Source organism: Telmatherina bonti (genome assembly GCF_933228915.1).
Source record: "Telmatherina bonti genome assembly, chromosome: 22".
Taxonomy (NCBI): Eukaryota; Metazoa; Chordata; class Actinopteri; order Atheriniformes; family Telmatherinidae; genus Telmatherina; species Telmatherina bonti.
Window position 1 is genome coordinate 34,145,415 of NC_136631.1, and position 144,179 is coordinate 34,289,593.

At 39.5% G+C, this 144,179-nt stretch overlaps 5 protein-coding genes across 8 annotated transcripts; 1 reads left to right on the forward strand and 4 right to left on the reverse strand.

Moving 5' to 3' along the window:
- Window positions 1–2,119: 2,119 nt before the first annotated feature.
- Window positions 2,120–2,850, reverse strand: LOC306772653 (nanos homolog 1-like; the record flags this gene model as incomplete). The annotated part of the gene is made up of 1 exon (XM_079262236.1): window positions 2,120–2,850. The coding sequence occupies one exon, from the start codon at window positions 2,848–2,850 to the stop codon at window positions 2,179–2,181; it is 672 nt and encodes a 223-aa protein (XP_079118362.1). The 3' UTR covers window positions 2,120–2,178.
- Window positions 2,851–35,516: 32,666 nt separating this feature from the next.
- On the reverse strand, window positions 35,517–54,617 carry LOC306772655 (uncharacterized protein). 2 transcript variants are annotated; one of them, XM_079262239.1, is made up of 18 exons: window positions 54,455–54,617; window positions 54,180–54,232; window positions 53,062–53,137; window positions 52,776–52,906; window positions 52,541–52,624; window positions 52,400–52,456; window positions 52,081–52,275; window positions 51,822–51,950; window positions 51,155–51,209; window positions 50,973–51,063; window positions 50,721–50,862; window positions 50,305–50,409; window positions 50,101–50,209; window positions 49,830–50,010; window positions 49,620–49,694; window positions 48,312–48,414; window positions 39,400–39,506; window positions 35,517–38,004 (listed from the first exon to the last, which is right to left on the reverse strand). In XM_079262239.1, the coding sequence occupies exons 1-18, from the start codon at window positions 54,480–54,482 to the stop codon at window positions 37,869–37,871; spliced, it is 1,857 nt and encodes a 618-aa protein (XP_079118365.1). In that variant the 5' UTR covers window positions 54,483–54,617; the 3' UTR covers window positions 35,517–37,868. The 2 variants fall into 2 exon arrangements, with proteins under 2 accessions (XP_079118365.1, XP_079118364.1); XM_079262238.1 differs by having other exon boundaries at window positions 51,822–51,995.
- A 1,197-nt stretch (window positions 54,618–55,814) lies between these two features.
- On the forward strand, window positions 55,815–71,134 carry alms1 (ALMS1 centrosome and basal body associated protein; the record flags this gene model as incomplete). Its single annotated transcript, XM_079261687.1, has 18 exons — window positions 55,815–55,892; window positions 57,623–57,803; window positions 58,015–58,135; window positions 58,222–59,971; window positions 60,117–60,276; window positions 60,879–61,967; window positions 62,121–62,236; window positions 62,839–63,925; window positions 64,087–64,209; window positions 65,016–65,171; window positions 65,302–66,149; window positions 66,859–66,964; window positions 67,184–67,396; window positions 67,468–67,727; window positions 67,982–68,147; window positions 68,334–68,391; window positions 70,617–70,716; window positions 70,920–71,134. The coding sequence occupies 18 exons, from the start codon at window positions 55,815–55,817 to the stop codon at window positions 70,962–70,964; spliced, it is 6,657 nt and encodes a 2,218-aa protein (XP_079117813.1). The 3' UTR covers window positions 70,965–71,134.
- A 191-nt stretch (window positions 71,135–71,325) lies between these two features.
- dctn1b (dynactin 1b) lies at window positions 71,326–106,516 on the reverse strand. 3 transcript variants are annotated; one of them, XM_079262709.1, is made up of 29 exons: window positions 106,452–106,516; window positions 98,864–99,115; window positions 95,176–95,254; window positions 93,418–93,449; window positions 85,017–85,037; window positions 84,388–84,555; window positions 83,521–83,544; window positions 82,910–83,107; window positions 82,525–82,729; window positions 82,202–82,280; window positions 81,953–82,112; window positions 81,739–81,843; window positions 81,258–81,449; window positions 81,061–81,180; window positions 80,829–80,981; window positions 80,575–80,735; window positions 80,168–80,336; window positions 79,947–80,015; window positions 79,556–79,768; window positions 78,894–79,055; window positions 78,675–78,806; window positions 78,456–78,584; window positions 78,230–78,372; window positions 77,982–78,148; window positions 75,646–75,773; window positions 74,065–74,248; window positions 73,864–73,937; window positions 73,672–73,761; window positions 71,326–72,922 (listed from the first exon to the last, which is right to left on the reverse strand). In XM_079262709.1, the coding sequence occupies exons 2-29, from the start codon at window positions 99,089–99,091 to the stop codon at window positions 72,785–72,787; spliced, it is 3,723 nt and encodes a 1,240-aa protein (XP_079118835.1). In that variant the 5' UTR covers window positions 99,092–99,115; window positions 106,452–106,516; the 3' UTR covers window positions 71,326–72,784. The 3 variants fall into 3 exon arrangements, with proteins under 3 accessions (XP_079118835.1, XP_079118834.1, XP_079118836.1); XM_079262708.1 differs by having other exon boundaries at window positions 84,388–84,558; XM_079262710.1 differs by lacking the exon at window positions 85,017–85,037 and having other exon boundaries at window positions 84,388–84,558.
- Window positions 106,517–107,912: 1,396 nt separating this feature from the next.
- Window positions 107,913–110,476, reverse strand: LOC306773019 (putative N-acetyltransferase camello). Its single transcript, XM_079262711.1, has 2 exons — window positions 110,388–110,476; window positions 107,913–109,001 (listed from the first exon to the last, which is right to left on the reverse strand). Exon 2 carries the CDS (start codon window positions 108,992–108,994, stop codon window positions 108,320–108,322), a length of 675 nt encoding a protein of 224 aa, XP_079118837.1. The 5' UTR covers window positions 108,995–109,001; window positions 110,388–110,476; the 3' UTR covers window positions 107,913–108,319.
- Window positions 110,477–144,179: the final 33,703 nt, after the last annotated feature.

The window sequence follows — 144,179 nt, forward strand, 5'->3', positions numbered from 1 at the left end:
CCACACCTTCACTGCCCTCCTGACCAATTTATCTGGATTTCAATTTGATTGAAAACTAAATACTTTAAAAAAATGATTGTATTCTTCTCTAAATATATGGATTTGCTTAAATCAGGCTGTTTTGTACTGAAATGAGACAGTTTCAACTATATTATTTATGAAGGATCAATGTTGAAAATGGTTCTGTTTCATGGCTGACACCAAAAACACACCGAGTGTGTGGCTTATTGTGCTCAACGTTACAGGGAAAAACAGCTTAACATGTTCTGTTTCAGCAGAAAATGTAAAAAGAAAAACACAGCCACAGATGTCACGTTGTCTCTACTGTTTTAACGGAAAATAAAAACAAAACTTGAGCTTCATGGACGGCGAGTCTGAGCCAATCAGAAAGAAGCCATGACACACACCTTTAATCCTGTCAAAAATCCAAAATATTTCAACATTTTTTAAGAGAAATGACTCGAACAGTTATGACATATAGGAGCATCATCACACACTGTTTTAGCCTGAACTAAAGCCGAATGCAGAATCAGTAGCTGTTTCCATTATTACCTCATCAGACCTGAGTATCTTTATTAGCACAGCTCTGAGCATTGACCAGGCTGCTTCAACACCTTTGTTATCTTGATAAATAATCTATTGCAGATCTCCTGCTGTGCCTGAGGCAAGGGGGGGTCATTGTCCATTGTAGGACCCATTTTCATGAATAAACAATACCTGAGCTTAATAATATACTCAGGTTTAAGGATGTTTTCTTCTTCTTGATCAGATAACCTTCATTTCCACGTCACAGCTGGGAAAATCCTGCTTTTCTGTCAGGGTCCTGCAGGGAGACTTGAATGAAACACAAGCACCTGCTGTCCGTGTTATTTGCTCTGTGCCAGTAACATCCAGATGAATGAAGATAAGATCTCTGTGTTTTGTTGCTTAACTTTTAAGATAATAGACAACAGTACAATGACCTCTTCTTTTCATTTTAACCCAAATGTGGTCTGAGAGGCGGCTGGGGTGACTGCTTTGTTCCAGCCTTATAAACAGACACCATATACATTAGATTAGATAAAAACATTCCGCACATTTGCTTTTTGTTAGATTCTGTCACGAGACGCTGTTGTTGCTGGCTTTGAGCACTAGGTGGCGCATTTGTGTTGCTTATCAGATGAGGCAAGCCTATGATACTGTACTTTTTTAGTCACTTCTAATCTCATGTAGTCATAATAAAATGCAAACTGCATGTTTATTCAGACATCATTTACAGTAAATATATTTCCCAGTTGTACATAAGGTAAAAATAAGTACATAAAACATTTCTATTGACAGTTTAAAGACTTTGGAATGTCAGGCTTTTCATTTCTAAATTTGTTTTTACATTTACAAAGAATCGCGGGTGCATTTCCACATGAAAAAGATTTTTTCTTTTTCTTTTTTTTTTTTTTTTTTAAACAAAGAAGTTCAGAGCGACTGGAAGAGCACGTCAACAAACTGATCCACCTCCCACTGTTATACATTCAGCTGCAATTTGTAAAATGCTAACCACATAAAAGCACACGTAGAATAATATAAGACATCCAACATATAAACAATACAGAAATTTCTCCTTTAAGGTTTAAGTTTCGATACAAAATAAGCGTATTCCTTTGGTAGAAAACATTGATCTCAGGAAAATATGTGCTGGATCTAAGGAAGTGTTTGCATCTTGCGTGGCCTGTCTGACATCGTACATCCATAGACCCAGTGGACTAAACAAAAGGGACTTAAACATTCACCTTATAGAAAGATTGCTGCATATTCACGTATGAACTCCAGAGCAGTATGAAGTGACATGCACAGGAGCCTTCTGGACTGGCACTGCAACGATTACAGCATGAAGGCGGTCATTCACAGGTCGATCTGTACAGTACTTTGGTTCCTTTTTCATTACCAAGTCTTTATAGAGTGCTGGGGGCAGGAGGAGGAGGGGGGCTTAAGTATTGCGCACAATGCAAGTGTAAACTATGTGCTCATAGTTACAATATCGACCAAAATCATTACAAACGAAGCAGTTACGCATAAAAAAAAGAAATCAATAAAAACATTTTCTTCTCTCCAGACTTGCCTTGTGCATGAAATGGGGGCAAAATGACAGCCATACACACTAGGAATTTTAAGACAGTGCAGCTCAAGCTTCGTTTATGTCCTTTAGAAGATTTTCAGCCTTTTGCCAATGGCTCGGCCACCCTTTACTCTGTGGCTCTGGTCTTTAGAAAGCGGGCAGTACTTGATGGTGTGCGCGTTGTCCCCGTTGGCACTGCATAGGGGGCAGGTGTAAGCCCGCAGGATGGGGCATACCACTCTGCCATCCGCTGTCTTCAGGATGTGGGTGCCGTAAACTTCCTCCGGCGCGCCGTTATTCCGACAGAAGACGCACACCTTCGGCTCCGGCTTGCCTCTCTGAGTCTGCTTGCGCCTCATGGAGAGCAGGTCGAGGCCGGAGAAGCTGCCCCCGTACGACGGCGCGTCTCTGTCCACCAGCTGAGAATCACCAGCGAGGTGCTCGTAAGGCCTGAGAAGAGAGATGCGCTCTTTGAGATCGTAGATGGAGATCTGCGCGGAGCCAGCGGCCGCGCAGCAGCAGTCCAGGTGCCCGTCGCCGTCTTTGCCGTGCGCAATTACGCAGGAGCAAACCGGGGAGTCGTCCTCCAAACCCAGAGTGGCTTTCAGAGACTCCGTTATGGAGTTGGGGTTGCAGGAAGGACTGTTGATCTTAGTTTTGGCGACAAGTGTCGACAGACCGAGGTAGTCATTCCAGAAATTAAAGGTGTAATCATAAGGAGACCGCGTGTCCAGGTAGCCGCGGTCCAAGAAATCCATCCTGTCACAGCTGCCAAAGTTTAATGTCCACACACGTGAAGAGACGTTTTGGATGGTGTGTTTGTCAGCATGGGGAACCTGTGGAAGGTTTTTTTTTCTGTGTGCTCTCTCCTCAGTCTTGTGAACTGCACCTTCAACATGAAGTTCCCCAGAATAAAACCGGGAGGCGTGGTTTGGTTCATGTTGACTTTCTCTCTGGCCCCAAAGGAGGGTCCACCATGTGGAGCAGGGGGGAAAAAACCCCACCCCCTTTCATTAGAGGGTCCACTGGAAACTAATCTCTTGTAACTAAATTGATCTATCCTCCTGGCTGAGAAAGGTTTTTGTATTTTTTCTCATTTATATTTTCTTGGTCAGAGTTTGTTGGATCATTGTTTGTTTTTTGGACCAGATTCTGACTCTGATGACCCAATTTGTTCTCTTTAAAAAGCTGCTTTTACATATCAACTATTTTTTATGGGAGAATTGAGAAAAATAGAGTTAGATTTTTCATTTTCTTTCTGTTCAATCCAACATTATTTGATACAGTCTGCCTATATTTCTATGCATTGCATTAATCTAATTTAAAAAAAATCTTTCAATCTAATGCATATAAAACAATACAACAATGGTTGAACATCTGATAGAGACATTGTTTGGATCACAAGCAGAATGTGTTTTGTTTTGGGGGAAAGTCACAAAATCACAAAGTTAAAGTACATTTCAGGTACATAAGTACCTGAAATTATGAAGACTTATAGTAACACTAGTGACTTATTGATGGCACAGAGCTGCTGTAGCATCCTAAAGTTGAGAAACATTTCACAACTTTGTGTCTTCAAGCGTCACACTACATCCAAGTATGACTTTACACACCATGTCACATGCCAGCAACTGGATATCAACACACTGGCTGTTTTGAACATGATTCAGCTATGCAAAATGACATTAAGCAGATAAATTGAAAGGCAAGAGGAAGAAGTATGGGAAACAAGATGGATGATCTGCTGTGTGGGGATGTGTCACTGAGAAAATCTGCCAGAGTTCAGAGGTGCTTCTTTATAGCTTAACATAGAGCCCCATCCTCCGTGCCAGAAATAAAAGAACCAGATTATGCACATGTAAGCCAAAGCTGTACTTTATATCACCTCATATAACTTTGAATAAACATATAAAGCTTTGTCAGAATGAGTGGGACTATCTCTGAAGAGATTAGAGAGCACAATGTACCGTCGCTCAATGCTAACAGAAAACACAAAGAGAGCTTGCCGTTTGATTGACAAGGGGTCTATAGGTCACAACACTCTGAACATTACAACCATAATGAGCATTTGGTACAAAAATGTAAACAAAAACTGTCCTGTATCCTGTGTTTGAAGATTTTAACAGATTTCTTCCTGCACTGATGAAGCAGTTGTTCCACATGAAGCTGCACCTGTTCTGTTTTCCCTGATGGCTTTGTTCTCCTTTTCCATTGTCTCTTCTCTACAGCAGGCCGTTTAAATTCATTAATATGCATGAAAACGGAGTGTGCCGCATCTGTGTGTGTGTGTGTGTGTGTGTGTGTGTGTGTGTTAGTCAGTCAATACCCAGTCAGACAGGCTCCTAAAAAAGGGCTTGATAATGACCTGACTGCCAGGACAATGACTATGTTACTATTTCTGTGCCACCCTCAAGTGAAATATTAAGAACAGTCCAAGTTGAGACAGAAGTCATTTTTACATTTTATGTCTTAAAATGGGAACTTGGATCAGTGGTGGTGGTGGTGGTGGGGGGTTGTCCACTGAAGAAATAATTCAATATCTGTCTACCAAATATATATTTTTAGTGAATCTTTTTATCCTTTGACTCAGATTCTGTTTTGTTGACAACTTTTATAACATTTAATGTCAGAAAATGGATCAAATTATCTTATAAATCAACGAAAAATCCTCAAGAAAATGTCTTTCCAAACCTCCTTCCTCCCCGCTATAAATCCCAGAGTGGGATCAGTTTGAAAAGTGAACGCATTTTCTACTGTGATAGAAGTTTCCAGCGAGTCTACTTGACACAAAGTCTGAAAAGATAATCATGTAAGCCAGACAGTTTCTTGTATGTAAGAATAAATTATCATCAGAATCAACCACATGGTCCATTTTCAAGGTCACCTCCAGCTCGGCATGCATGAAGGAAACCATGAGAGAGCATTTCAAAGATGAATGGCTGCCATATCACAATAGATACATTGCATGGGGGGGGGGCTAGTGGGACATGTGGCGCTGTTGCTTGGGGGTAGCCTTCATGATTCAAAATGCAAAACATGTTTGGCAGCAACAAAGGAAGTATTGATAATGAATATGAAATTCATTCATTTTACATTTGAAGAGTTGAACTGGGAGTTTCATTACTTCTAACGGCAGCAGCAGGATACTCATCAGCAAGCAAGTCAGAGCCAAAATCTATTTACAGCAAACAAAGCAGATGCTAATTGTAACTTGAAGCACATTAAAAGCCACTAAAAAAAACTCAGAATTAAAGTGAAATGGATACAAACTAAATACAGTGTAAATACAGTTTGATTGTAGCGATGGTGATGGAAGAAATGACGTCATATTAGATTAATAAAAGTGCAGTGAAGAAAATGAAAAAAGCTTTTTATTTTAGACTTAAAAAAGAACACAGTTGGCAAAGTTTTGTGTTTGAACTGCAGCTTTAGTACTCTGGTACCATTTGCTGCTCATTCCCTAATATAACATGCATATTAAATCCATATTTTTCAAATAAATCAGCCTTAATTTTGGCTTTAAGCTATTGAGTGCCAATAATTTAAAGTATTTATTGCTCTTTTTGAATCTCATATGTCAACATTTAGATGGGTCTCTCTGTAATAATAAACCAATTTGGCCATCATGTAAGATGAATAATTATGATCTTTCATGGAATCTTTCATGAGTGGATTCAGTCCATTGCAGGCTGTTTAAAAATAGAAACATCATATTTCACTGCTGAAAGATGTTTGTGAAATGTGTTTGAAAAAAGAAACATTTTAAGCAACTACAAGAACTTAAAGAATGCTTATGTTTGAAGTGAGAATTTCCCAAGATAATAATAATGTATTGCTTCCATTGTTGTCAAAAAGGAAGAACAAATCCTGCTTTGTTCATGCAGAATGTGGCCATTGTTTAAGTGTGTTTGTCAGCACTATCAGGCCCCCACACATGCTCCTACAGCACAAACCAAGAGATATTTTTCTACTTTTTTGGCTTCAGTGAATGCAAAGACACTGTTTTCCAAAGAGTTAAAAAGAAAAAAATCTTCATGTTTAAATTCGGCTTCAGATTATGATGGCGGTTCCCAGAGGCCTCCCAGGCAGCGCGGTCTGCACAGCAGTCGAAGCCAAGATGGGCAGGCACCGCTTCCCTATTCATCACTGTCAGGTTGCACAGAAAATTAACAAATCCCTTAATTAAAAGACCTCTCTAGACTCTGATGTATGTGTGTGTGTGTGCACATACAACACGTGCCAGCTGCACTGATTCATTGTGCGAGCAGCCTAGCCGAGGAGACACACACAAAACACTGACTTTCTTGCAAATACACACACAGAAAAACAACCCTCTCCACTCCCAGAGACCCCTGCTATTCCTGCTGCTGCATTAATTGCAGAAACGGCATAATGTGGATTCCGGTTCATTCTGGCTCTCTCCACGTCTCCAGACGTGGAGCCGTGCAGGGAATTGGTTGGGGCTTTGATCCCTGACCTCTGCCCCCTCTCCAGGGAATATTAGGCTGCATCCTTTAACGGTCGTCCATCTGCACACACACACATGAAAACACTCGGCTGCCCCCCCCCCCCCCCCCCCCCTCACCTCAGCTCCTAGAGTCAACCCAACCCCAGACACGTGTCAATGTCACCGGCATCGATAGGGAATGCTAAACAAGCCAAGGTCAACTCCAAATTAGGGGGTGTCTTTCAGCCTGTCGAGTGCTTTGTCATGACCACCAGCTAGCTGAATGCAGCCCCCCCCCCCCCCCCCAAACTCCACCCCCAGCCACACATTCATGTATTCACTAACATACACTTAATGTCCTCTTGACATGGTTGAAGTGGAAGGATTGAGAGGAATGTGCATCAGTGACCTCAGCTGTAGTTCTTTTTCTTTGACATTTCCATTGAGAGCTGAAGCTGCAAGTCAGTTAACAAATTAACGGCACAATAAATAAATAAGCAAATGTGATGATTTTGAGTCAGTGTTGGTTTTAACTTCTTTTCTAAATGTGTCAAGTCAATATTTTAATGGTTTGTATGACTGCTGCCACTATAAAGGTTTTTTTTCTCTATTTTTGTCCAAATGATTCATTGATGAATTTAGGAGATAATGAGCAGATTAATGAACCATTCTGGTGATAATCAGCGGGATGCTTCAAACTTATGGAATACAGAATAAATACTAACAATTTCTAACCCTTAATAGTGTAAAAGTAAAATGAATAATGATTAAATGTTAAGATTATTCTTTTTATTCTAGTTTTTTTTATTGCTAATTCAGTTTCTGCTGTCTTTAAACAGATAAACCGTTTATCCAATAAAAACCAAACTGTTTGCATTAAGTTAAAATGAAGTAATCTTTTTTCATTTTCAGAATGTTTGCAAATTAATGTAATGCTACTTTTTAGATATTTTTTTACATATATAATTGCTTGTAAGTTGAGGTTTAAAACATCATCTGAAGGTTGTTTCTGTAACTGAACTTGTCTCAAAAAATTGAAGGAAGGAGCTTGTGGGCCCATGGAGCAGAAACTTGTTTAACTCACCTAAATCTGCTGAGATTAGAGCTGGAAGTAGTCAAAGGGCTTAGAGTGTATCGGTACAATGGGGCATAGAGGATTAGCATTGGATTCACTGAGCTCCTGTGATGCCCTTCATCTCCGGGGGTCCACAGCTAGAGCACCTTTGTTGGGTTAACTAACGGCGCTTCCCATGAACACACTGAACAGGCCAATCCTTTTTTAATGGTGCAGGGAAAATTCCATTGGCCCTGATTACCACAACGCTTTGGAGAGCCGCCATTGTCCCACACACCATGTCAAGCTTTTAAACTGTGCAGCCAAGCGAATGAACAGAGGTGTTTCAAGTCCACTTGTGGTGTTTTAGCCTGGTGTAACCTCAACTAAAACAATGCTGATATGTGCATCTATTTTATGGTTGGAGCATTATGCTCACAGCAGCGTTCCCAGGGCATTAATTGCCTCAGTGGTCACTGATGTACATATGCAGTAGTATAGAACCTAATGGGTTGTACCAGAGCACTGATGTGGTGAGTGTGTCTCTGAAAGGTAAGAGGTTTAATAGTAGCAATCTGCATTATCTTATCTCAGTCCAATTCTGTGGTCCCGGTGCTGTACAGTAACACGTGCAGAAAATAGTCTTACGGGTTGAAATGAACCTCACTTGGGTGAAGTTACAGGCAAACTTTAATGAAAAGGAGCTACCAGCATGAATAAATGCTGCCCCAGCAACCACCCTCATGGACTCATATTTATTTGCATGAATCCCATTTGGTACAACTCAATGAATACAGTGAAAGCAGCACTTTGAATATAGCATCTGCAAGGAATTGTGGAGGGAAATGATCTCTTTTCCTTTTCATAAAGACTGTATCAGTAAGTCTTCTACTAAAGGAGGCAATAAATGAATTAATGAAGGTCCTTTTTTGAGCACTTACAGGAGTGACCTTCACTATCTTTGACAGATACATTTTTGAGACAAAGTGGAAGAAAACAAAAAAAGCTGACAAATATAAAGCATTATCAGTATTATCTTATATATATAGTATGTATTTTTGCCTGTAATTATATTTGCCTGACATTATGTATAAGTTAGCTTAAAGGCTGGATCCCTGTGGGACCAAATTGATCCTTCTATTTTTCTTGTAATTTTCTTTTAATCTTATAAAGCTTGTACTTTTTTTTTCTTTCCTTTTTAATTTTTTTTTTTATCAATGTAACACTCACTACATAGTTGCTACAGATTTAGAGCACTCATTCTCATCAGCTGTTGCATGACTGTATCCATTGATATCAAATTTTCCTGTTTGAGTAAAAGTCAGGTCATAGCCAGGGCCAAATGCTGCAACCTTCAGTGTTACATATACAGTTTTGCCATGTTGGTGTCAATCTGCACCCTTTAGGGATAAAAAATGTTTACGTGTTCACACAAAGATTGCAAGAAGATATTGATTCTACAAACAGTTGGCTGTCTTTAGATGAGGCATGTAGAAATCTAAACAAAGGATTTTTCATCCCTACTTATTTAGAAATAATGGGTAGGTGTTTCTGAACTTGAAATCGTAGACTACTGCATGTCTTATTTTCAATCACTTCCTTATTTCACTCACAATTTGCTAGCGTTAGCATGCTAACATGCTAACATGAGATGGTAATCACTGCAGATCTTTTAACATGTAAACAGGGATTAGCATCTCATATTAGCATCAGTTGAGATGAGATGAGATGAGATGACATGAGATGACATGAGATAAAATGAGATTAAATGAGATGAGATCAGATGATCTCATGCTAATATGAGATAATAATCACTGCAGATCTTATAGCATGTGAGCAACAGTTAAATAATAGCTGCTGCTATATTTCTAACACTACCACTGACTGGTGATTGAAAACAAACATGCACAATAATCACTGAGCCTGCTGTGAATATTATGCTCTGTTTGTTTCCGAATCCCTTAACGGTCCACTGCTAAAATGCAGAAACTTCATGCAGTTATACAACATAGACTGTTAGGTATCTGAGGCAGATGTGTCTTGGCTCATATTAGCTCATGCTCGGCTGTGTCCTCTGATCTTTCAGCTATGCAGCTGCTTTCGTGTCCATGTTCTCTCTTCTCACATTTGGTTTCCTGAAAGTGAATTACAAAGAAACTGTACACTCTGGGGAAACAGATTTGGGTTCATTTGGGTTTGCGACTCACATGGCTGGGTAGGAGTTCATTGTCAGTTGTTATTCATATTTTTTTCTAATAAAAAACACTTTTATTTTTGTTTATCTGTTTTAAGTTGGAGAGTCAGCACCTGGTGAAGTTCACTGTGAGGGTAATGTTCATGGTTTGAGGATAAAAGCAAAAAGCTAGCTGAGTTGTCTTATAATATTTGCTTTAGGTTAGAAAATAGGAAAATAATAAGCATCTTTTTCTACTGTTGCTTTTTGTTTGAACATTATACAATCTGAAACAAACTCTTGATTCTCAGAAAATGATGCAAACCCAAATGTTTAACCTGAACGGCATTTTAGATCATTCAACTACTCCCTGTAGCTTGTTTATTAATGCAAAATACTCATTTAGAAATTACATTTATAAAAGCTTTGCCAGCGATTTTATTTTTAAATGACTAGTTTTACTTTCAGTATATCTTCATCAATCAATTAGTTGATCAAATTTTATTTATAAGGCACTTTTTATACAAAAGCAGCTCAAAGTGCTTTACATAATAAAACAAATTACCGTATGATTATATAAACAACCATCACACACTCAAGTATAAATCATCAGATTTCAATTACTCACACTTGATCATACTCTATTTCTAACACATGGATTATCATCACACTCACACTTACACCTACACAGAGTCCTCAGAGAATACGGGCTTGTGCCCCCCTAAGGGCTGCATTGTGGGCGATTCAAACTGCCGACATTCAGGCTGGTGGACAACTGGCTCTGTAAATTTAACACAATAAGAACAATAAAAATATGTTTTAAGAAATAAGCACATAAATAAGTATAAAAAAAGGAAAAAATAGATATTAAAAATAATAAATACAAAAAGAGACCTAACAAAACAGTCATCCAGAAATAAGAACACCTGCTTGTCTATTTAGTCTTCTTTAAATAACAACTTCTAGCAACTGGTAGGTTACCTGATGGTTAAAAAAAAAAGAAAAAAAAAAAAGGTGAGATTATGTCACATGACATTTATTTCTTCATTTTTTCTGTTGCAGGTTACTCAAAGGAAAACCTTTGTGTGCAGAAACTGACTTTTAAATTTAAGAAATAAATGAAGAATTAACTTGTTAATCTCTGTCCGTGATGTTAAACACATTATTATTTTTAGCATCTTTTTATAGACACCCTGTCCATTGCTAAGATTAGGCCTAAACTCTATAGGGTGGCTTAGGTGTCCCTTAGACCAGTGTTTTTCAACCACTGTGCTGTAGCTCACTAGAATGCTGTGAGAGATCATCAGGCCATTAGAAATTATGCAGTTTCACCAAATTGGTCTAAAAAAGGAAAGTGAAAGGTCAGAAAATTCCTTTTTCTGGTGTTTATCTGATTTCTCTTTGACACTTTGACAAGATGGACTTTGTATTATTAATAAAGTCTACTTTTGGTATGTGGTGTGTCTTGGGATTTCTTCAGTGAAAAAAGGTTGAAAAACTCTACCTTAGACATCACCAGCTGCTTTAAGGACATACCATGATGCATTGAGCTTGTACTTATGTCTCTTTTTGCTCTTTAATCTCTATATATAAATATATTATAATGTCATATATCGACAAGTATGTTTTCTTCTCTTTTCTCTACCCTCCACCCCCAAGCAGTAAGGTAAGATGGGTCTAGTTTGACTGGAGGTTTTTCCTTCCTGTTAAAAGGGAGGTTTTCCTCTCAACCTTTGCCTCATGCAGCTCAGGATGGAGGATTCCCTGCAATCATTTCCTTTGCTTTGTAATTCCCTTTTTGTGAAGGAAAATTGATCTTGTAAATAAGACTAATGTGAATGATATAATGGATTTTTTTTAATTGGATGATCAGTAGACTTCAGTGAACTGGATTGAACTGGACTGTATCTTTAAATGTGCCTTGAAATGACTTCCACTGCACATTCCCGTCCTTATTACCCATTAAGACCTGATGGATTGTATGGGTATGGTGGCTCTCATGATCAGACCCCCACCTATGGAGAGTAATAAACTCTCAGCTTATGACTTATTAAATGAAACCAATCATTAATTGTATTTGGAAGTATTAAATTAGTTTACTTTTATAAACTGTCCCAAAACAAAGGGGGTGAGATCTTGCATTCGGCAGCTTGCTTCAACAACTCTTGGAAAGGTCTCCCTCCTCTGTTTCTTCTCTGTTTTTTCCTTTTCTACAGTTTGCCTGCTTTTAGACAAACCAAACAAAGCCCAACCAGGAAACAGTAGTAAGCAGTGATAAGAGGTGCTCTTGTCCCAGGATACTTGTTATTATGGGCCTTTTTACAGCCGCTATAATCAGTCAATTATTTATTATGTCTCAGTTGTTTAACTAGGACAAAAATGGAAATGTAAAAATATCAGGCATGAACACAGACTGAATGAAAACATGTTGTTTTGTTGTTTTTTTTTATCAATTTGGTTCTTAAGTAAATAAAAGTACAGATTTTACTGTTTGGAAACTTGAAAACTGGAGTAAAGTTTTCCAAAACATCTTTATCTTGAGCTTCCCTGATTGCCTGATTATGACACATGAAGCTGCTGTAAATCCCATCCATCTGTAGAAGCTCCAGGCAAGATTACAGGATCGCAAAACGCTGCTTGCTGCCATCAGTTGAACCTATCACCCCATCTGCAGTACACACTCACACAGGCCGGTGGACCCATGTGCAGCTCAAGACAGGCTCGATGGTGAAATAGTCGATACCAGCCAGTACCACAGATGGGTCCCTGTACAGCAGAGCCGGTGGCTGGCGCCACGGCCTGGGCACTGGCCAGATGGGCCACCCTGAGCGGCTCAGCCTGTTGGACCCTAACAGGCTGCTCTTATTACTCCGGAGTCTGATATCTGAAACACTCACATACTTACATCATCAGGGGAATCAACATTACTGATGCCTGACCATCACAGACAGGATTCACCCTTTTTCTGTTCGTGTTTCATCTGTGAGCTTTTTCATATTTAACTCCCTTTAAAATGAGAAAATTGTGACGACATGTTATCATGTGAATATAACAAACAGCCCAACAGCATTCTTATGTTGCTTTTATTCTTTGTGTTGTGGTGTCGTCAGAGGAGGCATTTCTGCCTCTGCAGCCTGACTCTTCATACAGCTCATATTTCAGGGAGGCATTTTAAAGGTTCCCGCTGCCTTTTTGTCATGTGGCGACTGTGAACTTTAAGTTGCTTACCTGCAGCAGAATTTCAGTGAGGAAGCTACAGCTTCTTATCACTCCTAAATTTAATATAAGATATGTATCAAATTAATAAATCTGCAGAAAATCCAGCTTTTCTTTTTCAATTTATTGCATCAGATAGGGCTCAAACATTGTATTATGCTCCATTTATTTTTCTTTTATCAAATGTTAAAATATTAACTGAATTTCTTTCTCAAATCAATGCCACAGTGTCGAGATTCCCAATTATGGATGTGAGCAGTTCAGTGTGAAGAACATGTCCCACGATACATAAATGTTTAAAATGTTTTTGTTTTTTTCTTTTTAAATCAAATGTCTGACTGCAGTGCTGAATTCCTCACAGTGTGGAGAATCAGGTTAATGTGGTTGTCCATATGGAGTCCTATCTGCTTTCACATAATGGCTGGAGTTAATATCTGTTGGTAGCATCATCTGTTGTCATGTTTCTTGCTATGTTAGTGTTATTCACACTGGTTTGGAGAAGTGTTATATAATGTGGTAAAGTTTTACTTAAAACGTAAACTGCAAATGTATTGCAATATCCTCATGCATATGTATATATATATATATATATATATATATATATATATATATATATATATATATATATATATATACATATAAATTCATTAAAACTCTTTCCTCACCCTCTCTTTCCATCGCCTCTGGGTAGGGCGAGTGACTTTTCCATCTCAAGCTGACATTATGTCGTGACACAGCTGATGCATATATTGCTCTCCAGCTGATACACCACCTACCATGTCAGGGCTGTGGAAACGCAACTGCGATCAATGTTTACCAAAACATCCTCTCCATAACCGGTCCTCTTAGTGAAAAAGGGGTTTTAGAAGATGCCTTAAAGGTACAGAGTGTAAAAACAACTGACATGTAGTGGTAAAGATAGCCATAGAAGTTATTATGAATGTTAAGTGCAGTTGTGGATGAATGGTGGCTGACGGTGGCCAAAAATTCTTCCAGACATAAACATGTTTTCATCTGTGAGTAGAGCCAGTGGCCTTAAATGCAGAAATGACTGAACTACAGGCAACTACTTCAACATTGTGTACTGTCTTCTACATGTCTTTTAAGGCATTACTTATTCCAAAAGATGCTCTAGCACCTTTCAAACAAAGCCGGTAACTCTGTTTTCACATCACACAGAGTTGTTTGTCCAATCAAAGACACCGTAGCTGTCATATATGTGAACACATGCAAAGGAGAACTAAATGATTCATTCTAAGAGCATAAAAAGACGACTGTTATTTCAGTAACATGATTAGATACCCATAGAAACACAGCTTTTAAAGATGTATTTTTCTGTCATTGCCCTTTGATTTTTTTACGTGCTGCACCTTTAACTTTTAATCAAGGTTAAAATTAATATTTATCAAATAAAAGTAATGTTTATTTATGACCAAATAACAGCAAAAGTACCGCCCTCCCCCCCAAACAAGCTCAGCTGCTTTGTTTTCTGGTAATTAGCTGATGTACAATGCCCAATTAAGATGATGAATATAATTAACATTGAATACCTTGAAAAACATTTGTATTCTTGCGTTGTTACTTTGAGAGTGTTGCATTAAAAACAGCTTAACATATAATGTCATTTATAATTCAAACACATTAATGAAACATAAACTGCAAAGCTGAAGCTTCTGATGGACTGGCCAGCTCATTATGAAGAATATAAGAATCAGTATTACAAATATTACATTAACTGCATCAAGATGTATTTTTCCAGTTGCTGCAGATGTTTGTTAAACTTGTATCTGTTGAATTTACTTTAATGTTGCACGTTGCCAAAACACAAAAGGCTTTCCACAGTAATCTAAGCCTTCCTGGTTCTCAGACTGACGGGTCTGTAGCTGAATGAATGACCATCTCTGGCGCTCAAGGTCGCTGTTCTGGGCTGATTTAGGCCAGGAGGCCCATCTCATTGTCAGAGATCCTTCATTTGAAATTCACACCAAATAAAGTCGGGGTTTGACAGCAGCATGAGCAGTACATGAGGGGGTTGTAATACTCACAGAAGCGTTGCAAGATGGATGGATGGGCTTTTTTTTTTTTTTTTTTTGCTGTGCTCTGATTTCCACATTTGGGTGATTAAGTTTATTATTTGCCCTGCAGTTACATTAGCATGTGATTATCAGGGGTATCCAACAGAGAGAGAGGAATATTTAAGTTTTGAGAACAAAGACGGATCACAGTGGTCATCTGAGTCGTTTGCTTTTTCGTTTTTTGTTTTTTTTGGAAGCAGGAAGAAAAACAAGATTGGATCGTTCAGGCTGACTGCTCCGGACTGGGACCCCGTTTAGCTCCGTGGTTCCTCTCAGTCTGCCTCCTTCCATCTATGTTTCTGTTTTCCCTTTTATTTCCATCCCCTCGCAAACATTCCTTCCTGACTCTTTTGTTTGCCAAGATCCAGGTTACCATGACTACCAACTGGAGCTTTATGAGCACCTCATCCCTCATCTAAATATTCCTAGTTATCTATGGTAATGAAATGCACACACCATTATCTGGCTTAATGAAACACACTCTATTGTCTGATTGGAAGAAGAGGGCTTAATTTCTCGGCACTCTTGTGCTGCAGTGTGACCTGGCAGATATTATAACTGCACAGCTACTGGAGCTGTGGGTTCTTTCCAGGCTCTGTTCTGCCATTAGACTGGGACGATAAAGAACCAAGCTCCAGTTGCAGCGAGAAGCCCTGCCATCAGCTTACTGCATGTGCTGCAACTGATGTTTGATTGCACTAATTGGGCTGTCAGCACTCTCTTTGCCTCATGATGGACTTTTTTTTTGCTTTCAAACTAATGTGGCTTAATAAAAGAGATTAATTATGGCATAAAACCCTCACAGGCTTCTTGTTTTGTATAAAGAACCACAGTGAGCAGAAACAGAACATCATTATCAAACACTCTGAGTTCAACATCTTTGTTTCTTTTGTGATTTTGTTCGCGAGGACGTAAAAGGCAGAGCAGCTTTTACACGTACAGCATCTCTCATCTCTGCTACGGTTCTCCAAAGGCTTTGAAATCCTGCATCACAGAACAGATATACCATAAAACTGTGAATGTGATAGCATTTGTGACCCAAAAAAAAAAAAAAGAAAGTGTGTAGTTTTGTCGGAGCACATCTGTGTGAATGTGCTGGTGCCTATTCTCCAATTCAGAGCGGGGTAATATCTGCAGATTGTGTGCTTAAGTCACTCTGCATTTCATGAGCCCGTCCTGTCACTAACAGTTATCTCCCCACTGCCCTCTGAGGAGTTGTCTAGGTGAAATGATTCTCTGAAGCTCTGAATAATGCATGAAATTACGTAATGCAAATGGAGGCTTTATTTCCCCTGCCTCTTACAGACGCCAAGGCCTGAGCCACTGTATTCGAGCAGCAGAGGAGAAACAGTGGGAGTCCCCAGAGTAAAGGAACTACAGCCGAGAGCGGAAAGGTCACCAATGAAACCCGAGGCTGCTCCTCGCACAGCAGCTTTATGGACTGTGAGTTGGAGTTATTGCTCGCCAAGCGGCACCTTATTCACAGGACCATCATGGGAGGCTCATTGTATGGAGGCAGTGAAATATTCATTAAGCAACAGTCTGGCTGCTTTTCCACACTGCCTGCATGTAAACAGGAGCCCAATCAGCTATAAATAAGAACAACAGAGGAAAATCATAAAATGCCACTTTGCCTGTCTGCTCCAAATGATGCTGCACTAAACTGCTGTCAAGCTCCTGCTTCAACAAGCAGATGAGTCTTCCCACCTTCTCTTCCTCCCCTCATCATCTGTGTGGAGTGGGTAGACCTGAATGGCATTAATTGCCCCCTAAGATGACGGGCGGATGAAAGTGAGGCGGTGGTTTGCTGTGGGACATGGGGGCTGGTTACAAAGAGAGGCTGAGGACGGCTGGCAGGTCTCGCTGACTTCAAAAGCAGATAAAGGACCTTTTTACACAAAAGATCCCCCTTTCCACCTCCTTTTTTTGTGCTTAATCTTCAGATTTGGGGTTTATTTGTGCCAGCCTCCTCTCTTTTGTCCACTTTGTGTCAGGTTTTAACGCCAGAGGATTAAATAGCTGTTGCGGAAATCATTGTTTGTGTTGTCTTCCAACCTGCTGCCTTCCTATTGTCGCGCAACATAATCGACCACTCTTTAACAATACGAGAGGTTCATCTCTTTCCTTTAGAGAGACATAAACAGTGGATGGGTCCAATCACCTTGTTTGTCTGAGGAGTAACTAAAACAATATGTTGTTTTGTTGAAGCAGAGTGCTCTTAACTTTTTAAATAGCTTTTTAAATAAACCAGGAGGAGAATTGCCATAATGCAGAAAACATTAAGCTTTCATTACATGTAATTTATGAGGATGTTTTTTTTCTTCTCTCTGCAAACAAAAAAGGTCTGGGAAGAAAGAAAATCAGAGCTGGAATCTGTTGTTAAAATGCATTTTTGGAGTGGAAATGCAGCCTTTATGGACAAATAAAATCTTTGGAAACAGCAATATGAGGAGGAAATTGTTTTGTTTCTTCTTCCTTTATCAAGTCCTGTCAAGTCTGCCCAGGCCTTCACCTACAACCCAGATTCCTGTCATTCTCCAGTGAAGGTATTGGTCTCCAGCCACACCGCCAGCCCCTCCATCTGCCCATGAATAGGACCAGTCACATTTCTGATAGCATTTAATGAAAAGTCTAACCAGGCGTTGGAGGGGAGGAGCTGGAAGGGATGAGGAGGGATGGGAGTGGGTGAAGGAAGGGAGGGGGTGATGGACTTAGAGAGGAGTGCTCAACAAAGAGTGCCTTTCAGTGGAGTGCAAAGCCTAGATTGCTCCCTCTCACTCCCTGCTCCCTCCACATTCCCCTCATTTTGTCTTTTTTGATTCAGCATCAAAAATGTGCCAAACGACTGGACTGAAACCCCCCCCCCAGAGGTTTTCAGTAGGGGTGTGTGTGTGTGTGTGTGTGTGTGCGCTTGAGCACTGTGCTCCCAGATTCACAAAAAACATCACACAAAAGGACAGGTGTCTTAAGGTTTAAGGTGGCCGCTGTGAGGAAAACACAATGGTGCAAATAAAAACCGCCTGCCAAGAAAAAGGTGTGTTTGCCTGCTTTTCCGTGATGTTCAGTCAGTTGGATTACTTAAACCTCAATCAAACTGGCTTTACTGAGAAGTTACTGGTCCACATTTCTTTGTTTTCTCTGGCTTTTATTAGTTTTTTCTCCCTCCTTAACCTTTTAAGACCTGAGGTCACTTTAAGAAGAGATGGTCAAACTGCTCATTTTGGAGACCTTGACTAAAATGTCTGCACTAAAACCTCTCCAGTTTTGTTCTGTTTCACCAGCCAAATTCCCCCCTTTGGGGATTTTTACAGTATTTCTGTTCTATTCTGTCAGAATTGGCCTTTGCAGAGATACTGTTCACATATTGCACTATGACTTCATATAGATTTAAAGCTACAGCTTCTTTCTTTGAAGTAACATTCATATTTATCCCTAAAAAATATCTGGCTTTATTAGGCAAGCCTGAAACTTTTTCCATCTTTGCTACATGGCATGTTTATTTATTCATTACCTGTAGCATACCAATATACACACTAATACACACCTCAGCTCTAAAACATGTTCCTTTCACTGTGACCCCAAAGGTGTTCAGTTAGACCTTGTAGTTGCAGAGATATACAGGTTCTTTGTAGGGATTTAAGCTGTTTTATATGTGTGCCTACAGGGCTTAAAGAGTTAAAACAAAAATGTGTTAATCTTCTTATATCTAACTTCGTTTTCCCTCCTGTTGCTCTCGCAAAAGGCATGAATCATTAAGGATAGGTCGTAAATATAGTGTTTAAAAGGTGCTTGAATTATGTCCCAAAGCAGCTGCGTTCTGCCAGAAATGTTTTTTTTCCAACTTATATATTACACATTTTGGTGCACTTGTTGAAAGAGTGTGTGAGAAACACATAAATATGACAGAGTGTGATAGTGGGTGTAACACTGTGGGGCATTCAAGTGTTTCTGACATGTTTTGGACAACAGTGTAGCTCCAGGGTGCAGAGGAATAAGATTTGTGGGAATTCTGATCCCTCAAAGATAGGTTCATGGTTGGTTTAGTCTTGAAGGGTCTGCATAAAATGTAGACTTTATAACAATGACAAAAAAGTGCAAAATCTCAACAAACTTTTTGGCCTTAAAATGATTTTTTTACATCTTACAAAGCAAGCCTGGCAAATACAATCGCAGCGTGTGACAGGACATGAGAAATGCAGCAAATAATGATCGAAGCAGTCAGTTATTGTATCTATTTTTCCTTTAAATAATTAAGTAATCACATAAGAAATGCTTTTGCCTTGTAATAAAGAAATAACTACTCAAAAGAGAAATAAGACAACTCTTAACAGAACTGTTTGTCACAAGAACAATACCCGTTTGTGTATTTATGTGTCAGTAAAACAGTTTGTGTAAAGAAAAAATCTTGTATTTGAAGAACAAATCTTTCAAGATATACAGAAACTTAAATAAAATTTCTTAAAGGTATGAAGTAGCAGACCTGATCTCAAAGATGACGGCTGAAGACAAGCTTCCTGTCTGCTTAAAGATCTCCAGTTGGATGGAGTTTACTGAATTTACACTCACTTTAGTTTCATGGACAGCACTAGACTTTGTAAAAATGTATTAATTTATCCTGCCTGGACTGCTAAATCACATATATCACAATAAATTTAGTCAACAATCTCCATTGCTCCATCATATTTCAGCATTTGTCTACTTTTCAGTCTATTTATTTAAATTATTTTCATTTATGAAAAACTGTCAAATAAAAAAAAAAAAAGATAAGTAAATAAAAATCTGTATCAGAATAAACGTGCGTGTTAAACTGCCGGTTATTATTTTAAATGATTGTTTTTATTGTTGTGTAATCTTCTACTTCCATTAGGGGGCAGGAGAGGGGTATCAGACTTTGTTCAACAGGATTTAGAGCAAAGTTTCAACCGTAAAGTCATGCAAAACATCTCAGAAACTGAATGTATCAAACATTTAGCTTTATAAAGTTAACACCAAAGCAACAAATGGAGACAGGACACCATGGACAGCATTCAACAGCAGCACTATTGTTTAGTTTCACCCAAAACGTACAAATTCAGCAAAAAAGTTACCCTGGGAAGACCCTAAGACTTCTTTATTTTTTGTCATACACACACACACACGTTTTATATACTGTACATATACATATATACAGTTGTATACAGTTATATACAGTTGTGCTCATATGTATTCATACCTTTTTATGAAAAATAAGGCTGAATTTACAACAGTCACTCAAATAACTGGAGACTTAAAAAAGGAACAATAACTAAAAATTTGCAAAAATATTTAGTAATATAAGACACTGTTTTTTTCAAAGAAAGAAAGAAGAAAACAAACAAACAAACTGGTCCTGGACAAATGAGAGACTTTTCTGTTGAACAGTGGGACAAAATACCTGTCAACAGGTGCAGAAGTCTGACTGAGAGGAACAGAAAACACCTGACTGGAGCGGAAACATTAAAGGATTCTTCAACTAAATATTATTTTATGAGTGATGGAATATTTAATAAATTATCTTATTTGTTTGCTTTTTAAAAAAATATTTCTGTTAAACAAAAATTGTTTTTTTCCTTCTTTAATGAAAGGGTATGAATAAATATGAGCACAACTGATATATATATATATATATATATATATATATATATATATATATATATATCCTAATTAACCTTTAAGGGGCATAAAGTTTTGGCATCTGTATTAACATCAATGTAAAAAAAATAATGTGAAACTAATGGTATCATAATTGGCATCATGTAAAGGTAATTGATCCATATTTGGATGGTGTAGTGAATGGTTAGAAGAAAAGAAAAGATGCAGGGGGAACACTGATAAAAAGGAAGGAAAACAAAGAGATTTAATACAACATGACTTTCCTCATTTAGAGAAATAATTTCAGGTGGAGACTGTGAAAGACAACAAAGCTGTCTGAAGTCAGCTGAAGTCAAAAACCAGCCAAGATGGATGGAAAAGACAACGTTGTTTTCAACCAAATCTGGTTAAATCTTTCTTCCCTTTTCTGTTACCAGACACAGGCTGCCACCTCCACTCACTCCCAGCCTCTTTGCCATCACTACAAGCTCAATGGTTTTTTTTCCTTTTAATCAAGCGCAAGCATGTTCTTAATCCAAGCTTGCTTTTATTCTCTTGAAGGAGGTTAGCCAGGCTGAAATTCCCTCGTTTGCTGCTGTAGCCTTTAAGCGTCACATTTATCTTCATTTAAATTTTAAACAACAAACCTCTTGGGGCATGTTTTCCAAACAGAACAGCACAAACTGATTCTCCTCTTTGCTCAAAAATAAAAATGTTAATTAATACCCAGCGGCTGCTCTGCAGAGGAACAGTGAGCTGATCAAGAATCATCACAGTTTTATAAATCCTTTCAGTAGATGAGTGACTGCATGTTCTTCTGGGAGAAAACACATTCGTAGAGAGGGAAACATACTTTTAAAAATGAGTCTCAAACTTATCAGGTTACGATAATGTTTCTTTCAAAAGGAAAAATATACATCATCATGTTGCAGCAGCTTTGTCTTAAACAGTGATTAAGGCTTATGTTCATCACAATGGAACATTTAAACAGTGTGTTTCACTCGTCTAACAGTTCCTGACTCAAACACATCCATTTTACAGTCACAGAAGATTAAGGTGAGTAAATGTTTGAGTTTAAGCTGCAGGAATCAGCAGATTTTCATCAGGCTGGTGGTTTAGAGAGGCTGTATGCTGGGACAGTGGTGCTTTTGAGTTTAATGCAAACATCAGCATGTTAAGCTCACAGCAACAGTTCAAAAACCTGACACATGTCAGGGTTAATGTTTACACACCATCATTTTCAGCCTGATAGCACACCAGCACGGCGGTGGCTGATGGAGGTCGTTACGTTTGCAAGAATTTATTCATGAACTAAATGTTAATTTTGAACTGTTGAAAATGAAAAGAACAGATTTTATAGTTACGCTTTGGGAAAGATCGATGTACAGGTCTGTGCAAAAAATCTTCAGCCACTGTCATTATTTTTATATAGTAGCAATAAAAACACAGTAAATACCAAAGAAGCATAAGTTTATTGAAATGTGCAAGCAGAAATGGACATTTTAGTAAAGAAATTTAACATTTCTAACAACCTTGCCAGGCAATATTTTGTGCAACCATCATTTTTTCCCCAAAAACTGCATCCATATGATTCAACTTTGCACAAGCAATAAGTATTATTTATCAGGTAATGTCTTTGATGGAAAAATACTTTTTATCCAAAGTTTGATACAGTTGGAAAACCAGTTTGTAAGGAGAATGCACTGGTGGGAAGAGTAGCATGTCAATGGGTTCCACCCATGAAAAACCTGCCAAATTGTAGCGTCTTTGTAATGTGTGAATATTCATTTCCTGTTATGTGCCACGGTGGTCTGATCAGCCAGTATCTCAGTGTCATGATCCATGGGGATGGTTTTGGATTTCTGTATTTGGTTGGTAATGTTGTCATCCCTTCCGATCCTTTTAAGTTGTGTATTAATCATTTAATTGGTCTTCCTGCTCTTCCTTTTGTTGTTTTCTTCAATAAACCATCAATTAAATCTGCTTGCCTCCTCCTCGCCCTAAGGACGGTCAAATCGAAGCACTGAATCACTTTGACACATCTGTTGTGAAAACAACTCATCTGCCAGATCTGCATGCGTGGGAAACGTTGACAGAGCTTCACTGCTTCATGGCTGTCATGTGTCTGCCATTTCACCTTTTGACTCAGTGTTTAATAAACTTTGCTTTCATTAACATCATAAGTTGTTCTACGTTTAACAACACAACTCATCTGCAAATACTTCTGGTTAAATCTGCTTTTAAATGAGGGAGAAAATAGGCATAAATGGTGCTTACTGGTTGTTTTGTAACTGTTTTATGAATAGAAATTTTTTAAAGAATTGAGGCTGACTTCTCTGACGGTGTGGTCATGTGACATTTAGCACGCTGACGTGAGGTTTTGAAACAGCAGCTGCAAATCTTAACCTTCATAAGGTTGACACGGAGTCAAGCCGATGGCCTTTATCAGAGCATGACTGCTTCACCCGGCATTTGGGTCCTTCATGGTCGGTGCGCCCTGAGATTTCGCCTGATCCGTTTCTCATTGGCCAAGCTAGTCGAGTTGTTTTAGCTTTGTGAAGCTGCTGTAATGGCTCTATCTTAGCTATGTTCATTTAACTTTTGTAAGGGCCTGTGTAGTTTGTTTATTTTTCTATATTTTTTTCATTTTCTAGTTTTCCTAAATCTCCTCTCGGTCCAAGTGTCTGACCAGCTCGGTCCCTTACACTGAACCATTTCAGCTTGTCTGGTAAACATCAGGCTTCTTGACGCGCTTTTCCTTCTGGACTCTGTGGAGGATTACGCCATCAGACATGTTGCCACTGATTTTCAGCCCACTTCTTGTGTCATATAGCGCACCCCGGCTTTTTTTAATCTCTATTTAAACTTCCTTAGTGAACGGTAGAAAAATCAGCTGACTTTTTGTGCAGCATTGTAGGCCTTAACATCAAATTCAAAATTAATCCATCAAGGAAAAATCTTAACATCTTATTTGTAAACACACATATGTACCTCCCTATCAGTCTAGTATAACCAGCAGGGGATGCATTACATTGTGGAGTTTTGCCTGATACATCTGTTCGAACATCCACCCAGCCACGATCCCAGTGGCTAAAAATGACCTCATTGAATAATAAAACTGATCAGCTTTGATTAAGTATTTGCCCTTCAGCTTTACAGGTTTTCAGGGGCAATTGTGACCTTGCATGATGAAGTTATCTGTGTCTGTGTGTCCCTCTGCAAAGATACAGATGGCTTCTTTCTGCTTGTTGCTCCCTGGGAAAAATCATCCTTCTTATAACCTGTCCATTAATCACAATCATAAACGGCAGGTGAACAGTGGGCTCCAGTATCCGTGCAGCAGTGACAGCTGGATACCGTAAATGCTTGGAGGGGGAATGGGATGTTTACTCAATTGTGCAGGGGGAAGCTGCTGCATCACTGGAGCCAGAGGGGAAGACAATATTACCAAAACCTCTGCAAATTTTGTGACCAAACCAAAGAAAATAGATTGGGCTTTGCAGAATTTCAAGAAGCAGGTAAACAATGGTGCAAGAGTTTAGAGTTGCCTCTGCTGTAAAGCCACTGAGAAGCCAGCAGTTCATGTGCACATCTGAATGATGATTAACTGTAATTACCTAAGCAGTACCTGGTCGGCATGCCAGGAGGCAACCCAAGATTAATGGGACTCTGCTGAAAACGGAACAAAAGCTCACATTTCCGAGGTAATGAATCGCTCTGGTGCTAAGGCGTCTTCACGTGGTGCGAGCGGGCCCCCAGGAGAGGTTCATTACAACGGGAGGAATAGATGGATCCTCTGCAGCATTTTCAAACAGGCAGAGCAAGCAGGCGAGCAGGAGGAAGTCTTAAATCATAGCAGACATCCTGGTTACTACACAAGCTCCAATAACCAGAGGAGAGGTAAACAGCCACCTCGGTGCTTCTTAAATGAGCAGTAAACATCACACATCGAGCCATCTTGTTTCCCTTGTCTCATTCATAATGAGGGCGTAAGCTTGCGTGGATGTGAGCTGATTGAGTAGCCGGATAAATTTGACTGGATTGAATGAGAAAATAACAAAAAACAACTAATAAATCAAATTACTAACACTTCTTTTTAAGTCAAAATGCTTTACCTGAGCTAACATGTTGCTCTGAATTATCTGTGTTAAAGGTGGAGTATGTAAGATTTTTAATATTTAAAAAAAAAAAATTAACAAAAAAATAACTACAATCATAATTAGATAGTTTTTTTTAAACATGTAGGTTCCAGTCTGTCCATATTTGATGTGTTATTAAATTATAAGTTTAATTAATGACAAAGACCCTTCTTAAATGTTTGCCTGCCAGTAAAATAAAAAAGTGCTTTTTGTCATTTGTCATTAATTAAACTTGTAATTTAATAACACATCAGATATGAACAGACTGGAACCTACATGTGCAAAAAACTTTCTAATTATGATTGTAGTTATTTTATTAGTTATTTATTTTGAAAATATGAAAATCTTACATACTCCACCTTTAGAGGAAGCAGGTTTCATTTCTACAGGATGCATGCAGCTTGGTAGAGTCTGGGGTCTGGCGTTTTATTGCAAGCGTGTCCTGTTATAAATTACTGTCCCCGGTGTAACCGCCAAATTCATGGTGACATTATTTCGCCTGGCGTTGAACAGGTTAATCTACAGTGTTTGAGAAATGACTGACAGAAAAGCGGAAGGCGGCCTCTGGAAAGTGTGAAAGAGGTCCGCCTGAGAAGCGGCATCGCAGGAATGAGAACTGGTGATGAATGGAAGCCAGCATCAATTGTTGGAAGTCAAACTGCTTGAGGCAACAATGAGAGAATTTACAGGCCGTGACATTTTTCATGCCCTTGAACATGTTACCTCCAGATACACAAGTCGATAGCAAGATGAAATACAACCTGACCGGAACGTTAAATGATTGCACTGAGGCTACATATTTCTCCCCCCACATTGTCACGTATAAGTACTTGAGGGAAACCCAGGTTGAGGCATGCTCCGCTTTGCATCACGCTGAGCAGCGCTGCCCTGAAAACACAACGGCCTGCCTCCTTTACAAGCCTCTAATCATGTTAATGATACTCTGCTCACATGCAGGCTATTCCTCAATCGATCACATTGACAAAGACCAAAATAAGGTGACAGCGTCCAGAATTTGTGTTTGTGCACGTCTGAGGGAGATGAAAAACTGTGAGGTTCAACCTTTAAACTGCCATTTATCAGGAGAGACAACAAAGGAAGTCAGAGCCATTATCCTCGCTGTCACTCTGTGTACATAAACATGCACATATACGTTTAAAAGTCTGCACACTTGATTTATTCATTCAGATGAATAAAACAGGAAGGACTTTATGGACAGAGTTTTACTGAATCAACTGCAATGTGAGGAAATATAAAAACATGAGCTTTCTAGCTTGTGCTTACCCATCAACACAAGCTGTTTATTACTGCCGACTCGAGCTTAAAGCATTATGCATCATTGTTTTACTCAAACACTGAGACAAAATACTCTTTTAAAACCTGTCAGTATGTTTTGCTTTGTCCACAAACCCCATTAAAAACAGCAAACAGACATTTGGTCATGTTTCCAAGTCAGTGGGGTTGCCCTGCCTTGTAATGTGGAACACTACATCTTCCAGGTACGTGATATGAACAGTTTTTTGTTTCTGTCTTTTAAATAATGCACATTTTTCTTTCTTTTACCAATCTGGTACCTACTTTACCCATTGGTACTGAGAGGCCACTGTGCCAGGAAAATACCCCCAACGCTACACACACACCATTGCACCCCCCCGCTATCATCATGAACCATTGATACAAGACAGGACAGATGCATGTTTTCATATTTACACCTAGTTCTGATCCCACCATGAGACTTTACATGCAGCTGGCAGCATCAAATCATAATTTAGGGCTTTGACACATGGCATATGCATACATTACTTTTTATTTTTGACTTTTTTTTTAAACATATTTCTCCACAAAGTTTGTTATCCAAAATATAGAAACACATTTACTTGAATTACAGGATTTCATCCAACAAATGCATGACAGTACACTGAATGTTGTCAACCTGCTGCTGCTAATCCAAGAAATGTGTTTAATAATAAAACCCAAAACTAAAGTGTCTACTCTTTTTCCAAATTAAATACAATTTATAGCTTGAGAATAATTGATACAAAAACTCATTCATTCATTCATTTTCCGAACCGCTTATTCCATTCAGGGTCGCGGGGAAGCTGGAGCCTATCCCAGCCGGCTTTGAGCAACAGGCAGGGTACACCCTGGACAGCTCGCCAGTCCATCGCAGGGACACACAGAGAGACGAACAACCATACTCACGCTCACTCCTAGGGGCAATTTAGAGTGACCAATTAACCTATCATGCATGTCTTTGGATGGTGGGAGGAAGCTGGAGTACCTCGAGAGAACCCACGCATACACGGGGAGAACATGCAGACTCCACACAGAAAGGCCACTGACCAGACCAAACCAAACCAGCCAAGGATCGAACCAGCGACCTTCTTGCTGTGAGGCCACAGTGCTAACCACTTTGCTACAAAAACTCAAATACTAATTAAAGTAGGAAAGTGCTGAGAGACGGATAAATCATTAATGGTTTCTGATGGCAATGAGGTTGTTTTTTTTTTTCCACATGAAGTATTTTTTTTATCATATCAAAAAGGATTAAAACGTAATGTTCACACATATTAAGCACATTCAAACATAGCTGACAATTAAACGCACTCCCAGGATGATTGTGAATAGGCTTAAAATCAGGCAGTAGCTCTCACATTGTCCTTCAATTGATTCATCAAATGACCCACCAGAAGAATGAAGACTTTTCTGTCTTCTGCAGGCTGCTCTTTGTGAAGCGGTTTAACTGCAGATTATCAGCAAAAGGTTTGTCATGCGTTGACAAAAGCCTTCCCCTTGCTCATTTCTCAGAGATAAATATCCCAGGAGCAGGAATGACAACATGGACAAAAGACTAGACACTAATTTATCTTCCTTATATGACCCTGATGCAAATGAGGAAAATGAAAGCAAGCAATCAATTCTCTAATTGGGTTTGTGCTATTTCAACTTGTTAAGGGGGCCTCTGTCTAGATTAAAGCGAAGGTCAATTTCTCATTGTAACTGTTACTGTATTCATTTCACAGAGCAACAAAGAGATCCACAGAGGAGGAAAGAGACGGCAGAGCACCGGGGGTTACAATCAGGTCCAGCTCATTTATAATAGGACACAATAGCATGGTGCAACATTTTTGCAGCATTTTTCATAAATTACAGGTCATCTTGGTATTTTTCTGTGAGATTTTTGTCAAACTTTGGGTAAAAGACTATATCTTGCCTTGTTGAAAATAACTTGTGGCATCAGAGGATTATGTTAGGGATGAAAACAAACTCCAGGCTGAATTCTGGTAATACAAACAAGACCTGCAGCTCCTGAAAACAAGCAGTAATCCTCTTGCTTGTGTTGCTGTGAACCCGCATGACTGATAGCACTGGAAAGGGGGGGTTCTGTCATCAGATTTTAATTAAAATGTTGCTACCTCAATCTTTTTTTCTTGCAAGTTTAAACAAGTGAAGCGTGGACAAAATAGAAAAGTGAGAAATTACTCCTGCCAACAAGAAACTAACAAGAAGCTGACAGTAAAACCAACAAAATAAGATCTAATCTCCGGGGTTTGTTGCTCTAAAATCCACACACTCATGTTGATAATATCCTTCCTTCAAAGAGAGAAAGGAGGCATCAGCTGCCTGCTGGAAAGGTTGTGAAGTCTGAACAGAGACCTGTAAGCTGAGCGGCCACAAAGCTGCAGCGGAGCATTTTATTTTGGCTTCCTGAGAAGCGAATAGGATGGTTGATCTACAGCATGAGTCAGCTACTCCCTCATGTCACATCAATAGTTTATTTGCCAGCGCTGAGAAAACACAGAATTAGAATAAAAATTAGATTATGTATCCCTGCGCTAAAAGCTGCACATTCAATTACTGCAGCTGAAATCTCTGGAGGAGGAGTGTGGAATATTTTTTGCTGCATTGCCATTTATCAAAAAGCAAAGATTGGGAAAGCAACCTGTCACATCTGCTGGTTCAGTTCCTTTGCCATGTTCCTCTTTCGTCTCGCCGGGAGGGAGATGAAACTCTGTTAAAGCTCTACAGCCCACGCAATCTTTTAACAAGATGCACTTAATCTTCATGGTGTTTGCTTTAGTTAAGAGCGGGATTGGCTTTGTCCGGAAGTGCTCGGATGTTGATTCCAGCCGGTTTTTGAACTCTCACCTTTTATCAGCATTTTTCATTTGAACAGGTTTCTCATGCGGCAAAGCCAAGCGGACCGGGAAGTTTAAATTTAGTCCTCTTTTGCAAATTTTTAATAGATCAACCTCATGTCAGAGTGCTGCCTGTGGGTTCAAACTGAGTTCATGTTATTAGTATTACAGACCTTCCAAGCTCGAATCTCACACAGATCAAAAGGGCTTTGTGAGGTATGCCACCATCAGCCAATTAATGCCCACCAGACCAGCTGCTCTGCCTGCTGAGACGAAGCACTTTTCACAGCTAAACGCCTCAACTGGGCTTTTTTTCACCGCTTCAACCTCATTTTTGGGCAATTATTCAGTTCTTTGAAACAGTTTTGTAATTCACACCCCAAACGTTACATAACAGCGGTCAGAAAAGTGACCTTGAAGCGCTTGAGTCAAATAACAAACATGCCAGGCCTCGGCTAAGATGGATCTAAATAAATCCCACCCACATTAACAGATCCCAGACATCCTGAGAGCCTGAATAAGGTTGAAAAGAATCTCACTAAAAAAAATGCAATGTTAACTTTTTATGGCATGTTTTAGCTTGGGTTTGGCCTAGGATGGCGTCAACCTGCTGCTTTTCCTGTCTGAAATGCAGGTAAGAACAGGAGGCAATGACTATTTACATAAACCAATGTTTTACTCACAAACACAAACATAAAACACATTACTCTTCTTGCAGCTTCTTTATGAGAGTCCCCTGCAAAGGGGCAGAAAGCATGAGATCCTTGCACATGCTAAGAAGCAGCAAAGCTAACATGTAGCACACCAAAAACCATCAAGATGAACTCAGCTCAATGACTCCACCAAACATTGGTATCCAAACAAAACACAATTAAAACTCCAATTAAAAACACACTGCCAACTAAAGAAACCATCAAACTGGAGAATGCCGATGGCTGCGGGGTTGTAAAACATGAGAACTCTCCTAAGTTCTCCAAGCAAACAACGCAAACAAGGTGTCAGATGAAAGCAGAGAGCCGGCTGTTGCACTGATTTCTGTATCATCGCCGCACGACAAAAGCGTTGTGAACAAGCAGCTGAATCTCATGTCTTACTTTTCTTGTTTTGGGGTCAAAACTCTGATTCCAGCTCTGAAAAACACTCTGCTTACGTGTTCTCCGATGACTGCGGTTGTTTGATATGAATCATGAAAGTCCTGGTAGCTTCCATGAAGGTGAAGGAGGTTTTATGGTGAAGTATTAACTCTTTCTATCATATACTATATCGTCCATCATCAACGTTGGCTGATGGTTTTCTAAGAAACGTAGAAGCCCTGCCATGTTTTTGGATCTACCTGTGCATTTGGACCAAGTGTTTTCTCTATCAGGCTCATCTACCTGGTGGAGCAGAGCTTATTAAATTCAGCCGGTTTAGTGACTGGGTGGAACAGCTGCCGGACAGGACTTTGACTTTATGGTACCTGGATTATACACCTCTGGAAATGTACCTTTTAAAACATCTGCAAAACTGCTCAGATTGACTTTTCTGTTTTTGCACCAATCCTCATCAGACATCAGACTCATCCCTAGATGAACTGGGCTGCAATCTTCTGGTTTTTACTGAAAGTACTGTGGATTTCCTTTAGAAGGAAAAACATTTAAATGCGCTCCTGCAGGGATCCTCAATCCTGGTCCTCAGGGTATGGTGTCCTGGAGGTTTTCCTAGTGTCCCTGCTGAAAAACACCAAACACAGACTCAGACAAGCTCTGCATAAGTCTGCTAAATACACTTTGATTTGAATCAGGTGTGTTGCCGCTGGGAGGGTTAGGGTTAGGGTTAGGAAAACCTTGGAAAACCTGCAAGACACCGGTCATTGAGGACCTGAACTGAGGATCCCTTCTCTACTGTGTTTCAGATTAATTTACTCTGACACACCACATATCTTGATTCTTACGCTTTAGTACCAAGATTATTCAAGCAACCCTTCCAATTGTAAAGATTATGGTGTTTATTTTGGGTATTTCCAGTCATTTCCATCAGGAAGCAAAAAAAAACAGGCCTTATGAGGAAGTTAATGAATATTTTAAGCTCTTCTTGAATTTGGAGGCAGTAACACGTCTCAAAAAAGTTAGGAATGGGGAAACAAAAGGCTGGAAAATGGTGTGGTATTTAAAATAAACAGCTGGAGGACATGTTGCAGCTCAACAGCTTGGTTGGGTATGAAGGGCACTTTAGCACCACTTTGTTATAAGATTATAAATACTTTGAATATACCATCATCTACGTTAAAATATGTCTAATTTTATGTATATGAGTGTACATATTTCAAGAGGTGGCAATTCCTGGTCCAGAAAGTAAAAGTCCTGTCTGGCAGCTGTTCTGACCAGTCGTCAAACCAGCTGAATTTAATGAGCAGTTTATTTGCCAGGTAAAGGAGCCTGTTAGTGAAAACACCTGTTCTAAATGTACAGGTAGATCCATAAACATGGCAGGATCCAAAAACATGGTCCATACTTTTGGGACCAGGAATTGCCACCTTTTCATATTTCAGCATGACTTCTATTTTTACTGGAAACTTTTTATTTGCTTGAATGATGTTACTGTGAAGCGTCTTGGTCAACCAGGTGTTATTTTAAGTCTGCTAAACAAATAAACTTGATTTGATTACATAATATCATAAGGCTGAGCGGCATCCTTGGTGCAAGAGAGATGGCAAAAGATCAATATTTGATGCCCTCATGCAATATTGCATTGAAAATGGTCCCAATTCTCTACTGGAAATCCCTGCATGGGCTCAGGAACACTTCCAGAAATCATTATCTGTGAACTCGCATCACCAAGACAGAAGCTTTGTTATACAGAGAACAAGCTGTACAGTGTGTGAATATCATGTAAAAACTCTAAAGTTTTTAATGATGATAATTTAATAATCCCAAATAGTTGGACTTTGAGCAATGGGCTGTCATTTAGGGCAGCATGGGGTTAAGAGCTTTGCACAGGAGCCCACTGTGGTTTTCCTTTGTTGTCTGGGGATTTGAACCTGGTCCTCCAGCCCCAAATCCACCTCTCTAACCAGTCTTTGACCACTAAGCTATTACTCCCCTGCTTTTCTGGGCCAAAGCTGATTTAGGATATACTGAAGCCAAATGGAAACTCAGTCAAGATGAAATTAAAATTTTTTGGGGGGAAATCCCGGATCCTGCATCCTCTGGACGAAAGGGGCCATTTGGTGTTTTAATACATCCAAAAAACACTTCAAAAGCCTCCATCTCTGATGGTATGTGGGCGCATTAGAGCCTATTGAACTGGAAACTTGCACATCTGGAAAGGCGCCATCAATGCTGAAAAAAAGATTAACCCCTTAAGAGGTCTGTAATTTGTCCTTGATGGCAAAAAATGTTAGCTTCATAAGAACTTTTGTAAAAATAGGTACCTTTTCCTCTTTTAAAAGACCTTTAGCCTGCAATACACATGTCAAATAATGACTATTTAGTGGGGTGTTTAACCTTTAAAAACAATATAAGTTCACTCTTTCTCTAATCCTGCAATGCCGAAAAAATAAAATAGCTACAGAAAATACATTAAATAGGTATTTGGTTGCAATTTTAATAAGGTGCAGAGATGGGTCAATGACTGGAAGCAACAACTTGTTTTTTTTGGGTTTTTTTTTTCTAAAGAGTAAATTACAGTAATTTAAAAAAAAAACCTCCCAGTCAAAGTCTTAATGACAAAAAATGTAAGTTTCCCAAGAACAGCTTTAACAATAAATGAATATTTTTTCCACTTTAAAAAGTATCAAACTAATTTAACATAAAATATAAATATCAAATACTAATAATATGTTTGGGTTGTAACTTTTTAAATGTCAGTTTTCTTACATAATTCTATTTTTAATAATAAAAAAAACCACTATATTTTTTCTTATCATTACTGATTATTAACATTTTTTATTATGATCATCAACTTCTGGTCCTGACATGGATCGGTGTTTGGCCACCACATTGATTTTCATGTATTTTTTCTACAGTGGGAGATAATGATGATATATGCTGATTTCCACTCAGCCTTATCTAACTTCAGGTAAAAGTTTTTCCCCCAGTGATTACTAGGACTCTGCTCTGAAATGATTAAGAAAAGGTTGGTTTAAACCAGAAACCAGAATGTTTTAACTCAATTCAGCTCTCTTTTTATAGCGCTCCTTCACAACAATGTTGTCACAGGGGACTTTACATACACATCATTTCAAGCAAGTTCATACAATAAGAATTGATGAACAATAATGAACAATGAAAAAGAAACATAGAAAATGCAGGTGTGTTGTTGGAGCGTCGTGAGAGGACGAGATGGTGAGTGGGAAAAAGAGAGAGTGTGTGTGACTATGAAAGTCCAGCTCAGGTGGAGCAAAAGACACACTAAATTGTGGTTTTTGCTTGAATGTTTTTGACATTTTCCAAAGATCCTGTTAACTTTTCTCTTTTTGTTTGAGCAAAACACACACTGCTGTCTTTACATTTACTACTGAGAGGGGGTCCTGAGCAGCATCCCGCAGGTTTGTGACTATTTCTGCAGCTGACCGGGACGGTGCCTTCTCTTCTCGATGTGAAGGGTCACCAGCATTTCTCCCACCTATTCAACATTCAGTTTCCTCCTGCAGGCTTTCTGTTGCTGCCAGGAGTGACGGTCGGTTGATGTCCACAGGACAAAGTTGTTGTGAAGAGAAGTGTCTACTAGGTTGTGGAAGAGGGCTCAATGACATGTTCATAATGAAAACCCCCAAAACAGTAGAACAAGACAACATGAATAGATGATCAGAGGAAGAATAAATGGATGTGGAATGGCACCTACCTTGTCAAGGTTGTCAACAACTCCTTTGCATTTGTTTTAATCTTTGATCATAATGTGCCTCCTCTTTTCTTCATCACTTGCATCTGGACTTTCAGTGTTTTGTGCTCAGGAGCAGCACCTTTTTGCCTCGTTGGGTTTTATATGAAACCAGTGTGGGTCTTTGTTAAAGCAAAGGTAGAGGGGAAGATTGCTCGCTGTTTTGCCACGAGCAAATGAGGGAAAAGCTCAGGTTTGTTTTAGTGACTTGTGCCAACCAGAGCCATTTTCCTCCTGAGCAGCTCCTCTGCTGGTGCAAAGGAGGTGAAAAAATTGTCACAGGTAATGATGTTCTCCTGAAGCCTCTCAGTCATGTCAAGGGCCACCTTCATCCTTCATCCTCAGGAAGGCAGACTGCTTCATACACCTTCAGTCTTCAGCCATTGGATGTTTTGAAGTCACAGGTTGCCCAGAACTTTATTCCTTATTTTCTTGGCTTTGTTGGCATGTACTGCTGCATCTGTCTGTGAATGGGACAAGCTGCTCATCTACGCAGATGTCCTTGCCTGGGTTGAACAGAATCAGAAGATGGGACTACATGTCCCAGAGTTAGCAGAAAGCAACCAGTTTGTCTCCACGCCTTCGTTTTTGAGACATCTCGTCATCAAACCGCAGCATTCGACTGATGTGATTAAACCTTTTTATGGGACATTATGGCCTGGAAAACGTTGCTTCCTGACTTCTACCTCCAGAGGCTGAGGGGTGACTCATGTTTTGACCTGTAAACACCGGCCAAAAGGAGCAACCTCACGAAAGCCTGGAGCTCGTCAAAGTCCTCATCTCACCAGTCTGTGTATGAGTGTCTCCCATGCAGGTTTGTCACCATGGCCACAATGTGCTGCTGGATTTCATCCACCATCAGCAATGCAAAGCTGGACTTAAGGTCTCCGATTCAGGTGGTGGCATACTGGTCCCAGGACCAAACCTTTTGCTGCTGGGACACATATTTTTCCATTTTTGAGGTCCATGCTGCTGCTTCATTCATCTCTCCTCCATTTCCTTCATCTCCAGATGAGTTGGAGTTACAACTGGAGTGTTTCTACTTCAGAGGCCTCCCCCATATTAGCCTCAATGTCCTTGGAGGAAGAGGAGCCATCTTCACACTCAAGAATGCATGGAAATTCCCAGAGACTCTTGTGTGTGTGCTGTCAAGGCCAACTGTGTTTTAGATCTTACTGCAGCCCCAGGGGATCATTCAAGACAGCAGGTTCAGTTAAGACTAAAGAGAAACTCTGAGTTGAGCAACTCTTGAGTTTTAGGTTGCAGCACAGCTGATTGACCTGGTTCAGTGAATTCTGAGGATCATTTCCTCAGAGTTACACACATACACAGACCACAATAAAAAGCCATCATCAATGGAGCTCTGATACCTGGATTCACCATGGCAACGCCTGACAAAAAGCGTACTAGTTATTTCACCCCATTGAAGCAAGAGGTTCTGAAGGAATACAAAGAAGTATTCGGAGAAAAGGGAATACTGCTGCTGCTGCAAAGGAAAGCAGAGCATCATGGGAGAAAATTGCTGCAGTAGTCCACTAATCAAATACATAACTTTCTTAAAATTGTAGTATGTGGGTTGAAAAACACTGCAGGGCAGAATAAAGTCAGATTTTATTGAAGTAGTTCAATCACACTGAAAAACATCTTTCAGAAAGGTAATTATCAAAAGTAAATATTCATTTTTATTTATATTCTGTAAAAAGGTCGTTAACTGAAAAATCAGTGTCGAAATCATGATTTAATCATGGTTTAATGACAACTTGGATATAAACAGCCCATAATAATGTTCACATTTTGACTTCATCAGACCAAGATGACAGGTAAAACAGACAGATTGAGACATTGATATTTAACGTTGTGTTATACCAACCACTATTGTTAGCTTTTGGTTCAATAAGTTTCTTGAGATTAAGGAATTATCAGTGAATAATTCTACTTGAGTACCGTATGTTCATCAGTTTAGCATGATATATTACTTTTTCTGTATATTCCACCCAAATAAACTGAATATTCCTAAATTTTTGTGAGAAGTGTGTACATGTAGAAACTGCACAGTGAGCTGCAATCATTTATGCAGTGATTAACTTCTAAGAGTGGACAAGGAACCCCGCTTTGAAATAGATGATGGACAGCTCGGACATTAAGGAAAAAAATAAATAAAACAACACAGGAATACTCGTATACAGGCGGCTGAAATGAGTTTCCTCCGCAGGGTGGCCGGGCTCTCCCTTAGAGATAGGGTGAGGAGCTCGGTCATCCGGGAGGGGCTCAGAGTAGAGCCGCTGCTCCTCCTCATCGAGAGGAACCAGTTGAGATGGCTCGGGCATCTGGTCAGGATGCCTCCTGGACCTCCCTGGTGAGGTGTTCCAGGAACGTCCCTCTGGGAGGAGACCCCGGGGAAGACCCAGGACACGCTGGAGGGATTATATCTCTCGGCTGGCCTGGGAACGCCTCGGGATCCCCCCCGCAGAGTTGGCAAATGTGGCTGGGGAGAGGGACGTCTGGGCTTCCCTGCTTAGGCTGCTGCCCCCGCGACCCGACCCCGGATAAGCGGCAGAAGATGGATGGATGGATGGATGGACACAGGAAATAATATAGAAAGTAAATTAAAAAAATTATTAAAAGAATGAAATTATGTGAAAATATTTGAATAAAAAACATTTTTTTATTTCATGTTTTTGTCTATGCATTTCCTTGTTTGTTTTACTGTTTTATTCTATGTGTGTGTCACTCCTATCTTTCCATAAGAGTAAACATACTCTTAGTATAGTTCACTCTAGTTTTGACATAAAGCGCTTTATGATCAGGCTCCCCAACAATTTGGAATATGCTGTTAGAAAAGCATATTTCTACCCATCTCTGTTGGTATCTATAGCATATCTTTGTACAGTTTGCTGTTTGTATAGCAGTGTGCTGTTTTCTTAAACATACTGTTATGTTGGAAACAGTAAAAGTTCATGTTACTGTACTAAGTTTAGTTCGTACCGAAGTCCCAGCAGTTATCAAGGCAGCACAGCGCTGCACCAGATCTGAACCTCCCTCTCTGTGGGACGTTTCCATCAGGTGCTGCTAAAGCAGGGATGATAAAATCCTAAAGGACTCCTCCGAAGCTCAGTGACTGTAAACTCAGGCTGCTGAACAGTTCTACATACTTGAACATACACATCATTTGTTACTTTACTAAACTTTTTTTTTTAAAAATTCTGTCACAACTTTTAACTTAATTTGTAAATTAGCCTTAAAACTCTTATTTTATTCTTATTTTTAACTTCTCATTGTTTTTATTGATACTTAAAGCTATTTTAGACATATCCTTGCAGTCTGGAAGTGACTCAGCTTACTTTTCACTACATACTGTTCTTGTATAGCAGAGCAAATAAACATCCTGAATATGTGCATATGTTGGGGTGTATATGTGCTATAAACACTTTCCAGACTTTGAACCACTGATAACTGTTACTGATTATTTCTGCCCAAACTCATCTAAAATCCAACAGATGCCATAAATGACAGGGCAATGCCAAAATTTTATTGATTACAATACCAGATAACCAATTTAAGAAACAAAAACAAGTCCAATGCCCGAGAAAATGACTAAACAGAACAGTTTTGGAAACTAAACAGGGCACCATAAATATGCCAGTAGAATAATCACAGGGATCACAGCCTTTAAAATGAAAGCAAACATCTCTACAACCCTTGCACCAAGGGATAAATATAACACTGCCACCTAGTGGTGACTGACAATCCAGCAGAATTTATCTTAAAGTGATTTTTATAATAAGCAAATAAAGATCAACTGTTTTATTTCTACATTGGAAGGACCACTTCAAGCTTGAAAGATATTTTAAATGCAACAAGTCAAGGCACATTTATGCTTATCTCGATACAGTAATGGAGCTGGGCATTATATGTTCATGCAACAGGGATGATTGTCCCAAACTTACCATAATCACAACAAAGTAAAATCCAAAAAACTTCTTGTTTTTTCATTCCAATTTTTTTTCATTTAACAATGATCCAAAAGCAGGTCCTGATCACTAACGTCATGCATTTTCTTTTCTTATTTTCCTACAAATCCCAGCCTACTAGTGAATTTGTCTTTGTCAATATTCTTATGCTCCGGGATGTGTCTGAAGGTGCAGTCCAGCCTCGTGCAGCCCGTTGTCCTCCAGAAGAAGCATTCCTTCTTGTATGAGCTTCAACAAAAAGGGAAAAAGAAAAACAAAACAAAAAAAAGTTTTACCTTCAGTACTATGGGATTAAAATCCTGCCAGAGTCTGAAACTGAAACAAAATGTTTTGAAACCTTCAAAGTCTGAGTTTAAAAACTGAAATAAAATCTGAAAATAAGTTTTAAAAAATAAAAAAAAACTTAAAAAGTCTGGAAAAAACACTTTGAATCTCTGCAAGCATAATTTTTTTTTTTTTTTTGCTAATATTTTTATTTTTCATAGGTGCAACATGCATGTTAGTTTCAGCTTCGCATGTTCAGAGATTCAACCCTCTTGCTGTTTTCAATACGACATTTCCAGTTTTAAAAAAAGGTAATTTTGTCCCAACCGATTAGTTTGCAACCTTGAAACTCGAGTTTTTAAGCGTTAAAATCTTCTGCAAACATCATTTTGTATATGTGCTCTGGGTGCAACACTGCTTTTGTTTTGCAGAGTCTCAAACCTCCAAATTACCCTCACATTTTCAGAGTTTCATCCACACCGCTGCGAGGTTGCAAAGCCGTGATTTTTGCCAGGGTTCGCTCTGTTTTAACTTGAAACTCTGAAACTGTCACCTAGGAAAAAAACAGCTTTCGCATTTTACTGACGCCAGGATAAACAGATAGTTTTAATAAAACAGCTGATTGAGGTGGTGAGAAAGAACGAAACATTTACGTGTGCGGCGGACGAATTATCTCATTAATTATGAAACAACTGGGTCGACTGTTTACTGCAAATAAACACACAGACATCCACCAGGCAGTGACCCCCACCCATTGCAGACACAGCTTATTGTGGAGTATGAATGGACCAGACCACGAAAACCTTTTCTTGTTCTTGTGGCCTTGAGAGCAAAAACAAACTTCTGTTATATCACCTGGATATAACCGGCTTATTACTCTACCGGAGAAATCGTTGATTACAGGAGGCAAGTGTCCCTCCCACAGAGCCTTTTACCCCCCATAGTGCAAGTTTCAGATAAAAAAAATAACATGATTGCAACCTCGCTGTGGTGTGGACAAAACCCTGAAAATGTGAGGATGAATTGAAAACAGCAACAAGAGGTTTTAATCTCTGAACAAGTGAGACTAAAACTCTGTAATATGCATGTAGTACTTAGTACTAAATAAAAATTCAAGTACAAAACTGTTCTTGCAGAGATTCAAAGGTTTTTTTTTATAACTACTTTAAGGTTTCAAAACTTATTTTCAGACTCGCAAAACTATTTCAAGTTTCCAAACTCTGACTTTCAAAGTTTCAACACGCTTTCTTTTGGTTTCCGATTAAGGCAGGATTCTCTTCCCATAAAGTACAAACTTTATCCAAAACTGAAACAAAGGAGTGGTTTTATGAATACAAGGAAGATCTGAGATGGTCTTACTCAGGACGTGGGAAGTTGTCAGTGATGTCCGACTTGGAGCCGCTGAGGGAAGGATTGAATTTGAACGGATGTCTGACTGTCAGCGGAGCGCCCTCCTCCACCATACCCTGAACAGGAAATAATCATTTTCAGTGTCGACTCATCACACCGTTATTTTCAGTGAAAATAAAGGACCCTAAAGTGGTGAAAGTCCAAATTTTCTAAATTCTCAGTGAGATCCTGACACTTGTTTGATACATAATTTGACATTAAATATAAAAAAATCGCTACAGGAATGAAGGACTTTGAGTTTTCACCAAATCAGACAGAATCTGAGGAAATCCAACTCTTACAGTAATAAATAAATACATGAAGTTTTAGAGTAATACAAAAATACATAGACTTTTAGAGTAATAAATAAACACATGGAGTTTTAGAGGGATAAATAAACACATGGAGTTTTAGAGTAATAAATAAACACATGGAGTTTTAGAGTAATAAATAAACACATGGAGTTTTAGAGGGATAAATAAACACATGGAGTTTTAGAGGGATAAATAAACACATGGACTTTTAAAGTAATAAATAAACACATGGAGTTTTAGAGTAATAAATAAACACATGGAGTTTTAGAGTAATAAATAAACATGGAGTTTTAGAGTAATAAATAAACACATGGAGTTTTAGAGTAATAAATAAACACATGGAGTTTTAGAGTAATAAACAAACACATGGAGTTTTAGAGTAATAAATAAACACATGGAGTTTTAGAGTAATAAATAAACACATGGAGTTTTAGAGTAATAAATAAACACATGGAGTTTTAGAGTAATAAATAAACACATGGAGTTTTAGAGGGATAAATAAACACATGGAGTTTTAGAGGGATAAATAAACACATGGAGTTTTAGAGGGATAAATAAACACATGGAGTTTTAGAGTGATAAATAAACACATGGAGTTTTAGAGTAATAAATAAACACATGGAGTTTTAGAGGGATAAATAAACACATGGAGTTTTAGAGGGATAAATAAACACATGGAGTTTTAGAGTAATAAACACATGGAGTTTTAGAGTAATAAACACATGGAGTTTTAGAGTAATAAATAAACACATGGAGTTTTAGAGTGATAAATAAACACATGGAGTTTTAGAGGGATAAATAAACACATGGAGTTTTAGAGGGATAAATAAACACATGGAGTTTTAGAGGGATAAATAAACACATGGAGTTTTAGAGTAATAAATAAACACATGGAGTTTTAGAGTAATAAATAAATCCATGGAGTTTTAGAGTAATAAATAAATCCATGGAGTTTTAGAGTAATAAATAAACATGGAGTTTTAGAGTAATAAATAAACACATGGAGTTTTAGAGTAATAAATAAACACATGGAGTTTTAGAGTAATAAATAAACACATGGAGTTTTAGAGGGATAAATAAACACATGGAGTTTTAGAGTAATAAATAAACACATGGAGTTTTAGAGTAATAAACACATGGAGTTTTAGAGTAATAAATAAATCCATGGAGTTTTAGAGTAATAAATAAACACATGGAGTTTTAGAGTAATAAATAAACACATGGAGTTTTAGAGGGATAAATAAACACATGGAGTTTTAGAGGGATAAATAAACACATGGAGTTTTAGAGTAATAAATAAACACATGGAGTTTTAGAGTAATAAATAAACACATGGAGTTTTAGAGTAATAAATAAATCCATGGAGTTTTAGAGTAATAAATAAACACATGGAGTTTTAGAGTAATAAATAAACACATGGAGTTTTAGAGGGATAAATAAACATGGAGTTTTAGAGGGATAAATAAATCCATGGAGTTTTAGAGTAATAAATAAATCCATGGAGTTTTAGAGTAATAAATAAACACATGGAGTTTTAGAGTAATAAATAAACACATGGAGTTTTAGAGGGATAAATAAACACATGGAGTTTTAGAGGGATAAATAAACACATGGAGTTTTAGAGGGATAAATAAACACATGGAGTTTTAGAGTAATAAATAAACACATGGAGTTTTAGAGTAATAAATAAACACATGGAGTTTTAGAGTAATAAATAAACACATGGAGTTTTAGAGGGATAAATAAACACATGGAGTTTTAGAGGGATAAATAAACACATGGAGTTTTAGAGTAATAAACACATGGAGTTTTAGAGTAATAAATAAATCCATGGAGTTTTAGAGTAATAAATAAACATGGAGTTTTAGAGTAATAAATAAACACATGGAGTTTTAGAGTAATAAATAAACACATGGAGTTTTAGAGGGATAAATAAACACATGGAGTTTTAGAGGGATAAATAAACACATGGACTTTTAAAGTAATAAATAAACACATGGAGTTTTAGAGTAATAAATAAACACATGGAGTTTTAGAGTAATAAATAAACACATGGAGTTTTAGAGGGATAAATAAACATGGAGTTTTAGAGTAATAAATAAACACATGGAGTTTTAGAGGGATAAATAAACACATGGAGTTTTAGAGGGATAAATAAACATGGAGTTTTAGAGGGATAAATAAACACATGGAGTTTTAGAGGGATAAATAAACATGGAGTTTTAGAGTAATAAATAAACACATGGAGTTTTAGAGTAATAAATAAACACATGGAGTTTTAGAGGGATAAATAAACATGGAGTTTTAGAGTAATAAATAAACACATGGAGTTTTAGAGTAATAAATAAATCCATGGAGTTTTAGAGTAATAAATAAACACATGGAGTTTTAGAGTAATAAATAAACACATGGAGTTTTAGAGGGATAAATAAACACATGGAGTTTTAGAGGGATAAATAAACACATGGAGTTTTAGAGTAATAAATAAACACATGGAGTTTTAGAGGGATAAATAAACACATGGAGTTTTAGAGGGATAAATAAACACATGGAGTTTTAGAGTAATAAACACATGGAGTTTTAGAGTAATAAATAAATCCATGGAGTTTTAGAGTAATAAATAAACATGGAGTTTTAGAGTAATAAATAAACACATGGAGTTTTAGAGTAATAAATAAACACATGGAGTTTTAGAGGGATAAATAAACACATGGAGTTTTAGAGGGATAAATAAACACATGGACTTTTAAAGTAATAAATAAACACATGGAGTTTTAGAGGGATAAATAAACACATGGACTTTTAAAGTAATAAATAAACACATGGAGTTTTAGAGTAATAAATAAACACATGGAGTTTTAGAGGGATAAATAAATCCATGGAGTTTTAGAGGGATAAATAAATCCATGGAGTTTTAGAGTAATAAATAAATCCATGGAGTTTTAGAGGGATAAATAAACACATGGAGTTTTAGAGTAATAAATAAACATATGGAGTTTTAGAGTAATAAATAAACACATGGAGTTTTAGAGTGATAAATAAACACATGGAGTTTTAGAGGGATAAATAAACACATGGAGTTTTAGAGGGATAAATAAACACATGGAGTTTTAGAGGGATAAATAAACACATGGAGTTTTAGAGTAATAAATAAACACATGGAGTTTTAGAGTAATAAACACATGGAGTTTTAGAGTAATAAATAAATCCATGGAGTTTTAGAGTAATAAATAAACATGGAGTTTGAGTAATAAATAAACACATGGAGTTTTAGAGTAATAAATAAACACATGGAGTTTTAGAGGGATAAATAAACACATGGAGTTTTAGAGTAATAAATAAATCCATGGAGTTTTAGAGGGATAAATAAACACATGGAGTTTTAGAGTAATAAATAAACATATGGAGTTTTAGAGTAATAAATAAACACATGGAGTTTTAGAGTGATAAATAAACACATGGAGTTTTAGAGGGATAAATAAACACATGGAGTTTTAGAGGGATAAATAAACACATGGAGTTTTAGAGGGATAAATAAACACATGGAGTTTTAGAGTAATAAATAAACACATGGAGTTTTAGAGTAATAAATGAACATGGAGTTTTAGAGTAATAAATAAACACATGGAGTTTTAGAGTAATAAATAAACACATGGAGTTTTAGAGGGATAAATAAACCCATGGAGTTTTAGAGGGATAAATAAACCCATGGAGTTTTAGAGGGATAAATAAATCCATGGAGTTTTAGAGTAATAAATAAACACATGGAGTTTTAGAGTAATAAATAAACACATGGAGTTTTAGAGGGATAAATAAACACATGGAGTTTTAGAGGGATAAATAAACACATGGAGTTTTAGAGGGATAAATAAACACATGGAGTTTTAGAGGGATAAATAAACACATGGAGTTTTAGAGTAATAAATAAACACATGGAGTTTTAGAGTAATAAATAAACACATGGAGTTTTAGAGTAATAAATAAACACATGGAGTTTTAGAGTAACAAATAAACACATGGAGTTTTAGAGTAATAAATAAACACATGGAGTTTTAGAGTAATAAATAAACACATGGAGTTTTAGAGTAATAAATAAACACATGGAGTTTTAGAGTAATAAATAAACACATGGAGTTTTAGAGTAATAAATAAACACATGGAGTTTTAGAGTAATAAATAAACACATGGAGTTTTAGAGTAATAAATAAACACATGGAGTTTTAGAGTAATAAATAAACACATGGAGTTTTAGAGTAATAAATAAATCCATGGAGTTTTAGAGTAATAAATAAACACATGGAGTTTTAGAGTAATAAATAAACACATGGAGTTTTAGAGTAATAAATAAACACATGGAGTTTTAGAGTAACAAATAAACACATGGAGTTTTAGAGGGATAAATAAACACATGGAGTTTTAGAGGGATAAATAAACACATGGAGTTTTAGAGGGATAAATAAACACATGGAGTTTTAGAGGGATAAATAAACACATGGAGTTTTAGAGGGATAAATAAACACATGGAGTTTTAGAGGGATAAATAAACACATGGAGTTTTAGAGGGATAAATAAACACATGGAGTTTTAGAGGGATAAATAAACACATGGAGTTTTAGAGGGATAAATAAACACATGGAGTTTTAGAGGGATAAATAAACACATGGAGTTTTAGAGTAATAAATAAACACATGGAGTTTTAGAGTAATAAATAAATCCATGGAGTTTTAGAGTAATAAATAAACACATGGAGTTTTAGAGTAATAAATAAACACATGGAGTTTTAGAGTAATAAATAAACACATGGAGTTTTAGAGTAATAAATAAACACATGGAGTTTTAGAGTAATAAATAAATCCATGGAGTTTTAGAGTAATAAATAAACACATGGAGTTTTAGAGTAATAAATAAATCCATGGAGTTTTAGAGTAACAAATAAACACATGGAGTTTTAGAGGGATAAATAAACACATGGAGTTTTAGAGTAATAAATAAACACATGGAGTTTTAGAGGGACAAATAAATCCATGGAGTTTTAGAGGGATAAATAAACACACGGAGTTTTAGAGGGATAAATAAACACATGGAGTTTTAGAGTGATAAATAAACACATGGAGTTTTAGAGTAATAAATAAACCCATGGAGTTTTAGAGTAATAAATAAACACATGGAGTTTTAGAGGGATAAATAAACACATGGAGTTTTAGAGGGATAAATAAACACATGGAGTTTTAGAGGGATAAATAAACACATGGAGTTTTAGAGGGATAAATAAACACATGGAGTTTTAGAGTAATAAATAAACACATGGAGTTTTAGAGGGATAAATAAACACATGGAGTTTTAGAGGGATAAATAAACACATGGAGTTTTAGAGTAATAAATAAACACATGGAGTTTTAGAGTAATAAATAAACACATGGAGTTTTAGAGTAATAAATAAACACATGGAGTTTTAGAGGGATAAATAAACACATGGAGTTTTAGAGGGATAAATAAACACATGGAGTTTTAGAGGGATAAATAAACACATGGAGTTTTAGAGGGATAAATAAACACATGGAGTTTTAGAGGGATAAATAAACACATGGAGTTTTAGAGGGATAAATAAACACATGGAGTTTTAGAGGGATAAATAAACACATGGAGTTTTAGAGGGATAAATAAACACATGGAGTTTTAGAGGGATAAATAAACACATGGAGTTTTAGAGGGATAAATAAACACATGGAGTTTTAGAGGGATAAATAAACACATGGAGTTTTAGAGGGATAAATAAACACATGGAGTTTTAGAGGGATAAATAAACACATGGAGTTTTAGAGGGATAAATAAACACATGGAGTTTTAGAGTAATAAATAAACACATGGAGTTTTAGAGTAATAAATAAATCCATGGAGTTTTAGAGTAATAAATAAACACATGGAGTTTTAGAGTAATAAATAAACACATGGAGTTTTAGAGTAATAAATAAACACATGGAGTTTTAGAGTAATAAATAAACACATGGAGTTTTAGAGTAATAAATAAATCCATGGAGTTTTAGAGTAATAAATAAACACATGGAGTTTTAGAGTAATAAATAAATCCATGGAGTTTTAGAGTAACAAATAAACACATGGAGTTTTAGAGGGATAAATAAACACATGGAGTTTTAGAGTAATAAATAAACACATGGAGTTTTAGAGGGACAAATAAATCCATGGAGTTTTAGAGGGATAAATAAACACACGGAGTTTTAGAGGGATAAATAAACACATGGAGTTTTAGAGTGATAAATAAACACATGGAGTTTTAGAGTGATAAATAAACACATGGAGTTTTAGAGTAATAAATAAACATATGGAGTTTTAGAGTAATAAATAAACACATGGAGTTTTAGAGGGATAAATAAACCCATGGAGTTTTAGAGGGATAAATAAACACATGGAGTTTTAGAGGGATAAATAAACACATGGAGTTTTAGAGGGATAAATAAACACATGGAGTTTTAGAGTAATAAATAAACACATGGAGTTTTAGAGTAATAAACAAATCCATGGAGTTTTAGAGTAATAAATAAACATGGAGTTTTAGAGTAATAAATAAACACATGGAGTTTTAGAGTAATAAATAAACACATGGAGTTTTAGAGTAATAAATAAACACATGGAGTTTTAGAGTAATAAATAAACACATGGAGTTTTAGAGGGATAAATAAACACATGGAGTTTTAGAGGGATAAATAAACACATGGAGTTTTAGAGGAATAAATAAACACATGGAGTTTTAGAGGGATAAATAAACACATGGAGTTTTAGAGGGATAAATAAACACATGGAGTTTTAGAGGGATAAATAAACACATGGAGTTTTAGAGTAATAAATAAACACATGGAGTTTTAGAGTAATAAATAAACACATGGAGTTTTAGAGTAATAAATAAACACATGGAGTTTTAGAGTAACAAATAAATCCATGGAGTTTTAGAGTAATAAATAAACACATGGAGTTTTAGAGGGATAAATAAACACATGGAGTTTTAGAGTAATAAATAAATCCATGGAGTTTTAGAGTAATAAATAAACACATGGAGTTTTAGAGTAATAAATAAACACATGGAGTTTTAGAGTAATAAATAAACACATGGAGTTTTAGAGTAATAAATAAACACATGGAGTTTTAGAGTAATAAATAAATCCATGGAGTTTTAGAGTAATAAATAAACACATGGAGTTTTAGAGTAATAAATAAATCCATGGAGTTTTAGAGTAACAAATAAACACATGGAGTTTTAGAGGGATAAATAAACACATGGAGTTTTAGAGTAATAAATAAATCCATGGAGTTTTAGAGTAATAAATAAACACATGGAGTTTTAGAGTAATAAATAAACACATGGAGTTTTAGAGTAATAAATAAATCCATGGAGTTTTAGAGTAATAAATAAATCCATGGAGTTTTAGAGTAACAAATAAACACATGGAGTTTTAGAGTAATAAATAAACACATGGAGTTTTAGAGGGATAAATAAACACATGGAGTTTTAGAGTAATAAATAAACACATGGAGTTTTAGAGTAATAAATAAACACATGGAGTTTTAGAGTAATAAATAAACACATGGAGTTTTAGAGTAATAAATAAACACATGGAGTTTTAGAGTAATAAATAAACACATGGAGTTTTAAAGTAATTAATAAATACCTGGACAAACCTGGATAACGCAAAATTAAACATCAAAAACTTCTGAGAGGAAAACCTGAATGTTCAGTGAGTATAAACTACTGACATCTAGTGATAAATGATACACGGCATCAAACCAAGTGCAGTTGTGAATATGGTGGCTGTCAGTGGCCAAAATTCTTCAACACAAACATGTTTTCATCTGTGAGTGGATGCAATGGTTTCAGCTCCACTACAGGAAACTATTGTTCACAACCTTCAGGTGGAGGCATTGACCAAACATCACAAAACTCCTGTGCAAACACAGTAAACGGTTTGCCGTTGTTGTTTGACCACAATAGTTGCAAGTCTTCGTGTTTCGCTTGATGAATGTCGTTTTACATAATCACATTTGGAAATCCTGAACACGCCTGAAAGAAGACTTTGCACAAAGATGTATCTTATAAAACTTTTAAATCTGAGCAACAAGGTTATTTAAAATCCACAACGTCCAAATTACCCTTTATGGAGCAAGTGACTATTGTTGATCACTTTGTTTTCTTTCATATTCAACATGAAACTTTTTTTTTTTGTTATTGTAACAACAGAATAGATGTCTTTGTTCATACCAGAAGGACAATCTTAGGTTAAAGTGTCTAATTTCAAGGTATTTCATTGAGTGCCCAACAAAGGGTTCAGCTTTTTTCCTTCCTCTGCAGGCTGAAACAAACTGAGCTCCAACAGAAAGCGCTGGAGAAATGCAGCTGATTGGGTCAGAGTGTGGTATGCCTCTTGCACCAAGTGGTGAAGAAATGACATATTGTCAAATTAAAGCTTCTAATCCCAGATGCCAACCTCTGTCAGCTATGTCAGTTAAACGTATGAACAGGTCATACGCAAACACAGGTCCAAGTAAACAGAAACATACGTTGATACACTGGATGGCTTTGTCGCAGTCGTCCTTTCTGGTGTAGTTCACAAACGCACACTGACGTTCGAGCAGCATCTTGATGCTGTAGATGGTCCCGGCTCTGCAAAACCAACAATGACAAAGCAAGCACATCTGTTGAGCAAAGTGCAGCATCAGATGTGGTATTTATCAAAAAGGATGTCTCCATCAACATTTTTTTCTTTTAATTTAGGCTCAGAGGAATCTAAATAAAAATTCAAGAGTTGCAGCAAATGGTTGATTGTTCAGATAGTTGTCTGAGTAAGTTATAGGAGACTATTTCAATGAGTTTGTTTTGCCAAAACATTTCCAGGTTCCAGCAGATGGGATGTACCGAGAGTTTGATTATGACAGCAATCCATGTTGTTAACATTTATTTATATTAAAAATGCAACATTGTCCCGCATTATTTACTTAATAGACAAACAAGAAAAATGTAAGCTTAAAAAAATTTAAATAAACTTCAGTTGCTTTAAAAAAATAAATAAATAAATAAAAAAAATCATAAAAAATTAGATAACACTGAAAAAATATGGCTGAAATAAAGAAAGTTAGTATGGAAAATGCAAAAGATTTGTTTTAAAATCTTGGGAGAAGAGTCATTAAGTTTGGTTAAATTTCTGTGCAACAGTTTAACAAACACGGACTAATTCAACATATTCTTTCCTAAAACATAAGAAGTAGAGAGCAAATCCGTCTGCAGAAACTTTTAATTCATCTTTAAATCATTAAATATTTTAGCTTTTCTAAAAAAAGTAAAGTTTAAATATACATGAATATTAGGGGTGGGAATATCGAATCAAAAAAATCGACAATAGGGATTTTTTGCTTCACAATTTTAAAATAGATTTTTTTTTTTGGTTAAAAAATCAATTTGGTTAAAAATAATCCATTATAAAATTTGTCATTTTTATTGTTTTTATTGATCTCTTTATTTGTGTTCTTGGGCATTATGGCAGCAGAATGATGGTCTGTGTTGTTTTTTCCTCACTGAAATCAAGAAAAATGACGAGCAAAAAAGATGTTTTATATATTTTTTTTGTTTTTAATCTACAAAAATCAGCAATATTGAAGAATCGTGAGAATCGCAATTTAAACCGAATTGGCACCCAAAAAAAATCTGAATCAAATCAAAAGCATATCATCACAGCCCTAACGAATATAATGTATAAGAAAGATTTGTGTTGATTCTTTTTACATCTACAGTAAAACTAAGACCTCTCAGACGAGGTGCTTTATGAAAACCTCAAACAAACATCACACTCAGTCCTGACAGCGATACTTCACCTGCTGAAGAGTTCATGGAGTTTGGCGTAGGTCATAGAAGGGCCCAGCGTTCCCACCCAAACCGGGAAAAGTTCCCTTTAAACAAACAAACAGAAATAATGAGACTAAATTTCTGCTGGACTCACAGAAAAAAAGAAAGAATAAATCTAATAAATAAAAATGAGTCCAACACAAGATCCTGCTAGTACGAGTTTAAAGAGACCAGCTCACGGTTTGACAGAGCTCCTGGAGTGACGGGTCGGAGACTGAGAGCTTGACCTGCTTTGCTCGTAAAGATTCAAATCTTTGATGTGTTGCGTTCGAGGACGGCTCATCTGTTGGACAACCTCCCACTCTCCCTCATCGTTGCACGCCTGCTTCGCTGGCTTCTCTTTGACTTGATTGATGCCAACTGATGAGGAGGAGCAAACACTGAAACTGTTCAGGTACCAAGACATCGCTGTCATATTTCCACCACTGACAAACATTTTGTGGCGCTCACCTCTGGAACTTGGGCCGCTGTCACCGGCAAACAGAGCTTCCACAGATTCCTCCAATGTGCCGTGAGTTTTCAAAGCCTCTGAGCACTGCGCCCAGGAGAAGCCCATTTCCTGAAGTCGTAGCAGAGACATGATACAGACAGATATTAAAAGACCCAACCTGGCAGATGCCCAAAGGTTATAAGATATTTATAAGCGCTTTCTACCATGAGGTGCAACGTTTGCGCTCGTTTCAGCTCCTGTGCCGCCTCGGCGCTCGCACTTTCCAGCTTCAACACCTCCTTATAGATCAGCGAGGCCTCGTAGTACCTCTGCAGAAATCACAAGCAACACAAGGAGTCACACTTTAGATGATGTAATAACCCTGGAAAAGTCTGGGAGTTTATGCAGAATAAGGAATTCAAATAAATAAATCATACATATTATACATTTATGAAATAAGTAATGGTAGAATTTAATCAAAGTTTGTGCATGTGCTGGTTTTTTTTCCCTAATTAGTTAAATTAACTGCAACATCTGTATCAACTCTGGAGAGAAAATCATTGTAATTCAATAAATGCAAACAGTGAGAGGAGAATAAAGCAGCAGAATCAACGATCTGAATTCAACATAATTCATTTACCTTGAGCCCACAGAGAGCTTTGCCTTTCCGAAATAAACCTTTTATCCATTTTGGTTCCATGGAGAGTGCGACGTCCGCATCCCTGAGAGCATTTTCATACTGCTGCAGTCTCTCATAACAAAGAGACCGATTTCCAAATAACCTAAAAAAAAAATTTTTTAAAAAAAACCGCACAGTAAACATGGTTTATTGGCATTAATATGAAGAGCAGCAGAGTGTTTTATTGAAAATAAAGCCGGTTTAGGTTCTTACTTAAATTCCTTTGGGTTGTATTTAATGGCGTCAGTGAAGCATTTCACTGCCATCTCATACTGTGCAGCAGCAGCCAAACGATTCCCCGTATCTGCATAACAGGAAGGACAGAAACACTGATTTTAATATTTCTGTTTAAGGTAAAGGTCCTATAACTAATGTAAAAGGGAAATTGTACTCACTGGCTAGCTCAATGCTTTTCTTTGAAAACTCCTCTGCAGTAGGATTCAGCATTTTCTGTTTTAAAAAAACAAAGTTTGAATGTAGATGAATAAAATTTAAAAGTAATATTACCATGTCGTAGTTTTGTTGTTTTTTATTTGATAAACTTGACAAATTTGCCATTTTTTTCTTACTGAAATAAAACAAGTGAACAAAATCAGTTTTAGCTGTCACAGAAACAGTAAAATGGGTCACTTAAAGGTGGAGTATGTAAGATTTTCAATATTTTAAAAAAAATTACTTAATAAAAATAACTACAATCATAATTAGATAGTTTTTTGAACATGTAGGTTCCAGTCTGTTCATATTTGATGCGTTATGAAATTGCAAGTTTAATTAATGACAAATGACAAAAAGCACTTTTTTTTTTTACTGGTAGGCAAACATTTAAGAAGGGACTTTGTCATTAAAAAAAAACTTGTAATTTAATAACACATCAAATATGGACAGACTGGAACCTAAATGTTTAAAAAAAACTATCTAATTATGATTGTTATTTTTTTAGTTTTGTTTGTTTTTTTTTAATATTGAAAATCTTACAAACTCCACCTTTAAGAAACAAAAAATGTTGTTAAAATGTATTTAAATGGCACTAAAGAATAAAGAGCATCATTGTTTTATTGCTACCTCTTGAGAAACGTGTTGCTCCTTCTGAACCTGAAGTTTGTCTGCAACTTCTGGTTTTACTTCTTTAGGTTCAACTTTAATTTTTTCCTTTTTTCCAGCTTTTGCAGGTTTCTGGATACACACCTCAGGCTGCAATTCAGTTGATGAGGAGTGTAAATTATTCAAACCCAAATCCTGTGAAGAATTAAACTAATTGGTCAGATTTTTCATGTCAGCTCTTCTGTAACATTTATTAAAACAAACTTAAGAATCTCCAAACCTTTTGCTCCTCTTCCTCATTCATTTTAACATCTTTATTGTCAGTATGGTGCGCATCAGATCCAGCTCCCTCAGATGCCGTTTGTGACCTATCAGATTTAGGAGATTCCTTTGCGTCTGAATGACAACAAATTGGAGAGCTTTCTTTCTGTTTTTCTTCTTCAGAACAATGCTTGCCATCCTGCTCCACCCCCTCCTGAAAATACATCACAGATAACCATAGCTTTCAAGAGGCTTCTCTTCTTGGGAGGGTTTTTTTGTTTTCAGATGACCAGCATACATGCAACTGCAATTAACAGCAAGAACTAACTTTGACCTACAGGTAAATTGTCTTTAAGTGCATTCTCCTTTTCAAGCCGTTTCTTCTCTTTTTTACGCTGTAACAAACAAAAAATTAAAAAAATGTTACGAACAACTATCAATGAAGCGATGTTCAGAATAATAGTTATGCACATGCTTACCATTTTTTTCCGCTTGTTCTTCTGCGTTTTCCCACTACGTCGATCCTCTTCTACCATCAGTTCCTGTGCAATTTTATCTGCCTCCTAGGAAAACAAAAAATTGGAAAGGGGGGTGAACGTACACACATTTGCTTGAGATCATTTCTACATTTTGGATACGTTTCTTGAAGTTAATTTACATCAGTCAGACTTTCCCAAAATTTCATTTTGAGGCAACAGAAACAGAGTGAGTTACCTCATCGGTGAGTTGTTTTATTTGTGGATGTGGCGCTAACATCCTGTGAGCAGAATGACTATCATCGCTATCATCATCATCCTCATCAGAATATATCAGATCATCTTCCAGAGACCCTAAAAAATTCAATCCTGCAAGGCACAAGAGACTAATTTGAGGTCACAACGCGAAAAAAACAGCTGGGTGCACATTCCACACTACATTTCTAAGGTTTTCAAGCTTTGATCTTTCAATATATAGAAACAGCTCGGAAATAATAAGACACCCAAATCAGAGAAATTCTTACCAAATAAAGCAGGTGTAAGCATGTCCATGAAAGACCCTCCAGAACTGCGACCATTTAAGAAATCCACCATTGATTCCTGAGAAGCAGAAGTGATCAGTGATTTGGTTTGATAAGTGAATCCTTTTACCAGCTACAAGGCTGTGAGTTTAAACAATAATAATAATAATAAAAACAACACTATTGATATTATTATTATTATTATTATTAATAATAATGATAACAATAATAATAAAAATAATAAGAAGAATGATAATAATAATAATAATTCAAAAGTTTCATTGACAACTTAAGTATAACGGATTGTTTCAATTCTTCACATTCAGGAAAAAGATCAAAATCACACACATCCTCTAAAAAATAAGACTATGTGCCGGATCTAAAGACAAGCGATGACAAAAAGAGAAAAGTGCACACTAGAATAAGGTTCCGATGTTTTATTGACCAAAAAAAAGTGAGACATTTCAGGCCACAGTCTGAGGAAGGGCTGAGGCCCGAAACATCAGTCACTTGTTTGTTTGTTTGTTGTTGTTTTTTTTTTGTTTTTTGTTTACACATTTAGTCAATAAGCTAAAACTATTGATCACATTGTTTATCTGTTAATTCTTCCTTTTGCATTTCTGATCCATAGCTTTAGATAGAGAGAGGTTTATTGTCATTGTAGCAGAGCAACAACAACATTGGAGGTGCAACCCCACTTTGTGTGCAAAATTAAAAATGCAACGATACAAAAAGAAGTTACCGCTAATCAACTATGAAACAATTGAGCTTCAGTAATTATCTACAGAGATAATAGTCTTTTGTTGTTTGACACCCCTGCTTTAAAGGACACTCAATGAAATACCTTGAAATTAGACATTTTAACCTAAAACTATCTTTCTGGTATGTACCAATACCTCCATTCTGTTGTTACATTAACAAAAATTTAATGCTGAATATGAAAGATAACGAAGTGATCAAAAATTCATTTGCCCCATAAAGGGTTAAACTACTCTCTGTTTTGATTACTGTTATTGTGAAATGGCTGGTATACAACTGGCAAGAGGCCTAAAACCAGACAAACCTTTTGACCTAATGTTGTATTAAAGCAACAAAATGATAACAGTCTGACTCATACTCACGTGTGTTTGCATTAGTCTCGAGTTTTCTCTTATTCTAGGCATCTGGACGCCACCTGACAAGACAGTGCGACGTCAAAGGTTAACATGAATGTTTAAATATCACACACCTTTAAGCTGTTCTATATTAATAAAAAATATATAGTCATATTAGCCCCACTTAAATGATCTCCATAAACAAACAACAAAGCCACTTTAGCACGAAGCTAACTGGCCTGACTGGTTCAGTTCTTCGTAAATGAAACTCAGAAACTAAGTTATCATCGCTATTTTCTTACCTTTAACCGGCGCCTTTTTTCTTGACATGATGTTTTACTTCTTTATTAAACTGATATTAATTAAATTTCGCTGTCAGCAACTTTTGTCTTTCAGGAATATATATTTTTGTCAGGTTTATTTTTACAAGTTAACTCGTCTTTACAGCTTTGTCCTTCTGCGCTCCTCCTCCTTTCTTCTTCGGATTTTTTTTCTAGCGCAACTTCTTCTTCTCTGGAAATTGGTAGCTAGTGCTAGTCTTGTTGCATCACTTCCACCTTCTGGTGTTGCTTTTAATCGTCTTCGTTGATTTAAAACCATATGAAACAAAATTTAAAATGTTTTTGTAAAAAGGTGTGCAAAATCGAGGGGGGCGGGTATTGTTATTGTATATTAATGAGAATATTTACATTTTCCAATTGCGGGACACATTTTGCGCCCTATCCACAGTCTTAATGAGAATATATCTGATTACCTTTTTAATTTGATTTGTATCATTTTTGGTTTGAAATATATAAGTACATCTAATTCAATCTTTTTCACAGTAAAAGAAAGAACAAAATAAACACAACTATTTATAAGGTGTTTCCATATACTGCAATACACATCCTTAATTGAAAGGACTAGATATTTCAGTTCGAAATATTGCACCACTTTTAGTTTGGTTCCTGAATAATGGTTGCTATAATGCTTCACCCCGGCCGGTACAAATCATCATTTGTGTACTTCATAAATGATGATGTGTTCCGGGGTAATATTGATGAGTGACCAGAGGCTAGTTTATGACTAGAAAAAAAAAAAAAAAGATTCATGTTGCATGAAAAATTAAATATTTTTGAATGGGTTTTTAAAAAGACATATTTCTTATATATGAGACGTGTATGTGTAAACTTTGACCAACAAACAGGAAATTACAACTTTAAACAAGCAAACAAATCTGAAATGTTAGCGTTTTACGCAATGTTTACCCACGGAAGTTAAGCATCTTTCACGATTTGCGTTCTGTAGTTCAAATTTCACATACACTGCTGTAAATGGAGAAACACTGCCCCATGTTTTGATCACTCTCTAAATGAGTTCAGACTTTATTATTCCTCACTAAAACAGCTTAAATCTACGTGTGCTCGAAGCACAGCTTCAACTATATCCAATTTCCTTATGTTTTAATTATCTGCTCCATTGTTGTTGTTTTTGCCTTACACTGCTGTTGTGTTTATTTAGCCCCATGTATATAATGTTACCCTACTTATTTTTACTTAGGTTCATTGCTACATTGTACCTCTACAAGGCTTTTTACTCAATTTGTTCAATTTAAAAAAATAAAATAAAGTTCAAATTTCACTGTTTCCGGGAGAACTTCCTTCCACTTCCTAGCAACGCTCCATGGAAACGACATGGGCGGGCGAAGCGCGCTCTCGATGGCGGACTCTCTTCAATAACAACAACATGGAACTTCAAGAGGTAACTTGCATAACTTTAGTTTAGACCCAGTTTGAAAATAAAATATTTATTTTACGCGAAGACTCTGATAAGTCTTTGTTTAATTGTCACCGTTCATCTATGAACGGTGACAATCTAGATGACAAAACGGTGACATCTAGATGAACGCATAGCTTTGCTTTTAGCTAAATGCTAATTGTTGTACTAGCCTATGAGCTAACTAACGATGGGCATCACTTAGCAGTAAAACCGGTCAATATATATGTGTCATGCCTTGAAAGCATGTTTTATTTATTAACAAATTGAAGGCAATTTAACGTTAACATCCCTTTTGGACACAACAGGGTCAACCTAGCTGTTGCCTCCGTTACTTCTTGTCCTGCTTGTCAACAAAGTGTAAAGTCAGTTCAGATGCTGACAAAATTACCTGGAGCCCCATGAAGGCCAAACTACAGGTTTAACTAAAAATAAGTCGTTATAATTTATTTTAGTAACTGAATATACAAAAAGAAAGTTTTTTTTTTTCCAAAAAGTTACAAAATAACGGAATGTAGATGCTACTAATACCTCTTAACTATAATGATCTTTTATGTAATCAGATAATTCACAATTACATAGTAAAATAATGCATAGTTAGTTTGGCATAGTATGGTATCATATTTGTTTACTTAGTACTTTATTTGGATAATATTTTGTCCCAGAAGTAATTGGGATAAGTTTTTTTGTTTATATATATATAACTTTAGAACCACTAATAAATGATAAAGTTATGACTTAATAGCCTGTAATTGTAATTAAATAATTTTAAATGTTTCAAATAAATGAAAAACTAATCAAATAATTATTAACCTATAATAAGAACTTATTAGAGGTTCAATTATTAGAGTTCAGCTATTCATTATGTTTGACATCCAGTCAGAAAAAATGTTGATAGTTATCCAGACATGCATTTGTAAACAGGCAGCTTTATTGTCAGTAAAGTTGTTTGATATTATTTCCACAATTTGGACAACAAACCAAAAGCGCTATATAAAATAATGATTTCTCCCTGAGTGGCTGTGATTTAGCTGTTTCCAGCTTAAAAATATCCCTAATAATTGTGTGGTTTTGCATTGGTGTAGCATTTATTTGCACCAAAAGTATACAGGTTTTTGAGCAACTTGTGCTGCTTTTAAAGTAAAACCTTTGCTTTTTAAACAATATTTCATATATATATATATATATATATATATATATATATATATATATATATATATATATATATAATATTTATTTTATAATATTTTTTCACATGTAAAGAATCTCCAACACAGAAAAAAACTATAAGGTTCCCTTATTTGATATTTGTGAGGAAATTATTATCAGAATAAGTGTTGAAGGTCATACTCATCCCTACTTAGATGCAAACGACCATCTTTTTTGGCATTAAATGCATGAGAAAACTGTAAACTAATGTGTTCACACTTGATGAAGAGAAGTTTTCTGTCAGACGAGGCTCATAAGGTGAAGTGTTTACAGTAGACAGGACTTGCATCCTGTGGTGCTTCTTGTCACTTCTGTTCTTTGACCTACAGTTTGTGAAGGACTGTGAGAAACTTTTCAGTATGACTTGATTTTCAGTTTCTTCCACCTCCAAAGAATCTGTAAACTTTTTCCAAATTTGCAGGCTTGGTAAAAATGAATGCAGTGGAGAATAATTTATAATTTATATCAAAAATAATTTGCTTTTTCTGCTGTTTTTTTGTTTACAGGAAGGGACGGCATCTTCATATGTGCCAGTGGAGGATAATGTGTGTCACTCTGTTGGAGAAACATCAATAAACCCGGTGGGCGTCCAAAGTGATGGCAGTGCCAACCAAGATCAGAGACAGTCCAGGCTGGAAACAGATGGCAGGGATCTGCAGCATTTGGGTGCAGATGATGTGCAGCTGGGTATGTTGGTAGAATAAAGCGGATAGTTATCTTTGTTTAAATGTATTTACCTAAAATGTTTAATGTTAAATTTATAAATTAGTTTTGGGAATTTGTGAGATTAGCCTTAAAAAATACATAGTAACTCTTTCTGCTGCGATGCTTTACATACGTCCTTTCCCAGTTGGGTTGCTGCTTCTGGTTAATGTGAAAGTACTTTGTCTGTCTTTAGAGTTTCAGAACAGTAACTTGTCTCCAGCGCTGTCGCTGTTGCCTGTAACCTCTGGAGTCAAACACAACTTCACTGAATGTTCATTATTCCAGCAAAGTGATACAGAATTTGTTCCTTTAAGGTAATGGAAAACAGTTTTATTTACCATTTGTTCTGCAGATACATTCTTCAGTCTTATGTCATGATCATTCCTTTTACTTTATAAAGGGCATACCCTGATGTTTCCATGGCATCCGAGAAGTTTCAACATCCACCCCAGGATTGCACCCGACACTCCTCCGAGTGTGGCTCGCTGTCTCAGCATCCTTTGGCTCAGGCAACCATCCTCTCTGAAGAAGGAGCTTTCAGCTGCTGTTCTCTGTCTCAGCACAGTTCATCACTCGGCAATCACCCCCCTCTGATCGGTGGTACTCATAACAGACAAGACGTCAGCAGAGAGAACTTGGAGACACAAGCGAACTCTAGAGAGGCTGGTGAAGATGATACTTTTTTTCTGAGTAAGGATGTTCCTGCCCAGGATCTTCTGAAGCTTTTACAGAGAGAGGTTGGAATGCGAAGCAGTAGTAGCAGCGTTGTTTCCTCCGCCTCGGAGACCTCTGTGAAGAACACTGCATCTTATATGAGAGAGTCTAAAAGCACAAAAACTCACAATCTTGCTGCTGAGCAAAGCACAGGTAAAAGAGAAGGTGCTCCACGTGACGCTTGTCTTCACCAGCAGCAGGCGGGGAACATTACTGTGGGTTCCCGCAGCACTTTGCCTGATGACAGCAGTGAAGTTCTACGCAGAAAGCTGCTGTCTGAAGTGGAGACACTCGGAAGCCTTGAAGCTGAATCGAAAAGCAAATCGACGCCAACAGCTCAGTCTTCCACACCAGCTTTTAAAGAACTATCCGAGGGAAAGAAAAGTGTGGTCAGAGCAAATAAGGCTGGCATGACTTGGACAGGAGCGTTTTCAGCAGGCGTTGAGGCTGCACACAGAAAACAAGACCTCTGGTCACCAGGGAACCAAACAGGGATGGAAGGGTCATACCTGGGTTTCCTTCCTCAGTCTCAATCCACTCCAGGAGTGTTTATGGCCCCTCCTAAATCCAATGTCAAAGTTACAGAAGGACAGCTTTCAGCTATAGCATCTGAAAAAGAGAACTCCTATAAATCATATACAGGAGTTGCTCCACAGTCAGCTAACACCCATCTCCCAAACACACCCAGCCAGAGCCACAAAGAGTCTCTGCAGACATCTGCAGAAGTCCAGAGTCTCCCGAGTCTCAACTACATGCAGAAAGTAGATGCCTGGAGGGCAAATCATAGTTCTGGGAAGAGTCGATTATTTGACAGCCTGGCACTGCAGGGATTTTCTGGCACGTGTCCTGAAAAGAAAGCTTTTGATGCTGCTTCTGACACACTGAATCGTGTCCTGACTCAGCCGTCCAGGAGTTCACAACGATCTCCTGTTTCTGGTGATGTTGCACAGAGCTCCTTCTCAGCTCCCTCTGGCTCCTCATCATCAAGAAGGGGTGAAGCAGTGGGCAGCGCACCTGGCGACAAGGATAACAGAGGGCCTACAGCACAGCCCTCTGCCTCACCTTTTGGCAGGTCACAATCACCCTCATCCTTTGACACTGTTGTCATGTCGGCCCACAAACATCAGCAGACCGAGATGCGTCTAGAAGAAGAAGAGAGCAAGAGTCTGGATGATCCTCACCATCATTCAAGGACCACAATTCAACCCTCACCTTTCACAAGCCTTGGTCGCTTTAGTGATGTGTCACCCAATCAAGATTTAACCCTTTCAAGTTCCCAAGATAGTTACAGTGGAGTAAAAGTTGGAGCTTCAGTAGGAGCGTCCTCTGTTGTCAGTCTGGATCTGGATCATTATGCTCCTTACTGGACTCTAAAACCATCAACACCACCTCCTCTTCCAAAGCACCAAGAGCTCAATATCGATGATCGGATTCCGGTAAGTGAAAAAGCTCAAATAAAATTCAATATAAAAGGATTTGGATTTCATTTATTACCAAAAGCTTAATTGTTAATTCAGTTCCAGTTTTACATAATTTAAGCCAGCTCATGATTTCCTGATACGCTTTGTGTTTTACTTGTAGATGTACCTCCGTAACTTGGGTATCGACCAATCTCCTTCAACAATTCTGACTCCATTTGCACCCAAAGGCCCAATTCGAGAGCCTGAATTCTCTCCTACGGATCTCTGTACAATTAAAGGATCTACTGGAACTCCTCCAAAAAGTACTCAACCATCTGAAGGTATGGCTACATAAACTTTTATGTCTTTCTAGCAGATAAAAACGCTGAGGTTGATCTGCGGTGTTCTGTTGGAGATAGGTCTCAAATAGTAAGACCAACCGACATAAAGTAGCCTCAGCGAACACAGAACCTTATCCCCAACTTTTTCTTTTCTCTGTTGATCTCATACAGTGTTTGGTCTGACTTTTCTGGTGGAGAGAATGATTTAATTAACTTAATCAAATACCTTTTCCCTTTTTAATTTATAAGTTCTTTCCTCTCATAACTGATACAAAAAAGCAGAAGAAATACTTAAATATTACAAAAATATGAGCGGAGTTTGAGATACTGGTTGGTGCATCTGAATATCTAAATACATTTCTGTTTCCATGTATGGTTGTGTATGGTGTACTAGAATTTTCTGCATATTCTAGTTAAAACTATGTTTTTATTTATAATTTTAATTAACATTGACCTAATGTGTAAAAAAAAAAAAAAGTAATAATTTGATATTATCATTACAGTTTGACTTTTGTCCATTTTAAAGGTAAATGAATTTAAGAGCTTTTATAAATTATAGCTAAAAAATGTTTTGGGGTTTTTTTTGTTTTTTTTTTTTTAAGGGAGCAGCGCCCATAAAGAAGAGTTCTCCAGATGCAGCGTTATGTCAGTCGACTCCATCGTTTCTGTACCGTTTAGCCTGGACAGTCTTGGTCCTGTTGCATCAATACCAGAGAAGGCCAGAGGGAAATCTTCTCCATCACATGCAGAAGCAGTCCCTAGTGAAGTCATGGCAACCAGCTCCTGGCCTGACGAAAGCATCCATTCCTCCATACTGCAACCCAGACAGCAACAGCAGGACAGCAGGAAGGATATCGACAAGTCTGATGTTTCAGCGAGTCGCAAGGAAAGATCCCCGGAGTCACATTTGCAAAGCAGTCGCAGTGTGGATAAAGGTGGAGAAGATTCTTTTGTTAGCACCAATGCCTTGGCAGACATCCGTACTCTCCTGTCTCATGCAGGAAACATGATATCTACTGGTTCTTCTGCAGCCTCTTCAGCATCACATCTTCATTCTGATCAAGACTTATTTCTGTTAGCGCAAATAAAAACCAGTCAGCTCCAAGACTCCTCACTGCCCACCACTTCCACAGCCGCAGACCCCAGAGCTGGTTTCTTACCTCTGCGGGCCAGGTTGTCATCAGACTCGTTGGTTTCCACAGAAAAACCGAGGCAAAGATCTGTTGGTCAGGAAAGCACAATGTCAACTTGGGAACCTGATCGTCTATCTACACAAGCTCATACAACCTCACCTTCCACTGTAGCGTACAAAATACCACCAGATACCACTGTTGGTAGCACTGTGGTTCTCTCTAAATCTGCCCGGCGGACAGAGCCTGAAGGCTGCAGCGCTGCACCTCCTGATAAAGTCCCAACACAACCTTCCTCAACTATAAATACGCAGCAACTGACCTCTGCTCCTCCAGACAGAGGAGGCACCCCAGAGGAGGAAGAAAAGCCTCCATCCAGCGACGATGCACAGAGTCACTCCTCACCCACCCTGGAGGACAGTGATCAGGGAGTGATGAGTGATGGAAGCAGTGAGAGCTCGCTGGCTGTTCGAGTGGCCAAGTTACTGCAAAATGAATCTCCAGCAACGGTAATGTCCAGTACTCCCAGCATGACGGACCAGGAGGAGAGTAAAGCCAGAGGTACAAGAATACATAAGCAAAACATTTCAATCTGAACAAGATGTGCAGCTTCTGTCCCAGATCTTATAAGTATCTGAGACTAATGAAACACTTGTTGAGGTGTTTCAACAGATTTTTTGTTTCCAACTTCACACATCTATTTTGCTGTTTCAGAATGGATCAAGTTGAAGATATCTGGGCAGCTGTGTGAGCCTCTGGAGTTAGACATAGAAGACAGAAAACGGATTGACGAGATAAAGAAAGAGCTGCTATTAAGAAACCCTGTCAAGGTAACCCCCTCCCAACCCTTCTTTATCTTTACATCTTGCATACTGTAGCAGGTAACCATGAGAATGAAAGTAAAGTAAATGAATGTTAATTTTATCACATACTTTCCATTTGAATGTTGTAATTATTAAAAACAAATGTTTCTATATTTTTCATTTGGATGTCAGCCTCCAGTCTCTGGGCAGAGTAGCTCTCATGTTCAAGGTAACTGGTGTGTTGCAGGCATGGTGTGTTAGACCTTTCAGGGGAAAAGAGCAGAGGTGGCAATTCCTGGTCCAGAAAGTAAAAGTCCTGCCATGTTTTGGATCTACCTGTACATTTTAGAACAGGTGTTTTCACTAACAGGCTCGTTTACCTGGCAAATAAACTCTGCTCATTAAATTCAGCTGGTTTGGTGACTGGTCGGAACAGCTGCCGGACAGGACTTTTACCTTCTGAACCAGGAATTGCCACCTCTGGAAAAAGAGTAAATAAAATGTCTCAGTAATGACTGCAGTGAAAAACATTTTCAAACTAGGCATCCGGCGTAACACAAAACAGGACCTCGCTACATCCTTTTAAGGAGATGGTGTTGGTTTTTTTTTTTCGTTTTGTTTTGTTCCAGAGTCTTGGAAGCACGGACACAGAGAGCACTGCATCATCCAGTTTTAAGAACTTTGACCACAATCCAGTTCGGACTGTGGAGGCGGTTTCTGCCTTCAGTGATGCTAAAAGCCCAAAAGGCATCTGTGCAAACCAGCCTGACTCCAGCGTGCAGACACAGGAAGCCCTTCAACCTGATCTAGAGGCTCAAGTGTGTGAGATCGCTGCTAGAGAGGGAGTAATCCTTCCTACAAAAAGACCTCAGGTCTTCACATCCATCGCTATCACCACTAGCAGGCAGTCTGCCACCCCATCGCCTTCACCTGCCCCTCCCCTCAGTCCAACCCCAGATCCACTTCACCTGACTGAGCTCTCCACAGGAGCTGTCAGACCACCTGCAGCCAACACACAGCCTCTCTCAATATATGAAGAGGATAGAGTTATTTTCACACAAAGACCCGTCGGAGAACTGCCGTCTGTGTATGAACCAGGTAAAAATTTCCAAACAGCAACTTCTCCTTCAGCACTGAGGAATCAGCAGAGGCAAGACACAGTTGGAGGCCACTGTGACGACCCTTCCCCACCCTCCCATGGTTCAGATAAAGAAGATAAGACCATCGGACATGACGGTTCACCCTCTTTCAGACATCATGTTAACTTATCTGTCCAGACCAGCTCTATTCCAGGCGCTGATTCTAGATCAGATCAGTCCGCAGGTCCGTGCCGTGCTGTATCTCTTCCCAGGACAGATCACATCTCACACATCCGCCTCTCTCCATCCCCCCAAGCTGCCAGCCACAACACAACCTCTGCTGTCCACACAAGTCATGCTGATGCTGCCTCAGGGGTGTCATGTAAAGATTTTGCCCCCCTCCAAGACTCTTCCTCACCTCCCAGCAGTCTGGATGAAGGTGTTGGCTCGTCTAGTCCACTAGAATGGTACGACACCAGAGAGCTAGTAGGACAACGAGTGCCTGAAAGGTCCCACTCCTCCACCCTGTTTAAAGCTGCTTTACTTGAGGGAGGGAGGACCGCCAGAGCCACGCAGTCCTTCACACAGCGTCACCGATCTGACAAACCTGCAAGATCCTTTATGGCTCAAACACCTGGTAAGCTTTTATAGAAGTTCTAACAATACTAGGTAACTAAAAAAAAAAACCTCAGAAGCCAACAGTGTGAGAGGTAATGTCAAATTAAAAGAGACTTAATGTCAACATGGTTTCATTCTGAATGCGTGTTTCCCTCAAAGGATTTTTTTTCCCTCCTGCAGCGGTTCCTGTGCTGCTGCCTTATAAACCTCGTGGCAGTGAGGAGCTTTTCTACGTGCCTCAGACAGAAGCTGATGTCTCCTCCGCAGAACTGTCCGACACCACCATGGAGAGCTCTCACACAGGTACACATGATTAATAACAGGTTCGCTGTAGAGTGGAGGGTGAAGGGACACCGTCAGATTCAGGCTAAACTTTTAACTCAAGCATGTGGCAGGAGGCTTTGTTGTTTCTGCTTTTATTTTACTCTCTTTCTTTAGCATTAAGCAATAAATACACTACCAGTTAAAAGTTTGGACACATTTCCAAATTGGATTTAATGGTAAAGTGTGTCCAAACTTTTGACTGGTAGTGTATGTTTCAGCTTACGTTGCTAATTGCATTTTAAAAAGTGCTTTAATTGTAAGTGTGTGTCTGATAGATGTAATCATCTTGGGAATGTGTCTGGAGCGTATCAGTCACCTGGATCTTTACTAGTGAATAAATATTAATCTTTGTATTTAATGTCCTCTAATCTTTTAAAAAAAAACTGCTGTTAATTTAAAAAATTTTTTTTTTTAAAAAAGTAGGAATTTGAGCGATTTCAGGGAACTGGACTCTAAGTTGAATCTCTGATGGACAGATGAGGCTCCACTCTCATTTAATCCTGCGCCTGCATGGGAAGCAGCTGGTTCTTTTGTAACACACACCAGCCAGTGCATGAATTATTCATGTTCAGGGGCAGAGTGAAACAAAGGCAGAGCTCAGGCCACATCACATAGACAGAGGGAGAACAGGGTCTAGCCTCCTTGTCTTCTGTTCATTACTGGCTGAAAATTGTTTGGTTACCTCTCTGCCACTGTTGTTCTTCTCTTACTAAATGAAGAGTGTCTTAATTTAATCTAAAAATCACTCACCATGAGGTAACAAGCCACTTTTCAATTCCACCCAGGCTCAGATGACGCTGTGCCGCCTCAGTTTAGCAGCGAGGTCCTCGGCCACCAGGACTCCGGCTTGGACCGTGGAGTGACGTTCAGACATACAGAGGGCATCTACAGCAAGAGGCTGAAAACAGCTGCTGGTAACATGCATGAACCAGCAGACACAGGTGAGCTCAATACACACACGCTTGTGTTATTAAATGTGTTGCTTAGATGCATTTTGTGTAACTCTACCATAAAAATAACATTATAAAGCAATCAGTAACGTTTGTGGTTTAATGTCTGTTATCTCTGCAGCGGCAGATCAAAGCTCACAAACTGTGAGTCAAACTCTGAAGATGTCCTTCACCGGAGTGCCTTCACTGGTCCAACAGGAGGTCTCTAAGAGAGACCAGGGGACCAGCCCGGTCCAGTTCCTCCATTATAAGCAAACAGAGCAAAGTCCTGAGAAATTTCAGGAAGTCCATGTGGATGTGGTCCAAACTGTGCCTCAGACAGCAGGAGAGCAGGAGGGAAGCAGCCTCGACCAGCTGTGGCAGAAGTTCTGCGATCGGTGGAGTGTAGAGGAATCGCATCCGTCCAGGGAGAGAGACGCGACTCTGCTGGAGCGTCTGGAGCGCCTGTCCCGTCTCATTCACAGCACAAGAACTGCAACCGTGTCGGATGTACAGGAGGAGGATTATCATCCAGAACTGGTGCTGGGAAAGATGCAGAGGAAGGAAGAAAGAAAGGAGGCTAAAAGGAGCGAAAGAGTTGCAGTCACAGAACAGAAGAGGAACCTCAAAGGCGGGGAATGGACCGAACCACCGATCCAGATGAAGCTGCAGGGAACTGTAGAGGATGACAGCAGGGACTCCCTCTCCTCCAGCCTCTCCCATCATTCCTCCCAGAGCCACCACCTCTCACAAGCAAACCAGTCGGAGAATTTGTCAACCACGTGCAGCTCCATATCCACCGTCGACACAGCGAGACTGATCCGAGCCTTCGGTGCCCACAAAGTCCAGCAGCTTAAAAGCAGTTCCAGCCTCAGTAAACTTTACAGCACCATCAACAAGCAGAGAGAAGGGAAGGAATGGTGGAGAGACAGAAACAAACACCCTCTTCTTATGATCACACCATCAGACACTGCTGGCAGCGATGAATCGGTATGTACGCCTTTTTTTACTACTTAGAAAAACTCTTCAGATCAGGAATCAGGGGGCTGTGTTTAAGTTGAGGAATTTTTAACAGGATACTGTTGGGGCTGAAAAATAAAATCTCTGATTTTTTTTTTAAACCAAATCCAAATTTTAATCAATTTTTTTCCCCTTGTTGTAAAGAAAAAAATATTAATACATTACAAATGTCAAAAATTATTCTTTTTCAAAAATGCTTTTATTGCAGTCAGTCTAGGAGTTTATCTGAATTTAAAGTGCAACTAAACAAGATTGTAAAAAGAGATGCAGATGCTGCCGCTGTAGACATTATAAGAAACAACATGTGTGCATTTAGTGCGTTTCCACTGTGAGATAGGTTTTAACTTTTGATCATACATTTAGGAATAGATCTCACTTCACTTGTGTAACTTTATTCTAAAATAAAAAATTAATAAATAAAAATGCCTCCTCTTGGAAGAAAAATAGTGATTCCTTTTAGAGTATTTTGACATTAAATAACCAAAACAATTTCCCACATTGCTAATGAGGTCATAAAAATGAATGTTTCTTTACACTTAACATGTGTTTAGAGCAAATTGACCTCTTAGGTACAAATTAATATTTGCAGAAAAATCCCTGAATGTTAATTAAAGCTATATTTCCAACATACATGTGTTATTACTGTCAGATCTGCAGATTAATCAGCTTTCATCATCAGGTCGTTCCCGATTCTGGATCGACAACCAGCACCTACACCGTGACTTCACAGCACGGCCCCTCCAGGTCCCTGACAGCTAAGAAGGTCAACAAAAGCATCCAGGCAGGCGAGTCTCACTGAGCATGTGTCAGGATGTTTTTTCATCTTATATTTCCTAAATTCTTTCTGATCTTTTCTTATCAACAAACCTGAAAAAAGACATGAAATCTATGCGACAGATGAACTAATTGCGGGTTATTTTCAGCGTTGAGGTTTATTTATGTGGGAATTTGTTTTAAAATGTCTTTACTTGTGAATGAGACGGTTCGTTATTTTCCAACCTCAGGTGACCTTGAAATTGTTCGCAATGGGACTCGAAGACACACCAGAGATGTTGGAACCACGTTCCCTTCACCCAGTGAAACCAGAGCGTCTGGGCAGATCTCCTCTTCATCCAGCACATTAAGAGGAAGAAGAGGAGGGCAGAATAGCCCCAAATCTCAGGGTGTCCAAAAACAGAAGAAGAACAAGAAGAGCCCTTCAAAGCCGTATCCTGAAGGTACTTCAGTGTCATGTCTTAGATTTTTAACGTTTAATACTGAGAAAACTAATACAAGGGTTTTGTTTCAGGTGTTTCCTGGTTTATCTCAGCTGATGACCTGAGGTCAGAGGCGAGGAAGGAGAACCAACCAGAGGACGCGTATGCTTGGAGACCGAGCATGGTTTGGTTCGAACCGTACAGCAGAGTCAGTCCATGGAGAGAGCCGCTCAGGCAGAGACAAGTCCACCAAGACAGAAGCAAACAGTCCAGTTTTAGACATCAAGCTGAAGCTGACCCAGATCCGAGAGGAAAAACTCTTTCCTCTGGTCTGGCGCGTGTCTCTCTGCAGGTTGGACCATTTTCAGCTTGAAAACAAAGTAGATTTTCTGCTCTTGTCATGAAAAATGTTGGAAAATACAAATAAAATGTGAAAAAGACATCACTTTACTGTTTGGCTGCCAGGCATTGGCCAAATCGGCTTTCCGTATACAGAAACCACAAAGAGCAAAAGATGTCTTTGGCAGCCAGTTTCAGTTGTCCTTTAACTTGTATCCCCTTTTATGATTTATAATCCAAATGTTTTCTTATCCTGCGGTCCTGCAGGAAGCTCTGCAGAAGCATCGACCAGAATTTATTTCCCGGTCTAGACAGAGGTTGAGGCTCCTGGCTATGCAGGCAGAGGAGAGGAAGTTACACGCCGTCTTCAGCAGAGAAAGAGGCGTTTTGTTCGACCAGCCAGGGGGACCAACGAGGTTGCCAAAGCCTGCAGGTATCAAACACCTGAGCATGTAATATCACTTGCATCCATTCAGTTCTAACTTTACTGAGCCAGTTAACTACTCTGTCACTGATCTGTCTGCACAGACAGCTTTCCAAAGTTTATTTCATCCAGCTGATGCACACAGACTATGTTGACACTATGCTGGAGTAAATTTAACTTTTTTCCTTTATGCAGGCACTGCTCTGCTGAGGAGAGCCGTTCCCAGGAAGGAGATGATCCAAAGATCCAAACAGTAAGACTTTAATGTCTTCATTCTTTCTACCCAGGTCTGTCGCAATAAGCAATGAGTCAATTCATCGATCAATAAGAAAAAATGTGCGCAATAAGATTGCTGGACACAATAATCTTTATTTATCTTTCTTTTCTCGTGCCATGTTTGTTTAAAGACATTTTAACTAAACACTGCAACACAACAAGCTTCCTTCTGCACTCAAAACACAACAATCAACTGCAGTTTTCCAAGCTGGGAAAAAAGATAAAATAAAAAAATTCAATTAAAATTTTTTTATTTTTTTTTTAAAATCAAAATTCACAGCCAACATGAATCACCTGGATGAACATACATGTTACAAACGGCATTTTCACAACTTTACAATGACATAAAAAATGACATCCTGAAGATCAAAGACATTCAGTTTTACCTTTCCACCTCTGGTCAAGTCCAAACATTTGCCCTCATATGAGCTTTACCATAGATAGTATAACTGCTGCCTGGAACCTGAAGTCCAGGTGTTTAGAGACCATATTTCTGTTTTAGCAGACTGGGGACTGGATCAGCAGAAACTGATACACGTCGAGCTAATTGTTCTTTAGAAATGAAAGTATGTTAATCTTTGAAAGTGTGTACTTGTATTATGAAATTGTTATTTTAATTGAAAATGGTCTCAAAATGACAACAATAATCGCTCAGCGAATATTATCGTCTATCGCAATAATTTCTGCGACAATTAATCCCATGGAAAATTTGGCCTATTTCTATCTAGCTAATATGTTCAAGTTAATATTCATCATTCTAACGGGATTTAATAGCAAACGTAGTGACAAGCTGTTGCTCTGGTATGCTTTGTAAGCAGTATTTGTGTTTACTTTCCTTAGTTGGATATCATGGAGCTTTCAGGGTGGCTCTGTAGACTTTGTGGTGTTTGCAAGCGACAATCCCTTTATCAGGCCCACCTTGCTACAACTGGGTTGGATCCCTTTTTCTTTCAGAGCTTACAGAGCTACCTTAACTTGTTGGTGGCATAAATTCAGGAATGTGTAGGAAACATTCCTGAGATTATGCTCCATAGAGACGTGATAGCATCACACAGGTCCTGCACATCTGTGACAACAGTAATCTAAAGGGATGGACATGATTATTGATAACAGAGGGGTGTTTAAACCATGTGACTTGCGTACTTAAAGGCCACTGATTCAGGACAACAGAGATCCATGCTTTCAGTTTCTACTAAATCTTCTGTTGTCTGGTTTTGGTGAGTCTGTAGCCTCGTTTTCTTAGCTGACAGGAGTGACACCCGGTGGGGTCTTCTGCTGCTGTAGCCCCTCTGCTTTAGGTTGGATGTGTTGTGTGTTCAGAGATGCTTTTCTGCACGTTGTTTATAATCTTTGACATCAACAAGACATTTTGGTTCAGACAATCAGATATTTTCTCTTTTCATTCTCTGTGAAGCCCAGAGGTGGTTGTTTGTGAAAATCCCAGTAGATCAGCAGTTTCTGAAACACTCTAAATTCAACAACTAAATTCACTTCATTCCCTTTCTTTGTCATTTTGATGCTTAGTTTGAATTTCAGTGCGTCATCTTGATCATGTCTACATGACTTAACGCTAGGGCTGTGACGATATGCTTTTGTCCTGAGTCGATTAGATTTTCTGGGTGCCAGTTCAATTTAAATTGCAATTCTCACAATTCCTCGATATTGCTGATTTTTGTACATTAAAACCAAAATAAATATATTAAAAAAAAAATTTTTGCTCATCATTTTACATGATTTCAGTTAGGAAAAAATAACAGACAGACCAGCATTCTGCTACTGTAATGTCAAGGAAGACAAGTAAAAAGATCAACAATAAAAAATTACTAATTTTATAATGGATTATTTTTATTTATTTAAAAAAAAAAAAACTTTCTTTTTTTTTAAACAAAATCTATTTAACCAAAAATGTTTTTAAAAAAAAATCTGTTTGTTTTTTTTTAACCATAAAAGAAATCTTTTTTTTTTTTATTTTAAGCAAAAATCGATTTTAAAATTGTGAAGCAAAAAAAATCCAGATTTTCAATGTTTCGATTCGATTTTCCCACCCCTACTAAACACACTGAGTTGCTGCCGTGTGATTGGCTGATCAGATAATTGTGAGCATGCAACTGAACCTAATAAAGTGATCATTGAGTGTTTCTAACTATGGAACACCTGAAAGAAGTTGTAAATCAATAACGACGTGTGGTTTTGCTGCCTCAGAATATACGAGAACCTACCAGAGGTGCGAAGGAGGAGAGAGGAGGAACGAAGGAAAGCCGAGTATCAGTCTTACAGACTCAACGCTCAACTCTACAACAAGGTGCAGGAAGTTTTTCATGTTTGCATGAGTGGAATCCAGTCAGCTGCGAACATCTGATAAAGTTAAATAAAAATTTGACTTAAGAACAAGCAAAAACTACTTTTTCATAGAAGCTTGTAAATGTTTTAACCAGCAGCAGCTTTCTGTGGCCATTTCTGGCAATCAAATCACTAACGTCCACATTTTTTCTTTTCATCTTCCAGAGAATCACAAGCCGAGTCCTGGGCAGAAGAACAGCCTGGCAGTGATCGAACACACAAGTGCAACTTAGTCCTGTAGACACAATCAGTGATGTGAAGATATGTTTTTATCATTTTAATATGGAAAAACTTGTGCATTTTAACCAGAAATGACCCGTTATTTATTTTACATTGATCAATTCTTTTTATTTATGTTGGAAAGTAAAATCAGACTTAAATCAGTGACTTTTTAGAGGTGTAAACTTGAAAATGACTTTAAAAGTTAAAATAAACATGATTTCTACACTTTTTTTTAAAAAAATGAATGTGGGTGTTTGATTTCAAGACAGTAAGAGCCAACAGAGTAACTGGTTTTAATTAGTTTATTGATCAGTTATTGGTTGTGCAACAGCCATTAACCACACGAGGAAAAGGTAAAACTAGCTGCAGGGTTGCAGCTGGATAACATTGAATTCAGTAGAAATGTCTGCATTTTCCTCCTAAACATGCTCTATGCCCGTTAAATGAATAAATAAACCTTCAAGTTAAGGACAGTCCTGTGTAGACATAAGTAGATAAAATGGTTAGAGTGGTTTCAGTCATGGCAAGCATGGTGAAGAGAAACAAAGTTTCTGTGGCAAAGATGTTACTTTAATGAAATCTGCTTGAAACAACTCAGAACTAAGGCAGGTGACCGATTGCTGCGGGTTTTAGACTCGGACAAAGTAAAAACTGTCATATCTGAACAGAACAGGCATGTAAAAGCAACAACACACACCTCCAGTGTAATAAATAGTGAATAATTTAAACCCTCTGACCTCAAGTGCAGTCAGATTGTGTTTTAAATAAAAGGTATAAAAGTTTTTCCTCCAAGTGTCACAGTTAATCCAGTAAAGTCAACCAGCCCAAAATAATTCAGGAGGAATTAAGAATTAAAGTGTCAAAATTTTCACCTACGAAACAAGATGATGTTCAAATTCTGATAATGAAACCACAGTTCAACGCCCTCAAGTGTATGGAAGTCCCATAATCCTTCTTCCCTTTAGATGATCAAGTTCACGTTACTTAAATTCACCTAAAATTTACTACACATTAATAATACTTTATATCCTGAACAGTTGAAGAGAGAAACATAGAAACACCATCCGGCTTTGGCCTAATATAAACCATACTGGGCCCAGTAGAAGGTTAATAAATACTCTGATAAAGGCTTTAGTGGATCTGGGCAACATGCGGCAGTGCAGGAGTATCACTACTTTTTCAGTCTACATCCACTCCATAATTTACAGTATGCAGGACTTCAGACGGACACATTGTTTAAAATAAAACATATTTTCACATAAATATGAAAACACAACAACTGCATTTTAGTCTGAAGAAACTGACATCCCAGGTTTTATAGTTATTTAGCTTAATTACCTTTCCATTAGCTATTAATCTGTTATTTTCTTTAGTCTCTCTGCAGATAAAACACTTAAAAATGCTATTTAAAATAATAATCTACAACTAGTCCAACATTAAATCTTCCCATTTCTGGTTTTATCTAATCATTTGTCCACATGGAAAGATAATCTAATATACCAAAGGAGCAAATAATGACTCACAAACTTCCTGTAAAAGCTTTCAAAACAATAAAATGCCTGTCAATCATCTAATCGGCCTCAGAGCAGACGAGTGCTACATGTCCAAAACCCAGAGTGACATTAAGATGACTGATGAGTGACGATTATCTAGTGAGCTGCTTTCATTTCAAGGATGAAGATAACTTCCAGGTCGTAACCCTCCATGAAACACTAGAAATAGCTCCTGGTTTGTGGCTTTGGATGATGGCGGCGAAGCTGATGAGGGGGGTGTATCTGCTCCAGGCTGCATTACAGAGCGGGTGAAGTCTAGGTCTGCAGCATGCTGTGAACCCTCTGCAGCTGAGACTGGGACAGGACGAGGCGGTGGACCTGCTCCTGCCCGCGGGGGCATGGCACCATGACCCGACCCACCAGCACGGTCTCACCGTGTCTCTCCTCCTTCGCCTGAACAGAAACATGTAGGGATCAGATGATGATATTTGACGTCAGTATCGGACCTTTTAAATCCCAAAGAGACGAAAGACTTAGACCAGGGGTGCACAAAGTGGGGCCCACGGGCAAAAATTTGGCCCGCCAACACTTTGCTTTTGGCCCTAAAGTCATTGTTTATATTAATGCCCTACAGAGCTTGATGAAAAGACACTTTCAGTGTCATGAACACCAATAAGACCAGACTCAGAGGGACCCTGACCGACCTTGTCAGTGAGCCAGGTGCAACCCAACATGGAGAGACTGGTACTGTCTAAAGATCAACTTCATGTTTTCCACTACGTAACAACAACTTGCCTTGTTCCACATGCACTGTTTCTGGTTGTTGACACCTTGCACTTGGTTAAAGTTTAGTAGCTGTAATTATTGTTTCATAGTTAGAGATTTGCCTAGATAGAAAAAAATACACTGTATTTGCTATTGAACAATAATTAAAATAACTTGTAATTAATTAATTAAACTTGTAATTTAATAACACATCAAATATGGACAGACTGGAAACTACATGTTTAAAAAAAACTTTCTAATTATGATTGTAGTTATTTTTTTACTGAAGTTATTTTGAAAATATTGAAAACTCTACATACTCCACCTTTAAAGCTGCAGCATTTGGGCCCGTGGCTCACTGGATCATTTTCAGTTTGGCCCTTGGAGGCAAAAGGTTTGGGCACACCTGACTTAGACGTTTGGAGCAGTGCTCTTACCTTTACAAATGTGGTTGAGGGGAAAGTTGCAAAGTCAGAAGAGACTCGAGCTCCTGGCTGCTGATTGACGACATGCTCCGCTACCTCGTCCTGATGGAAGCAGGAAAAGGGAGAAAATGATGGAAATGATCAATAACCTCGGCAGCAGAAACGGTACTCTTACAATTTAGACCTTGTTGCTTAAAATGATACCTTTAATCTGTCCAGAGTGTCTCTCAGTGACTGGAGTCGAGCCGTCTGTTCCAGGAGCTGAGCACCAGGTGTCACTGCAGGACGAAAAAAATGTAAAGGCATCGTAGAAAAGGTGAAATAATGGCGTGAATAACTTGGAAATTAAAAGTCTGCAACAGATCAGCAATGTAGGTGAAGCATCAAATCATGACGAGAAATTACCTGGAGACTTTCCAGTGATGTCCACCACCTTGACATTTGCACTCATCTGTAGCAAGTTCTCCAGCAGCTGGTCGGTTTTGCGGTAGAGGGCGCTGGAGAGCACTTCGGGACGACCTTCCTTGGAGGGAAGTTTGGTCGCGTGGAGCGGAGGCAGAGAGGCGAGTTGAACTCGCATCTTTTCCGCCTGACGGAAAAAAAAAACGAGTTGATGTTGAATTACATCATGAACCAGATTGAAATGAACTTTTTTCAGTCATATGCTCCCGATCGATGGCGAATTCAGCATCCATCTTGGATCTTACCTCAACTCTGAGCTCTCTCCGTTCAGAAAAAGTCAGTCTGATGTCAACCCTTTTCTTATCGCTTCTTATTGCTGTCTCTTTATTTTCCTCCCATCATGTCTGCTCACCTTTCATTGCTGAATCAGCCACAGTGCAGCTTTAACACAGCAAGTGTGTTGACTTCCACGCACTAGTGTCGGTGTGCAAATTGATCCAAACATAAAAAAAAATATTGACACCTATGTTGGTATTAGTATCAATCGATACTAAGACAATGTCATTGATATTTTTTTTTCAGTTTCTCTCCTCTATGCAGTGCAGTTGCATTCCTTCAAGCAACCTGGCTGCCTGTTTGTGTCTAAAGTTCCTCTCCACCACAATGTGGAGGAGTAACATGTAGCCCCTTCTGTTCGCTGCGCAAAAACCACTAACCAGAGCAGGGATCCCCATTCTGGTCCTCAAGAACCGGTGTCCTGCAGGTTTTCCAAGTGCAATGTGTATTGTGCAGAGCTTGTCTTGAGTCTTGAGTTAGGTGTGTTCCAGCAGGAACAGCTGGAAAACCTGAAGGAAACCGGTTTTTGAGGACCAGGGTTGGGGATCCCTGATCTAGAGTGTGGACCAGGAAGTCAGAACGAGTGGTTACTTGTGTGAAATATCAAATGCGTCATCCTCCAGCAAGCCTCTGAATCAGGGCTGTTCAAGTCGGTCCCACAAGGGCCGCAGCCCTGCAAGTTTTCAACGTATCCCTGCTTCAACACACCTGACCCAAATGAAATGGATCCAACAGCCAATGAAGTTAGGTGTGTTGTTGCAGGGTTGTGTTGAAAACTTGCAGGGCTGCGGACCCTCGCGGGACCGACTTGAACAGCCGTGCTCTAAATGTAACATTTAAAAACTGGTTGATTCAATATATGGCTGCGACAAAGCACCTATATGTCTATAATCAGCGTCCGTTGCTGAGACAATATGTCATGATTACCCTGACATGTCATGTACCCACAACCCTGAATTGGATTAAGCGGTTTAGAAAATGAATGAATATTAAAAAGTACTGGCATCAGTATTGCTGTATTGAAAAATAAAAGCCCTTTAGCTACATGGTATTGCATTGCATCAGCTGCAACTTCACATCGCATAATAAAAAGTTGTGAAGTGCGGTATTGCGATGTTGCTGGACGCACATAATAAATGTCACTGTGCCATCAGACAAGCCATGAACAGAGTTTAAAGGTATTAAAGTTACATAGCACATCTTTAAAAGGTCATTGTTGAATAATGTTTAAAAGCTGATACTTCCTACCTTGAGTCTGTTGTTCTCGTTCTTCAGGTGTTTGATGCAGAGTCTCTGAGCTTCAATCTGCTGAGTCAGCAGAGGAGAGTCGATGACTTGAACGCCCGAAGCGGAGCCGACGCCAGAGACCATGCCGGCTGTGGAGGAGATGGGGAACATCTCATCAACACAGAACACACACAAAGCTTCGTTTTGATGTCAACATAATCGCTGTACTTCCACATTTAGACTCCAGAATTTTTTTGACATTATTTGTTTTCACATTTCCTTCCACAACATTCATGCTTGAAAGTTAATATTTTACACGTAAAGTAGCGAATATAACTTGTTACAAGAAACTAACCAACAGTCCTCATGCATCTTTAATATTAAACAATATTAAAATGAAAAACGCAAATTAGAAAATAAATAAGTTTGAATCTAATAGAATATCACCTTTATTCAGTAGATAATGATTAAATGTTTCAATAATTCTGTTATATTAGCTGATTAACATCATGAACTATTAGCTAAATCTGCTGCAAAGCATCTCTCAATGGATTCATTCATTTGGAACATATTTCCTAATAAAACACACAAAAAAAAGCTAATCGTAGCTCATTTAACACAATTGCTTCCGTTCATTCTAAAATAATAGTGATAAAAAAAAATCAAAATCTAATTTTAACTTTGAGTTTAAATCAGACACCTTAAAGAAAAATGTTTTGCATATCAAGTTTTAGATGTTCTCATTACAGAAAAGAAAAAGAAAAAAATATTCCAATTTTAAGACAATAAATTAGGATATAAAGTGAACTTTATTCCTGTTTAGAGTCTCAAACTAAATATTTTTTACAATAAGAAGGGTAGTGCAGTCTGACTTATTAAAGTTACACTTCTTCAGATATCAGTATTTTCCTCATTAAATTAAAATGAGACATTTGCAGTTTGGTTCAAGGCTGTTGGTTCATTGATTACTGAATCAATAAATTGATATAAATTGATTTGTCCCACTCCTAATGTCATGTCATATCATATCATACAGGTGTGATCATATTTATTCATACCCTTTCATTAAAGAAGGAAAAAAACAGCTGCCTGTAAAATAAGCTGAAATTGACTAAAGTAATAATAAATTAAAAAAATTATGAAAATCATCACATTATTTTCTAATTCTGATTCAATAGAAATAGTTTTTTAAAAAGCCAACAAATAAGATAGTTTATTACATATTACATCACTCATAAACTACTATTTAGTTGAAGAATCCTTTAATGTTTCCGCTCCAGTCAGGTGTTTTCTGTTCCTCTCAGTCAGACTTCTGCACCTGTTGACAGGTATTTTGTCCCACTGTTCAACAGAAAAGTCTCTCATTTGTCCAGGACCCATTTGTTTGTTTGTTTTTTCTTTCTTTCTTTCTTCAACTCAATTAAATAAAATAAACAGTGTCTTATATTACTAAATGATATTTTTGCAAATTTTTAGTTATTGTTCCTTTTTTTAAGTCTCCAGTTATTTGAGGGACTGTTGTAAATTCAGCTTTTCTTTAATGAAAGCGTATGAAGACATATGAGCCCAACTGTATTTTTAAAATATTTAGCTTCTCTTCACTCTTTTAATGCTATTTAGTTTTCTTCTTTATAAAAGGAAAAAAAATTATAGTCTTAAAATAAATTCACACTGGACGGATTCGTGAAATTCAGCCCATACAGGATGAATAATAATAACCAGGACAATCTCACATTTTTAAATAATACTTTGCAATTTTAGTGTTTTCAGCTAAAGTTTCTTTACAACAGCACACAAATGTGAACTAAACAAAAGGAAGATTGGAACCTCCCCCCACCCAGAGGAGGTGGTTTTGTCTTGGCTGACACCTGAATGTGAAACTTAATAATTAAGACTGAACATTTAAAAAATTTTGAAGCAAAATATCAACAATATTTTTTTTAAAAAGCAGCCTTTTTCATTGTTTCCAGACCTGCAGACACCCTGAATAAAACATGCTTGTGATGTTTAACTGCCTTCAAAGCATGCACAGACAATAATTCCTCTGAAAGCAGAAGCAGCATCACAGCAGACGTGAAGAAAAGCAGGCAGATACCTTTTGGCTCCTCTGAATAAGTGTGCAAATCAGGAGAGATGAAAATAGGGAGAAACAGTTACTGATGTTCAAAAGAGAGAAATTATACTCAGAAGTTGAGTTAAAATGATAATAAATGTTTGACGCCTTTGTTAAATTTTAATTCACAAATATTAATTTACCACCTGATCTAAACCCAGCTGTTAAAACCTACATGCGTGTGCAGTTCCTCTGTGTTGCTTCCTTACTGGCTTTAGTCTGCGCGATCCTTTCCTCCACTCACCTCCTGCTATTCCCGTGACAACTGAAGCAATTCCCGACGAGCCGCTTCCTCTCAGCCCGTCGACGGTCATCTTTGATTGGCTGTTGATTCGCTGTTTCAGCTCTGCCTTCTCCGACTCGAGCTGGTCGATGTCCGCCTGCAGAGCGTCCATCGTCTCCTCAAACTCCCTGCAGACAGGAGGAAGCGGTCACACAGATCTTCAGATCTGCCGTAGTGTACGTAAAATCTACATTTTTAACTTTTCCTACTTCTCTTTCTTCTTGAGCAGAGTCTGGGACTCATCCAGCCGAGTCTGGATCTTCTCGACCCGTTCGTCTGCGTCTTTGGATGAACTGTCCAGCTTCTTTTCCAGCAGACTGAGACGGACGTTGGCCTCGCTCAGCTCCTCTCCCTAAAAAAAATAAATAAATAAATAAATGAAATGAAACATGCTTCTTATGCCTGGATGTATGAGAATAAGTTGTTCTTTCTTACCTTAATCTTCAGAGATTTCTTCAGCTCTTTGATGACTGTCTCTCTGTCCTCCAGCTTCAGTCCGAGTCCTTCAGCATCTGTGATTTCTGCTCGCAGAGCTGCAGCTCGCACTTCCACCGGTGGAGGGTTCTGATGGATGACAAGCAGTGAGATGTGAAAACAGAACCAGCTGAAAGGTCACCTACATATGCCCACAGCTCATTCTTCACTTAGCATTACCCTGCTCTGAGGCTTGTCTGAGTCATACTCTCCCTCCTGCATAGCAGTCGCCATCTTGTTCATGGTTGCTATGACGATGCTACAGGACTGTCGCAGATACTCGTAGGGGTTTGCACCCTGAGATCCATATATCTGAAAGTGCATGCATGTAAAATCATTCAGCTGCTCTAAAGGAACGCTGGAAAAGCTTTATTTTTTTTAGGTCAGATTTGCACACACCTGTTCTCCAGCTTTGAACGCAACGTCTTCCAGTTTGACGGCCGACAGTCCTTCCTGTTCGCCCAAAGGAGACATCATCTGAGCTCCAGCTGCTGCTACCTCCTGCAGCACTGCCACCACCCATGTCAAATGTTTCCTGCAGTCTGACAGCGTGTCTGACACCTGTGAGGGAAAAAAAACAGCAGCCAATATAAAAGCACAACATAAAATTAAATGACTATGAGTCCTTAAAAATAACGTGGTGGAGACGAGATAATAAGAAGTTTGGTTGCTAGGGCTGTGATGATATGCTTTTGTCCCGATTCGATTCAGATTTTTTGGGTGCCGGTTTAATTTAAATTGCGATTCTCACAATTTTACAATACAGCTGATTTTTGTAGATTAAAAACAAAATAAATGTATGAAACCTTTTTTTTGCTGGTCATTTTTCTTGATTTTGATTAGGAAAAAACAACATAGTAGCCAGACCATCATTCTGCTGCTAAAATGCTCAAGAAGGCAAGTAAAAAGATAGATAAAAACAATAAAAAATGACAAAAATTTGATAATGGATTCTTTCTATTTGAAAAAAAATTTGATTTTTTGTTAAAAAAAAAGCAAAAAAATCCCAATTTTCGATTTTTTGATTCGATTTCCCCACCCCTATTGGTTTGCGTGGTTACCTGTTGTCCAAAGCTGAGCGCGGCTGGGATGCCAGGAGCATCAGTTCCTGGCATCCTGCGTCGGATCTTCTTGCAGAACTGCCTGATGTCGCTGCAGGAAGTTTCCAGATCCTTCAGCAGCACGGCGAGGTCGGCCTTCTCCTGACCCGCATGCAGGAACGCCCGCAGACGGCCCACTTCCACGGCCATGCAGTCCAAGGCACTCTGGGTAAACTGCAGGGGAGCACATGAGGTGAAAACAGACATCAGATCAACATGTTCATAACATAAAACACGTTGGAGCTCAAATGAAGCTGAAACCAGCAGATTTCTGAGGCTCGCTGACACGAAGCAGATTGACAGCAGGAATTCTCTTCAAATTTTTCACGCACTGCTGCGTGTTGGTACTCACTCTGATGTGATCAGCCAGCTGCATGGTGCAGTCCTCATTCTGATCTGCCAGGTGGATGCTATACAGGTGCTGAAGAAGGACAAATATCAACCAAAGTAGGATTCATTTCTGAATATAAGCATAAAGACAACATCGTTGACTAGATGTTCCTTCAGGTTGGAATATTAGCTTCATGTGAAACGGGCATCTTCTCACCCTGTGTGTGTTCCACATATCCATACCTGATAGTATTTAATGGCCTTGGTGAGCGGCTCCACGTTAACCGTCTCGTCCAGCTGGTCTTTATGAAGCAGGTCGATGAGGAAATCCAACGATCGTTCATGGACGCTCATCTCTGGGTACAAAGAACCGATCTTCTTATAGACCTCCACACTGCACTGAGCTAGAGCTCTAACAAACAGAAAATATTTGCTGAAAATCATAACAAGGACGAGAATAACGGCTGTATATGTAAAAGGTTTCAGGCGTGGGGTGGTAATGAGCCACACTGCAAAATCACATGAAACCTCTCAAGGTAACACAAACATCCAACAACTCAGAAGCAGATGATGAGAGGGGAATATATTTCGGATTAAAATGTAAATGCATGAATTATCTGCCTGCTGAAGGGTGTGAGATAAAAACGTACTGTTCATATTTGTGGAGCGTGGCCTGCAGCAGACTCAGCGAGTAGACAAGACCGCCTGCAAAGCTCAGCTGCTCCCCGACAGCTCCCTTCAGGCCGGATCGCTCCACACAGTTTTCATTCAGGTCAAACTTCTCCTGCGCCTGTTTGCTGATCAGCTCAGCCTAACAAACACAGAAACCGACATCCAGATAATCTTCCTTTCAACAAAATATCGACGGCTGCTTCTTCCTGGAAATGTGAAGCGCCGGCTTTACCTTGCAGACGAGTCGGGGTATGAGCAGCAGCACCAGGATGCAGTCGTGGTCTCCACCGTGACGAAGGAAAGACTCGGGCATGAAGGACGTTAGGAGGGAAACATGTCTGTTGGCTTGACCCACCTCCATCTTCCTGAGCTCCATCTCGATGGCCTGGAAACAGCAACACTTTAAATCTTTCAGTTCAACCCTCCTCCTCTACTCATCATCCACACATCTGCTCCTGTCTGACCTTGGCGTAGGCTTTTGTCTCTGCAAACTTTATCTTGAAATCAAACATTTCTGCCGGCGGCTGCTGCTGCTGCTGCTCTGCCGAGGCCTCCTGCTGGCTGGTCAGCTCCCTGTTCACCTCCTGCAGCAGACACAAAGGAAAGATCAGCACCGATCTCTGGAAGGAGGAGAAGCAGTCGCAAAGGCGCGGCTGCAAACCTGCAGGTGAGCAGTGAGCTCGCGGTACTTCTTAATGGTCTGCTGGTAATCGGCTACGGTCTCCTGAGCCGCCTCCACTCGTTTCTCGGCCTCTCGAACTCTTGCCGCTCCCAGATCCAACATCTCCCTCAGCTCCAGTTCCGTCTCTCTGGCGTTCTCCTGCAGCTCGTCGTTCATCTCGTTTATGGCTTCCTTCATGATAAAGACGAGAATCCACAAAGAAATATGATGTTTTGCCGTTTCAGAACTCTTCCTTTTTATCTCCGTCTAACACCAGAGGGAGCTGCGTGGTCAGTAATAATCATGAAATGAGTCAGCAAACAGGAGGACTTGGAATTCTCTCCAACAGCAGTGCTGTAAATTTTGCGCCATGTCATTTCTGCGGCTGGTAAAATGATGGATGGAAGGCTGCATCTGCTCCAGTTCTGCATCTGCTTGAGCTTTTCTTCTTCTGCTCTTTACGTTGCTGCTTTTCACTCACCAGATCAGTGACTGTCTCCCGTAGCTCCCTGACTTTCTCCTCCAGGTCCAGGTTTCTCTCTGTCAGAGTCTCCACCATCTCCTCCGCCCCCAAAGCTGCATCCACCTGAAACCGATCACGTCACCTTAAGCAATGCCAGCACTGATTGTTGCTGTTAGCGGACCCATAACAGCACAAAGGTCCATCCTGTTGGATAAAACATCAACACTCTGACCTGCTCTTTCAGCTCATCAACAGTCCTCTCCGCCGACGACATCTCCTCCTGCATTTTTTCTTTCTGGCTCCGCAGAGAATCGAGCTCGGTGTTCTTCTTCTCCATCTGTTTTTGCAACTTCACGTGTTCCTGCTTCTCCGATGCAGACAGGTCCCGCATCCTGACACAATCACCCCAAAAAGCCATGAGGTCCTGAGGCTCAGAGGGTGTTACAGGGAGTTTTCAGTGACACAACAAGCAGTCCAGTACCTGACCAGCGCTTCCTTCAGCCTGCTGTTCTGCTCTTCCAGCTGCTTCACGTGGTAGCTGGAAGCAGCGCCGTCTGAACCTGAGACGAATAAAACCTCAGCCAGTCAGCCACCATTAGACTGCTGAAATAAAACTATATTTCATTGCAATAAGCAGTTTTCAAATCTTCAATCTTTTTAAGAGGAAATTTTTAAAACAATCGAAATAGTTTAAACAAAAAAAAAGTTGAGCAGATATTAATAAATGTGAGATATTCATGGACTCAACAGCTTTAATCAGGTTTTGATGAGGTTTTAAAACAACTTTCATCTCATTTTCAGCACCTTTCTCCTCTATTTCATGCTTGAGGATCTCCAAGTCCATGGTGAGCTCGTCCACTTTCTCCTTCAGGGAGTCGACCTCCAGCTGCAGAGACTCTGCTCTCTCCTCGGCCATCTCCTTATCTAGCGTTGCCATCTCGATGGCATCGGCCGTGTCTGACATCTCCTCCATGTAGCGCTCCTTCGCCTCCAGGGCTTCTTTGGCCTCCTGAACATACAGAGAAACCTTTTGGTTATTCTGAGGACAGCGATTCAACCTTTTATTAATCCAGAATCCTGTCACTAATTTGATCAAACTCATCTTGGCTCTTCAGACTTGTCTCTCCTCATCCAGCAGCAGCTACCCCCTCCATCCCCTCCATGACCTCCTTCACCTGCAGCTCCGTACCCTTTTTGCTTCTTTGAGTTGTTTTTGAAGTTCGGCCTGCTGCTCCTGCATCTTTGTCCTCCACTCCTGCAGCTGCTCCAGCTGGATCTTGTGCTTTTCCAGCTCCTTCAGCTTAGCTTTGTCTTCTGTCCTCTTCATCTTCAGCGTCTCCAGCTTCTCCTCCAGGTCCTTCACCTGAGCACGCAGCGCCTCCTCCTCCTGCATTGCAGAGAGGAAAAACTTTGGAAGTTTAGGAACACTGCTGCTGTTTTAAAAGGTGGAAATAATCACACATTAATGAGAAGGAAGCTCAAACTTTGCTGTGTTTACAACAGGTTTTCTGTCTGAGATCTCAGCGTTCGCCCTGCAAACGCAGAACTTTTATCTTTTAATGTGCAGGAAAAAGTCATTTAACTGGGCATGCTGGGAAACGGCCTGCAGAAGGACCCACACACTCCGGCACGCTTACGTGCTCATAAAATATTTGCACATATTTCCATTCTAATTCTGTCCTGCTGCCTCACACGCCAATTAAAGACATCACACCTTTGACAGTGTTAAAATGTTAGTGACAGAAAAACGACAATTCAGCATCAAGTGCAGAAACACCACATCACACCGCATCACTGCACCTGCGTCTCCATGACGACAGCCTCCTGAGGGGCCGAGATACATGAAACAAGAATTATTCTCCCTTATAATGAAACACCAGACTTAGGTAATATAAATGCAACATGTATAAAATCAACCGGACATTTACATTAAAATAATTGTGTGTGTTGTTACAATAAAAAATTTTAACAATTCATAAACAAATTCCATCAAACTTTGCCGAATTTTTTGAGGAAATATTAAATTAGTATTTCTTTGAATTATCTAATATATTTCTTTAATTATTACAACTATAACTGTAATCATGTTAGGTGTGGATGATAGATTAACTTATATGAATATTTAATGTTTCACAAGATAGATCTTTTCTGGAAATATTTCCCAGGAAATTAAAATTTTCCTGATTTTTTTTTTTTTTTTTACATTTTAACATTCAATTAAAGAGTCAGTAATTATTTATGTAAACATTTACACAAAGTGTGGATTTAGCCTGTAATATTTGTTCATATCACTGTTTATTTTGCTGACAAACAGCTTTGGATTCATCTTCCCAAATTTAATTCCTACAAACACAAATACCACAAAATGTAGATATTTTTATTATTCAGGAGAAGCTGAACATTTCTTTGTTCCAGTTTTGCTAACTGATGATCTCATAGTTTTACTTCTGTCACCAATTACATTGATTTTTTAAAACCTTTTCTTAAAGGATAAACAAATAACTAATACAAGATTAATCAATAATCAAAATAAATTGTGAAAAATCTTTTCTTTGTTTTTTTTTTTTTTTTTTTTTTAAGAGAGTTAAACCCTTTTTTTCTACCCAGAGTCTGACTGAAAATCAGCAACTCTGTCAGATGTTTTTCAAACTGTCTGCTGATCCTGACCTTGCTGGGGACGGGAGCCGGAGGGTTTCCTGGGGAGTGGAGGGTGGGAATGACGGGAGCAGCCAGCGGGGTCTGGGCCGGTGTGCTGGGCTCGCTGCTGCTCATTTCTCCAGCAGAGGCCGAAGCTGAGCCGGACACTGCTCCCTTTCCGCCTGCAGGCCGGCTGGGCTGCTGAAGGAATGGAGACAAATGTAGTTAAAACCCCCATTAATATATCCCAGTGTTGACTGATGTAAAAGCAACCAAGATGGAGGTCCCAGCAGTTAACTACTGACTGTATATTTAGACCTATTTAGCTTTAAGAAACTACACACATATTAGCATTTATATTAGCATGTAAGCAAGCAGACGTGCAGCTTGTTTGTTTTACAAAATAAGCTGCACGTCTGCTCACTGACCCATTCTTTTCTTTCTCTAACAAATACTCTTCAGTGGACCACCTCGATGACGCCTGACATGTTTTTTGCAAAACTACAACAGAAAAAGGCTCAAAATGTCTAAATAAATATGGTCTGATGTGGAGGAGAGAAATTTGTGGACAATAAAAACAGATTAAACCTTTGTGCCCGTTGAAAACAACCAAACTGAAAGGAAGTTTCAGCCCTGATGTGGTGAAAGACTGGGCTCACCTTGGGCCTTCTGGCCGTGGTCTGAGGAGCAGAGCGAGGAGGAAACGAAGCAGGGGATGAAGGAGGAAAAGGTCAAAGGGCAGCAGGAGAGGGGAGGAGGAAAGAGAAGGATACAGCCAGGGTTAGACATTCAAGGCAAACTTCATATTAAAAGGAAAATCACAGATAAAAAGGGGGTGGATGAATCTGAGATGATGGAATTATCTAGAATATCTGCTGCTTTACTGACAGTAAAAACCCACAGCTGTCTCCAGTTATCATGAATCAGCTACGCAGGTTTCTGCTCAGCTGTTTTTCTAATGATCCCACTTGTTCTGACGACCTCATCTATTCCACCCACAAGACCCAAACCGTCGTGCCAACACAGACGCTGACTGGTACCGTCCCTGCAGCATCAATGAGCACTTTGTGTGTCCATCTGACCCCGTTATGCTCCAAAGTTTAGGTGCTGAGATGATACAAGGTTTGTACAGCAAACCTGATTTCACTAAAATTCCTCCATGAGACCAGAAACACTGCATAATTGCATCTAAAAAGTGGAAATAATTGCAATTTTTCAACTTATTTCTGGGACAGGACACAGAAAATGATTCATTTATATAAAGCTTTTCGACACTTTTACAAAAAATTAATTTAAACTAAATCTGAGTTTGAATTTAATAACATGATAAAAATAGATTTAATTTCTTCTAAACATATTTCAGCAGTGATTAACCAGTCTGTAGGTTTGTCCAGATACAGAAAGATTAAATTTACAAATCATGTGGCTCCAACAGAACAGACCAAAATGAATATTTTACAATAAACCACAATATTTATAAATATTAAGGTGAATAAAATAATCCCTGTTCATTTAATGAGCATTATTCCACAATACAGGCTCCCAGCTTCGCATATTCCTAAAAACATCATCTCAGATTAATGGATGACAAAAAACTGCCTTCGCTTTAGAGGATGCCGAGACATCATTTAAAGCATCAGAGCAAGTGCCTGGTTTTGTAGGAAATACAATAAATATGTACATTATCATGAAATAAGACAAAATATGGTTAATCTCAGTTCTGTGTAGGTTTAACTTTTCCATCACTTTCATGAAACTAATTAGTTTCTTAACCTTTCATCGTTCTGCCTTGTGTAAACCGACTTCCTCTGTGCTGCTTGGGCAGCCGTCACCTCTGTTAATGATCACTTCTTATTGGATCAGAGTTAGACAATTCAGCTGAAAATACTCCGGCTAAGAGTCGTACCCAAACAAGAACAAACAGCTGAAGCCACAGTGTCGTGCCACTAAATCCAGAACAAACCCTGAAACACAGATCCTATCCCATCTGCAACTATGAGTGAAACTATTTGCTCCTTGTGTGAAAGAAAAGGCTTCTGAATGATGAAGCTAAATAAAAAAAAAAATAGAAGCTCATACAGGAGACAAAATATGAGACAATAAACTGAACAGCTGCAGATGCATGAAATTATTCTGCAAAAAAAATCCACCAACAGAGAGGAGAAAATAAAGAAACTGCTTCTTAATGTCACTGAAGAGAGAGAGAAAAAAAGGGCGAATCCCACTAAAGCAGACTGAGGAAACTTGTAAGCATGACCTTTACAGCAGCTGCACCAACAAAAATAATGGAGAACGACAGCAACAACAGCAACATCCCAACAGTTAAAGAGGATCATATGAAGTTCTGTACCTTCCGGGGTGCGGGAGTCTGTCTCATCATATTTGTAAGAGAAAGAGACACAAACACACGCTCACAAAACACACACAGAGCAGTGGGATATAACAGGCAGAGATCCACAGAGACGGAGTTCAGGACGGACGGACGGCGGGCAGCTGAAGCCGAACAGTCAGGCAGGCAGCGGCGGTTCGGCCCAGGAAGCTGCAGTGGTGCAAATGGCCGCGACGATTTATTCCCAGGCTCCCCCTCCCTCCCTCCGTCAGTCCCTTTCTCCTGCTATCGTCCTCCTTTATGCCCTCTTTCTCAGCTTCTCTCATAATCCATTTGACAGAGCGTCGCTCCTTTGCTTTCAGCTCTGATTAGGACTCTGACATCTTGCTGCCTCCTCGCTACAACAGGAGCGTCTCACCCTCCCCACCTCTTCTCCTGGTTGTGATTTCTCAGTCCAGCCAGTCCCTCGCTCCTACATTACATCACTGTGTGCCCTCCCTGCCTCACCGCTGCTCATCCACTCATCGCCACCTCAACCACAGACAGACACGGAGGGAGGGAGCAGCGACTGGGGACAGACGGAGGAGGAAAGAGAAGCCGTGAGACAGAGGAGGGTGGTGCTGTTGATGGGGGTGAGAAGGGAAAATGAACAGCGATGCTGATGCAAGCCTCTCGTCTCCTAGCAACACTGGCAGATCCACCAGTGGGTTTGTTTAAAAAAAAAAAAAGGGGGAGACCTCCACCTGATGTGCCTCATGAAATATTTACAAGAAATTATTGCTTAATCGTTACTTCTATTTATTCGTCGAAACATTGCTAAAGGATTTGATTGTTGCGGTTGTTGATATCATGAGTCAGATGTTTAAAAAAAAAAATCACCTCAATAGTTATAAGATATGCATAACCTTTTCATTTCTCCACCTTCCTTGCAGCTGAAGGATATTTAGATTTACGGGCTCTTGGAGCACATTGGATCCAACAAAAGACTGTAAATCTTAAAAAGAAAGTCACAAATAAATCTGCTCTAATTATAAATAGGTTCAAAACTTTCTTATAGAATCAGAGTTAACAGAGCACCGGTTGACTTTTCTGTATGATTAATACACTGCAAAAACTGAAATCTAAGTAAGATAAAAAAATCTTAAACTGAGTACACATGTGCTTATTTTTTCAAAGGTAAAATAATTCTTAGTTTTTATACCAGAGAATTCCTCTTGTTTTAAGAGTATTTTTACTTGTTTTGGGAAGTCTTGACAATCAAATTTTCTTGTTCTGTTGGCAAATCATTTATCTTAATTTAAGCAACATTTACCTAATTTTTGCATATTTTTTTCTTGTTTTTTAAGGCTGAGTTTTTGCAGTGTATATGTTCAACACAGGCGTGAAAGCTTGTTAGCAACAGTTTTAGCCTTTGAATGCAGTTCATGAAATTGTTGACAAAATCTTCTGGAGTTATTCTACAAAACTACAAACAACGTGAAAGTTGTGGGATTCTGTGGGAAAGAGGCAAATTTAAGCATATTTCCACAAACAATAAATAACCGGGCACTTCTGAAGGAATATATTAACATTCATGAACAATTTGTGTTGCTTAAAGAAGGACTCCAACACGAAAGCTAAAGACTTAATGGTGGAAACCAGTCCTTGTCCCATTGTAGAACACTGGAAAACTGAATTTTCTCACATTTACTGAACAGTAGAAGCAGATTACTGAAAACATCAACTGCTGATCTCTACATTTTACTACAGACAAGAGATTTTTTTGTTTTTGTCTCTAATATGGAGCCTCATGAACACAACACTGAAAAGCTAACTGGGCTTTGCTGATGACAACTTAAGCCACCGATGGAGAGTAACATCTACCAGAATAATACCTGGGTATTCAAAACTTTAACTTCCATTTATCATATTTTTGTCTCTTTAATCACAAAAAAAAAAAAAAAAAGAAAATTGACACCACAAAGTTCATCAGCCCTCTGAAATGAACTCACTACAGATGTAAATAATGGCGTTATATCAAAAGTTTGTTTGTTTTTTTGTTACATATATGTAAGACATGTTAATAATAAAAGTGAACAATGAATATATGCAGTTAATAATAAATAGATGAGTAAATACAAATGTATAAATAAAATATTTATTTTGCTATTTGTATTTTCTTTTATGCTTTTTTTCTGTAATGCTTTTAATGTTTAATGTAAAGCACTTTGAATTGTCTTGTATATGAAAGGTGCTATACAGATAAACTTGCCTACAATGTTTAAGAAATAAATATGAATAGAGATTAGGTGAAAAAGACCAAAAGATCATATCTTGAAATCCAGAATAAAGCCTCACTCTGCAGAGGTGACGCTGGCAGCAAAAAGAAGCTTTTAGTATAAACTGATCTAATTAGTCAATTAACTCCTAAACAGCCTGCAGCTATCCGGGCGGCCACCGTGCTTTCTCCCTCAGCTCCACTAATCAGCTCCTCCGCTCAACACGGGCATGTAAGAGGATTAATTCAGAGGGAATATTCTTATTAGACGCTTTGAACCTGAAATATGATCATAAATATAAAATAAAAATTCTCGGATAGGGGATAAAAGGACTTCAGGCTCCTGGGGCAGCAGAAAAAAAGCGTTTGTGTGTGTATCCATTACAGAGCAGCTGAGAGAAATCTGTCCTGTTAAAACATTTAGCATCTTCCTCTGTAATCCCCTGGCTTTCTCTGCTACACACACACACACACACACACACACACACACACACACACACACACACACACACACACACACACACACACACACACACACACACACACACACACACACACACACACACACACACAAGTGAAGCTCCCAGAGTAATGGAACCAGAGAGGCTGAAAGACAGAGAGGATGATGGGATGGGTGGAGATGTATCAGGTTCCTGCTTTCCAAGCACTTATGGCCTCTGAGGTCGCAGCCATGCAGCATCAACAGCACAAACACACACCGCTCTCTCTTGTGTGTAAACATGAGCATGCATCATCTGGTTTCACATCAGCCTGCATGTTCAGGAACCTCAGTTACCTCATGACTGCAAATTCAAGCCTCCATGTTTTCAAAGTTCTCATCTGATGTTAAAAGTCAACTTTCTGAGGCGACGATACAGCGCTGGAGATGATCAAATAAAGCAGAGCTGACATTAAATCTATAGACTGCAGGTCCCAGCAGGCGGGGGGGGGGGGGGGGTTCACTTCACCTCGGTCACAGTCTGACATTTTCAGACAGAGCAGCAGAGGAACGTCTGCATTTATGAGTCAGCGGAGGAATATTGTTAAAGAGCAACGGGCTGTCAATGTGGATTTTATGAGGAGCTCCAAGGCGTTTCGACGCGGTACATTGCCAGAATATCTGCATTCAGAAACATCAGATTACACAAATCAGGGAAACCTCTGATTGGTACATTCTGCTGCAGGAAAATGAGCCCAAACTTACTGAAACTCAATTCGGCTACAGAAATAACAGCTTGTCCTGCTGCAGATAATATGACCTTCAGACTGCACTTACATAACTATCACAGAGACTAATGAGAATTTAATGAAGAGACCCTAAAGAGCATCCAAAACGAAAGCAAAACACTGCAGGTAAACAGATAAAAAACTATGCGAATACTACTTTAAGAACTATAAAATATTAATTTCTTTACACAAATATCCAGTCGTATGTACTAAACTAGTAAACTGGTGTCTAGTTTTAGTCTAATGGCATTAAATAACCAGACAATGAAAAGTAATAAAATAAAATAAAATAAAAAATAAATAAATAAAATAAATTTAAAAAATGGAAAAAATAAAAATAAATTAAAAAAAATAAATAAAATAACCCAACAGACTAGAAAGAAAACTACATTTTAGCTACATCTCATCTAAGCAGTTAAACACAGCGATGGCTGCATCATGCTGTGGGAATAATATTCCAGCCAAAGTTGCAGATAAACAGAGAAAACAGGTTCCAGTTTAGAAAAAAGATGCCAAACACTAGGGGTGAGAAAATCTGCCTTCAAAAATCTGGATTTTTTTTGCTTCACAATTTTAAAATAGATTTTTTTCCTTTAAAAAATTGACATATTTTGTTTTTTTAAAAAAAATTTTTTTTTTAAAAAGATAGAAAAACCTCTTTTTTTTCAAATAAATAACAATAATCCATGATTAAATCTTTGTCAATTTTATTGATCTTTTTACTTGTCTTGTAGAGCATTATAGCAGCATAATGATGATCTGGTTACTGTGTTGTTTTTTCCTAAAAAGTATAGGAAAAAGTAAAATTTTACTCAAAAAGTTGAAATCAAATCAAATCAGGACAAAAGCATATCGTCACAGCTCTACCAAATACTGATTTTATCTAGTCATTTTCTTTGCTATGACAGCATTATGTCTGCAACAAGAACTGTGACCTAACAGGGCAGAAAGAAAGATGGAGGCAGAAATTTTTCCTCTGCACTCGCATTAGAAAAATAGATTTTAAAAAAATGAAAAAATTAAGTCATAGAGTATTCCAATAGGAATTAAATTGTTATTTCATGCATTAAAAGTTGCATTTACATAATCAAAAAGCAATGTCTGCCTGAATATAAACTGAATCCACAGCACACACCAAGGCTGGTAAATGCTCTCCTTCTTGACAGGTTGTATTTCTTAGAATAAGTCACTCTGAATGATTAGATGCAGAAACCTGAGATGGCAAGGTTGCCAAAAAAAAAGAGGAAAAAAAGCTCTTTGTCTCCTAGAAAAATCAGCCCAGCTCACAGAAGATAATCTAGACTTGTTTTACTAAATGTCATGCGAATAACCAACAGGCTGATCCACTCAAGAAGCTGCAACATGTCTTGCAGTAAAATGCAGCATCAATCATTTCACATCTAATTATGTAGCCAATGAAAGATGGAAATATCGCACAGAGCGCAGACAAACCAAACACTTCACGTGTCGCAGAGCCAACTCAATGCAAACAGGGCGGAGAGTGTGGCGAGGTGGCAGAAGTACAGGTGATGATGATGATGGGCGCAGACATCAGCTCTCTGGAAGCTCAGACAGACACACAATGCTTCGGTACAACACCAGGAATGGCAGTGTGGTGAGCTGAGAGGAGTCATGGGCAAATGATGGGCGCGGCCCTGTTGCCATGCAGCAGCAAGGCCATTCAGAGCCACGGTTACCACGGTTACTTCGGTCATCGTCATCATCATAGCATCACAAAAGTACCGAGGTTAGAGAAACATGCAGCACCTTTTTGGGCTTCAGTCCTCGCTGCGTGGTTCAAGGAGGGAGAGGAGGGGGGAGGAAGGGGGAAGGTTAAACGTCAAGAGTTTGTCAGCGGCATGCCGGAGGAGACGGGATCTGGAGGGATTCAGGGATCTGTGAAGGATCTCATCTTCACTTCACTTCCTCCAGTACACATGTCTTCCTTCTCTTCACATTTAGTTCATTTTACCACAATCTGAACATTAAAAATAAACAAACAAAACTGAAATATATTCAGATATACAGCATCACTTTTATACATATTGTGCAAAAACTCTTTCAAATATATCTTTTCTGAAACACTTTTTTTGTTTCAAATACTGACAAATAAAATTAGATCCTTTTTTTTTAGAAATAAAGTGTATCAAGTCACGTCTATTTTCTTTACCAGTTTTATTTATTTACTTTTTACTCTTCCCCAGGGGAAATACTATGAGTCACTTACTTCAGAAATATCCTAAAAATCCCGTTGTATTGCCTGGTCTGAAATATTCTGACTGAGGAGTCATAAAAAATAAATAAACTAACAAAAAAAAAACAAAAAAAAACAGCCTGAAACAGCACAACAATTTCCTTTTGAGCAATAATAAAGGATTTTCATTTACTTAAGTTTAATTTTATTTTATTGTCAGCTTCAACACTCTTTACACTGAGTATATAAAGCTTCAGAGAAATTGAATGATTCGATAATATAATTTCTCAGATTAAAGGTACCCGCTTTAAATCAGCACAGGTTCTCCTCCCTGGTTTACTTTTGCCTCTGTATCATTTATAGATAAGATATTAAATTTATACTAAACTAATAACTACTGTGTCTCAGTTAAAGACGACATCAAAAAAACACAACATAAGTCACGCTATGACAAAAATGTCACAACCGCTTAATATCTGAAAACTCTGCTGTTGAACTAGCTGTGAAGAAGCCGATAATTTGTCCAGAAGCTCCTTCTTATTATTAAATAGTGGATGTTGGATTATTAAGGATTTTGTTTTTCCATCACTAATAAATTACGAGAGCTCTGCACCAAACAGCAGTAGATACAGTTTAACTGTGGGCAAACATCGCCCTCTGCTGGACAAAATATGCAATTTACAGGTCAACTCAACCATCGAAAAAACGAGATTAAGTTTAACTATAGTTCACTAATACAGACAGAAATCTAGTTTTAATTTTTTTAATTTTGTATCTATTTTGTTTATGATTTAGTTAGAATTTTATAATTAGAAAACTAAACTGGTTTATAAATGTGGTGAAAAGGCTCTAGAAACTTTTCCAGCATTAAAGAAAACTTGTACAATGTCACCTTGTGAGTGTGAGGCAGTGAAGTGTGTTTCTCTGCATGTGCAGTTTGTTCGTTTCCATATGTGTGTGTGTGTGTGTGTGTGTCTCTGCAGTGTGACTTTGTGTACAGGTGTTTGCTGGCTATCGGGGGAACCAAACCACTGTACACGCTGAAGGACTCACCAGCTTGGCAGACTTGGACGACTCTGGGAGATCTGCAGAAATAAAAAAAGAAAGTGATAAAACATCCTCATAAAACAATAAATCCAGTTTTCTCTTACAAAACAGATCCTGGTACAAACAGGATAAAGTTGATGTAATTTATTGTCTTTTCACCCGATGGCGAGTACTGAGAGTGAAAGGAAATCTGCTGATTAAGTACACAAACACCTGCTTTGCTGTGTAATTACACCATGTTGGTCACTTCAATCCCTACAGCTCCTTTTGGATCATTTATGCTAATTTGACAACAAATATATCTGACTTTCAAGTCTAAAACAGCACTCTGATCCATTTTACTTCCATAGCACAACACTTATACCAGGTTAATCATCTGCAGACAAAATGAGGCCTGATTTAAAAACTTTCTGACTGACATGACGGCTGCTGCAGCAGTAAAACAGCCGGAGAGAGATGTGTGTAATCTGCTGAACTCTACATCCTGCTGCATGACTCACAGTAATGATAATCAGTCATTTGCACGGGATGAAAACTAGTAAATAACAGCAACAAAACAAAAATAAATAAAGACAGAAGTGATCAAAATCAGATCCTAAAAAATATCCACAAATATTACATTTCAACATAAAGATTTTTAACTAAGTTTTCTGCATATGAAAAACACAACTGAATGGCATTAGATGTGGTTTTCTGTCTGTTGTGAAAAAAGCTGCAGATGCAACCGAACGATATCCCTTTTTCATCCTTCTGGTGGATTTTGTTGCAGAGCACCGTCTACAGCCCGAGGCTTTTCACTTCACCACTGCTCTGATTTTGAAAAACATCATGTTGCCAGGTAACACAAGCCTCATTTTGACCGTATTTCCCTCAAACAGACTTCTATCAACAGTTTTTGACATACGTAATGAGTCAGCACTTAAACTTTTGCTCTCAGAGGGAGGAAGTGAATGTTACTGAAACAGTGCGCTGACCCTCACCCTCTATCTGATGCAGCAGCATTGAGACGTAACCATGGAAACAGTGCAGCTCAGATCCTCTGGCGTACAAAAAATTTTCACAGCCAAATGTGGAAATTAAGAATCACTTTTTTTTTTTAATCTAAAATGAAAGCAGTTAGGGTAATCTATGTGTTAATGTGTATAATCTTCAGGCAGATTTAAACCAGTTTTATTTAACACACACTGAGACTTCATTTCACTTTAAGAGAGAAAGTGCAGGAAGTTTCTGCCGTTAATAAAAGATCATTAATATTTTGGCCCTAAACACATGAACTGATCTATTTAAAACACCTAATTTAAGACCACACAGTCCTTCACAAATATCTAATGTGCTTATAATTCTAGGACTTGTCATGAGGAAATTAAATGTTTCAGCCGATTTCTACTTTTTTGTCCTACAAATGTACACAAAAAACTATATATGCACCTTTTTTAATGGTCTAATTTTGTTGCATGTTTGATTTTCTGAGCACACATGGCTTCGAGTCCCGAAAGGTCAAAATCTACGAGGTATTGGAGCATTTTTATTGCATAATTTTAGACTGCTGCTTCACCGCAATGTCTTCTACAGGAATGGAATATATATGTTTTGTTTATGTATATACAGCATCTCTGTTCTGTTATGCAAAGTTCTTTAAATAAAGTATAATAAAAAATCTATGAGGTATCTCTGCATTTAGGGAAGCTTGTTACCGTTAAAGCACCAGCAGAGTACGGAAGACCACCTGTGAATGTGGCCGTCTGATAGCGCCACCGTCCTTACCTCGTCTGGGCACCTTGCCGGTGCCGGGCTCAGGTGTCTCTGGAGATGTTGTGTCGGCTCCATCGTCAACCAGCTGGATCTGAGACAGAGAGACACACGAACCACAAAAGGCTTTTACTGGCAGTTCATTTATCCAGCAACTAAGCTGGCAGAGATGGATGTAAAGAGAAAACTGGCTTGTTTGTTGTTGTTCACTCAAATACCACACAGCTCAAGTCAGTTATAACTTTTTCCTTTCTTTCTCGCAGCCTCCCCAGCTGCAAGGCAGAGTCGGATGGGGTCAGATAGCGGTAATGACAAGGGTTAGTCATAAAACACCAGGTCGGTACTGAAAATGGAGTGCATTGTCTGTGTGTTCACCTGTCCAGCTGAGTTACTTTAACTTCACAATGTAGTCAGAAAGTTTCTGTACATTTTCAGCACATCTGCTTCAGTGTGCTCTGATCAATAAGCAGCTGTTGCCTAAAGTGAAAACAGTTTCCAGTCCAACATCTAAAATTATAAATAAATTTCCCATCATCTTTTTTTTAAATACATATTTGAAGCGTTTTCTTTCCTGTTTTAATACTCCGATCAGTAATTATTTGTTCAAATCAAATCAAATCAAACTTTATTTCTTGAGCACTTTTCATGCCACGGGCAACACAAAGTGCTTTACAGGATAAAATCAAGTCATAAGGATTAAAACAAACAGTGGATAAAAAGGCATTTAAAAATAATAGACACAAGCTCTTTCCACACACGCACACACACACACACACACACACACACACACACAAGGACATAGAGCAAAGAACCCCCCCACACCCGCCCACATTCCCCGAAAAACATCATTCCCTGAAAACTGTCTCTTTAACTGAATGCTGGTTAATAAAACAACTAAAAACATTAATTAAGTGATAAAAATTCTGTTAAGCTCTTAATAAGATTGGTTGAGGTGTTTAGATTCAGAAGTCTTAAATGAAAAAAAAAAGATGAAAATAACACTCAAACTGCCTTAAATGCTGCCTTAACTGCATTGCAGGTGTGTGGATACTGTGTCTGATTTATCTTCTTATCTGACTTTGAATCTTTAAGCAATGCAATGTAATAATATAGCCTGTTTCATACATGAGGCAACTCAATGTGCTAATTTAGAATGTGTATGTGGTGTTGCTGAGGCTTAAAAACAGAAATGATGTTTTTTCATCAGTCATTTTAATATACACAACAATCTGCAGTGATATAAGTTTGCTGTTGTGCTACAGCCAACAGGATGCAGCAAAATAATATGAAACTACAGGATCTGACAACTAAGGGCAAATCTGGATCAATCTCACATCAAAAAGATCAGTAAGGGAATAATAAATAACAAGAGACCAGACAAAGCATATGAACATCCTAGATGGTTATTTTGAGTAAATTTTGCAGGGGAATCCTCCATATCCACACCTCCACAATGCATTAGTGTAGGAACAGAGACTGTGAAGCGATCAGGTCTGCAGCACAGCTCACTTAAAATGTAGCAGGATTAGATCCGCATGCACCAACACAAAGTCTCCACCGGTTCCTGTCTGTGCCACACTAAATCCAGTTACTTTTAAATAGAGGTTTAGGAAACCATTCCTTCCTCTCACAATAACCCTGTACAACAGGGATGTCCAGCTCTGGTCCATGAGGGTCACAGTCCTGCAGGTTTTTCAGTGTATCCCTGCTTTAAAACACCTGACTCACGTAAATCCGTCCTTGTGCAGAACATCACTGGCTGCTGGATCAGTTTAACGAAAGCAAGGTGTGTGGGAACAGGGATACATGGAAAACCTGCACGACAGCGGCCCTTGAGGATGGATTTTGGACGCCCCTGCTGTACAATAACTGCTCCATGTGTCAGTAGTGATCATCATCTCTGCATTGAAACTATACAACTATTCAAAATCATCATTATATGTAACTCTCTATGTTACTATGTTATTTATTTTATTTGAAAGTTTTTTTTTCCTTTTTTTTTTTATCGGGGGGGGGGGGGGGGGGGGGGGGCGGGTTATATTTATATAATGTTGATCTATCTATCTATCCATCAGGGCTGTGGCAATATGCTTTTGTACCGATTCAATTTTATTCCAATTTCTTGGGAGCCGATTTGATTTAAATTGCGAATCTCACTGGTTCTGTGCTGCGAATGACTCTGGAGCTGGACATCCAGAGAAGAATGCTGCACAAGCTGCTGAAAATAAATGATGATTCTTCTCATCCTTTACACAACATAGTGAAGAAACAACAAAGCGTGATCGGAGAGCAGATATTATATCTTCTAATGAACCGCTTTTGTCTACAAGAAAAAAATAATAAAATAAATAAAATAATTTCCCCTGACATAAATAAAGAATTTTTCATTTAATTTAATTTCGAGCTTTGATGTTTCGCTCCACAGAGGTGACGTTCCACGTCCCTAGAGCCAGCTTCTGCAGCCGGGGATCGGATCGCCAGGGTCCCCACCCCTTACTGCCGCCCAGCTCACATTGCACCCGACCCCTACAGCTCCTCCCACAGATGGTGAGTCCACGAGAGGTGGGCTCCATGTAACCCTTTCGGGCTGAGCCCAACTGAGCCCCATGGGCGAAGGCCCGGCCACCAGACGCTCTCGTGTCCCCACTCCAGACCTGGCTCCAGAGCGGGGCCCCGGTGACCTGCGTCCGGGCAAGGGAACATTTCCGCCCATGGTCACCGTCATCATAGGGGTCTTTGAGCCGCACTTAGTCTGGTCCCTCCCCTAGAAACTCGTTTCCCAAGGGTGACCCTACCAGGGGCATAAAGGCCCCGACAACATAGCTGCTAGGATCTTCAGGACTCACAAACCCCTCCACTACGATAAGGTGGCGGCTCAGTGCTCCTCCGCATCGAGAGGAACCAGGTGAGGTGGCTCGGGCATCTGGTCAGGATGCCTCCTGGACCTCCCTGGTGAGGTGTTCCAGGCACGTCCCTCTGGGAGGAGACCCCGGGGAAGACCCAGGACACGCTGGAGGGATTATATATCCTGGTCGGACTGGGAACACTTCAGGATCCCCCCGCAGAGTTGGCAAATGTGGCTGGGGAGAGGGAAGTCTGGGCTTCCCTGCTTAGGCTGCTGCCCCCGCGACCCGACCCCGGATAAGCGGCAGAAGATGGATGGATGGATGTTTTGCTGTTTTAGCATTAAGTTTCATGTATCACCTCACATTGACATAAAAGGCTAAATTACAAAGCTGATCTGCCAAACACAGAGATTTCTGTCACTGACCGACCCAGCAGCCTTTCCACATATCAGATCTGCTGAACAAAACTGTTGGAAGGCTCATCAACGGCGCAGATGCTGCATTAAACACCAAAAGGACCAGAGGGATGCTCACTAGTGTTATTCTTGACAACCGACGGTCAGCTTGATGATACAAATAAGTTCAGTATTTCCAGATAAAACACAATAAAATTTGTTTAAAGCAAATATAAAATTAATTTTAAAAAATCCTTTATTCTTTTTAAAAAATCTCCATTTTTACTGGATCTACAGCATCATCTCTCTTTGATCCTGCGGATTGGGTTTTTATGTTTCTGATAAAAATAAAATTCCTTTGTGTGACAATTTTTTGAACAAAAAGTAGAAAACAAAAACAAAAAAACCACAGTTGTTCATTAACATGAATCAGCTGAAGAATGGAGTGTGTTTCATGACTACCTGCGACTGTCGGACAAAGATCCCGTGGTTCTCTTCGCAGGTGAAGTAGCGCTTGCCCTGCACCGTGCCGTCGTTCTTGCCTTTGGCCTCGTCCAGGATGACTCCCACCCATTTCCCGGAGGCGAAGAGCGTGGTGCCGATGTAGGCCACGGTGCCGCTCTGGCCCTTCCCAATCACCTCCACCAGGGAGCCCACTTTGACGGGCCGACCGCCCCCATCTGAGCTCATCCTGCTGCTGCCACTGCTGGTGGTCTGCGTGGGAGAGCAGACAGAATTAGATGAGTTATGATTTATTGTTGACATTCAGTAAATAATGATGTTTTACTCCTTTTCAGGGTTCAGATCATAAGGAGTGGTATATAAACCAAAGCTTCTTCTCTGTTCCCCTCAGCTGTCTTTGGGTTGTTTACACATTCATCTTAGCTGTTGTTGTTTCCTCACATCCCCGACTGCACACAGGTGATAAGAAAAGTGTTTGGAGTGGAGATGTGAGGAAATCGCTGTCTGTTTGGGACTGTTTGGGGTTTTTAATTGTGCATATGTTGCAAATCAGGAAGCTGATATTAACAAGAACTTTTTCCCTGATCTGGAATCCGTTTTACATTTAAGCTTAATATGGTGAACAAGAAGTTTAGGAGAAAGGTCTTAAATCTACATGAACTGAGTCCAGCGGCTGTTCCGACCAGTCACCAAACGAGCTGAATGTAATGAGCGGAGTTTATTTGCCAGGTAAATGAGCCTGTTAGTGAAAACACCTGTTCTAAATGTACAGGTAGATCCATAAACATGGCAGGACTTTTACTTTCTGGACCAGGAATTGCCACCTCTGCCCGCGACCCTTCGTTGGATTGAGCAGTTAGGACACAGGTGTCAAACTCCAGTCTTCGAGGGCCGGTATCCTGCAGGTTTTTGTTGTCTCCATCCTCCAACACACCCGACCAACACACATAAATAGGTTTATGAGAAGCCGCTAGATCCATTTGATTTGAATCAGCGGTGTTGGTCGAGAGAAACAACAAAAACCTGTCAAACTCCAGTCCCTCCAGGACTGGAGTTTGACAACAGTTTGACCTTCATGCAATGAATGCATGAAGATATTCTGAGGTTATAGAGTTTAGTTCAGACCCAACTTGGCAAAACCTGTACCGCTTTTTCATTTTGTTTTCTTTTTTCCAGTACAGTAAACAGAACCAACAACTGCAGGTTTTAGATTGTTAGCTGGATAAAAAACAGCTTTTTTTTTGTAAATGTAAAACAGTGTTGAATAAATCAAAATGAGTTTTTATTACTAAATAAATGGATTTCAGACTGGTTTCAAACAACATCAAATATGCCATTAAGATTATAAAGATGAATTTATCCAAACCTCTCATATACCTAGCTTCTGGTAATATTTATTTATTTTAAAGTCAAACCCTGTGACAGATGTCTGAAAGTTGTACCTACTCTCTGCATTTTCGACGTTGTCAGATGTGATCTGTGCTGCCTCTGGAGGCAGTTCCTGTCAATCCAGTTTAAAATATGTCCTAAGTAATTGCCTTTCTGTCCTTACTTGGCTGCATGTAGTGTTTATTCCTCTCAGCTTTGAGCCAATGGATGAATAATTGATCTCCATCATTTGGAAAACACATGAACTTGGACACTGCACAGGTAATCATATTTCAAACTTTTGCTCTTCAAATGTGCCATTTTGATCCCTTCGCCCATCTGTTTCTACAGGGTTACAATACAGATTCACACATTGATGTTCTGACTTATTTCAAACATTAGAGGCATCTCAGTAATGCCACTTATCTATTTCTAGTCACTTGACATTCAGCATCCTCGTCATTGAAGTCATTTTCATCTCAACCCACAAAAACAGAAAAGGTGAAGCAGAGTCCTTATGCTGCAATCTTCACAAGCAAATGTTTATTTAAGCAGCAATGCTTCTGGAAAATTACTGGGACAATTACAAGGCAAAAGTCAGACAAGACTTCCTAATGCAGATTTGAAGTGTAGAGACAAACCCACACATAAAAACACCCACTAATTTATTCAGTGCTGTATTTTGTGATCTAATAATCCCGCATAACCCAATTTACTGTGTGGTGTCCTAGAACTGATGGTGACTCAGCAGAGTAAGAAGGAGAGGAGAAGACATTAGAACTCAGAAGGAACATGATCCGGCTCTCCTTGAGCTTGCTGTGAACAAACACTGAACGAAATCCGGCTTAAATTTGAGGTTAAACACAGAGCGTGAAAGAAAAAGCAAACTTAAAACAGCAAACTGGATGACAGACTCTACAACAAAGAGGTCAACTGTGGCCAGTCCTTCCTGAAACTACTTTTAACAGAAAAGCCTCATGGAAATCTTCAAATGTATTTATGAAATAATTCACTGAAAAATAGTCAAACTTATCAATCAGTTTTAACCTGATGCCTATGAATCATTTTCACATATTTGACAATCTCATACCTAAAGGTCTTACACAGTCAGCCTATATGACTAAACATTATGGGATTAAACATCAGCAAAGTGTATGTTGGTATGTAGAAAATAAAAACTTTTTTGTTTATGTGCTTTCTGCTGTAAAAACAAAAAAAAAAAAAAATCACACCTGGATTCAAAATGATAATATGGTTTAATGATATTTGTTATAATTATATATATAAATGTGTGTGTGTGTGTGTGTTATTTTGTTGTCAGCACATTCAACTATGAAAAGAACAAAGTATTTAATGAAAATTTTTCATTCATTCAGATCTACAATGTGTTACTTTAGTGTTCCCTTTATTTTTTGAGCATATAAATATACATTTATATCATGACTTTTTTATTTTTTAAAGTCAATAATCTCCTTTTTTCATATTTTTTATTTTCTGCTCACTAAAATAAAAGGTTTTATTGGAAAGTTTAAGTTTTCAATAAACAATCAAGTTTCATAAGACTTGTCAATAGTCTGATTTTACGTTGATGTTGTGTGGGATCATTTTAGCAGAGAACAGATTGAAAGACAGTCTGTATCGAAAGAAAGCTTTGAAATGTCCTTCAAGAAGCCTGGAGAACTATTCCTGAAGGCAACATAAACAAATTACTGGAAGGTTTGTCTAGGAAGGTTCAGACTGTGTTGAAGAATGAAGCAGTTCATACAAGCGCAGACCTTTCAAGCTTGTTGGAGTTGTACAAACTCTGCAGGCATCATATTCTGCATTTGCCCCATATTTTCTATGACATATAAAGAAATGAGGGATGGCACAGGGCACTTTAGTTAATACATGAATCTGTTGACACAACAACCAGATGAGATACTGCAGTATCTGTCCCTGAAAGCTAGACTCTTTGTGGTCCATTCATTCATTGTCCCGACCTGTTTCGCTTTGCTGAAGGCAGAGGACCTGAGGACAACGTACTGAATTATTCAGCGCCGCTCTACTCTTACAACACACAAGCTCACACATTTGAAAAAAAAATGCTGATCATCAGCCTAATGATGGTTTTCAACTTATAAAGAAATGTTTGCATGAAACTGTCATCTTCACATTTAAAGTGTCCCAAAAACTAAAAGATTTACATCACCAACTATACCTTTTTTCCTGTCTGAAGGAGGATAATAGATGCTTTAAAGATTAAATATAGCTGTAATATGAATAAGATGAAGCCTGATGTCATGCCTCCCGGTGACAGAGAAGAAGCCTGACTCAGACACGGATGACAAACAGGAAGTCTCTCTGTGTTTGCGGATTGTGTGTCCTCTGTCTGTCAACAGCAAAAAGCCTTTTTTAACTTATTACCTGCCTGTCTTTCCTGTGATGAGCTAGTGTAGGCTGTCAGATGTCAAGTCATACGACAGGTTTGAACTCAAACATCACACTGACAATGCTGAGCTCAGAGGCAAGCGAGAGAAACAAAGAAAAGACCATTTAAACAGGGGGACGCACCACTGAAATGGATTAGAAACCCCTCTATTAAAGGCAGTGATCAGCTGGGAGGAGACAATGGGGTGAAACAAATCAAACAGACAAGAACAGAGTCAACACCCATCCCCATAATGAGGACTAACTTCAACACCACAGTCTGGACCTTCTATATATGAATATACACTTTGGAAACACTCACCCGGGTGTATGTATTCCTTCTAGTCTGTGACATGTTTCCTTGTCGCCAAGCAGCCCCCCGCCTCCCAAACTCCCTGTCTTGACTGAAGCAGCGTGTTATCAGGGACGTCGGCCAGACAGAAAGGGGGGTTGAGAAGAGGAGAGAGGAGGGGGATTGAAGGGATGCTGCTGCTGGAGCGTCTCCCTTTTCTTTTCTGTCTTCTCACAGAATCACACCATCCCACACCTCACCATCCCTCACCTCATCCCAACTCTCCCGTCCCTCCTCTCTGCAGCTGACAATAAGTCTCCAGGAGCTTTTGGCTTTAAATGGAAGTTTCTGATGGGCTGGAGAGAGCCGATCCAGCCATCCGATGGAGGATTCGGAGGCAAAAACAAAAAGGGAGTGAGAAAAGATAAGCACGTTTGGTCTGCTGTGAGCACATCAGCTGAGCGAAGGCACTGCGTTGTGCTGGTGTCTGCGTTGGCTTCTGCAGGAGGGAGGGTGGTTTAGGCCCCGAAAGAGCTGCTGGGTCCTAAAACCTGCACACACTCAGCTCAAAAGCTCCTGTAAATAATTATCCTCATCACTGTCTGCATGTGAGACGATGCAGGTATTTAGAGAGATATTCATTTGGAGTGGACTTTCAACGCTGAAGACAAATGAGTAAAAACAGAAACTAATGTGATGATAGGAGTTACGATTGATAAATGTGTAAAAAGCATTTTTTTAAAAAGGGCAGAAAAAATTCTTTGACTTTCAGGAAAAAACAAAAATCCAGTCTTGCATAAAATAAAATGAAAATCGAGAAGCAGTGAGCATTTTCCAGGCAGGTGGATGTGAGCCAGTTCTGCTGAGCCTGATTCTGTTTCATTGTGGTTAAACACAAAAGAGCCAGGTGATGCTCTGCAATGTTGCACACTGTAAGCAAAAGGCTGCAGACTGCATCAGGGTCCAGGCTGATTGCGAGGATTAGCTCCTTTTATTTAGCGAACTGAACGGCTGGAGCTTTTTAACTTTGCGTTGTCATCTTTTTGCAGTGGAAGCAAATGCTGCAGGGTTTCTGTGCATAAAGATTTCAGCTTTGAAGCCAACGACAGATGCTGGAAGACATGCTTTTTATCAGGAGAACAAAAAAAACAAGCTTTCAAGAGGGACGGACAGTGTAAACAAAAGCATCTGCTCTGTATGATTATTACTGTCATGCAGAGAGCATAGCTGAAGGTGCCAGGTTGTGGGTTTTTTTTTTTTTTCTTTGTTTTTGTTTTTTTTTTTAGGTATGGGTGAGTTCTGCAGACTTTGGGATGTTTAGGAACACAGAATACATTTCTGGAGTTTGTTTGCACCTTTTTATGCTAAAGGCAGAACCAAAACAGAAAGAAAAAAAGGAGCAAGGGTGGGGGGGGGGGGGGGGGGGGGGGGGCGTGTTGAAAAATCCAACAGACGAAGGAAAGTCTTCATCTCTGACCGAGTGAATGAAACAGAAATGAGCTGCAGACGGTGTAAATCACAGCTCTGCCTCCGCACAGAGGAGGATGAGGATGAAGGAGACGGGCGACGGCAGCGAAAACCTCTACAGACCAGCAAACAGGACGACTGCAGGAACAAAGGCGACTCTCTGGGAGTCGAGGAGGAACTATGTCAAGCTGTCTGAGGTGATCGTCATCGCAGATAAATAAGGTAAAGATCTACAAAACTGGGAAAGCTTGTCTGAATTCAGTCCGCAGAGCAGAAGCTTTGCATGCAGGAAAATAATTTTGATAATGTCACAGCAGCCGAACAGCTGACTGAAGCTGAAACTGCTGCGTCAGTACTCATCACTAATGTGTAAAAACAAGAGAAATTAGAAAATAATCTCAGAATTTTTATCATTTAAACTAGTTTGTTTATGCAATGTACAACATATAGATAAGACAGGCAGCTGTTTGTCCATAAGTTTCCCTTAGCGAGGTTATTTTCTTAATAGATTGGCTTGTCTGATCACAGTGATTATAAGTTTGAATACTATGGATCACAGTTAATTAACTTGAATTGATCATATCCTCAAAGTGCACGAGCTGACTTCATGTGAAGAGGTACGGTGCAAACTGAATTGAATTTAAAGAGTACCATTTTCCAAAAGTGACTCAACAGATTCGTTCTACTGCTTGAATGAAGATGAACTAATGGAGGCACAAGCAACCATAAAAATGTTACTCTTTCACCAGGTAAATTATTATATTTATTGATTCATTTAGCAAATACTTATTTTAACACATTTATCAATGCCACTTAAAACACCTACTTTTTTTTTTTTTTATCATCACTGATATTTTAAACATGTTTTACTGATGTTGGTCAGGACAGTGATCACACAAGAAATGGCTATATTGCACTTGTTTTTTATTTTTATAGATAAAAGCATGACACAAAGTAATTAATGCACTCTGCACATCCTATTCAGTTTGTACAGTAGTAGTAAGTCGGTTTACTGATTTATAAATCAACAGTTTCTAACTGCAGCTCAAATAAAGCAGGCAAAATTAAGCATTAATGATGGTTTAAGCAAATTTTAGTTGGATATTTGTTTGCTTTTTGCCTTTTATGAACTGTTCTATTCTTTGTGAACTGGTTAATTAAGCGTAGGTTTCTGCTCCACCACATGAGCTAATGATATTCAGGGTGGTCTCATCACCATGAAAACTAGGTCATCTACTGAAAATATGAGCAGCAGTGTACCTCAGTGTTGTCTTTGCACAGCAGAATAAATCACAAACAAACAACAACAACACATAAATCAATCTAATAGTGTAAATCCTGAAGACTATTGTTGTAAAAACTGTAATCAACAGACTGAATCTGTCATTCGGTGCCATCTAGTGTGTTGCAGTCCAGTAAACACTGACATCCTGATGCATCAATTTTCAGAATAGAGGATTTCTGGTGATCAAACACACAGAAAAGCCAGAAATGTTGCAGAAGGACTTAAACAAAGCTAAAAACACATTCCCTGTTATTTCTGGTGGAAATGGTGATAAATCACAGCATGGGTGTGGCTGCAGGCTGCACATGATCATTTCTGTAACAGATCAGCCGACATCAGAGAAATTTCGCGAAAACAATCGGGATTAGAGATTAAATAATTTAAACCAGAATAAAGCTTAATCATCATATTATAATCGGATATCAGTGCTGCACGCGACGCGCTTTAATCGCCATTTTAAGCTCATTAATTATTTGCAGTAGTTTTAATTTAATTTGCGTGTCGTTGTAATAAGAAAATATTGTATTTGATCAGATTTCAGTGATGGAAGAAGCTTATTTTAACGCTGTTAAAAGCCGCTGTCAGCTGTCACTAAAGACACTTCCTGATCAGCTGATAGCTCCATTAGCTGTTAGCCTTAATATAATAAATCATCTTATCCTGTTAATTTAAACCAAATAACCTCATTTCTATTTAAGGACATGTGTTGGTGTGGATTTAAATAGTGAGCTCCAGCGCACAGTCAGCATGTTCTTGCCAAGTCTCACCTGCTTGAAAAATAAATCCGGTTTCGTTTCAGCTTCGGGCTACATCCATCCATGGAGGTCTGAGCGGACCCGTCCGTCCTGAGGTGTCCGAGCTGCTGCCTGACTCTGCCCGCCTCACACACACTGGTGAAAGCCAAAGCATGGAGGGGAATTTACCAGCACATGTACAAGAAAAAATATATCTATACACAGGGCCGGATTAATAGTACACATGCCCCTGGGCCCAGAGTGTTACAGGGCCCCCGTTCCACAACACAACATTGTGAAAATTGTGAATGATATTCTGTGAAACACATTTCTAACATCTCTCAGCCAACGGTACCAATAGCAAGACACTAGACACTGTGGTGTAAATATCTGGTTTTTATTTACATTTTATTTCATGTCCAAACTGCTGGTGTTTGCCATATGTGGACCCCAAGTGGGCGTGGGCCCCTGGGCCCGTGCCCATAAGATAATCCGGCCTTGTCTTTACACAAATAAGGAAAGTTAACCAAACCATGTCAATTCAAGTCAGTTGTACCACGAACAATTCACACCTGAATCACATTTTTCCTCTTTAAATGTGTATTTAACTGGAAGTTTCTTTAGAAAACAAAGACTGAAAATAAAACAGTGATCGATAGTTTTTTGGGTTTTTTAAAAACTTTGTTTATTGCTGAATTCTATATAATTTCTGAACCTGAAGGGAAGAGAAAGGAAGCAAAGATACAAAAGCAGAATACATGGAAAAGAACTGAACAAGGAAAGACAACCAGCGGCTGCATCTGTAATGAAACTTAATACGAACATCCAGAAACTTAATACAAACATTTCCAGCTTCAGTAAGAATAAATAAATAAAAACAGAGAACCATCAGGAACACATAAAAAAAAAAAAAAGACAAATGTAGACAACTAGAAGTAGTCATTGACTGCAAACCTCCACCAAGAATGAACATTACTTTTGTCACAAGTTTTTAAAATTATCTCACCATTGTAAAAAATTCTTTAATAACTACAAGTATCCTGGTGAGGAGTTGGATCACCCCCAAAATCTGAACTAATCCTAATCCATTTCTGAGATTCCCAAATCAAAATCTGTCCATAACTTGTTATGTTGCTAACAGATGACAAACCAACACCAGGAATGCATGACTTCCCCTTGAATGGGGTAATAACACCAGCAGCAGGTATATGAATGCAGCTATTATTTATTACATCTGAACAACACAGCAGCTGTATAGTAAGGCAAATTTAACTGTGAGCTTTGTGCAAGTTTTAAACTTTTTTCCATATTTAGATTTGACACATATATACATAAACACACATTATATATCCTAAATAGGGTTAAAATGAAGAGTTTTGTCATCAGAATCCTTTAAGTGCATAGATGCTGAACCAATTAGACACAGTGTAAAAGAGTTACTTGTACACATCATAAATTTAGCCCCTAGTTGGACAGACATCTATAACATGCCCCATATAAATACAAGTTTAGACAAAACTAAAATGCAAGTAGAGGTCCAGTAATAAAGGAAAATTATCTCTAAAATATCAAAGTATCTTAAGTTTGCATGTTATAAAAAGTTAATTTAGACTCACATTTTATACAAGCATAGCTTTATTTCCACCTGTAATCTCGTTGCATGTTTTTGGGGTTTTTCTTTGTTTACAAAACAATGAAATAGACAGGAATAAATGATAGCTCTCTTCCATATAATCGTCACAACTACAACCGGGCTGACCCAGTACTCCAAATGAACCTTTAAGCATTCGTGGGTACCGTCTCTGGACATTTCCTAAGTATAACTATGTTCAATGAAATGCAGGAGAAATTCAAGTATGGGAAACACTGTCATGAGATCTTAAGCAGGGTTTATGTCAGTTTCAGTCTCTTACTCCATCTTGCTGCAGATCAAGTCTGTATTCAAACAGCGTGAAGTTCATGATTCTAGCCGCGACCTCAGGAACAACAAACTCTCTGATCTTCTTGTAGCCCATGTGCTCGTACAGTTTCTGAGCATCAGTCTGCACCACAGAGGTGTACAGCACAACAGCAGGGTAACCCCGTTCACGTGTAAAATCTGCAACTGTTCGACACAGAGCCTTGGCGATGCCCATCCCACGGTGACTGCGGCGCACTGACATGCGCTTCAGCTCCAAGCATTCAGGTGCATTCACAGCAGGAAGACAAGCCACTGTGCCGACAACCCGACCATCTCCTTCAGCTACCCAAAAGCAGGAGTTCTTGCTCTGCAGGTAGGTTTCATTGATGCTGTTCAGGTCCTTTTTGAGGGAGGTGTCAATGTAATTGTTGAACAAGTAGACAACCATTTGCCGGGCTCCAGCCAGGAGAAGGGTGACTGCCAAGATGGGCAGCAGGAGGGACTTGGAGCTGGTCATCAATGCACAAAAACTGCACATGAGCACCATTTGCGTCAGGGGCTGTTTCAGCATGTGAGTAAAAGATGAAGGCACGTGCTCACTCATCCCAGAGATGAAGATTTCCTTCACACTTTCAGCATCATCATCCTGGTACTTCCGGATCTGAATGTTGGCCATGGCTCAGCTTTTCAATGGAAAAAAAAAAAAAAAAGTTATGAGAGATGATAAATGAATACCTCAAAGTCTGAGGTGTTTCTCTTAGGTGCACTCCAATTGAAATAATTCCATTGGATTGATAAGTAAATTAATATCTACCACAGGTACTTGGTAAAGAAAAAAACATAAATCATTTGCCTGCACAATAACTTTAAACATATAAACTAGCTGATAAAATTATTCATCTGGTGGATCAATTTCTTTACTAATATATTTCTCACATGGTCATACAAAAAGGTAATAAGACTTTACAGAACAAAAACGAAACAAACATAGCACCATGCTCGAAAAGGAGCAGGAAAAAGAAAATTTCTTGTATTATCTTTTTTTTTTTTTTTTTTTTAAAGATATTATTAAAAAAGACATTGTACTATCTTTATATTAGCAAAGATATTATATTCCATCTGCCTTTAAAAAAAAAAAAAACCAAAAAAAAGAAAGAAACATAACGCACCAACAAATGGTTATTGATTTTCTTAGCAATGCTCAATGAAAAGAGAAAAAAAAAAAAAGTCATGGCATGCTATGTTATGACATATGTCTTAAGTTGTTCACTTTATGAATGGCTAATAATAATATCTATGTTATAACATATAAAAACAAGATAACATTTTATTCATGGTCTTGTCTGTTTTACTTTTCTGAAAAACATGACCATTTGAGTGCTGATTTCTTGTAAAGCATGTCTAAGAGAAAGCAGGGATTGTAATGGTTGCAGGGTTGATTATTTACAAGGTCCACCTCTATCTGGACCCTGAAATCAAATAACTGAGCTGTTCTTCAGACAGAATCAGGAAATCATATCACCCTATGGCCATCAGACTATTCAACAGCACAATAGGAGTGGTGGGGGCACCAGAATACCACAATGTGGAAAGGATAAACAAACAAAATCAAAACTAGTACCTGCAGGTTACTTTGCTTTATCTTGACACATACCACTTTCAACCTGACTTTTACATATTCACTGTGCTTATTTCTTTATACACATACATATTTGTTTATTCCACTATACATTTTCCACATTATTGTTTGTTTATGTTTTCATGCTGCTGAGATTTCCCTTGGGGTGAATAAACTGTCTGTCTGACTCTGTCTGTGACCCAGTCTGAAGAGTTTTAGCATATTATCAAGGTGGATAAGATTAACTGCCTTTGTTCTTTAATTTAGTAATTGTTCAAATCTGATCAAAATACACATTCACATGACAAGCCTTCCTTATTACAAAGTGACGTGCCGGATTAGCTAACAGCTACTAGCACCAGTTCTAGCTTTACAAAGCTAACACTTATATGACCCCACTTAGATCTTATACTGCCTTCAGAAACGATAAATATAAATTATCTCAACTTACTTTGCGATGAGAACGAGGCTTGATAAATGAAAATATCCAGTCAAACTCCGTTCAGAGGATCTGTCCACGAAGTACTTCTCATATTTCCTTTAGACAGGGGTTGTGCCAAAGAAGTTATCCCTGACAGAAATGGTCTCCCCGGCTGCGGGAGCGCGCACTCGTTGAGTCTTGCGCATAGACTTTAAAAACAGAGCCAATCCCCATGTTTAAAAAAAAAAAAAAAAAAAAAAAGACTATATAGTCTTGTGTTTGCGTCGTGGTCTATATTTAGTGCCTTCATTGTGCTGGGTTCCGTGGGAAAATATTAATGTTAAAGAGTTGACAGTGTAATGACTTCTGCATTATTCCGAGTGAATTAAAACCTTTTCCGATGTTTATAACCATAGACATATGTAGGTAGACGCCGCATACCATACGAGCTGAGGTCTCATTGCGACACCATCTTGGATGGGTCTCCCATGCGCCTCCGATGCATTTGTTTGTAAGGTAGGCACAACCACAACAATAACTTCACCTATTTTCACCTTATTTTTCCTCACAGTTTGGTTTGATGCAAAGGGCAAGAATATGATATGTTGTGTATGATACAGGTCACGGTCAAACGTTAAAACCGACATGCTTTTTCATGGCAAAATATTTTTTTAATAATGCTATTTAACAAAGACACAAGGTAGTTACAATATAAGTAAATGTATAAATTAATTTGATGCTAACACTTGATTGTTTATTGTTGCACTTTTTCTTTATCCATTTTTATCTGGTCAAATAAATTATCCAACCTTACTTGTGAAACGTAATTCCATGCGATCTGCTTTCAATACTTATACAATAATTATAGAATTATTTTAGCAATATATACTTGTACAAAATTTGGCGTAAAACTTCACCCTCATTTTACAACTTTAGAATAACAGACCTTAAGTTTTGGAACAACACGGAGAATTTGAAAGAAAAAAACATTAACAAAAAATTAAGTTATTTAAACAATTTAGCCTTAATGTATAGCAGATCTCTTAAGTGATTTTTGTTGTTGCTGTTTCTATTGTCTTTGAGTTATTTTGTTTTATTATTCTATTTATTTAATGTCTCTTTTTCTGGTTTGTTAACGCTCCATTGTTAACCTTTAAATTGTACCACTTTGATACACTTTATTTTCAGACTTTGTACAACTGTAACTCTATATTGATCAAATAAATGTAAAACAAGAGTTAACCGTAGTCAGGAGAAAGCCAGCAATTATTCCCGTATTTTGTTCAGCATATGGTTGCAATAACCAGCGGAATATTGAAAGAAGATCATGTGGAATTAAAATTCACAAGTAAGGTTGAATAATAGTTTATTATTTGACCAGGTAAAAATAGATAAATCCAAATTCATGAAGAAAAAAAATGTTAGTATCAAATTCACTTCTATTGTAGATACCTTATGTCCGTTAAACAGGTCTAACCTCACCAAGAACAACCATCATATGCAAACTCTGCCAATATTTATGTAAATCGGATGTTTACATCATGAAGACATTTCATTCTTAGTTCTGAATCAATCTACTGCTGATTTGATTCTCTGACGTCCGTGGTTACAGCAATATTCTCCAAATTATCTTGGAAAACTGTGGAAATATTAAAGTGGGGATACGCCTGTTATCCAAACTGTTTTTCAGTATCGAGGTATCGGTAAAACAGGTATCGAGGATAACTGTTGCCACAACATCTGTGGGGAGTCCAGACGTTATGTGTGATTCCGCTTTTCCTATGGAGTATTGAGAGTTTCAAGAAGTCTTCAGTTGGAAGCAGGCAGCCAAACTTCTCATTGCCCTTGGGATTGTTATTGAGTTGATACCAAGCTAGATGCCAAGCTTCCCTCTGGTAGGATCTGTAAACAGTGCTATATTTGAGAGTCTACTTCACCTGTTGCATCCAGCTTTTTCTTCATTAAGAAAGATGGAGGCCTGAGGCCGTGCATCTGTCGCACAGGTTCTTGTGATTCCTGACCATTTCCCACCACTGAAGGAACAGGATGCCAGACAAGTGTCAGAGGGGGCGGAAGTTCTTTGTTAAAAGTATTTGGACAAAGATGGCCTCTCTGCTCACTCAATCCTTAAAAATCCCACACACAGTCCGAGAAATGGTGCCCTTGGTGCTCAAGTACTTGTGTGTGTGTGTGTGTGTGTGTGTGTGTGTGTGTGTGTGTGTGTGTGTGTGTGTGTGTGTGTGTGTGTGTGTGTGTGTGGGTAGCAGTAGATCAAACCAGCCCACTCATTCAAAACAGCTAGATGGATAAACTTTCCTTTACTTAGCTGTTTCAGTCACATTGTATCAGGCTGGTGATCCCCGCTGCACCTCTCTGGTCTGCCATCAAGTCTTCTTAGTGTCCTGGTTCACTTGAGTAGTCCCCATCAGGCTCAGTGCTATCCCTCCTTGAAGCCAGTACCAGTTCTCTGTGGTAATACCACACCTGCTCCCCTCAGGGGGAATGCCAGCTGTGGCTAATCAGTTAATCAGTGTCCTTGCCCATAAAGTTAAAATCACCACAAAAACCAAGCAAAAAAATATAAAACCAAAGTAGAAAATATATAAAACCAAGGTAAAATGTCTAAATAACAAAAGCAAAAAGATATTAAACCAAAACAGAGCAAGAATTCCTAATTAGTGAGTTCTGTCCACTTTTGACACATCGACTACTGCACGCTTAGCCAAAGTACTGTTAAATATAAATACCCGCTTCCTTTGCTACCTGCTGAACTACGTTGAACTACAATGTAGGGAATTGGGAGCTCCTCGCCATAAAATTTGCTCTGGAGGAAAAGGAGGAACCAGAGATTATCTTGGCATCCTGAGTGGTCATGGGGGCTTTTCAATAGGAAGTTGAGGACAAAATCAGAGATGCTTTGACCTGGACTCCGGCGCCGTCAGATTCTCAATTCAACTCAATTCAATTCAACTTTATTTATATAGCGTCAAATCACGGCAATCCCATCTCAAGACGCTTTACAGACAGAGGGGAAAACATAATGAAGGCCAATTCATAACAGCCTATATAAGGAAACCAACAGATTGAGTTGAGTCCAACTCAATCTCCCATCCTGAGCAAGCACACTGGCAACAGTGGGAAGGAAAAAACTCCCTTTTAACAGGAAGGAAACCTCCGGCAGAACCCGGCTCAGGACAGGCAGCCATCTGCCTCTGCTGTGTGGGGGGAAGAGGACAGAAAGACAACAGACAACAGGAACTGCTACTCCCGGCCAGGGAGACCTGCTGAGACAGGAGACATACATGTTAATGATGCAACACTGTTATGGGGGGGGGGGGGGGTAAAAGAAAGAGATAAAGAGAAAAAGAAAGAAGCTCAGTGTATCAGGAAATGTCCCTCAGCAGTCTAAACCTATATAATAAAGATAAGTCTTCAGCCTAGTCTTAAAGGTGGGGAGGGTGTCTGCTTCCCTAACACTAACTGGGAGCTTATTCCATAAGCCTGATAACCAAAGGCTCTGCCTCCTGCTCGGCTCATTGAGACTCTAGGAACCACAAGTAAGCCTGCAGTCTGCGAACGAAGTACTCTGCTTGGTATATAAGGAACAATGAGGTCTTTGATATATAGTGGTGCCTGGTTGTGGAGGGCTTTATATGTAAGGAGAAGGATTTTAAATTCTATTCTAGATTCAACAGGCAGCCAATGAAGAGAGGCTAAAACTGGAGAAATATGATCTCTCCTGCTGGTTCTGGTCAGGACTCTGGCTGCAGAATTCTGGATCAGCTGAAGGCTTTTCAGGGCATATTTAGGACAGCCCAGTAATAGAGAGTTACAGTAATCTAGTCTCGAAGTAACAAAAGCGTGAACCAGTTTTTCTGCATCACTCTGAGACAGAATGTCCCTAATTTTGGCTATATTACGTAAATGAAAGAAGGCTGTTTTAGTAACCTGCTTAATATGTGGGCCAAAGGACAGGTCAGGGTCAAATATTACTCCAAGGTTTCTCACTGTAGCACTGGAAGCTAAAGTAATGCCATCCAGGTTCATTACAAAACCGGAAAATTTAGCTCTGAGTTTTTCAGATCCAACGAGAATTACTTCAGTCTTATCTGAGTTTAAGAGGAGAAAATTTCTAGACATCCAAGTCTTTATGTCTATGAGACAATTTTGTAGCCTATTGGGCTGATTTGTTTCATCTGGTTTAAAGGATAAGTATATCTGAGTATCATCTGCATAACAATGAAAGTTTATTCCATGCTGTCTAATAATTTTGCCTAAAGGGAGCATATATAGCGTGAAGAGTATTGGTCCAAGTACTCTCCCTCAGGATTCTCCCTCAGGATGTACCTTTGTGCCCCCAGCTCTTCAGATTCCTTTGATCCAGGCAGCCCATTAGAGTCCTGAAACTGTTTATCAGGGAATACAGGCTACCTTATCATTACTTCAACCCAATATTGGTGGCCAGGGATGACGGCTCAAGTTGAGGACTTTGTATGGCGTTTATATAGTTCCAAAAGGCATGCTCCTGATAACCAAGCACAGCAAACACCGGGCGCGTATACATGATACGAGAGCATTGGAAAAATATGCAAGTAGATATAATGTGAGTAGTTATAAAAGGCATAGCTAATTTGAAATTATGTGTAAAATTGATGTGTAACTTGCTAAAGGATGATAAGCTCTTGTGATTATTATTTATTTACCCATTTATTATTTACAGTTTCCTTCTGATGATAAATTGTATTTAACTGTCCTCTTTGGCCAAAATACTTTGAAAAATTGTTATAGGTTAAAGAAGGCACATCTCCTCGTCAACTCGTCTAAAATCTCTGCCTTTCAAAGTTATATCATTAGTATCTCATGAAAATACTTAAAAACTAAACAATAAAACATTTTTTGTTGTTTTATTTTTGCTTTATACTGCATTAGTTTTGATATTGTGTACCGACTGGACCACCAACTACCAGCAATTTAATAAAGTTGTTTAAGAATATGTGACATTAGTGGGTTTGGCAAATCCAGCTACCCAGATTTACCAAGTACCAATAAAGTTATGTCTGCATGATACGGTAGTTGGATACTACGGGCACCAAAGTAGCACGTTTTTAGCCAAGAAGCATAGTCATCTGCCAGGGTTGTCAGAAGAATTTGAAATGGGTGCTCCCAGCATTGACGTTTGAAGCCTCTCCAGCTTGTTGACCCAGAGACCGGGCTGTCTACTGGCAGCCATCACAAGAGTTGCTTCCCCTCGTCAAATAAAAGCACTTGATGTGAAATTAATAATAACAGAGTTCAGATCAGAACTTAAAAACTGGGCTGTCAGCAAATAAAAATATGGAGGATTCTAACCTTTCCTAATATTTTTCTTCAATTGGTCACAATATTGTATCTGAGTAGCATACTCCGAAGCCACGAAATTACCTTCTTATTTATCGTCATACAGTGGCTCAGTTAATTCAACCATATGTTGTCTGGGCTGAACAATTAAAAATGTGCAGGGCTCGAGCTGGGAATACTCAGAGATCGTCCGTGTGCTGTCTTTAAAATAGGTTTGCCACTGTAACGGCTTGCCTGGTGCATGTTTTGTCAGAGATGCATAAGATAAATGTTTTGTGATAAGGCACAGCTAGAGATGTAGAGCGTGCCAGAAGTTGTTTTGTCTGTATGAACCGATATTTAGATTCACAGCAACAGAGCAGAGGTTACTGGGACCTTGTTCAGTTGCAAAAGTCTGCAGGAACGCAGAACTTTGTATGCATGTTCATAAGTGTAGTATGAAGCTAAGCAGAAATAGTGAGAAAATGTTTGGTCTTTGGCCTAATTTCTTGTTCATATAGATACAATGCCAGGAATATGTGTAGGTGTGTATAATCATTCAGCTCAGACCACTCTGTCTGCTCAGGAATCAGATCCACTACAGTCACCACGCCCTGCCCACCAATCAGCATACAAGCAGAAATTCATGCCAGTAAGTGCCCAACACTTGTCCATTAAAAGCTTCCTGGTAGATAAATCAGGTTCATGTGTGTAATTAATCAAGAGTGACATGTAAAGGATCAGAGAGTGGGGCAAAAGAGGAAGCAGATCCAGGTTTTCCACAGTGAACTTGGTGAACACAACAGTCTTTCTGACAGAATCAGGGTGCAGCTTATTCCAGAAAACATCATCTGACTCTGTAGTCGGGGTGGGATTCGTGCTGCCTGCCGGCCACATCCGTTAGTCTTTTACGTCCAGAAAATCCAGAGGTCAAAGTTGAAAATCAAGCCCACATGTCCACCATAAAATCCATATACACGGTTCACAGTCACAACCAGCAGGGCTCTGCCAGACCCTCTGGTTCTGGGATCCCCGGGCCCCATCAATAGTGGCCGGGTCCCTGCAGTCACATCTGCATATCAGGTCCTGCTCCAGGACTCAGAGCTGACACAGGAGGGAGGTGGAGTGTTGCAGCATGTTGTAGGGACCATTTCTGCTCCAGTGTCCTGATGCATGTGTGACACACAGAACTCTGCAGTGGCTCAGACCAAGAACTCCCTCTTCCCCAGTCCTCTCCCTGAATCCCCCTTACGCATGATAGACACTTTGAGGTCCCTGTGGAGACCATGGTGCATGCTGACAAGGGTTAGAGGGGTGGTGAGCTGCCGTGGTCGACACTGTGCAACAGACAAGCTTCCGAGGCTGCATCTGAATCATTTAGTCGTATGATTATAGTCTCATAATTATCATGTTCTTCTTCTGAATACTGTTGCAAACATATCACGTGTGTGATTCACATTCTGTGCTGTGAAAATCCTTGACTTTGGATTATAACTGTATCTGTGTGAGACTATAGTGGCAGTGGATCCATAAGTCAGTTTTTCCCTGGGAAAGCTGAACATGACCTCGCCAAGAAGATAACACAGCTTTAACACTTGATGACGTTGGTGTGCCGTTCCTGTTTTTTAAAGCTTGAAATTTTCCTCATTTTCCCCTATAACATTATGCTTATTTTCAACATCTTTCAAAAACATCTTTTAAATGTAATCTTAAAGAAACAAAAGTCACCATTCAAATGTCTGAAAGGGATTAAACAGAAGCCTAAGTTTATTTAGTCCACGCAATGTATATTCATTTAACGGAATGAGTTCCTAACGCTATAAATCGCTTCCCTCGTCTTCTGGTACTTTTTCCAATGTGTTGTTGCACTTAAAAATTTTCTCAGATAATAAAGAATTCCGATTCCTGTAGGAAAAGGGTTCTGCATTCATACAGGAAGTAGCTTTCATGCTGTTACAAAAGCTTTAGGAAGAACAGAACAAACAGCCATTTTAAACAGGATTTATATGTTTGTTTCTGTCGACACATGCAATGAAATCATCCCCTTCAGTGAGCATAAGGCCTTTAATGAACACACTCTTCTCCCTCTCTCATGTTTTCTTTTCCTCTGCTCCGCCTTCCTCATCCAAGCTTCACCGTATCTCCTACACCTGCATTGATCAGTAGTTTGTAAAATACTGGTAAGCATGTTAGTTTTGCTCTGAACTCGTCCTCTGCAGCTAATAGTTCTTTCTAAATTTAAAAAAAAAATTTGCTAAACACTGTGCAATAATACATATTTGACGATCATTTAATCTTTAACCTCCTCTTCACTAAACTGTTAGAGAAAGTTAATGCTCTCTCTTTTCTTTCCTGGTCCATCCAGGCATGTTTTGTCATATCTAACAGAGTCTGCCTGAACCAGGCTTTAATGTCATCTTTTGGAGAAATGCCCGTGATCTGATATGCAATCTTTAATATATTTCTGTTCTGAGACATTGGATTGAGAAAATTTGCTTTATCATTAGTTAGTGTTGATGCGAGGTACAACAGATATGTGGATCCTACAACCACTTTAACATTTGCAGATCTGTCACGGGACTTGCCATCACATAAGCAAACTTACACACACGCTACTTTCTGTTTGAATAGCCACTATGGCCCCATGATTTCAACCAAGCCAGCCAAACACACGGTTTTAATTCACCAAGGAAAAGAGTCACCAGAGAATAGCAGGTCAGACCTCTATTTTTAATTCCTCTTATGGAGAGTGAACCAGCCTGCACATTAACTTTTCTGCTTTTGTTTTGTTTTTTTTCTGTTCTAACTATTCCATCTGATACATGCTCATAAAGCTTCCTTCTGGAAACCCACATTCTTTACACCTGAACGTTAAAAAATTTACTTGCGTCTTCACAGTATTTCTTCTTTATAAACACCATAATAGAATCGGATTTAAGTTGCACCTCCTTTCCCCCTATATTCCCCATTGTCAGCTGGTCTTCTATTTCTGCTATGTCAGTCTTATATTTCTACTCACAGGACTTTGTTTAGTAACCTGATCTCGTACTCACAGGACTTCGTTTTGGAACCTGATCTCGTAGTACTACTCACAGGGCTTCGCTTAGTAACCTGATCTCGAAGAGTTTATGTCTTTATTTTTTTTATTTATTTATTAATGTGAATGGCATTCACATTATTGAGTTCCTGTTCTTTCTATCTTATTATTATTATTATATATCATCCCGCCGATTTTTGCTGTGCTACTAGTCCTGCACCGTTCAAGTCACTTCAATCATTCAGATCTTAAACTGTGCATCTCCTTCAGGACATGTGTGCTAGGATTTTTTTATTTGAAATCTTTGTAGTTTTTCCATTCAAGTATCAAACTCTTGAGCCCATTCAGGAGATATGTTCTACGACTTTTGGTCTTTGTAACATTTAAACTTTTTAAGTTATTCAAGTTTTTGTCAATGCATTGAAATCCGTTCCTGTGATTGGATGAAACAGAATTCAGCTCAGCGATTGGTCCATTTTGTGCACCGGGACACAGATACACATACAAGGCACTGGTTCAAATGAAGCATTTAACATATAGCGCCATTGTTGTTTGTTGGCTGTTGCTTGTGTGATGACGTGCACTTCTGCAGGCTGTTGCTATTTTACGGCAATTGCTATTTTAAACCCCGCTTACCCACTGCTCTCACACAGATAGAGGGTGTATCGTGGGGACTTAAAGATGCTTATCCATTAAAAATGGTGAGAACGGTTCAAAAACCTCTCCCTAATGGAGCGACAGTAACTGAAAATATTCATCCGTCAGATGGTACACAGGTACACATAAGAGGCATGGGTTCAAATGCAGCACTTAACATATAGCTCTGTTGTCGTTTGTCAGCCGTTGCTTGTGTGGATGGCGTGCAGTTCTGCAGGCTGCTCAATGTGAACTGTTGGTCTCAGAGGCACACTTTAAGGAGCAAAGGAATTTATTTGCAAATGTCACTGTTAAATATGAAGGATTTGTTCCAACAATGCTCCCTGCAACATTTCAACACTTTGATAAATCTTAAACCCATTAAACAAAATTTTTCACATTGAACAAAGTCTGTCACATCCTTCCTTGAGTTTAGTTCAACCTTGCACATGTTTTTGCAATTCCGCTAATTACACCCTACTGTAAGTGAAAAAAAGACATTCCCATGCCAAATTGAAAAAATGCCAACTCTTTTTCCTAGATGCAACTGAGAATGCTAGTGGGTTAGTGAATTAAGTCAGTACACTTCACTTCAGGTGGTCATGGGTTCACGTCCCAATGTGAGCCAACTAGTTAATATGTCACTTGTTCTTTTTTTTTTTTCAATTTCTTATACTTATGCAATTTTATTTCAATCATTCAGCATAGTTCAATAAATGGGCATTCACATTTGCTATTATTTCAATAATAGCTGGTTCTAGTTTATTTATTTTTTATTGTCAAAGTCGTTCCTGGGAGGGGAAAAGGAGCACAACCACCCTCAGTATGAAAACAGTTGACCATTCACACAAACAAGTCCCTGTTACAGCCTGATTAGTAATTTGATCCATTCAATTATGCAGTAATTAAATCCAAAATTAATTGTACAAATGACCAGATTTTAATTTGGAAAGATATACTTCTCACCAGATGAACTAGTAAGTGGGTGGAGATCCCGCCGTGATCGACCGAAACCATTGACTGTGGCCCTCGTAAGGCCTATTTGAGGTTTGAAGATGAATCTTTTTGGATTCAGGTGGCCTGCCCCTCAGTCCAATCCCGGTGGAAACATGTGAGATCCCACTTCTGACACCAAACTGTTGTGGAACTTATCTGATGAAAAATAAATCTAGAGATCTGGAGAGAGTTTAATCAGTTGATCGCGATAGTAAACAAGTCTTTCGTTGCCATGAAGACTCATCATAACAAGTCTTGAAAGAGCCAAAAATATGCAGAAAAATCTTCCTTGCAGCACACCCACCGAACTAGCATGAAATGCTTAGACAAAAAAGGCCTAATTTGAGATAATATCTATGTGAGAAGAGTTTGTACTTTTAAAAAATCAAGATAGCAAGTCAGAGCTACTGCAATTTGCTGCCATCAGACAGCGCAATCTGGAATGGAAATGCCGCACGTTCCAGCCTTACTTTATCTTTCCAAATTGTTAACAAAGTGAACCCATCTGTTTTCTGAGGATGGCACGTCGGTCTTTCAGGCCTAAACGATTGAAATGCCCCAGACGACTCAGGGCTCTTGGAACCTGCTTTCGAGCAGTTTTCAGCCTGGATGTTGGCTGCTTTTCTGGTGGTGGTGTTCATGGGGGTAACTCGTTCTGATGCAAAATCAGTATGGAGCTTAGTTTGGACCCCAGCTTCTTGCCTCTGGTCATCCATGAGTATCTACATCTCATCTCCTGCCAAGAGATAGAGAACCATGTTGGTGTTTTCAAAAGCTTGCTGAGTTACAGTAGGTTTGAGATGAGGTTGAGACAAAAACGTGTTAATTTTTTATTAACCACAAAGGGCTAGACCAATTACTCTTTGCAGTAGCCAATACATATACTTTTGCTGTTCTGATAGCTCATTTAGCAACACGATTTGTCTGATGAAATTACGGGATTGAAAATTCACATTGGATCCCTAAGTTCATTAAAAGATTGTCAATGAGTTTGTTGTCAAAGTGTTTTCCTCTTTCAGATCTCAGGACTTTGGGACATCTTGTGCTGGCCCAGACAGATAAGGTGTTAGCAATTATGAGCAGTTGCTCTCCTGAGAGGGAAAATCACAGTGTCACCACCAGCATTGTCTGCAGAAAAAACTTGAAACCAATGCTACTGGCCTGTTAGTTCCACTACATCCATGCTGTAAGACACACCAGGTTCTTCCTGCCTTATCTCACTAAACTCCTAAGGGAAGGGCTTACATCCCCCTTTCATCACACACTCTCTGCAACCGTTTTTGATGACAGGAAAGAGTTTGCAGAGGTGAGGAACATAAATGTTCCTGTGTTTCAACCATTGCTGTGTTCTGCTCATGCCAGTGTGGCCTAAATGGATATAAACGTTAGTTAAGTTGTCAAAACACTCTGCTTCCGGAATCACATAACCATCATTAGTTTTCCAGGCATTAGGTAAAATTATTTTAGCTTCCTCAGCAGGTCTGATTTGCGCCAACTTATCCACCTCTCTATTTCCAACATGAGCTGCTGATGTTCCTGTAGAGTGACTGTGTATGTGTTCTACAGTGACGTCAAAAGATTACATTAGAGCACTGACAAGAATCCACAGGCCTTTGTGTGCAAGTGGTTTCCATTTGTTGTCCTAAAATTCTCTCACCTCCCAGATAGGGAGATCTTCCTTCAAAGTTTGGGCCACATAAAAAGAGTCTGTGACCACATGCAATCTCCTGCTCTAAAGCTGCTTACCTTTGGAGAGACTCTCTAAGCATGCTTTCACTTCCGCAATCTGAGCTGAACCATCAATCGAACCTGAGGCAGAATGTGTGTTTTTTCCCTGATATTAAAGTATGTACGCCCATCTGGCTTCCGCACCATCATTTCACTGTATAACATCCACTTTGACTCCTCTTTTTGCACTGGTTATTTAGGCGGTTTACGTGTTTTCTGGTCCTTAGTTATAGTTCTAATGCAGGGATCAGCCAACATACCAGCCCACTTATCCCACTGTTCCTCCCTTGCTCAAGACAGGTCCTCTTTACACAAAATACCTGCAGAATAAGATTCTAGGACAAAAGTCACCGATGGTGTATCTGCATAAGTTTATAATGCGGATACACCATCCGCAATTTTAATATATGGATAAAAACGGCAACACAGAGCTAGTTCTTTTTCAGCATCCAAAAGCCTCCTTTCAGAGGGTTTGTCGCGAAAATAGTGGAAATAGTGTCGCCACTAGGGGGCGATAACATCAGTGGTCCGGGTGGTCCGGCAGAAAAGTTGTGTGAAAATGTTTGAAAAAGAGCTCTTAACAAATTAATTTTACCAATGATTCAAAATCTAATTTTCTACTACTTTATTTTTCATATTCTTTTACCAACTCTGTTTTTTATTGTTCTTTAACAAAAATGTAAATAGATAAAATTAGCCTTTCTTATCTTGGCATCTGAGATGATGGTATGTGGCTAACGATGTGTTCAGACCAAACGCGTTTTGAGCGTCAAGAGCGGCAGGTTTGCATGTAAAGTCTATGGGGAAGCACAGCAAGGGGGCGTCGAGCTTCCCCGCATTGTGTTTTGGGTGTTGGCGTTCCACCAAAACGCTCAAAACACGACGCGAGAAAGCTCTACGCCCCCTTGCCGTGACTCCCCATAGACTTTACATGGAAAGCTGCTGCTCTTGACGCTCAAAACGCGTTTGGTCTGAACACACCGTAACACTGATCTCCTGGTAGGGGACCACTCATTACAGTAGTTCTGACCATGGACCACTATAATAAGTGGTCCATGGTCCGAACTACTGTCATGTACTGTTATTTATAACATACAGAGTAATGTGCCTGTACACTTTCATTTCATCACCCCCAAATGGCAGAAAGAACATTCAGTTCATCCATCCAACAACAGGTGACCATACTGTTATGACAAAAATAAAATAAAATAATAAGCCTAAATTAAAGGCAGCTATTTCCAGAAAACACAAGTGCGGCCTAGCAGATACTAATGAATAAAATTGGGTTTGAACCATCTAAAAACAAATTAAACATGGTCATTCTTTTTTTAAAAAGTTGATTAATACATTGGTAATAGTTGAGGCAAAAATAATATTTGACTGAATCAAAATCTATATACATCTGTGGTGATGAGTCTAAGGACCACAACAAGGACCACTGACATAGTTGACACTCAGTAGCAGGGACCACTCATTACAGTGGTCCTGATCATGGTCTGGACCAGACCACTGTTCTTGCAACAACCCCTGCTGCATAACAGTTTCCTCACGCTAAGACAGGTCATCATACAATGCAGTTTTACTTATACACTGTGAGGGGCAGCAATACGTCTGACGGCGTTCAGCCATCAGGTGATGTGCCATGAAGTGATCCTCTGCCAAAAACTGATCAGTGCCACAGGAGCACCCACTGCCTGACAGAGCTGTTTGTTTCCGCGTTTGTTTTTTCAATGTTTACCTGTTTTGTAACTGTTGTCCATCAGTCATATTTTACAGATTTAAGGCCACCTGGGTGTATTTTGAACCATCTGTGTGCTCTTTAATGCTGCTATTAGGCATTTTACATGCAGTTCTTTTGATTGCCAAAAATTGATTGGGGCCCATTTCATTGGGGCCATTGATTGGGACTGTTGTACCTGTTTTCTAATGGACCAGTTTATTTATCATAGTCATATTTTACAGATTTAAGGCCACCTGGGTATATTTGTTAACCATCCCCGAGTCTTATTTTATGCTGTGTTAAAACTCTTAATGAAATTAGATAAATAAAAATGAATAGCACATATTAGTTCTGCCTTTTGCATACTCAGCACACAAATGAAGTGGACATAATTATACCTTGCTTTTCAAATTTTTAATTCTTTAAATAAACAAATTATGACTCACCAATAAAACCTCTTAAATGGTCTGCTTAACAAAGTTACTTCTTAAAAAAGTAATCATAACCACACACACAATTTATATATATATATATATATATATATATATATATATATATATATATATATATATATATAGCATCGGATGTGGAAGGGTTGGAGGGGTAGCATCTGATGTGGAGGGAATGGAGGGGTGGAGGTGGAGGTCTGGGTAGCATCTGACTTGGAGGGAATGGAGGGGGTGGAGGTGGAGGTCTGGGTTGCATCTGATATGGAGGGGTTGGAGGTGAAGGTCTGGGTTGCATCTGACATGGAGGGGGTGGAGGTGGAGGTCTGGGTTGCATCTGACATGGAGGGGGTGGGAGAGATTGTTTTTGGCTCTTTGGTGGCCAAGGGAAGTCCAGAAGTGGAACGACTGGTTAAGCTGCACTTGCGTGGTATCCTTGGTTGCTCCTCTAAGTATGTTTTTAAATGATCAATGTTAATCTTAGCAAATGAAACTCCATGAGTGTCAACAAGATCAACACTTTTGCCTGTGATGCCCACGATGGTGTAGGGCCCCAGGTAGTTGTGGTCCAGCTTGCCTCCTTTCCTCTGTTGGCCAGACTTTGTACCCACCTGAAATTTTTCAGTAATTTCCCCTTTTTCTTGTTTTTTGCCCTTGGATTTATTTTGTGGGTTTTTTTTTTGCAATGACTGCCTGTAGGACTTCATCCCTGTATAAAATGTCACCTGTTACGTCTTCAACAGGCACAGTGGTTTCAACAGATGGATCCAACTTTAAAATAAATTAGTTAAATTTATCATTTAAATATGTATTCAACAAAATAATATGATGTACTGATTCAAATATGTTTGCATTTAACCTCACCCGGTGCTCTTCTGAGATTTGAGAGGGATAGCTGGCCTCTCTACCAAACATCAAGAAATATGGGGAAAAGTTAGTCGTCACTTGGCACTTGGTTCTAAGGCCAAACATGACTGGATCCAAATGCCTGTCCCATTCTTCTGGTCTGTTTTTAACTAGTTTTGACAGTGCTCTATGGGTTACATAAATTTGATGATAATGACACAGATGTAAAGTAGTTCAAGTAAATATGCCTAAAGAGGTGATCATGTACCTCTGAATGGTCCCGTTCATCTTTTCCACCAAGCGATTTGTCTGTGGGTGGTATGGTGCACATAGGCTCCTTTTAATATTCAAGATTTCACAAACCTTTTTGTTGATCTGTATGTGAAAAACACAGACACATGGTAAACATACCTACAAGTAAATAAATCACATTAAATCTTCAAGTATTTGTATATAATTTTTAGGTACAATAAAATATAAATATTTATTTATTCACACCTCATTGACAAATTCTTTTCCTTGGTCTGTGAGGATTCTTTTTTGTGCCTCAAACTGGTCGACAAACTTTAACAAGCACTGGGTCACCTCTTCTGCACTTTTTGATATTATTGTATAAAGTTTGTATAAGTTTGTGGCCACTTTGTCAAATAGTCAATTAGCACACACGTCTACTGATTTCCAGCTGAGGTAGTTTTTAACTTGCCAATCAAGTCCATTCTGATCAGCTCAAATGGCTGGTAACCTTTTCCACACAGACACCATTAAGACATTACATGACCATTTTGCATTTTCTCCATTTGAAAAAATGCAATGTACCTTGTGAAAAAATTAGTAAAACATTGTGATATAAATTTTTTAAAATTACATGGTGAAAGACCAAAGTACTGTTAAGTCTTCTTGTAATGATTTATACAAGTTTTAAAAAGAAAAACAAAAGATAAAAAATACATTAAAGTACCAATGTACAGACCCACTTATAGATGTCTCTTGACATTCCAGGCCAGTAGAACCTTGGCAATGGGCAATGGGCACCTGCTTGGCTGGCATGAAAATCAATGAAGACTGCCTTTTCTGGGCCACATAAAACCATGGCTTGCATGGCTCAAGTTGTGCATCTATATCTGACATAAAATAAATGTCCATCTGTAATAATAGGAAAAATATCAAAGTGATTCACTGAAATTAATATAACATACTTTATATATTAAAATTATACTCTTTGGTTATTAAATCAATAAAATTGGTCATCAAACAGTGTCCTCTCCCCTTTCATGAATATAACCATTTCACCTTCATGCTAGGTAACTAGAAACAGCTATTGTTGAAATAATAGCAACTGTGAATGCCCATTTATTGAGCCATGCTGAATGATTGAAATGAAATTGCATAAGTATAAGAAATTGAAAAAAAAAAAACACAACTGACATTTTTTCTAATTGCCGCACATCAGGATTAAACCCATGACCACACTGATTGAAGCACACTGACTTACTCACTACGCCACTAATACTCTTGGTTGCACTTTGGAAAAGCATTCAAATTTTTTTCCAATTAGGATGGGAACGCCTTTTTTTTCCCACTTCCAGCAGGGTGTAATTAGCGAGATTGCAAAAACATGTGCAAGGTTGAACTAAACTCCAGTGAAGGTTCAATGTGAAAAACTTTTTTTGTGTTTAAGATTTATCAAAGTGTTGAAATGTTGCAGGGAGCAGTGTTGGAACAAATCCTTCATATTTAACTGACATCTGCAAATAAATTTCTTTGCTCCTTGATGTGCGCAGCTGAGACCAATAGTTCACATTGAGCAGCCTGCAGAACTGCATGCCATCCACACAAGCAACAGCCGACAAATGACAACAGAGCTATCTGCTAAGTGCTGCATTTGAACCCGTGCCTTGTATGTGTACCTGTGTACCCTCTGAGGGATGAATATTTTCAGTTACTGTTGCTCCATCAGGGAGAGGTTTTTGAACGGTTCTCACCATTTTTAATGGATAAGCATCTTTAAGTTCCCACGATACACTCTCTCTCTGTGAGAGAGCAGTGGGTAAGTGGGGTTTAAAATAGCAATTAGCGTTTGACGCAGATTGAGAGTCGTGAAACTTCCAACTAAAAACTCAACCTGCACGCTTCTGAATGCCTCTTCCACAACTAAGCCGACCGCATCTACTTCCCAGTCTGAAGCCATGATATTTCCTGCCGGTTCATTCGGCTTTCTGTGAAATTTCTCACTATCAATTTACTGACAAATAGGAAGGAGTGTACTAGTGATGGAAAAATCTTGTAATTATGATATTGTGAGCCTCTGTAGAGGACAAATGGTCAGAATAATGGTTGTAGAAGTTTTTGAAATGATCGGAGAAAGGACCCAAAAGCAGCAGAAGAGATCTGGGCAGGTTAACAGTCTTTATTTTAGCCACTTGGTGAGGTTCAGTGCTGGAGTTGAACTCTGGTTCCCAATGAGCAGAGCAGAGTAACCTTCCTCTGGGCCGACGGTAGACACCTAGCACAACAAGATGACTGAAGATCCACAACTCACGGTTGGGGGTCCTCCAGGACAGAATCCCAGTAACCACTGGGGAGCAGGCTCCAAGGGCAAGGCAGGAAGCAGAAGTCGTGGATGTATCAGGTCGGTAATGGGCAGGCAATCGTAGTCGGAGTGCTGGAAGGTCAGGCATGAGAGCAATGACAATCTGGCAGTGAGTGAATGGTGGAAGCTGCATATATACGCATGCTGAACTGATGGGGATTGTGAACAGGTGGCAGAGGCAGGTGAGAGCAGTAAACTGATTAGGGGTGTGGCAAGCAGCAATGCTGGAGGAAGCAACGCTGATTGTGACAGAACGCCCCCCTCAAGGGATGGCCCCTGACATCCCAAACTGCAGCAAAACTGGGTGGGAGGAGGGGGAAATGGGGGAGGGACCAACCAATAGGGCATCATGTCCCCAAGGAACCAGCCGCACCATCCCGGACTGAAGGGGCATCGAGGGACCCGCGACAGACAGGGGCAGCAGCCGGTTGATCAGGATGCTGTCGATGAATCGGCCACAAGATCAGGAGCCATGACGTGGCGAGCAGGAGCCCAGGACCTCTCCTCAGGACCGTAACCCTCCCAGGCAACCAGATACAGAAGACCCCTCCCCCGCCGACGAGAGCGCAGTAGACAACGCACCACATACACTGGCCCGCCATCAACCATAACAAGAGGGGGGTGCGGAGGAGTCGGAGGGACCAAAGGACTATGGTGAACTGGTTTAATCCTGGAGACATGGAAGGTGGGGTGAACTCTCATGGAACAGGGAAGCTTCAGGCGGACGGCCACCGGATTGATCACCTTCTGAATGGGGAAAGGCCCAACGAACTTCGCCGCCAACTTCCTCGACTCCACCCGGAGAGGTAAGTCCTGAGTGGAAAGCCACACTCGCTGACCTACTTGGTAGGATGGTGCAGGTCTCCGACGATGGTTGGCAGTGGCGGCATAGCGATCCACAGACTGAAGGAGAGCTGAACGAGCCCGGAGCCATGTCCGGTGATAGCGGCGGATGAAAGCTTGGACTGATGGACAGGACACCTCCATTTCCTGAACCTGGAACAAAGGAGGTTGGAAGCCATAAGCACACTGAAACGGAGAGAGACCAGTGGCAGAACTGATGAGGGAATTGTGAGCATATTCCACCCGCAATAACTGTGAAGACCAGGAAGCAGGGTCTTGAGAGGCCATACAACGAAAGGCGATTTCCAGATCCTGGTTCTTACGTTCTGACTGGCCATTGGTCTGAGGATGGAATCCTGAGGACAGACTGGCAGTGGCACCCAAGAGACTACAGAACTCCTTCCAAAACACAGAGGAAAACTGGGGCCCTCTGTCTGAAACAACGTCAACAGGAAGGCCATGAAGGTGGAAAACGTGATGCAGAACCAGCTGTGCAGTCTCTTTGGCAGAAGGGAGTTTAGGCAGAGGCACAAAATGGGCCATCTTACTGAAACGGTCCACGACCGTCAGGACTACAGTGTGGCCGTTGGAAGGAGGCATGGACGCGACCATGGACGTTGAGGTACCGGAAGAGGCTTAAGCAGTCCAGCTGGGGATTGGCGGGAGGTCTTGTGTTGGTTGCAGGTGGGACAGGCCTTGACAAATTCCTGGACGTCCTGCTGCAAAGTAGGCCACCAAAACCGTTGGAGGAGGGCTTGTCGTGTGCGAAAGACCCCTGGGTGACAGGAGAGTTTGGATGAATGGGCCCATAGCAGCACATCTGATCTTAAGGCTGGGGGAACAAACAAACAGTTAGTAGGACAGGAGCTGGGACCAGGTTGACCATCGTGGCAGCCTTAACTCTCTCCTCTATGTCCCAGGTTAGAGATGCCATCAGGCAAGATACAGGGAGAATAGCAGTTGGGCCAGCAACTGACTCATCTGTCTTTTGGAACTGGCGAGACAGGGCATCTGGCCCTGGATGATAGAAGTAAAACGGGTAAAGAACAGGGACCAGCGAGCCTGCCGAGAGTTTAGTCTTTTAGCTGAGCGAATGTATTCTAAATTCTTGTGATCAGTCCAGACAAGGAAAGACTCCTTAGAACCCTCCAACCACTCCTCTAGCGCCATCTTAACGGCTAACAGTTCTCTGTTGCTGATGTCGTAATTCCTCTCGGCAGAGGACAAGCGTCGAGAAAAGAAAGCACAAGGATGGAGCTTGTGATCAGTAACAGAGCGTTGGGACAAGACGGCCCCCACGCCGACATCGGAGGCGTCAACTTCGACCACAAACTGCTGCCCTGGGTCAGGCATCTGGAGGATAGGAGAAGAGGTAAACCGCTCCTTGAGAGACTGGAAAGCAGAGGCAGCTGACTGTGACCACTGAAAAGGCACTTTAGAGGTGGTTAGAGTGGTAAGAGGAGCAGCAACAGAGCTGTAGTTGCCGATAAAGCGCCAGTAAAAGTTGGCAAATCCTAGGAAGCGCTGGAGCTGTTTACGATTTTCTGGAACAGGCCAGGCCGAGACAGCAGAGACCTTTTCTGGATCCATCTTGACCTTCCCCTGTGTGATTATATGTCCCAGAAAAGACACTGAAGAGACATGGAACTCATATTTCTCAGCCTTGACAAACAGGGCATTCTCCAGAAGGTGCTGAAGGACTGACTGAACGTGATGGACGTGTTGCTCCTTGGATCGAGAGAAGATGAGAATGTCGTCTAAGTAAACAAAAACATAACGATTAAGCATGTCCCTGAGAACGTCATTCACAAGTGCTTGGAAGACAGCAGGATCATTTGTGAGCCCAAATGGCATTACAAGATACTCATAATGTCCTGTTGGGGTATTAAAGGCCGTCTTCCACTCGTCCCCCTCCCGGATTCGGACAAGGTGGTAGGCATTACACAGGTCGAGTTTTGAAAAAATGGTGGCCCCCTGGAGAAGCTCAAATGCAGTTGACATGAGAGGCAACGGATATCTGTTTTTTATTGTAATATCATTCAATCCACAGTAACCAATACATGGCCTTAGAGTCTTGTCTTTCTTTTCAACGAAGAAAAACTCTGCACCAGCAGGAGAGGAAGAGGGACGAATGATACCAGCAGCCAGGGAGTCGTTGATATAAGTCTCCATGGCCCTTCGTTCAGGTTCTGACAGGGAGTACAGGTGTCCTTTGGGTGGAGATGTTCCAGGAAGGAGCTCTATGGCACAGTCATAGGGGCGATGGGGAGGCAGAGACATGGCCCTTGCCTTACTGAAGACCTGGCGGAAGTCATGATATTCAGGAGGCACTCTGGCGAGGTCAACCAGAGAACAGGAATTGGAGGAGTGAAGCGCGGATGAGGCTTGCTGGAGGCATCTTTGGAGACAAGAAGGACTCCGCTCCAAGATGGCCCCAATAGTCCAGTCGATGTGTGGGTTGTGGAGATGAAGCCATGGATACCCAAGGATGAGCGGTAGGCAGGCAGAACTCAGGATGTGAAACTGGATGGTTTCCTTTTTTTTTCTTTTTTTTTTCTTTTTTTTTTTGTCTTGTCCAGCATTTAAGCAAGCAGACTGATGTTCTAGATGCTGTGTTCTGCTGAGCAAATTTATTTTGCCAAGAAGAACTTTTATAGATGTAATGATCCCCTTGTATTTCTTGATTCTTATTTTATTTTTCTATTTGCTTTGGATAATAGTTTGTATTACAGAGTTTATGCTGCTGGACCTGACCGGAAATGACAGGAAAGGGGCAGAAAGAGAACAGAAAAGAGAACATAAAAAACAAAAAGAGATCAATGCATACACGTATATGCACATACCCACCTACATATATATGTATATACACTCGCACATACATTATATATATATATATATATATATATATATATATATATATATATATATATATATATATATATATATATATATATACATACACACACACATACATACATGCATACATACATACATACATATAGATAGATATACATACATACATACATACATACATATACACACACATATATATGTATATACATACATATACACATACATACAGACATATACATACATACATATGTACACACACATACCCACCCACACACATAAATATATACACCCACACAAGCCAACTCTAGATTCATGGTCCCTGTGGAGAACAAAACCATTGACAATCAGGAGGACCAGAAACTAGCAGGTTAAATCAAAAAGACAGAAAGAGAGCTACCTGCTGTTAATGAATAGACTTGCTGGATGACTCAGTGACTGTGATTCATGCAGAACATTCATGCAGAACATTTAGAGTGGAACGTGTTCAGAGAAGAGTGATCATGCCAATGTGACCCCGCCCGCCTAGGGCTAGAGGCAGGCCAGGAGAACCCAGAGACCCGGGTAACCGACAGTCACCCCCAGGCACAGACCCCAACCACCCCACTCCGGAGCCAGCCATGCATCCGCCCAGGAGGTGGCGAAGGAGGTCCCCAACCAGAGTCCCCCGCAGTCAGGGGGAACAGGTCCCAGCAGGCCCAGGCCGGCAAGGGCCGATCCCACCGGGCACCGGTCACCCAGGGCAGACAGAGCGCAGGCCCCAGGGCCCCAAGAGCCCGAGAGCAGCCCCCCGCCCCCGCAGACAGAGGGTACAGCCCACACCGACGGAGTACCAGGGTCCCCAGACCGCCGCCTAGCGGCAGCCAGGTTGCCCCCCAGTGCACCAGCTGCGCTCCCCGGGTACAGGACACCACCCCACCACCACCAAACCACACACACATATACATGCATACCCTCCCTCCCCCAACACGCACTCCCCTCTCAGCCCCCATCCACACACCCCTCCGCAATCTACACACATCTCCCATCACATACACAACCCCACCCCACCTCTACTCACTCACCCATACCAAGTCACACAAACCCCAACCGACCCCGCCCCCACACACGCTCACATCCCGCCACCCCATCCCTCTACTTCTACCCAAACACCCCTCCACCACCCACAGCCCCCCTCCAAACTTCACCCTCACTCACACTTTTGTGAGGGAAGTGCCACGCGGTGTTGGGAGAGGGACCACCTAAGCAGCCCCGCCCACCATACACCGCATGCCCCCCCCCCCCCCCCCCCCCCCCCCCTCCAAATCATGTGAGTTGTCAGTGTTTTGGTGTTTTGATGTCTAAGTGTAATTAAAACTGGGAGGTGAGCCGAGGCTGGGTGCAGCGATCAAGACCACCTTGATGGCCTTTCTCACCACCCAGCACCACGTGCACACCTCCCAATACCCTGCCTGTGTGTGATGGGGAGCGGGGAGGAAGAGGGGTCGAGGGATTTAAGTCTGGAGGAAAGTGAGCTTTCCTCCAGAAGGTGAGCCGCCCGCAGCACTGGGCATGCCCCCTACTCCCAGGGCCTCCCAAGGACCCGGACAAGCCGGGGACAGCCATCCCCGTAACCAGAGCCTTCGGCGACTCTAACCAGAGAGTCATCACCGACCCAAGAGGGGACCAACTCACCACATGTAAAGGGGGGGCATGAGGACAAAGAAGAGGAGGGGCGGCAGAAGGGGAATCCCAGACCGATTGTCCACCACCCCCTCACTCACAGAGGACACCCCCACCTGGGGACATGAAGCCCCCCCTTGTCCACACGTCGGCACTTTCACGCACATCCGCCACTGTCTCAGCACACACACCTACAGCCACACACACACACACACACACTTCCCGACACATACAGGTCCACCCAGCCACACATTCAGCCCACCCTCAAAACCATCCTCCTGACCCCCACGTCACATCCAAATCTGCCCCACCCCCGTCCATCACATCTACACTTGTCCACCAACCCACCACACACATGCACCACCCACTCCCCCATACATACACCCCTGCCCCATCGCCCCCCCCCACACACACACACGCACACGCATTCATGCTTCGCCACGCACAGCCCACCCCACGGCAGCACAGGCGCCCGTTACGGAGTCAAGCCCGCCAACCCATCACCCGCCAGCGACCTCGCCCCGCCGCCGTGTGGCAACTCCAGCCACTGGCCCATCCAGGTCCACAGTAGGGCTAGAAACTAGCCACCCCAGCAGTGGAGCAGTCAAAATCCCCCCCCCCCCCCCCCCCCCCCAGGAGCCCACCACAGACCCACAGCCTCCAGAGACCCCCAACCAGCCACCAGCCCCGAGGGCAATAAGGTCACATTCTCCCCCCATACTAAGTGATGGAGCTGATCACAGGGGACCAGAGGGAATGAAGTTCAGCTGATTGATCCCTTGAGGAGGCAGACATCATCTCCATACTGATGTGATCTAATAAGAGATTTCTGAACTGCTGGATACACAGACTGTTTGCTTTTCCAGTTTAGAAGGATAGTTTTCTTTGCGATACATAAACTGGTGAGGATTAAGTTTGCAGAATTAAATTCTATGTTAATTTCACCCAAGTGACCCAGTAGGCCCAGTTTGGGGTTTGTAGGGATGTTACATTTGAAGCAATTTGACAGATCTTTACATACCTGAAACCAGAATTCCTGGACAGGTGGGCAAGACCACAAAGCATGGTAGTAGCTGTCAATTGTGTTGCCAGTGCAGTGTGGACAGATGTTTGATTGTGACAGACCCATCCTGAACATCCTGTGTCCTGTATAATGAGTTCTATGCAGAATTTTAAATTGTATTAGTTGCATGTTTGAATTCTTAGTCATTGTAAATGTATTTGAACAGATTTGTGACCATTCATTTTGGTCAAAGTTACTGGATAAGTCTGCTTCCCATTTAGAAGTTGGGAGACATATGGAATCGTCTAGCTTTGATAGTAATCTATATATTTTGGATAACAGTTTCGGGGCATTGAGATTTAATAATTCTGCAGCCCTGATAGGTAGCTGCAAGTTTAATTGATCAGGGGTGTATTTCTTACCTATAATAGATTTAAGTTGGTGGTATTCTAAAAATTTTGTGCTGCTGATTTCATATCGTGAAGTAATTATATCAAAAGGGAGAAAGTTCCCGTTTTCTATTAAATGTTCTAACTGTTTTATTCCTTTATTCTTCCACTGAGGGAAGTTTATCATTTTCCGGTTTTGCTGGATGTCGGGATTGTTCCAAATAGGTGTAAGTTTGCATGGAATAAGCAAGGACTTGGTTAGTTTAAGAAATTCCCACCAGGCCATTAGTGAGGAGCTGATATTAATGCTTTTAAAGCATTTTTGGCGTTTGACAGCTGTGCTGATAAATGGCAGGTCTGAAATTGCCATATCCTCACACATAGCTTCTTCTATATTAAGCCATGGTTCATCTAGATAGCTAGGTTTAAGCCATTTAGAGATGTATTGTAGTCTGTTGCTTATAAAGTAATTTTGGAAATTAGACTTCTAAGCCACCGCTATCTTTAGTTTTCTGGAGTGTTTTTAGACTAATCCGTGGTGGTTTGTCTTTCCAGAGAAATCTAGTGACATGAGAGTCCAGCGATTTAAACCAGGTCGATGGAGGTTTAATGGGGATCATTGAAAACAGATCATTGATTTTAGGTAGAATCATCATTTTTATAGTTGCAACTCTTCCCATTAGTGATATGGGTAAAGATTTCCACCGTGTGAGATCGTCCTCAACTGTTTATAGTAGAGGGACATAATTTAGCTTTGTAAGGTCTGACAGTCTGGGTGAGATGTTTATTCCCAAGTATCTAATATTTCCTGACTGTAAAGCAGTGTCAGGAGTTTTATGGAAGGAACAGTTGATGGGTAGAACGGTGGTTTTAGACCAATTAATGGAATATTCAGAAATTGATGAGAATTTATTGATGAGTGTGATTGTCTGACAGATGGATGATTGTGAATTTTGAAGGAAAAGTAATACATCATCAGCATCAAGACTGGTCTTATGCTCCATATTTCTACAGTTAATGCCTTTAATGTCTTTGTTTTGTCTAATTATGCTGCTAAGGGTTCAATAAAGATTGCAAAAAGTGAGGGGGAGAGTGGACAGCCTTGTCTGGTGCCTCTCTGCAATCTGAAGCTGTGAGAAGTTTGATCATTTGTCCTGACGCATGCATTTGGATTGCTATACAGTATCTTTATCCAGTCGATAAACGATGAGCCAAACCCGAATTTTCTTAATGTTGCAAATAAGAATTTCCAGTTCACCCTGTCAAATGCTTTTTCAGCATCTAGAGAGATTATTGTAGTTTCCAGGTTATGTATGGTGGCATAATCAATTAGATTTATTAGTCTGTGCGTATTAGTGGTGGAATGTCGTCCCTTGATCCTGTTTGATCAGGATGTATGATAAGTGGAGTTATTTTTTCTAGTCTTGTAGCAAGCACTTTACTGATCATTTTAAGATCTACGTTCATTAGTGATATTGGACGATAAATAGATGGGAGTTTGGGGTCTTTTCCTGGTTTTAGTATTACTGTAATACTAGCCAAATTCATGTTTTGAGATATTTGGCCTTTTTCCTTAATTTCTAAAACCATTTTATAAAAAGTGGGTGCTAGTATAGACCAAAATTCTTTATAATATTCAACTGGAACACCGTCTGGTCCTGGAGCTTTATTGCTGGGCATGTGTTTTAAAGCTTCATGTAGTTCCCCTACTGAAATGGGTGCGTCCAAAACCATTTCCTGGTCCTGTTGTAACTTTGGAAGATTGAGGTAGCTGAGAAATTCCTCAATGCTGTTGTCTGATGGATCTGTTTCTGAGGAATATAATGTTTTATAGAAATCCCTAAACGTGTCATTAATTCCATCAAGGTCATGGAGGATATTTCCTCTTTAATCTTTAACAGAGGAGATGGTTGTTTTCTCCTTGTTTGCTTTTAATTGATTTGCGAGAAATCTTCCAGATTTGTTGCTATGTTCAAAATTCTCTAAGCGAAGTCTTTGTAGCAAAAACTGGGTTTTTTGGTTAATTATTTCATTCAGCTCTAGTTTAGCCTTTCTTATGTGATTCAGAACTTGCTCTTCTGGAGAAGCCTTGTAGGCATCTTCTAGTGATTTTATTTTAAGCTCTAGTTCAGATATTTTTGAACTCTCCTTCTTTTTCTTATGTGATGAAAATGAAATTATTTTCTCTCCCATGACTGCTTTTCCTGCCTCCCAAAGAACACATGCTGACATTCCTGGTATGTCATTGTTTTCTATATACAAAGACCCCTCCCGTATGAAGTAACTGATAAAATCAGGATCTTTAAGTAATGATGTATTAAATCCCTGTTTGCTATAAGATGGTTTAGTTTTCTTATTAATTAGGGAAAATTATACTGGTGCGTGATCACTGATAGTGATGGAATGGATTTTAGTTTCTGAGATATTGTTCATCATAGAGCTGTTAGTGAGGAAGTAGTCTATTCTGGAGTATGAGTGGTGGACAGATGAAAAGTAAGTGTACTCTCTAGCAGTGAGGTGTTGTGAGCGCCAGACATCACAAAGACCAATATCCTCCATATATTGTTTAACAACTCTTGCTGACTGCCAGACCCTGTGTTTCCCTGCTCTGCCCCCCTTGTCCATCCCAGAGTTTAAGGTCATGTTGAGGTCGCCCCCAATGATAAGTGTATTATCAAGGTGATCATATAGTAAGGAGAAGAAGGAATGAAAAAAGGAGGGGTCATCAGTGTTTGGGCCATAAATATTTGCGATGCATAACTTCATGTTTTGGATAGATAATGTCATTATTATGAATCTTCCATCTAGGTCTAAAATTATATTATTAGCAGTAAAATTAATTTTCTTGTTTATCAGAATGGCTACTCCTCTTTGTCTTGAGTTGAAGCAGGCCAAGTACACGTGAGGGAACTGTGCTGTAGAGAGTACGTTAGCTGTTGTTTTTAATAAATGAGTCTCCTGTAGCAGGACAATGTCTGCCTGTAGATCATTCAATCTGCTAAACACCTTCAACCTCTTCTCCCTGGAACCAGCTCCACGTATATTCCACGTAACAAACCTCAGGGTGGTCATGCTCAAGCTACTGAAGTGTTTCTATAAAAGTATGTGTGTGTTTGTGTGTGTGCAAGCCCACATTAATGCATGCATGCTGCGTGTAGATTGTGTGCGTATATAAATTCATCTGTGTGTACAATGTTCCTATATGTCTGTCCACATGCTTAGAGAGTTGGGGGTGAGTGTTGATGTGAGTAAACGTGCTCTGTGTTGTAGGTATATTGTGTGCATGACATTGTGTGTCTGTGTCATGTGGATGTACGTGTGTACCCTACATATTATTGTTGGTATGGCATAATAGAGTGAAAGAGCAGCTAGAAAGGAAAGGAGTGAGAAAAGCAAACAACTACAACTACACATAAAAAGAAAGAAATAGCACAAACAAAAGAGCAAAAACAAAAGCCCTAAAAGGGAGGGGAAAAAGGGGAAAAAAAGGCGAAAAAACAAAAAACAAAAACAAAACAACGAAAGCAACAACAACAGCAAATTTACAAAGACTGGCAGTAAATGTACAGTTCTGAATTACCATAATTAATGTGCTTATAGCAGATTTACATGAAAATTTAACAATGATTAGCTGTATGAGTGATAGATATTACCTGAGGTTAGTAGAGCCAGGGGGTGGTATTTTTGTCACGGTAAAGCTGTCCATTAATGATAAATTTGTCCACCGCAATGACTGCACGGGATCCTTCGTCTCTGAGCTTCTTTCGGATGGGAAACAGGACCCTGCGTCTCTCCAGAATCTCTTTGGGAAACTGATTATTTACACTAAAATCGGTCCCGCGGAGTTCCGGACCTCGATCCCTCACCTGCTCTTTCTGCTTGTAGCTCACGAACTTGGCTACAATCGGTCTCGGTCTGCGGCTGTCCGGTCTTTTCCCACCTAAGCGATGAACTCGGTGAAATGAGATGTTCCTCACCGCGTCTTCGGGTAGCTTCAGCTTGGTTTGGATAAATGATCTGATTGTTTGCTCTGGATCCTCTTCTTGTTGCTCCGGGATTCCTGCGAAGACCAGGTTGTCCTTCATGCTGCGCGCCTGGAGATCGATCACCGTTTCCTTTATTTTTTTATTTTCCTCTGTGAGTCGGGTCATTCCCTCGTTGAGAGAAGTCACCGTCTCCCTGAGGCTGGCGTTCTCTGCGGCCAGAGACTCCACCTGCTGTTGGCTGAATTTCAGCGACTCCCGCAGCGACTGAAACTCCCGGTGGAGAACTTCCAACAGGCCCAGACGAGCGTCGAAGCTGGCGAGATTTTTGTCAATGGACATCAGGATGTCCGAGGTGTCATTCCCCGTTAGAGGACGTCGCTCCGGGCGAGTCTTCTTTCCGGCTTCTCTTGGAGGTTGAAGTGGATCTGGGCGCAGACGGAGTCGATGTTTGGCTTGTCTTGCCCATGACGATGCGGTTGAAATACTCGTCAATAAACTCCGACAAGCTGGTGAGATCCTCCTCGCTTTGCTCCAGAGTTTACCTTAAACAAGACTTTTTAATTGTTTGCTTCCAGAAACAGTTTTAAGATTATATTGGCAAGAATATGATGTAAAATGAATATTTGTTTTAATGCGCCTTGACTAAATCTGCCGTCTCGCAAAATTTACGTCACTGCCGCATCACTTACCTGCGCCTCTCACTTACCTCTCTGACTGTGTCTTCGGCTGTGTCTGGGCAAGACGGCTGGATGGTTTCCTGATGATTTCCAGATATCAGCAGACGAACAGGAGAGGTCTGATGTGTGACAGTACCCAATAAATGGCCATCTAGTGCTCTGGCAGGAACCGGACGGGACAAGGGAACCCGCTCAAGTCCCAGCTGATGGACCATACCCTCGTCAATGATACAGGCTTCGGCCCCTGAGTCAATAAAAATAGGCAAGGTTTTGGGCCCCTCGGGCAGAAGGAGACGACCCTGGAACAGGAGTCTCTGGCTGTGAGGAGTTGACAAAGCTGTTGAGCTCACCAGTGCCTCCTCCCTTACTAGTGAGCTTTGGCTTTTACTGGACACCCGATGGCATAGTGTCCAGCAGCCCCACAATATAGACAAAGATTGGACTTACGGCGACGGTCCTTCTCTTCCGAAGGAAGGGAGGTGAGTCCCACCTGCATAGGCTCCAGATCTTCCGTCTGCTGCACTAATGGAGCGGTAATGCCTGAAGGCCGTTGGCAGGGGTGAGGAAGAGGAGGTCTCCGGGTTCTCCCTTGGCTCCTCCCCTGTTGACGAGTCTGGATACGATTGTCTATACGTATTGCCAGTTCAATCGCCCCATCCAAAGAGTTTGGGGTGTCATGAGACACCAGCTCGTCTTTAATGTTGTCAGACAGACCATGAAGGAAGGCATCACAAAGGGCTGAACAGTTCCAACTACTTTGACTGGCCCTAATGCGGAAGTCAATTGAGTAGTCTGCCACTGTCCTTGTGCCTTGTCTTAGTCCCAGCAGGCCCCTTGCAGAATCAGAACCACTTCTCTCGAATCCAAAGACTTTGCGAGGCTCGGCAGCAAACAGGTCAAAAGAGGAACAAACAGCTGATCTCCTTTCCCACTCTGCTGTTCCCCATAAGCGAGCTCTGCCAGACAGGTGGTTGATCACAAATGCAACCTTCGCCGACTCTGATGCGAAGGTTCGGGGCTGCAGGGCAAACAGTAGAGAGCAGTTGGTGAGAAATGGACCACAAGTCTCTCGATCCCCTGAGTAACGCTCTGGCGTTCCCACCCAGGGCTCAGGAGTGTCACTGGGCAAAGAGACCGAGGCAGGAGCTGACACGTCAGAGGAAGGAACCTGCAGGGGAGAAGAAGCGAGCTGTGAGAATTGAGCCGTCAGTTGTTGCATCTGTGCTGTCAATGCCGCCAGAGAGGAGCCTTGGATCTCAGCTGCTTGTCTGGCCTCTGCAGCTGATTCAGTCAGTATGGCTTCATGTTGCTGAAGAACACCCTCTATTGTTTCCAGGCGGCCGAGTGGAGTGGGATTGTGCGCTGGGTCCATCTTATGGCCAGATTGTACTGAAAGGATCAGAGAAAGGACCCAAAAGCAGCACAAGAGATCTGGGCAGCTTAACAGTCTTTATTTTAGCCACTTGGTGAGGTTCAGTGCTGGAGTTGAACTCTTGTTCCCAATGAGCAGAGCAGAGCAGAGTAACCTTCCTCTGGGCCGACAGTAGATTACACCTAGCACAACAAGATGACTGAAGATCCACAACTAACGGTTGGGGGTCCTCAGGATAGAATCCCAGTAACCACTGGGGAGCAGGCTCCATTTATTTTAAAAAATCAATTTCTTTTTTTTTTTTTTTTTTTTTTTAACAAAAAAGTTTTTATTTTAAATTGTGAAGCAAAAAAATACTGATTTTCAATTTTTAGATTAGATTTTCCCACCCCTAGTAAGTGTTACAATAAATACACTGATATAGATGCAACTCCAATTCCAAAATAGTTTGGACACTGTGTAAAATGTAAATATAAACAGAAAGTAATGAATTATAAATCTCATATTTTATTTCCAGTTGTCCTGGGAATTATGCACATAGTGTAGTTTTAATATGTTACTCCTTTATTAAGCTTCTTTTATGTAGTACAAAATATATATTCTGCATAGTTTAGAGTAGTTCAGAAAGCTTGCTTTAGTAGGTTCATGCATAAAACTAAATGTTCTGTTCAAGGCCTGTTTCAGCTTTGACTGTTGTTATCTTAAAGCTGGCAGTTGTTTTGACTAGTGCTGCCAGGCAGAGGTTGTTTGTGTCTGCCTAAAGGTCGCTGTAACAACCTGAGCGGGGCAGAGCTCTCGAGACCTCTCGCTCGCAACAACTGGGCATTGTCAATAAACTGGACAGAGCATGGTTGATCTCTAGATTTATTTCTCATCAGATAAATTCCACAACACCAGTAGAAGATGAACAACATAGATGATGAAACTGGGGCATTTTATCATTTGATTGAAAATATGAGCGGATTGTGAATCTGATACTGATCTACATATCTGGTACTCACACCCTGACTCTCTTCAGCTCACCTGTAAAGTAACATGCAGCTGTTGTACTAACTTTTCACAGTAATCAGTTCTAAATTAACCCAAGCTGAGTGGATACTCACAGGGGAAGGGTCTAATACAGATGACCTACCATAATCACACTACAGCTACAAATAATTTATTTGTCTTTCTAACTACCAACAGTCTGCAGCTGCGGCGCCACCTTAACTTTACCAAACATTGTCAATTAGGAGCAAACAAACAATATAGTGTAGAGTGTCACAACTTCAATTTATTATTATTATTATTATTATTATTATTATTATTATTATTATTAATAAATAGTGTTTATGTCTGAGTCTAATTAATTTGAATTTAACAAGCAAACTGCTATTCACCTCACTCCAAGCGATATATTCACAGATAGAAATGATTAAATATCATGTTTATCATTTATAGGGCTTACATTTTTTAAGCCTGTCTGCAAAAAGCATTAAGTCAAATAGCTGGCCATATCCAAGTCAATGTAAAGATAAAACATTTTTTCAAAATGAAAATAAAACTATATATTTTTTAAACAAAAAATTTAATATGAATCTGTTTTATTTTATGTGGAGATCTGTTTAACATGCATTCCTGATGAAAAACTGATTATTTACTAACCTATAGCCAAGATCTGGAAGAATTTGTGAAGGAGGGCTGGTGTTCCGTGAGAGATGAATTAGTTTAGCCAGATTTTCCTTTGTGTCCTCCTGCAAGCAGCACTGTAGCAAAGATGCTGTTCAGTACAATGACGGCTCTGGGTTTAACCAGAAAGCAGAAAACATCCTTCATCACAGGTTCTAATATTTTACATTTTAACTCCAAATACAAAACTGTTCAATACCTCATAAAAACATAACTTTTTAATGATATTTAAGAGCGTAACTTACATAGCGTAATGCTGCCCCCCAGTGGTCAAAAGTGGTAACAGCGCAAAGTGTTACAGGTGATCTGGTCTTTACCAATAAGAGGCTAATGTGACATATATAATACATTAACATGCAAGACATTTCTCATCACTTTATCTTGAAAACTTTGCTAAAATCATGTTGAATATAATCTGATTATTTAACTAAAAATGCACTACTTTGAATTAAGAGTTAGTGTTATTCAACCTGGTAAACTGTATTGGTAGAATTAATAAGCTAATAAATGTAAAGGAAAGTAAAACTAACTCAACTGAGTCTACAATTATGCCTCAGCAATATATCTTCTGTTAAAAGAAATCAATTGCATGTCAAATAATTATCAGTTATTTCACACATAAGTGATTATATTTAGCATCACATCTTAATTAGAGACCTATAATATCCACAGTAAACTTATCATACATAATTAATCCTTCAATATCGAGGTTTTAGTCAGTAGACTACATTCACGTGTGAAATGTTCATTTTAATTTAACCGTGTTGAATTATTCAAACATTAAAGATGCTTTATAAGAATACTACAGAAGCGTAGAGCTGTCATCCTCATAAAAAAAAGGTTTGGGCCTTATCACATCATAAGGTGGTATTGTAAAAACGTCAGACATGTCACGTTATGATGTGATAGGTTTTATTGTTAAAACGTATAACCACTTGAACACTGGAGGGGATATATCTCTTGGCTGGCCTGGGAGCGCCTTGGGATCCCCCCGCAGAGTTGGCAAATGTGGCTGAGGAGAGGGAAGTCTGGGATTAAGCGGTATTAGAGGCAAGGGCGTAGCCACCATTTTAGAAGTGAGGGGGACAAATTGCTTGGATCTATAGAATGATTTGTCATCCTCTCGCATTCAATCAATCAATCAAAACCTTATTTGTAGAGCACTGTCACAAACCACAAAGTAACCAAAGTGTTGTACAGGTAAAATAAAATAAATCAACATGTGAGTCAAAGACTACAGGCTAAAAAACTATATTACAAAATGATATGATGAGCTCTAAATTTCATTTTGCATGATAGCAGAAACAGTAATATGATCAAAATAAATAAGTTTATGTTAATGTTTGAGTGGGGGCTATACCTAAATAAATAAAAATGAATTACCTATACATGCAAGTGAAATTGTTGTCGAATTTAATCTAAAAATTCCTTTCAATTTTTCTTTTTAGTCAGTTATAACAGAGTTATTCTAAGGCAGAACTTTAGTTATAATTTCTCCTGCTGTGAAGACAATCCATGTCCATCCCTGCTGCTGGCCTCTGGACCACTTTCCCCACCCCCACCCTGCTCCTTTTATTGTATAAAGATTAAAAAAATGTATAAAACAACTTCTGTGCAGAAATGAAGAAGGAATGGGTCTGGGGGGTAAATTAGCAAAAATTCAAGCAAGGATATTGTTTCTTCAGAACAATGTTACTTCCATACTTCCAAGTAAAAAGTACTCATCCAAATAATTACTTGAGTAAGAAAGAAATGTATCTACAAAAACAAACAATCAAACAAACAAACCCTACTAAAATGCTGTGTAGTCTAACATCTGATTTCATTCATCAAATAACATTATTCCAATTATTCAATCAAAATAATAAACAGCAATCATAAAACTCATTTACGTTAAACTTTAACTACCACAAAAATTAATTATTTATTTTTGTGACAGAGGACAGAGATGCGGGAAGTGCGGGGGACATGTCCCCCTTATACCTCGCGTCCGCTACGCCCATGATTAGAGGGATGGATGGATGGCACTTGAATGCAACTAAGATGATGTAGTTTGT

Excerpts from the sequence above, each read along its gene's own strand:
- LOC306772655 (XM_079262238.1), bottom strand. The coding sequence starts at position 54,482 with ATGTCAAGAAAAAAGGCGCCGGTTAAAG. Across the intron at positions 53,138-54,179 it reads CGAGACTAATGCAAACACAC|GAATCAATGGTGGATTTCTT; the intron begins GTGAGTATGAGT and ends TCTGCTTCTCAG. Across the intron at positions 50,410-50,720 it reads AAGCTCTCTGTGGGCTCAAG|AGGTACTACGAGGCCTCGCT; the intron begins GTAAATGAATTA and ends TGATTTCTGCAG.
- dctn1b (XM_079262708.1), bottom strand. The coding sequence starts at position 99,091 with ATGAGCTCAGATGGGGGCGGTCGGCCCGTCAAAGTGGGCTCCCTGGTG. Across the intron at positions 83,545-84,387 it reads CGGCTCCCGTCCCCAGCAAG|GAGGCTGTCGTCATGGAGAC; the intron begins GTCAGGATCAGC and ends TCGGCCCCTCAG. Across the intron at positions 80,982-81,060 it reads AGACAAAAGCCTACGCCAAG|GCCATCGAGATGGAGCTCAG; the intron begins GTCAGACAGGAG and ends TGCTGTTTCCAG.
- LOC306773019 (XM_079262711.1), bottom strand. The coding sequence starts at position 108,994 with ATGGCCAACATTCAGATCCGGAAGTACCAGGATGATGATGCTGAAAGT.